At 41.5% G+C, this 141,984-nt stretch overlaps 2 protein-coding genes across 2 annotated transcripts in view; one reads left to right on the top strand and one right to left on the bottom strand.

Annotated features, from left to right (window-relative positions):
* Nucleotides 1-1,740, bottom strand: part of abhd15a (abhydrolase domain containing 15a) — a 14,236-nt gene extending 12,496 nt beyond the window's left edge. The window contains exon 1 of the mRNA XM_071900682.2: nt 791-1,740. Coding sequence (XP_071756783.2) covers nt 791-1,342 — 552 coding nt within the window. The 5' untranslated portion in view covers nt 1,343-1,740. The remainder of the gene's footprint in view (nt 1-790) is intronic.
* Nucleotides 1,741-55,174: 53,434 nt separating this feature from the next.
* Nucleotides 55,175-116,019, top strand: LOC139912766 (cGMP-inhibited 3',5'-cyclic phosphodiesterase 3A-like). The gene is made up of 15 exons (XM_071900667.2): nt 55,175-56,080; nt 93,960-94,205; nt 97,206-97,351; nt 97,499-97,614; nt 98,297-98,540; nt 99,214-99,290; nt 99,964-100,160; nt 100,885-101,022; nt 102,365-102,476; nt 104,028-104,135; nt 107,240-107,439; nt 109,019-109,222; nt 109,547-109,708; nt 113,732-113,999; nt 114,737-116,019. Exons 1-15 carry the CDS (start codon nt 55,175-55,177, stop codon nt 115,051-115,053), a joined length of 3,441 nt encoding a protein of 1,146 aa, XP_071756768.1. The 3' UTR covers nt 115,054-116,019.
* Nucleotides 116,020-141,984: the final 25,965 nt, after the last annotated feature.

Raw genomic sequence — 141,984 nt, 5'->3', positions numbered from 1 at the left:
ATCTGTTTCTCTTCCAAAACACTTGGTGCATACAGTGTATGTCTGTCCCTGTATTGATGAAGTATCTGGCAGGATTCTGGTTATACTCATGAAGGATACAGTTCAATTTTCTACCATCTGAATCTGAAAATAATCTTTTGCATCCAGTTTTGTTTCTTGTTTGTTTGTTTGGGTTTTTTGTATTTTTGGCGAAGCATTTGCTCAAACCTGCATATTTTTCAAAAAGTAGGCAGCGAAAGATAAGAACATGTACTGTTACTTTCATCATGTTGACTCCAGGTTGCCAGACAGATGCTGTGTAATAGAGCAGCCACATCCTGCAGAGTGGTGTGCACAGCATTTAGTGAGGATATCCTCCTGAGGTTTGTCAAAAACCTGAAGGGGGGACGGTGTTACTGTAAATATGCAAAGGTTGTTCAGCAACAGTCTTTAGTTCATATCAACAAACACTTCACCACCCACTAAGTAGACTGTCCTGTTCAACCTCTTGAAATTAGACAATTCACACTAGGTGAGCAGAGTAACTCACTCTGAGTTTCTCTATCTGACATTACTGGGGGAGAATCTCTGTGGATCACTTATATCAAAGTATAATTTTCTAACTTAAATTACAATTTTTATTTTATATTTCCATTGCCCCTTTGTATCAAATTGAGCTGCTTGGGATGCAAGACATTTCTGAATGAATGTGAAATAGGCTATATGGCATTCAAGTACTATCTCATCTTTATACTCGAGTGAATTTCATACACAAAGCCCATAGGTACACATCCAAAAACGCACAGGTTACCTTTAACACGTTTCTAGTGATCTTCCCAAAAGAGTTTGGGATGATCAGAAGAACGGGACTGGTGGAATGACTGGAGGTCCTGCGTCGTTTTTGGTAGGACGGCACTGCCCAGTCCAAGGCCACCAGCCCGTCATCGCTCAGCTGCAGGTTGTCCCGCACAAACTGGACCGGGCTGTCGTAGGGCCAGCACGCCTCATACACGCTCTGGAGCAAGCCGCTGGCCCGCCACGTCCACCCGACGCACGGCGAGTAATTACTGAAAGTCCTGCAATGTTTGAGCAGGTAGTTGGCGAGCGCGGACGGCTTGCATATTAGTGCCACAGTGGGCGCTTTCTCACCGGTCCCGGCGTCGGAAGAGGCCGTCTGGGCACCGTCGGTCCCCCCTCGCTCTGAGACCCACCTCTCGGCTGTCCTCTCCTTCGCTGGCTGCCGTGAGATCCCCAGTCCCTGGAGCAGTGCATCCGGTTGGCTCTCGGTGCCAAAATATTTGGAGCCTGGCCAAATTAAGACCACCAGGATCACAATGCAGACAGCTACGAGCCATTCCAGCATTGGCACGGTCGGAGGGAGCGAAATGAATACAACACGGACGCTTTCCACACTTAATGAATATTTCGGATCTGAAGTTATAAGATCACATTACAAATAGTCCACGGAAACACATTTTATATGCCCAGTCTTTTTCCCTGAGTAACACTATGCGCTCCGCTCGTCGGGGAAGTTTGGTGACTGGGAGCCGACAGCTTATCCTCTGGTGCCAAGGCGCACCGGTCCGTCGTCTTAGTAAGCGTGTAGTCTTAATTACGCAAGGTTTCTATCATCCCAACTCAGTCCAAATCAGAGTTCATGTTTCCATCTCTGTAGGCACCTTTGGGTCCACGGGGAGACTCCGTATTTCGTGCATCAACGCCAGCTGGTACAGTAAACGATCCGGTCCAGGGCTGCGCTCTCGGTGCTTCAACCCAACAGCTGGGAGCGCAAGAAATGTCTGAATGCAACGCACGGTTAATACTGGAGACGCCTCCCATCGCGTCCAGCCCCCCTTCAGAGTGAGCAGGTATCCTCTGCATGTGATAATCTCTGCTGTCATTAGCCTATCTACTCTCAGATCCTGCGGAATCGCGTCCAGGACAGGGAGTCAAGTTTTATTGTGGGGTTATTTTTTTGGCAATCATTGTGCAATTCCTTACAGTTATAGTGGCAGGAGTCTCTCTCTCTCTCTCTCTCTCTCTCTCTCTCTCTCTCCTCTCTCTCTCTCTCTCTCTCTCTCTCTCAAACACACACACACACACACACACACACACACACACACACACGCACGCACGCACGCACGCAAAAAGGAATTATCCCATCCATATCCACCCTATCCATCCTATCCACCATTCCATATAGTGACCAGTGGGAAGAGAGAGTACAGTATATGTATTCTATTTCGCAGGTGTGGTTTATATTACTGTAACTTAAGTTTATCACTAATTGTCTCAATTTTTTTAGATGTAAGGTCAAAGAATGATTAAAAGTCTGTCTGGAGGATACAGAGCAAATAGATTATTGAAAGGAGGGGAAGGAGGGGAAAGGACATTTGAACACTGGGCTAAAACAATCATGTTTTCCCCAGCTTTAAAATACATTAAGCTTAACCTACTAAGGCACAACCACTGGCCACAAATTGGCCACTCATAGATTGGTCAGGAAAAACACATTTCATTATTCACAGAACTATTGGATAATTAATTGATACCTTGATTGGTCACAAACAGCTCTTAGCGCTGCTACTTAAGGCTGATAAATTTCATGGAAGTACCTTTGCCATCTGTTTTTGAGGAAGATGTTGTTGTTGTTCTGGACACATATTTAACTGATGGCAGCATAACAAAGAGCTGCAGCCTGCCAAGCATAAATTGATGGCGGGGTGGACCAGTTGTGTGAGTAAGTCAGGGAAAACAAACCCAAATGGAAAGTGACAAGACAGTAGAACATTGTGCATTTGTCCCTATTCACAACCTCACACTATTCTTATGGGTTAGCCAATGGAAAATGAAATCAAACGGCGAAATGGCAGATGCCAAGGCAATGAGCAGGAGATTAAGATGAATGTTCGGGCTAGAAGGATCTCCCTATCACCTCAGAGAGCTTGAATGCCGGAGCAGAACAGATTGCAGCTGGTGCACTGCATGGAGAGTTGACTGGAGAGAGAGTAATTTGTCTTTATTTACTCAGTATTCAGTTCCTTAACAAACCCTGATTGTGAGACACTTCCCATTTGCGCATGATAACTATCTCAGTTGTTGCTGCCCTAGAGATACTGTAGATGATATACTCTCGCTGTAGAAGCTCTCTTACAAGCTGTGTGGTTTTCTGTGCTGTCCGCTGGAGCGGGTTGGTCATTAACTTTCATAAGACGCCTCTACACCTCATTCCTGGGAATTTTATTTGCATCACCATTTTTAAATGATAATTCCTGTTGTTGTTATGTGATTCTAAGATGTTTTTATGGCCTGGGAGTAGTCTAAGAACCAGGTGGAGTTGGATGTGGTTGTCTAGTAATTGGCATATAAACATGATCAAATTTCTGCCTATATAATAATGCTAAATGAATGGGAGTCACAAAGGGGACCACAACCTGTAAATATTTGGCAAAATCATCTGGAGTTAACATACAATAAAGTATTGTAAGCTGGTTTAAAATGATTTTTTTTAAAAATGTGATTTGCTGGCAATTAACAGAGAACCAAATAATGGCCTCCAATTTCATTTGGTTCTTAGGCTATTCTCAGTGCAAAGACCTATCTGAAAATCTCATGGAAGAACAGTGAACACATTTTCCTCTAAAAGCAGTGTGAATGAGTGTGTTATAGTTGGTTAATCCCCGCTACTCTGGGACTGTCCCTCATCAAGAGCTGAATAAGGTTGGTGGGTAGTGTGGCTGTCTATCATGTTGATAAGCACATGGTTGTGGGTTTGGAACTGGGAGGCGGCTTACTCCCAGAGCAAAATATAGTCCTTGATAGCATGAATGACACCTGTCGTGTTTGTGTGTGTGTGTGTGTGTGTGTGTGTGTGTGTGTGTGAATGTAAATGTAAATGCAAATGCCAGGTTGGCATTTACATACTTATACTTTGGCACATGACAAAAGTTTAGTTCAACCATATTGATTTCAGTTTAACATCCTGGCCCACTGACCTAATTCAGACCTAATGTATTACCTGTTTGATCAATACATGACAAAACGTTTCTATTTCATTTCTATTTTGCATAGAGCTTTAAACTAAGCCAAGATAAGAGCCTTTTTGCAAACTTCTGCATTTCCCATTGCAATAAAAACCTGTAAAGAACAGTACAGTAAAAGGAAGCATGCAGGCCAAAATACAACTGAAATAATCCAGATGCGGCCTGTCTGCAAACACAGTCAACGATTCCAAAAAGGTCACAAAGGATGAAGGAAACATTAGGGCTACAATAATACATTTTGTATTGATGAGAAGAGATGAGAAAAAAGACCAATAAATCAGCATGAAGGTTGGGGGCAGAAAGCAGAAGCGAGCAGACGAGATAAGGAGCGATCTGACATAAGGCTGGTTGGACTTTATATCTCCGGACAACTCTAACGCACCTGTCACACTCATCTCCAGAGATGTGAAAGCCCTCTGGAAATTGTCACAAAGGTTGTCTAAAAACAAACACCCACCCGCTGCTGTTGTGTGTTTAAAGACCCTGACCCTCATCTTTAAATCTATTGACAGGTAGAAAGGCACACACACAGTTTGTTAGTAGGAGAAATACATGAGTGGAGGTGATGGAGGCAAAATGGAGAATGGTGTTTATGATGGTCATTCACACGCACAAACACACACATACGCACGCACGCAATTTAAACCTGCAATAAGCGATATCAGACTTTATAACCAATCCTGAAACTGTGTGCTATGTGGAGATTTCATTGAGACAGAATTATATAAATCAATATCCACACTGCAGCCTGCTATTTTCACCTCTTTTCTAAAGCTTGTTGTCAAATTTGGCTCGGGATCCAAGCTCCCCATTCAGTAGCTTTCCATTTTTTTAAACTAGCTTGGCACCTCCCTCGCTCTTTAAAAGCGGCACTCACCCCCTCCCATTCATGAAAATATTCTCATAATGGCGGAATTGATGAAGAGAGCGAGTAAACTTATAGTAAACTTGCAAAGCAAGGCTGGTAACGGGCGTCATTTCTACACACGCACGGTGAGTTTAGCTGTTAGCCTTTATGCACGGTGCTTTGTAATGTTTGTCCTTGGTAGGCCTCCGTAGCGCAGTGGCTTTGCTGTGTGTTATTTACAAATGTGTTGCGGATTCCGTCGCCATCTAGTGGTCACAAAATTTCGCTTATTGCAGTTTCAATATTGTTAGGACCTGTAACATCAAGTTACAGAAAAGGATAGACCTACTTCTCACTTGAATTTAATATTGGGAAGCACCAGTATTTGTATAGGAAGCATTCAGTCAAGCGTTCTGTCTTAATGATGATTAATCCATATTCAAGCAAACAAATTTAGCGGTAGATCTAGGGTCTAAGGTTTCTGGAGGGCTTTGCAAAGCCGTCTTCAATATTCTGTCAGCATTTGGTCTCATGAGAACTAGATGTGTGCCAAAACAAAGGCCCTTTTCCCGTTAAGTGAAGGAAGAAACAAATAGTCTATAACACACATACCCTTCAAGAGTAGAGGAGGCTCATTTTATTCAAGCAGATGCATAAATGAATTTATAAGTTCTCCCTCAGGGCCTGGAAGATTGGAAGAGTCGACCCCAGCTTGCCCAATCATTGACCCTAACAATGATGTGGATGACACATGCACACATGTACACACCTCAGACACACACACACACACACACACACACACACACACACACCTAATCCACTATCAAACACTGTGCTGGGACGTGCTAAATCTGGAGTATTTCCCCAGGAGTGCCGACAAAGCACTTGGCTAAAATGAAGCCCCAGCTGCTGCAGACAGGCTGAAGAATAGAGATTAGACTACATCCTAATGTATGTTTATGTTATGTTTTGTTTGTTTATTTCAAACATGTAACAACAAAAAATAAATAAGTAACAAAATAAGAAAATCCATTAAATAAGCAAAAAAAGGAAACAACAGCAACATAAACAAAACATACAGTAAATTCTTGACAAACAAAAAGTTGTCAATATTACATGTTTGAAAATGTTTCATGAATGAAATCTCTCCTGGCTGTGGTTCTGCTGAACTTTACACTTCCTGTGGCACAGTATGTGTGTTCAATATGACGAAGCGAGTTGAACAATGTAGAAATGTTTTGGTATTGTACTGTGGAAGAATAAATTATAGTACGGAATTACTTACTGATACTTACTGATATAGCTAGCCATGGCAATCAAATTATAATGTTAACATCACACAATACTCAAGTAGACATTATTCTCTAGGATCACAATAGCTTTTATCATGGCTGGCCATGGATACAGGATACAGGATTATTTGTGTCACAATGAGACAAAAGGCTGTATAGAATTAACTAAAAACGCACCGTTACCAACGAACAAGGGGGACAAAAAAAAAGGAGTGAAAGCAAGGATGACACTGAAGCCAAGGAGAGGAACAGAGAAAGCATTCAGTCCAGCCCCATGACTCATGGTTTATGTGTATAGATCCAATTTGTGGGTCCCATGTTAACCAAATATCCCTCCTCCACATTTTAAATCTCATTGCTATTGCCTCCTTGATGGAAATGCAAACCAGCTGCAGCCATTTGGGAGGATTGTCAGTAGATTTAAAACTAATCTTGAGAATCCCAAGTCTGGATCTACAATATGTGCGCTGAAACCCAAGACCCGGTACGAGTGGAGACTGTACTGCTCCTCTCAGTCTGTCCCCGGCCCGCCTTCCCTCCACCCCCCTCCTCTCCAGCCTCCACCCGTCATCTCCCGTCACCATGGCACAACCACAACCCTTAACATCAAAACAAACAGTCACCGTGCCACGACTTCACACAACCTACTGCAGTCCCGGGCAACTGGCACACAATCTCAGCTCAGATGTGGTTTCGGTTTTCTCATGACTCATGTTTGATTGTGTTACGGGTAAACGTATTCTAAATATGTACTCCGAACCAACCTCCCACCAAGGAAACTACAAAAGGAGAATAGGCTTTTTCCGACCAAGTCACCTCATCTCTCACCCGACGTTGGTGGTAAGATATACAATAATTACAACCATGTGCAGGAGCCATGTTTAAGTTGGCAGCAGCTTTTTCAAAGCATCAACGTCCCTTCGTGTGGTGTTACGGCACGTGTCCTTCCACTGAACCCTGTCTATGACGTAGATCTGGTGTTGATTGAGTGATATTCATAATCAAACAGATGTGTCCACTTGTGCGGGTGTGTATTTGATGGACCTCAGTCTCTGAGGAATGAGGGATAAAGGGGAGAAAACAGAAACAACTCCAAAAGACTCTCTTCGTTTTGACGAAGTTGCTTTAATAACATCAATAAATCACATGTGCATTTGGAACCAAGGCCAGCATAAATATTGTCCTCCACAACTGTCACAAACACAAATATATCAAGTTAACGGCAGAAGCATTCTAAAGTGTCAGAAGGAGCCCATCCAGTGTTGTTGAAAGTCTAGCACAGGCCACAGTGTTGCGTCACCACCCTCTTGCACCGTGGTGTGACCTGTCAGTACATGTCACCACATCCTCAGCAGCTCACTTCCTGTCCCATTTAAACTTCCTGTGATGGGGGCTAGCATGAAAACTTTACATTTCAGCTGAGGTATTAACGCTGGTATTGAAACTCTTTTATTATAGTGCTCAGTGAAGGGAAAGGAATATTAGCTGAGCTAGATCATCATCACACAAAGATTAAGCTGTCAGCCAGATATTGTAAAATATTTGATTTGTGAATTTCTTTGTAAACACAAGAGCCAGAATGAACAGAACAGTGAACTTAACTTTTGATGATTTACAATTGTGTTTTTGGCCACAAATGTGTTCTTTATTAGCCAGATTTTTGGTGACCACTATTTTAAAGTGTAATGTTGTGACTTTGCAAGCTCACAGAATTGACTGTGTATAATGCTGTTTTGTGACCTTTCTTTTCACTGTGGGGATACCACATGTTAATATCTTTACTCCATATACTTTGGCCTTCCAGCAATATTTTTACACCCTGCAGCTTCTGTGGTGGTATTATTTGATATACAACACTATCCGAAATATTGTCAGTGCAAGAGCAGGAGAAGCAAACTCAGTCAACTGCAGTATGACAAACCCCTGAGCCCTGTTCTAATTTTAAAGCCAGCCAGCAGGGTAGCTAATCTGAGAGCTTGATATTCCTTCTGTAAGAGTGGGACAACAAGTTAAAGGAGGGGAGTGAGGGAGGAGGTGGATGAGGTTGGGAAACAAAGAGACAGGGTGGCAGAAAGTCAAAGAGAGAGATGGAAGTAAGGGAGGGGGAATAGATGAACAGGATAGAAAGGATAAATAAAGAAAACCAGAAAGAGGAAAAGGAGACACAAAGAGGCAATACAAGAGCAGTGAGAAAGTGATATAAATGTACAATAAACAACATGAGAGAATGATGAAGGGATAAAAATGAATGGGACGGAGGAAGAGAGAATTATGCAGATATTCCCTGACCGCTCTCTCTCTCCCTCTTGACCTTCTCAATAGAGATGAATGAGTTGCCTCTTGGAAAATAGATTAGATGGAGATTAGCAAGTCTTGCCTGTCAGATCACAGTCTCTTCTATTCCCACAGTCTATTCTTCTCATGGGAACCACCAAGAGTGTATGCCGGGCCACATACACACTCATCACTGACAGTGTATGGCAATGTTATGAACAAATTACACATCAAATGTGCAAGCTGATGCAAGATGCTATCTATTATGAATATCTTCTAATGGCTTACTGAGTTGAAAACTTCACTTACACTTCCTAAAATGTAGTGGAGTGCTTTGATATCATGGCAAAATAAACTGAAGTAAACACTCCCAATCACACAAACATGAGCAAAATACTTTGAAGCAAATATGCTATAAGCCATTGAAATGCTGTTTTCGCAACATGTCTGTATCGCTAAAATCTCATTTCAGTCTTTCAAGTTTTTTAGACATTATCTTATTTTCCGGGTTGAGATTATGGGCAAAAACGCAATGCAATTTTTAGTTGACTTATCAGTCATTGGGGTCTTGAGTGACAAAGACTTTTGCAGTTCATTAGTCAACATTAATGATTTTCTTTCATGTTGTATTAAACTTGATTAGCTGACAAAATCCTATGACTATTCCTCAACTAAGGGATTCTTAAATTGGAAACAGCTCTTCAAAATTTATATAGGCCATTGGTTGCTTTACTTCATGTTTCTGGCTCAAACTTTCTGGTTGTAATCTCTGTATTGTGAAGATTTGCGTATGTGACAATCAGCGAAATAAGAGAACAAATCGCATCACATTTTAGTACCTACGCCCATGATGCTGTCACCCACTGGATTTCACTGCAGAGGATCCATCTCTTCCTTTAACAGTATTTCCAGTGTAGGGTTAGGAACGGGCAACTGTGCCAGCTTAGGTTTCCATGGTAACCAGAGGCATGGCATAGGTGCCTGCATGTGTTTTCACATCAACCTCGGGTACCAGCTGTACATAACGCTAAACGGAAAATATGTTTGAACACCCGCAATAGAGGAGAGCTGTCAGTCAAGCGGATGATTTGAAATCCTTGTTGGGACGTGACGTAGAGAGGCAGCCAGCTGATTGCTCAGGCTTAGACTGCGACAGCAAATGTCAACAGATACTTGATCTATCAAGTGTGCATTGAATAAATGAAAATGGAAATAAATTGATGCTAGTGTCGCAAGTCTTCATTGAATAAATTAAAATGGAAATAAATTGATGCCAGTGTCGGATTCTAAGAATTTCCACTGTTGGTTTGAATTGTTTCCAAGTCTTTCAAACAACAAGCTAATTTTGCGTGCAACTGTATATGAAATTTGAGATGTCATGTCATGAAACTCCTCAATGTTGCTATATTATACCACTGTTATTGTAATTCACTATCACAGTTATTATAGAATAGAATAGAATAGAATAGAATGCTTGCAGTGCTCAAACCACTACTACTGAATGAGGACAAGGTGTCAGTAAGTCTTTGTTGCCTTGACAGGAACCTGCTGTAGCAGTTGTCTCAGCTCCCCTCGTGGAGACCCTTTATGTGAGGAGAGCGTCATCAGCTAATAGGGCTGGGTATCGTTTAAAAAATTATGATACCAATACCAATACCAGTACCCTTAAAGTGATACCGATACCAATAGAGTACTTCATTCGATACCTTTTTTTTTTTACGTTTTGGTGGCATCTTGGCACGCTGAACTGCCAACTCCGTCACATACACCGCGCTCGACTTCACCACCACAGACTGTATGGGTTGTAGCTGCTGCGGTAGTGGGCCAATCACACGTCGCATTAAATCGAAGAACGCTTGCGGTGATTGGCTGCGAGCAAAACCATACAAATAGTCATTTTTTTCTAGATCTGTGTACAAAAAGTATTGAATGCAGGTGTCGTTTGACTGGAGAAGTTTCGATACAACTTGGTACTGGGTTATTTCGGTCGATACCTTAAAGGTATCGAGTACCGATACCCAGCCCTATCAGCTAATGATGCCTCATGGTCCCAAAGGGCAAAATAAATAATGTGCCCAGAGGATTATTGAGCCAGTGGAACAGAAGCAGAAACCCATCAAAAGTGCAAAGTTACTGTTGTGCCTTTTGTAGCACCACAAGTATCTGTTGTATTAGAACAAAGAAGAAAAACAGAGAGTGCTGCAAAAATGGTACACAGTGTCAAAAAATATATCTGAAAAACATATCTGTTGTATTAGTTTGATATAATTACTTCCAATATAGGTGCAGCACAGATCTTCCATAACAGCAATTTTCCATTTCATAATGTTAACCTTTACAAAGCAAATTACCCTTCAATGTCAAGATCAAAGTTGATCTTTGCCCTACATGCTATGGGTGACATTTGCATTAATAGACATAGGGAGCATGACAGTCGTCAAATCTCCCACAGCTTTTGTCCGTGCAGCATACAATACACAAGATGAAAGCCAACCCCATATGTTTAGATGCTGGAGCTCATCCAATTACTGCTGAGGCTCCGTGGTAAATCCAAGCCGCTTTGTTTATCTTCCTCATGGTTGGTCATTCTCTTTGAGAAACATAACTAAGCGGGTTCCCTTTGAGGGTGCAATGTTCTGTTTACATCACTGTGTGTGTGTGTGTGTGTGTGTGCCAAAGTGCATGAGTGTATGCCCTTTGTGCCAGCACTGGATGTACAGCAAACAGAACATGACCCTTCAGCCCCAATGTGTTGATTGAAGAGGCCTGACAGTTTAGAAGGGCATGTGGGATCTACTACCTAGTTTGAGGTTGCTTGAATAAGCTGATAGATTCTGCAGACATCGTTAGGAATCACAGCAAGTAAGGGATGTGGGAGAGAATATGTTGCGGAAACCCAACAGACGGACTAGTCCAAGTTTAAAATTTCAATATTGCGTACTACTGCTACTGCTTGGAAGAACACACTTGCGAAGACATACTAAACAATGCTGTTGCTGGTGATGTGTGTTTTGTTTATCTCCTTGTCAAGATATCACTGTACAACTGCCCTTCCTCTAAGAGTTAGCTCTGTGGAACTGAGGCTTTATGGGTCGGGGTCGCCATGGGAGATAGAAGGTTCCACAACTGGCAAGGCCCTCACCTTCAGATTCATACACTGTCTGGAGCCTGGAGTTAGGGATCTTGTGCATGTACACTCATACACACACACAATGTACAACTAGGCACACACACACACACACACACACACACACACACATTCCCTCAGGTACTATAATAAACAGCACTGGAAAAACAACTGCTTCATATTACAAGGTTGAGCATATTCTGCAGTGAACCCATAAACCTTATTTGTTGAATCCATTGCTATACGCAAACATGGTTTTTTTTAACGTAGTACATTCAGAACTGTTTGAATTATCTACCCCACGGCATTGGTTTCTTTGTGAGCACAGATGTTTTCATCACGTATTGCATTCTCTCTCAAACCCCCCCCCCCCCCCCCCCCCCACACACACACACACACACCTATCATGGAGTGCCTACATTCTTCAATTCAGTCAATTAAAGAGCCTTCACCTTGCGGCTTCCGTAGTGAGATGTATGAACCCATGGGTTCCTCTAAGGATCTATCTCTCTGTCAGGAAGGGGGAGCTTCACTAGAGGTGGCGGTCATTCTTCCTTTGACCCCAGAGGGGCAGGAGGTGGAAGGGGGGGATCCCAGCCTATAATGATTTTTTGCAGTGCCTGAACCAGTATCTTAACAAGCAGGGCAGAGCCAGATGACTATCCTCTCCCTGACTATCTCTCCCACACTGACATACTGTTTACTGTACTTTTATTCCATAACTGGGGGATGCCAAAACAAAATCCAACCTTCAGCCTCACTCAAGCATAGGGGAGTTTCCACCTGAATTCTCTCAACTTTAGACTTTACTCTCTTGAGTAGAATCCATGCTGTTCTGCTCTATACTAAGTTTTGGAAAGAGTGGAAAGTAAGTAAATACATATGATATTTTCAGAATCATTAAAACTACTGCTCATGTTGGCAGACCTCCAAAGATACATACATACATCAAGGGAGGAAAATTTGCATTTGACATACTCTACATATTCACTATTACCCAGACTAAATGGAACTGCTTCAAAACAGCCCTTTGATTTCCACTGGAAGCAGCCTTTCAAACCTTCGATGCGTACTTGCCAGCATATCAGCCCTGTTGAACATGTTTTATATGATGTTATGTTAGACATTACATGCCAGGTTACCACTGAGGAATATTTGCAGTATTCCCAACTATAGCCGTGCCAACCTCTGTTGAATAACCTCATGATCAGGGCACGATATGTCTCTGCACAATGCTCCAATATGAATTCCTCCTACAGTAAAGATTTTAGAGGAATCTGCAAGTGTAAAATGAAATACTGTGAACTACAGATTTACAGCCATCATCACTTCTTCTCCCTAACAACTCCCTAAGGTAAAAGTTCGGGAGATGCTTGCCTCACTGTTGAAATATTTATTTTAATCCCTTCCTGCCACCAAGAAAGAAAGAAATCAGAGTTGATGTAAGTCACTGAGTCATCTTTCATGCTCTTTCAAGATGCTAGTTCTTGTCTCTCTCAGTTTGAATGGCATCATCAAAGTTCCTCATATCCTGCCCCTATGAGCTGTATCTAAATGCAGGTTATGATGATCTCTGAGCATCACATGCATATTTATATTCTTCTCCAGAAGTGGTTCAAATACACATGTGATGCATGAGATTTTACGCTATTGGGGTGTGTAAGTTTCATTCTCTCTGTGTGGATTTAGTTCTGACTCTCAACCTTTTTGTGTTCATGGTTCTTGGACCTCCCATAGAAGTCCTTGCCACCCCTTTGACCTTCTATTTAAAAAATCCTAAAATGGCAACTTACAGGGCCATTTACAGGATCACATGACTCATGGCAGGTAAGCTCTGAGACGTGTGTCCTGTCAGCCCTGCAAGAAAGACTGGGTGTCAGTTGATTTGGTCGTACCAAGCTACCTGTGCAAACACAACATCCAGATAATAACAGCTGGTTGGCAGAAATTGGAGGTGAATAAAGGGCATGATAAGAGAATATTTAGCTTGCCACAAGTGACAACAACCTGACTGTGCATTTTCCTTAATGTAACATTGACTCATTATTCAGAACGTCAAGCTCTGAACAAAGAAGGGCAGAGAAGTTCTTTGCTCTCTAATATCTGTCACTGGCCCATGACCTCATTACCAGAAGTAATATGTTCAAAATGTTCAAATGCTAAAAGAGTAAATGGGTTACATTTCAATTTCATAATATTTTGACTATCTGCTGGAGACAATCTGTCTCAGTCGCTCCATAATTCTCTTTCAAACTTCTATGTAAGGGAGCACTCAAATCACACGCAGCCACACACACACACACACACACACACACACACACACACACACACACACACACACACACACACACACACACACACACACACCCCACGTCATGGACAAAACTCCATTTGACTAAGTGCAGACCCCGGTGAAGGTTTAAATAGTCCCACGCACAATCACAACACATTTGTTCCAGACTTATTCTATTCACCCGCTCTCATCCAGTCCCACAATGATGACAGTTGATTTGGTGCTCTTGAAATAGCACCAATGACATCAACAGTGAATGGCAGGAAGGAAGTTCTAACATGAAGGGATGAATGTTCATATAGAGTGGCCTTTAAGAGTTTCTCCGACAAGAATAGAGCTACAGAAACCCATTGCGCTAACAATGATGTGATACAAAAAAAAACAACAGCACTAAAAGCCCATGGCCATTTTGCAGCTAGCGGAAGGGCAAACAAAAATCTCCAGCATTGACCTGAACTTGATTCAGAGCAGAGATGTGGAGAATAAGGTAAAACAGTTTTTTTTGGTTATATCTAAAAGTACTTTTGTGTTTGGCGATCACGATTCCTACCCAGTGACAGGCTTCACTACAGCAGCACCCTATCAGTGGAAAATAGGAAAACTTCTTCAAGATTTGACCAAATAATCTCCCTCTACTCTGATGGATGAATGGTGTCTTGCCCTTTCACAGAGTGAGAAGGTTACTGATATCAGCGGTGAATTAACAGCCAAATATAAGGTCACTGGCTTTTGTAACTCAGCATTTAGATAAAATAAGAGAGATAAAATAAGCCTCTGACCCATTCGCCATTACCTCAGAATCGGCATGAGGATTCATTTATTTTTCCTCTTCCAATTTACATGTTTTCCTACTAAACACATAATGTAACCATTTAAGTAACGGCACACCAAAAACTTCAAATCTATAAAAAGGAATCACTTCATTTCACTATTGTTTGTTACTGAACATATCTAGCGAACCGTCCAGTTACAAGCAAGCCTGTCTGCTATCTATTTCCTATATTTTATATTCATGCCAGCAAATCATACCACCTGTCACAGGGGGATATTTGCTTTTCCCACATGGATTCACATGCCTGTAAAGGTCTGAAAATCACATGTGTAGTCTAGTGATGGACACACACACACACACACACACAAACTCAACTCCAGTCCAAGACTCATAACGGTTGGAGCTGCCCTTTCTTGGCGACCTGCCTTAGTAAACATCATTTCCTGGGACCCATACTATGCTACAAGACACACACATGCACACACACACACACACACACACACACACACACACACACATCCTGTCTTTGGATGTTGTGTTTATATCATTTAGCACCCAGTTGAACTTTGGACAGTTGCACGCTGTACATAACAGATCATACAAATCAGTGTGGTTAAGACCGGGAATTAAGTGCTTGTTGCGATAATGAGATGGTTTATTTTACTCCAATTGCAGAAATGGGATTTCTCAGAAGTAGAGATATGAGCACCATACACAGCGGCTCCACGTGTAAACAGACCAATTACACAGACACAGACACAGACACAGACACAGACTCACACGCACACACACACACACACACTGAAAAGATAACACAAGCACAAACCTCCCTTGAACCATACACCATGCATTAAATTAGCTGCAACTGGCCTTTCTAGTGTTAAACCTCCCTGTATTTTCTGCAGTTCTTCCTTGATTCCCCAGAGACAACAAAACAACAAGCCTGTATGTAAACACTGGCTTATGAATTCCTTGAAAAGGGAACATGCTCTTCTAGGCAGATATCCAATCCTCCTGGAAGCTGTTGCCAACTCGGTGACTTTGTCTCTAGATTTAGCATCTTTTCACACCGCCTGGCAACTTTATTTCTCAAAAGCAACCGGTGACAAATCTTGGGACTTTTTCCGACCATGAGGAACAACCATGACAGATACAAGTCTTATCTGTCATCTTTTGACTGGAAAACCCAATTTCGACAGTCAAAAGTGAATACAGATTTCTCTATTAGTGTTTCTTTCTTTTGTATCTTTCCTTCTCCCTCCATGTCACACTCTACAGCTACCTCTCCTCCCTTTGTGAATGTAGCTGTAGCTGATGCTGCCTTCATGTGACGTGGGAATATTCACTGGAGCGACTGGGAAGTGTTCATGCATTCAAACTCATTTAAAGCCATCAAAGACCAAGATTGAAGTTTTCTGTAGACATTGCACATAATAATTATCAGCTTTTTTATATGTGAACCACAAAAATGTTGTCCTGCCATTTTATTCTGTCATTGCAATTTGTTAGAATCTGTTTAATTTCACAATTTGTCACTTCCACAGTGGTTCAATTTAGATGGTATATATTATAAGAACTATTTAGCCCAGTGTTTCTTTTCTCCTTTTTCTGGTGGGATGGAATGAAAGATATTCATATTTTGGGCCAAACTTTCCAATTGCTGGAAGAATGTAAAATGTAGGGCCAATGAGAGGTTTTTCTAATTTAACCATGACCAAAACCTAACCCTAACCTTGATGTTAACCCTAAAGTTGATCACTTGCCTAAACCTAACCGTTAGCTAACATTTTCATGTGATGAATGGGTGAAAATTAAGTGTCCAATTCATGCTGTTGTCACATAATCCACTTGAGGAATATAATCTTTACATAATTCATTCCTGCAGCACACAATCTACATTTCAGAGTTTGTGATCATTTGATGAAATTTTATGAAAACTGTGTTGTGCCATTCAATTGTCTCTAGGAATTGGGTTAAACGCTCATCGACTAATATTCAGAATTGATTCATTAAGAGAACAGCTAACCGACTGAACGAACGAATCACTCACATTTGTACCAGTGTCTACACTATGATGGTGTAGACACTGGAGAGTAACTGTTTTCACACACAGAATATGTAGCATTATGGGAAAAACTTTTCTGTCAAAAGGGAGAAGAATAAGAAAGGCAGAGAGAGACAGAGAGAAAGAGAATTACAGTGTAACCTTATTTGGGCTAGAGGGTCCGCTGTTCAAGTCAGGGAAACAGCATGAAATATTTCCCTTGTGTCTAACCTTGTTTACTTCCAGGAAAGCCGGTCAAGGCTATTTGACAACAGCTATGAATAATGATAGTGTGCAGGCGTACTAACAACTGTCACACTTGCTGCCCAATGTTTTATTTAAGTGTTCTGGCCCCAAAAAAGATGGCAGATGCAATCACGTGGTGGAGAGTCAGGATATCTGATCCAAAATTGATGAATGTATCAAAAACAGCTTGTTGCCCAGGACAACACACACTATTGCTTTTGTTGACCAAGTGCCGGCCATATTTTAGGAGAACCCTGTCAATCTTGACAGTGTTTGACATACTATCAAAATAAGCTGGAGGTTAAGATAAGACTTTCAAAATAAAAGACACGGTCCATGTTATTGAGATGTCAGTAATTGTTGTCATTTTCTAATCATTTTGGGAAAGGTAAACACAGTGGCACTCACTCCAGAGGGAGCCTGTGTAGTAAGTTTCTATTCAAAGAACTATGTGAAATGTAAAAGATGGAAGAACAGCCATAAGAGCAAAAGGCAGAACAGGACAAAAATAGAGATTGTCTGGAGGTTGAACAGTAACAGTTTAGATTACAGCTCCCTCTTTCTGTAGAGTCAGTGCAGGTATACCGTTAAAAAATTTAATACAATTTGACACAGCTGGTTATGTTGTTACCAACAGCTCCTTCATCTAAAATTTACTGATTATTTACTTGTCAAATTATTGGAGCTTGAGAAAAGTAAACCATTGCCAGTCTCCCTCTTCCTCACTTTCTCACAAAATACAATGAAGTCCCAGGAAAAGACTTGCTCTTTAATACACGTTTACTCAGATTTACAGAAGAAGGTATTCTAGACCAACTGCAAAGCCTTAAAAGTAATAATAATAATAATAATAATAATAAAAATAATAATAAAAAATGCATCATAAGTGTGTGGAAGATTCTCAATTTTTTCCATGCACTTTAATTTAGAAATACCTCTGCATTCTGCTCAGTTCCTCAGCAAATGATAATAAAGGCTGATGCACTTTCTAATATCTTAGAGAGAATGAGTGCTGGCTGGCAAGATCAACTTTCCCAAAATAGTAAATTAATTCAGCCCTCCGGCCGCAATGGGAGCACGGTACAACTATTTGCAGGCTGCAGTGCGTGTGAGAGAGAAAAGACAGAGTGAGAGAGACAGAGGCCACATTAATCCAAATTAATATGCATTGACCCAGGCAACCCCACCATCTCCATACTCATATTACTACGGCAATGACACCTGCTAAAAACACCTCATATTCATGGGCTTATGCTCTAAGCATCCAGATACAACAAACAGGTGTTTGTAAATATACTGTGCTCTGAAACCCCAGTAAATCCACATGCTGTAGTTTGTACAGTCGTGGAATTGCTCACTTTTTCTCCTGGATTACTATAATTTAAATTATGAGCTGTACTATCCAGCTAGGTTTTTGCTAACTGAAGATCAAGCATTCTCTCTAGAGTTAAAATGTAAAATGATTTTTGATTTAAGAAGAACATCTAGTAGCCACTCACAATCAGTTATTCATGGGGAACCAGTGGACATTTTCCATACTTCTAAATATCCTGGGACAGTCTTTAATAACAAGCTGACATTCACAGAAAACACAGACAGCATAATAAAAAAAAGCCAGCAAAAACTGCACTGTATGAGGGAATTAAACTCCTTTGGAGCGAGAAAAAATGTTTTAGTGTTTTCATTGAGAGTATATCATGTCAGCATGTGTTCCAAATTCATTGGATTACTTCAATGAAGTCTCAGAGTTTTACTGTCATCAGGTCAGAAGCAGGTCAGAAGCAGTACAATTTGTAAATAAGAATTGTAAGATTTCCAACACTGGACAATTAACTAACTAACCCTAACTATCATAATTTTAGATATGTATTTGACCACTGACCTCTGCCCATACTTATAGCACAATATGTGAATAGCCAGCTGTTAATTTGGCATTCCATACTGCCCTGTCTCTTTGTTATGTGATATGTGTATTGTATGTTTGTTTTTAATGATAGATTGTACTTTTAAAACTCCATGTGGGATAAATAAAGTTGTATTGTATTGTAAAGATGCCAAGTGCAGGAGATTGACAATAATGCATGTGCTTTATCTTGTAGAAGTAGTGTATAATGTACAAACAGAGATACACAAATCCACTCACAGCCTTAAGAGTTTTAAGGGAGAATCAGCGCTTTGCCAACAGACTTGAGATGTTCACACTCTCCACTCCCAAAGGACAGAGGTAAGTGTCTCTGATGGCTGCCAGAAAACAGCTTTCACACATAACACACACACACACGCACACACACACACACACACACACACACACACACACACACACCCTGCTGTTGACAATTGCCATCCTATTACTGCACATATGGAAATCAACCAGCCAAACAACTACACTTCCTCATTGGTACATCATTGGAAATTCCCTGCACTTTTTCTTTCACACACATGCATACTTGCTTGTGATCAAATGAAAACATATACAGAAAAGCGTATCCATGGAGACAAACATGCACATGGATGCGCGCACGGACACACATACACATGCACACACTCAACGCACACAGCCTGTCCTTATCTCCTCTCTGCCACAGATGTTATTTGCACTTTCATCAAGAATCCCAACCTGTCATTTAGAGGCAGCGGCCCTTGGCATGACGAAAACAGAGAGAGCCTCCAAACATCACAGAATCCTTCTCCATTAACTGCATATGAGAAATAACACACACAAACACAATAAGCACACTAGAACACACACACGCACACACACACACACAAACATACACATACAACCCTATTATTTCTCAACAGACTAGAATGGGCTGGCTATTGCTCTTTTAGCAGAACCACAGAATGCCTCTCTAGAGCTCATTAGACATGACAGTTTTTCAAACAGACATACAGCACACATTGTTAAAGACAGTGGTAGTTCCCCACATTATAAAAGAAAATGATAGGGCACACTGTAATTCATGATATCTAGTGTATTTATCCATTCTTATAATAGCAGAGAAAATATCTCAGATGCTGTTCCAGACTCTCCCATGCAGTAAATGGTAAATTGGTTTCGTAACTGGTTATTGAGAAAGCCTGCCCATGTAGCATAATTATTAACATTATAACATTTTTATTGTTATGCTGTTTTATCCATTCAGTGAGACAAACACAGATCTAATCATGCGTCCATTTTATTCATATTCATACAGTAAAATACACCAAAGGCCAGAAAACTGTATTTCTTTAGTCCTTCTGTCATTTCTAGAAGAAAACATTCCTCTCGGGTTTGATGCTAAGTCCAATCCATGGTTAGTGAGTGGTACAGAGGTCAAAGTAATGAACTGGAAAGGGACTAGAGCCCACTACAGTGTAGGAGCCCTATTAACCATGGGCAATGGCCCAGACATCCTCTCTCCAGCAGTTTCAGAACAACATGATAAGAGCTCCCTAATTAGGAAGACAGATAGGTGTAGCGTGGACCATAGACTGTAAAAACTAATGGACACAGTTAACCACCATCCATTAAAAAGGCTTTCTATGGGTTGTGCTCAGTGGTGCAGTATGCCGAAAACATACTCACTTCCTTAAATATATCATCATGTTCAGCTAACCTGAGGAACAGCTCTGGTAATGGTTTGTGAATTTTGTGTACAATAGCCCATGTCAAGCTGAATAGAAAATAAAGAAATTAATCTAATAAACTATAAATAATAACTTGCAGGAATTCCACACAACAACAGTCACAACAGTGTGACCGTTTTCTTAATGGAATGAATTTGGCAGAGTTTGGGGTTTTTGGATTTGCTGGCCGCATGCCGCTCAGGTTACATTCTCTTGGAGTAAGATAGGCATATGGAGCATTTATATAGATGGTTTATCAACAAGCTTCAATGGAAAGTGCTACTAAAAGTTAAGAGTTCAACAGTTATTCACTCATTTTAGACCTGACCCATTATGTCCAATATTGTAGTATTCATCAGTCCCCCATTTTGTCACAGCCCAGGATCAATGGACTTGACAAAAAGGGACACCACACATGTGTCTAACCACATTCGCCATGTGTTCACTATATGGCCGTTGTTTTTAAACCGGACATCCATGTTTCAGGTTTCGAAAATACATGGAAAAATGTTCTTTGGGGTTATGTAGCAAAACAAGATGATTGATTTGTTGACCAATCTGACACTCAGGAAATGTGTGTAGGACTACATCTGGGCCAAATATAATTTCTAAAAAAATTCCTAGCATTTGTTATTAAGCTAGAATTTGATTCATATCAGCTTGGAGTGCTAGATGAGTGAGGTTTTCCACATAGGACAACCCAAGGAGTACCAGAATGTTGAGGCAATGACTGGAAAGTATTTGAAAGTCAATTAAGTTTCCTGACACACACGATTTCCCCACTGTCTCTAGAAAATGTGGTTACTGCTGGTGTTCATATGATAGCATTTGCATGGCATGCAGAAGACGAACACTTGGAATCAAATTACTTACTCTTCAATTCACATGTCTTTGCAAATTAATCTTAATGTGGTGTTGTTACTGTCAAAAAATAATACCCCTGGGCTACAGCAACACCACTGAATATATTTATATAAATATTGAATAGAATATAGATTGCCTTGAAATTGTGTAAAAATGTCAATTAGGTATCTGTGGGTTCGGACGATGTGTGAGGATACAGCTGTATTCAGTTACATTTAATGAATTTGATTTCCTAGAAAATGTGCTACCTTGTGTGAAAAGTAATACCCAGCAAGGAGAGAAAACTAATCTCTTTGCATTAGAGTGAAAAATGTTCTGCACCAGGAAATAGATATTTCCATCGGTTCCGCAGGCTGGAAGCTATGAATTTCTGCTCTCCCTCGTTCCTTGTAATAATCCAACATAATTCCACCACTCCTTTAGTGCCTGTTAGGGGCTTTAATCAGGAGTACAGGGACACTGGAAGAGTGAAATGTATTGAAGGGGGTCCGGCTTGCAGTGTGTACATCAGCTTTGAACAATAAAGAAACAATAAAACAATAACACAACAAACAAACAGTCAAAGGCAGGACAGAGGTTTGTCCATAAGCACTGGCACAGTTGTGACACTGCTGCAGCAGTGAGGCTGCTTGGTGATGTGAGATGACAGGCTGTTTACTGAGGTGAGCGAGGGCGACGGGGAAGCAATGGGGAGCACTTTGGCCCGCTATCATGGAAGCTGCTGGAGCTTTTAAGAGCCTGAATGAGTGTCGTTAGGGCCGGGTAACTTCATTAGTGTCCCTGGGCAGCAGTGAGAGAGCAGGTGGGGAGCAGCGAGCGACTGGAGGGAGGAGGGACAATCCCATTCGCCGCCAAACAAACAATTAGACAGACGGAGTCTCTGCCACCTGCCTTGGCTGTGACGAATAGAAAGTGGATGGAGAGCGGGGTGTAATTATGATGGCTATCTCACCCATCTATCTACATGTGTGTGGCGTCTTTGTGTTGTGCATGTTTGCATGTGTGTGCGTTTGCTTTGCATGTCTGAGTGATTTTAATATTCAAATGTGTGTGTGTGTTTGTGTGTGAAGATCAGTGTCAGTCGAATAGCACATTAAACCGCTGTCTGCTGAACAACAAGGCAGGAGTCAGTCTAGATGGAAATGAGGGCATTCATTGATCCGGACACAGTGGAGAGGAAAAAAGGCCCAGAACAACAGGCCACATGGTTTCACCACAGAGGAAGTTAATTGTGTGGGCTGGAAAGGCACTAATTAACAACACTTTGGTTAACCAGGGCCCTGCCGGGAAAAGAGAGTGCTCAAAAATACAAATTTCTCTCAGTGAGGACATGACAGCAAACATCAATATTCATGTTATTTTTCTTAATTCTAACAGAGATGCAAATGTTGTACCTAAACCCCTAAGAAAGCCATAATAAAGCACATATATTATTGTAAATGTAGGAACATGACAGGAGCATTAATTTGCAAATACATTACATGCGACAGGCTCCAGAATCCCATGTCAATATTACAGAATTGATAAATCTTGCTTTAGAAATCATCTGTCTTGCTGCTAAAGCAAAGAATCCATCTTGGCCTTTCAGTCTAAAAATGTTTGTGTCACATAGGCTGTACTCAAGAGTATGATTATAATCTCTGGAATAAATAGTCTGTAAACATGTAGATAGAGTTGAATATGGAGACATGAACAGTTCCTCATTAACAGCTCCTAAAAGTTATGTAGTGATGTCACCTTAAGTAACAAACACAATGGCTGTGTGTTATTAGCTATTACACTAAATAAATAAAATTAATCCTGAACTACATGCACACCAAATGCTCCCAATACCACTGCTGTTTTATTGGAAGAGTGAGAATCTGTTTTTTTGTGGTTACTGGGAGTGACGGTGTCTCTGTTTGGCGCCCGTTTAATATGCCAGACGTATGATGCTGCATTCAGCCCACTAATGTGTCATAGTCGATAATCAGGACATTATCCAGCAGCAGCCTGTCCTCAGAAACAGCCCAGCGCCCAAGTCTATGAGCTCCAGGGCCCTGATTCCATTACCAGACCTCTGATAAATAGAGCCTGACCTGACGCCACACTGCAATGTGATGAGCAACACAGTCTCATAAAATGTCGTGACATGAGTACTCTGGTTAGGGTTAAGGGATAAGGCTGGTGTTTTTTAATGCATTGCTTACCGTCAACAAATCCTATGAAAATAACAAAATCAGCAATGATTTTGTTTTGCCAACAAGTCTCGTCCATGTAGACGGTGGCCAATGAAGCCATGTCCCAGCAGCCGTAGAACTCCATTGTATTAAAAAAAACGATTAAAAACACGTCAAAGAGCCATGCTGCTGCTCTGTGCAACATATTTCATCATCACGATGCACCGGGCCAGCCGCCTTTTTCCTCAAACAACTTAATAAGCCGGCCATAAAGACGTTTGCGATCTCAGGAAAGTAGTTCCGTAGCACAGAAAATAGTCCCCGGTGTAATGAAGAATTTGTTCCCATTTGAATTTGATTTGGTAATAACTACAACAGCCTGACTTTTCGTGGTAACAGTTAGCGATTTTTAAAATTGAAACTATGTCTTTGTGAGCTGTATTTCAAGGTTTTTAGCTTACAATTGGAGCCAATGACTTCTGGGTTGACGGCTAAAAACGGTACGTGGGAAGTCAGAAAGTAACGGGAGTAGAGCAAACGCATTGTTGATTTTGTTTTCATAGGATTTGTTGACGGTAAGCAATGCATTAAAAAACACCAGCTTTATCCTTACTAAACCAATTTTGGTTGAGGTTAAGCAGCTAAAACAATTTGGCCAAGGTTAGGGTAAGGCTTTGGTCATGGTCAAATAAAAAAAACTTTGGCTAAAAATTAAAACTTCACTCACAGTAGAAAATGTCTTGACATGGGTTAGAAATTGAGGTCGTCGAAGGCAAATGTACACGCCCATCACCCACGTTATTTCAATGTCAAACTATTGCCTGTTTTTAGCTGTGTCTCCTCCACATCATCCTTTCTTGGTGTGGCAATGCATTTTTCTCATTTTTTGTGCACAGAGCACAAATTTGCATTTGAAGACATTTTGCTCATTTCAAGAAATTTTGGAACACCAGGCTCTTCATCTTTCTAGCCCAGGCTGGTTTACTTCCTTTGAGTTAGAATTATGTGGTTTGTTGTCCTGATGGTGTGTTGTTTTTTTTTTCTCTTCAGTGGTCCAGAAAATAATATGTGTCATTTGGTGGACACTTTGAAGCACCTTACAGTATCCTACCATAAGTGCATACGTGTTTAACATGGGTTAAACCCCCAACCTGGAGAGTGTTAGTACCATGCTCAACTCACTGAGCTGAAGGACGACAACAATCAAAGCCTTCATTTACTGTACGTCTATACTACCTTCTTATATTGTTCAGAGGAAGCCATATATTTTGTGTTTGTCTTTTGCACAGATTCATCAGATCAAGATTCAAAGATAATAGAAAGTCGCATGAGCAAAGTTCTGCAATCAACAGTCAAAATGTATTTTAGGGACTTTTAATAAGTTGGAGTCCCAGGCAGAAAAACAATCTGCTCATTTGGAAAAAGTTCATGAATAGCTAATCTGTAGTAAGACTCAATGAAGAAAGCTCAAGAGCAGTTAAATCTTAAGGATTCAGTGTTGTAGACATATTTCAGCTCTGAAGGACTTACATCATTTTTGTATGGTGTACATGCTGTATGTATTTATTTTCTGACAAACACAGTAGTAAAAACAAAATTAATCACTAAAATATACTTGTAGGGTTTAAACAATGGAAACTTTGATTAAAGGTGATTAAGTTTGGATGAATTACTTCCATAGTTGTTTTACTTCCAAAGTGTGTTTTATACTGTAGCCTCATCTAGTGGGAAAATATTGTCATAGCAACTCAGTGCGTCAGAGTTGATTTCAAGGGTCAATTATAATAATATACAAGTAAAATGCCTGCATCACATGTTAGCACAAAGACAGCAACAAATACAACTGCATTGGACTATTTGTGGCAGTATTTTTCATCTCAGAAACTTTTGTCATGTACATTCACTGTGTATAATATGCTCAGAGGTATGACTATCTAGGAAAATCAAGTACTTTCAGTGCAGAAAGACAGGCATACATATTTCATGTTTCCATAATTTAGGACAAAGAAGAAGGCTGCTTGTCCTATAAAGAAACCCCAGTTTGAATCTTAACTTCTTTTGTGAGCTCATCTGTATGTGTTAAACTCAGTATGATGATGTAAAAACACTGACCTACTGTAACAAAATGTCATCGCAACACAGTTGATTCTCTACTTGCAAAAATGACAGATTTGATATATTTGAAAACCTAAGAAATTCTACTTTAACACCGAGCATTGTAGATGTGAGAACAAGCTGTTACTGTTACACTGAAAATTCTTGCCTTTCCTTCAGTTTGGGAGTATGCCAATAGGGGGAAGCATAACCCTTTTCCCTCCTGACAGAGACTAGCTTTAGCCTGCTCACTCTATAATAATGTCACTGTCGCTGAGGTGGCAACTGGATGATAGTTTATAAAAGAAAAACACAACAAAACGCAAAAACAAAACTGATGTGAGAATGTTTACCTCTGCATATGATTGTGAAGGAGATTTGAATGCACAGTATGGTGATGCTGAATGTTAAAGACAGGTTAATGCATGTATAACGTTTTTACACCACTGTAAGCTTACTCATAACTGTCCTAATTTACTTTGGTCATCATACATCATGTGCAAATACAGTTCTGTCACATTTAGGAAATACAAATAGTCAAACAGGACCATGATGCCTAAAGACGGCACACTCCTGGTTCAGTGTAATTCTTTTCATATTTGTCTCATGGCACAAACTGTCAAAACAGCAACATCCCATCTTACCAGTTCAGACAGAGAGAGAGGGATGGAGCAATTGTTTGGTGATGCATTGCACTGTGGAAAAGCGAAGGAAAACTGAGTGACGTCATTCAGGAGGCCATCATCTTCACTGCGCTCAGACCACTGGAAAAAGCTGCATGTGCATTCGTTGCATATATTTAGAACTGGCAGCTTGAACTGCAGCACTGTCATCACTTGTTTTGCCTACAGCCTGTTAATAACTCAAGAATTCACTTTGACATTTACCAGGTTTGTGGGAGGGAGTACATGCAAGGATGTACATTTATGCATCCAAGTGTGCGTGAGTGTGTGTGTCTGTGTGTGTGTGTGTGTGTATCTGTCTGTCTCTCTTTGTCACAACAGATGATAAATATCAAAGCCATCACCTGTACTACTTCCATATGAGGATGCTCAAGTGCTACATGAAGTTAACATGTAATCCTCTGAACGCTTTTTTCATAAGGGAAGCGTGTCATAAGCAAGTCTTTCATCACTTCAAACATTTGCATAAGCACATACATATGCAGGCTGGTGCTCTTTCATGTGTGTGCTCATCTTGTGTCATGCAAACATTTACTCACATATGCATGACTGCTAAAACAGGCCCACATGTCATGCACCTCTCATGCAAGTTCCAACATGCACACACGCAAATACACACTCACACCCCCAACACACACCCCTACCCCCACTCGCCCCATATCAGTGATAAACCATGTGAAAATGTATCGAAGCAAAATAATGTGCTCTTTCCCTCCCATCCAAACAGAAATAGAGTTGGACTACATGATCTAACTGCACATTATAGGATGATATGGGACAATGAAACACTGTAGCATTAAAACCTTGATGCAGAAAAAAAAACTATACTTAAAAATCCTGAAATCCTTCCAGAACTGTCCTAGCCGTTTAGCATGGGGCATTACAGCGCTGAAAGAAATCGACTTGCAGATGGATGCACTGCTGCCATAAGGCGATGCATTTGATTGACAATAATGTTCAGATGTCTTGCGGCATTCGAGCGTGGCTCCACTTTTATCAAGGGGCCCGATGTGACTTGAAAACACGGCCCACACCATCACCCACGGTCTGCAACGCTGAAACAACATGATCAATAAGATGTTTTCGCCTGAAGGCCCGCTGCTGGCTGCTTGTCCTCTGGGTGATTGGCCGTTCTTTATACACAAGGGGAAACTGTTGAATAAACAACATCACGTCAATTCTTGAAGTCAAAATTAAACAGCTGGCAACTACCACTATACCATTCAAAGGTGCTCAAATCTTTTGACTTACCCATTTGCCCTTTAACTGGTACACATACACAATCCATGTCTCAATTATCCTGTCTATACCTGTGTAACTGTCTTCTCTCCATCCACACTGGTGAAGTAAGGGAATGTAGCTTCCACTTGGTCGCCTGTTTGATTAAGAGTCCAGTGCTGTTCATTTTTTTTGTTTCCCATAATTTCCATCCAATATTTAATGGGGAATATTGGATTTCCAGGAAAAGAAGAAAAACAAAAACATGGTGAATCAAATCATTCAAAAACATTGGGATATTCTTCAAAAAGATGCATCTCTAAAACATCTGTACAATAAACCTAAACTAGTGTTCAAATGAAACCGGAATTTAAGGGACCAGCTTGGCCCGGTTTTTCAAAAACTTTTATTGTAATCTGGATCACAATTCTACAGATTTTCCCCAGATAATCCCCTTGTTGCAATTCAGAAGCAGATTGGTCTGGCTGGTATTGAATCAGTTTTTCAAAAACATACCAGATAGAATAATTCTTATCCAGATACCACAAGATCAAAATTACAGAATCCAGATTTTTAAAGAGAGCTCTATCTTGCCATCTGTTGGACAAATTATGTTACAACATGTTGTCAGGCCAAAAAGACATAAGTGAACTAGATGAAAAGTGCAAAAGACTGTTTGTATGTTCTTATGTTATTCTTCTACCTGCACAATTATACAATGCAGAACCTAATAACAAAATTCAAAGTCTCATTAGGTGGCTGAAATAATTCAAAATGAAAGACAAGGCAAGGCAAGGCAGCTTTATTTGTATAGCACATTTCATACACTGAGGCAATTCAAAGTGCTTTACAGAGTAACACAAAATACAGTAAAAGATTTACAATTAAAAAGTGCAAAAGTAGTGTTACTCCAGTAGCACATATACTAAAAAGCGCAAAAGTACAGACAAGAGATACAAAAGATAAAAGACGTAAAAAGTAAACTAGTGCAATTCAAATCAAGTGAAATAGAAAGATAAAAGAACACAACAAATATTCCCAATTTTAGATGCACATTGTGAGTGAACCCATATGTTTTTCTTTAATTTTCTTATCCCCTGTCCTTCCTGATTCTACTCTTGGTCTGATATTTACGTCAGATCTCACTGCCTAAGGCAGACGAGAATCATAGCTTCTCCTCTTGGTCCACAGATGGATGAGAATCATACAGGGTAAAGATAAAGCTCTGTCATCTAGCTCTTTTGAGTTCCTAGATAAAGCTCTGTCATCTAGCTCTTTTGAGTTCCTAGATAAAACTCTGTCATCTAGCTCTTGAGTTCCTAGATAAGCTCTGTCATCTAGCTCTTGAGTTCCTAGATAAAGCTCTGCCATCTAGCTCTTGAGTTCCTAGATAAGCTCTGTCATCTAGCTCTTGAGTTCCTAGATAAAGCTCTGCCATCTAGCTCTTGAGTTCCTAGATAAGCTCTGTCATCTAGCTCTTGAGTTCCTAGATAAAGCTTCTGTCATCTAGCTCTTTTGAGTTCCTAGGTAAAGCTCTGTCATCTAGCTCTTTTGAGTTCCTAGATAAAGCTCTGTCATCTAGCTCTTGAGTTCCTAGATAAAGCTCTGTCATCTAGCTCTTAAGTTCCTAGATAAAGCTCTGTCATCTAGCTCTTGAGTTCCTAGATAAAGCTTCTGTCATCTAGCTCTTTTGAGTTCCTAGGTAAAGCTCTGTCATCTAGCTCTTTTGAGTTCCTAGATAAAGCTCTGTCATCTAGCTCTTGAGTTCCTAGATAAAGCTCTGTCATCTAGCTCTTGAGTTCCTAGATAAAGCTCTGTCATCTAGCTCTTGAGTTCCTAGATAAAGCTTCTGTCATCTAGCTCTTTTGAGTTCCTAGGTAAAGCTCTGTCATCTAGCTCTTGAGTTCCTAGATAAAGCTCTGTCATCTAGCTCTTGAGTTCCTAGATAAAGCTCTGTCATCTAGCTCTTGAGTTTCTAGATAAAGCTCTGTCATCTAGCTCTTGAGTTCCTAGATAAAGCTTCTGTCATCTGGCTCTTTTGAGTTCCTAGATACTCTGTCCCCCCCACATATAGTGTTCACTCATGCGCAAGTAAGCATTACCCGGACAAGACGAATGAAAATTCGTACTTGCCCGTGTCAGCTCTGTTGGGATCCTGAACAGAAACAGTTAAAATGAAGGCTATTTAAAAGCTAAGCTGAAAAGATAAGTTTTTAGCCATTACAGGGTAGAGTAGGCAGTGTAAAACAGGAAGGTTTTAAGCTTTGACTTAAAAGTGGTCAGAGTCGGGGCTTGTCTTATATCATCTGGGAGGTTATTCCAGGTCTGTGTTGCATGATAACAAAACGCTGCTTCACCGTGTTTTGTTCTAACTCTTGGGACAGCCAGTAGGCCAGCCCCAGATGTCCTGAGGGTCCTAGAAGGTTCATATGGCACAAGCATGTCAGAGATGTATTTCGGCCCAGAGCCACAGAGTGATTTGTAGACAAGCAGCAAGATTTTGAAATCAATTCTCTGAGTGACTGGTAGCCAGTGTAAGGATTTTAGAACTGGTGTAATGTGGTCGTATTTCCTAGTTTTCATCAGGACCCTGGCAGCGGCGTTCTGAATAAGTTGGAGTTGCCGAAGAGCTTTTTTTGAAAGCCCTGTGAACAGACCATTGCAATAATCCAAAAACAAAAATTCTGCTGCAATGATGACAGTTGGCATGAGACTTTGTTTTAAAGATTTTGATCATTTAAGAAATGTAAACATTAAATATCTTTTTGAATCTACATTAACAATGTATAGTCTTTATTTTCCCCACATCCTCACCAGTTACATCACATTTCATTTTCTTGGTTATATGTAAAGCCCTTCATGTCTCTAAATCCAAGATGAATCCACCTCTCCAGTAGGGTCAAAATTATCCTAATTTTTCTCTGTATTTCCTAAATGTGACAGACTTGAATTTTCTCTTTGAATTTGAAAAAGACAGACACAAAATTTAAGATTGATTCAAATTAGGATTGGATTACCCATTCCAAATGTCAATCTTAATGATTGGAATCTCATTTCTCAGTTTTGAAAAATCAAATTCTCACATTTAATCGAATCTGTTTACTGAAATGCCAGAAGAGAGAAGAGTTTTGAAAAACTGGATCAAACCAGATTGCAGTTCTCATATTGCTTTACCTTCTCAAATATTACTATCTCCCATTCCTGATGGAAATTACAAATGTGCCACACGTGCACAATGTAACCACAACACAAAAAGTCAATGAACAGCCCCAATAAGAGGAGGTGATTTTGAAAAGGCTCTCTTTTCAGCAGTTTGGATTTCATATTTGTGCATTGCAAGTTGTAATTGCTGACTGATAATTGATCATCACCTGTTATCTGTCCGTGGGCTACTTGCATGGCATTTGCTTTTCACACCCTGATGAAAAAACTATAACTGAAATGTCAGTGTGTAAGATAAATGTCACAGCAAATGGAAGGATTATTTGTTTTTCTTTTTCATTGCCAATAGTCTGCACCTCTTTGTGTGTGCGTTCGCTTTTTTCATGAATAATGGATTCCTTATGAGCTGAATCTTCTTAAAGGACAAGTTAGTTGATTTTGGACCTATATTTGTCTCTTACATACCTGCAGTACTTGGACCCGCACAGAATATTGACTCCGGAGTCAGCTGTCGGGTGAAACAGCGAGCTCCGCTTACAGGCCTGATAACAATGAGTTCAAATGGGGTATTTATTAAATGATCATTGATCATAATTGTTGTACCTTAGAATTGGGTGCTGTTAACTCTTTGTTTTCTCGTAAATCCATCTAACTCATTATTTTGCTGCTATTCTATTTCTGGGGTGTCTTGCCCTCACACAGTAATAGTAAACAAAAAATCAAGATTTAACTAGGATATAAATAGAACAAGAGATGCAATGGTGATGACCAACACCGTTTTTTTACCCCAAGGACAAGCATACACACAAACACACACACACACACACACACACACACACACACACACACACACACAAGCACAAACATGCACACACACTCAGAGGTATGATGTGTGCACTTGTTATCACTCAGTACCCTTGCCAGGCACCCCTTTGTCAACTGTGATGTAAACATACACACACACACACACACACACACACACACACACACAGACACGTGCGGTTTGGCTGTATTGGAAAGTCTCTCCCTGTTTCTGACAGCTACGTGCATCACTGGCTGGTTTTGTCTTAGCCAATCAGCAAACAGATAAGCGGCTCACTGGGTGTTTCCTTTTACTGCAGAGGGTGAGGGAAAGAGGAAGCGTGATGCTAAAAGAAATGGTTGAAAGGGAAAAAGAAATACTGAATATGTTAGTATGTGTATGTGTGTGTGTGCATGTGTGTGTATGTGTGTGTGTGTGTGTGAGAGAGAGAGAGAGAGAGCGAGAGAGAGAGAGCGAGAGAGAGAGTGTAAATGATAGATCAAGGCATTGAGGCAGACCCCTTACTACAGTGACGTGTATTTGTTAACTGTACGTCAAACAGGAGCCCGGCGTCACACTGTATGGACCAATAGGAGGCGGAGAAATGGGGCCACCTATGACATCAATGCTGGCATGGGATGAGAGATGCCTGCATGAGGGAGCTTTCCAAAGAGTAGACAGACGGAGCGGGCAGAGCGATACCCAAGTCATCAGCAACACGAAAACAAAACCTGCATGGTTTCTGCTCACACCTATCCACCAGTATTTGCATATGAACAACACATTTGCATACTCATTCACACGTGTGTACATACATGCACAGGTCTTGAAAAATATCAACAGATAATGTTTACTACAAAGCAATTAGACACTGTGGCTATAAATAGAACATGCCTATATAGGCAAGCACATGTCCAGTTGAAGAGCGGTGCCCATATGTCTCTCCAGATGATCTTTCTTTCATTTTCCTTTACATATTTCATTTCCATTTATAATACTGTGACAGTGCATGTGAATCAACCTTTCTGTACTGTAAATGCTACTAAAATGACTTAATAATCTTTTCAACTCATGGGCAAACAACAGGATACCATGGCTGTCCTAATAATTCAAAGGGAAATTCAACCAAAAATAGTAAACAGGCTTTTGCATATCACAGAATTGAATAAACACAAATTAGCACAGGTTAAGACATCTGGTTTCTAACAAATTCTGCTTTATTTGGGCGCCTTGGTTGCCTTCAGATCCCAAGTTCCCTCTTTCAGGGAACAGAGTTTGTGTTCATTCGATAAGATTGAAAAACACATAGCAGTGGGAGATGCCATCACACACCAGCATGCTCAGCAGTTGAAAGGGACAATGCATCCCTACATCCCAACAGCATGTGCCACACCATGTTACATCCAGGCTTCAAAACTTCACAAAACTATAAGGTGAAAGTTAGCTGCAGGACAAATGTCTTTCACAGATATAGCCATAAATAATGCCTAGAACAGGGCCATACATGTACATTACCACTCAGCTCAACTGGGAATGGCGCTGGTTGCACAGCAGTCTGCACCTGGCTGCACCTGGTTTTCAAAACAATCAAACAGCTAGTTTCAAGAATGGAAAGAATGGAAAGCCATGCCACTACTAAGAAAGAGTGAAGTTTGAAGTCCTGTGCACTTTGTCTGGTATGTTAGAGTGCAGCCCACCACTGGTTAGGCCATTGTCCAACTCCTGAAGCATGTCTGCTTGGTAAGCTTGCAGCATCATTGTTCCTCCAAATCAAGAGCCTTTGAAATTTAAGTCTTAAGTTGAATCCAAGTCAAAAAAAAAAAAGCCAGAAGCAGATCCAACCTTGCAAACCGTACTGAGAAAAACTAGGTTCTACTCAGCTTGGCCGGTGGACCAAAGTCACATGTGTTTTGCAGATCCACCTTGGAGCCATTCATCATTGTTGTTTGATGGTTTTGTTGGGCACACCTTGCACAACCTAGGGCCAAGTGCTCTGCTACTACTTTGAGATGGTTATTTTGCAGACATGCACACAAGGATAGATGCAAGATACAGAAACAAATACAGGTGTATACTCTGATGTAGACACACAAACACACACATTTGTGCACACCCACACACACCCACACCCACACAGTGCCATGGAGGAATCCAGGGAGCCAGTACATTCCGGCTTCATATTTTTCTCTCAGCAGAGGGCTCTCTCTCTTTGACATAGCCAGACCAACCTCACCTGAAGCTGGACTCTGCCTCAATGTAATCAACTCAAAGCAGAAATTGAGTGTTTTTTTTTTCATTTTTACCTGTTTTTTTAATCTGTTAAGTGTTGTTAAGAGAGGTAGGGGACTATATTCTGGTGTTCTTTTGTGCTCTCTCCCTCTCTCTTTAAAAAGCCAATGATAAACCAATATAATGCCCTGAAGGAGGCCTGAAGAAGTTCCTTTTAGCATTGCCTCCAACAGACGAGGGCCCTTAATTGTGGAACTGCAAAGACAGAAACTGAGGTTATTTCTCCATAAACATTTTCCGTGGTCCAGCCCTACATGCTAGTCTGTGCTCTACATTCTGTAGCTACCAGCCGCTTAGCTGTCCCTTCCCTGCATTGTCCTGATCATCGCTCCACTTGGTCCAGACTCTTCACCCTCCTGGCTCCTCAGTGGTGGAATGACCTTCTGACTCCAGTCAGAACAACAGATTCTCTCACCATCTTCTGCCATAGGCTGAAACCTCATCTTTTCAACAAGCACCCTCTACTCATTCTAACTGCTCTAAAAATCACATCTGCTGCTCTGCTTAGCTCTGATTTTATTTATCTTCCTAGGATGCTTTTCTTGCATGATCATTCTTGTTTTAAAGCAATTTTTTTTTCTTCTATTTTACAGTTCACAGTAGTAGCGAGAGACAGTCAAGATGGGAGACATATAAGGATGACATGCAACAGACCCAGGATTTGGGCGTCCCAGATTGCAGGTACATGGTATGCATCTTAGCCAACTGAGCATGCAGATCACCATACATGATCATGCAATGCTGAGGAATATTGTTACGGCACTATGGATCTGAACCGTATACTCTTTACTATTGAGATCTGGCATGGGGCAGAAGAGGAAGAGGAGGGGACCACAAAGGGTGTCGATATTACCCAACCAAAGCCACAACCTAAAACAAAAACAGATAGGACACTCACCCACACACACAGCAAAACAGACATACACCAACATGAATGAACAGGTGCACACAGACTAAATTCTCATTAACAGGAACCTGAACTAGAGCTAACTATAGGTAGTCTAACCATGCTGTATGAAGAGACTGAGTCAGTAATTGTGCAAAGCTATGGTTGGCCAAATGATAGTGAAAATAAATAGGATTTAAGCTTGGATTTAAAGACATCAGTAGAATTTGTCTCTCTAATCACAGTAGGGAGACTGTTCCAAGAATGGGAGCGCAGTAAGAAAAAGCGCTGCTGCCTGCAGTTTTCTGTTTGACTGCTGGGATAGATAAGTAACCAACATCTTGCGATCAAATGCCGCATGGTGGTATATATGGTGCAATGAGATCTGATAAATAGGCCGGTGCAAGCCCATGTAACATTTTATATGTTAGCAGAAGCACCTTGAAGTCACATCTGGCTTGAATTTGGAGCTAGTGTAGGGAAGATAGGATAAGTGTTATGTGGCCAAATTATCTTGTTTTGGTCAAGATTCTGGTTAAGTGTTGGAATACTTTAAAAGTGCAAATCCTGTCCAAGAGAAGGAATGCAGGAAAGCCTCCAGCCATGGAATTGTATTTGGAGTGTGGGCACACCTGAAAGAAAGAAAGAAAGAAAGAAAGAAAGAAAGAAGCAGGAAAGTTTATCAGGCTAACTAGTAATGTGAAGTCCCATTGATCTGAAAATTTGAGTGTGTATGAGCATGCATATCTGTATGCAGTGCACAGCTGCACACATGAGTGCAAATTGAGGTAATCGATGTCCTTGTGAATGAACAGAGCTGTGAGCGAAGGCCTTCCCTTGTGAAGAGAGGGAAAACACCACCACTGCAATCACCACTAAATCCAACCTCTTATGCAGGGAGCAGTATGTGTTAATCCTTAGAGTAGCAACAATGCACACACAAACACACACACACACACACACACACACACACACACACACAGATACACACACTTACACTATACTGGGCTGAGTGACCCCTACAGGAGGGATTAACCATTGGCCTTAAGTGAACGTGTTGAACCACCTGCATAATCAGGACAGTCAAACATCACGGTGTGATGTTAGAAGATTGGTGGCAACGATCATTCAGCGTCCTTCATGAATGTCATTTGGTGTATCAACAAATAACACAAAACCAAACCTAAATATACTTTTTGTAACTGCTCAAGAATTTGTTAGCTATTATTCATTGGTGGTGCACACATGGTTTCACAACAAGCCAATCAACTATTGCATGGCCATGTGGAGGGAGTGTGGTCCAGCCACAAGTCCCACAGGAGGGACCAAGATCCTGCTATAGGTTCATTGTGACTCAGGAAACAGCAATGAGAGAAATTCACAAACTTAGTATAGACCTCTGGGAATTGTGGGAAATCTATGATGTCATTACAGGCCACTGTGGACTAGCCGTTCTTCTCAAGAGGAGGCAGAGAGAGAGAGAGAGAGAGAGAGAGAGTCAGGGAAATGGCCAATCAGATGGGCCTGCTAGCTTGAGAGGAAAGTTCAGTTGTTTTCCCACGTTGTCCTTATGTTGCAAACACTCTGTTTATTTAGACTATAGACAATTAATAGGACGTTTCACTTTTCTTCATTACATTACATGACAGCCAAATGTTGTTGCCGTTCTCTGTTGATACTCTGAATCTGACGGAGTTGTATACGATGAGTGCAAAGACTATATAAGATGTAAATGCATTAGATATTAATGTGTGGTCTGTGAGAGAGTGTGTGTGTGTGTGTGTGTGTGTGTGTGTGTGTGTGTGTGTGTAAAAATGTGCTTGGATTCCATCATTAACTTGTATAAATATTTCTCTCTATTATGCTTATACAATATTTGTAAAATTATTGCCTCTCATTTAAAGTTGCCTAGGTCAGCCTTAACTATCTGTATACACTGTTAATTACAAAGACACTATAGATGATAAATAGGCCTTGCCACATAAATAGTGGATAAGAAAAAAAAATCACTGTCCTAAACACACAGCATAACAGTCAAGTGTTGGTCCATGTGCAACTTGTTCCTTTCTCTCAGCGTTCGCACTGGGAAAAGCTTGGACGTCAAGTCTGGACCTTGACCAAGTTCAATATGTAGAATTTTGATGTGAATTTCAACATGTTCTTATTGGTACAATCTGATCTGATTGTAACAAAAAAAGACCACTCTGTAAATGAGACCCATGGGATTTCACTGTACATTTATCTGCCATTCCATCTACTTTCTTTCTTTCTCACTCCCCCTCCCGCTCTCCCTCGCTGTGAGCCCACAGCTCCTTTGGGAAGGTGTTGGGACGATAAGAAACAGACAGTCTGGAAAGGAAGGAGAGGCAGGAAGGGTGCGGGGGAGTGGAGCGGTGGGGGTGTTACAGCTGAGTCTAGTGGTTTATTCTCTTTCTCTTTATGATTCCCAGATGTTTGTAAAACACATCCTGGTTTAGATGAACTACACATGGACACACACACAAACAAACACACAATACACACATCACCATGACCAAAATGATAACAACTGATAACTACGTGTAGTGTCAATATACAAGCTTTTTTCACTTCATACCTGGGAATTCAAAATGCCATGGCATCCCTCTAACATTACAAAATGCATTGTCTGTTAGGAGTCACATCATAGTCCATTTTGGAGTATAAAATTTGCCATGGTGCAGATTGTTTATAACGTGGTTTCCATATTATTATTCAGGTGCTACTTTACCAAGAGGAGAGACAGAGAGAATGAATGAGAGAAAAAGACAAAGAGATAGAGAGAGAGTGAAACAGAACAAGAGAAACAAAGAAACTCATGAGGCAATGATATCACCATCATAATGGTTTTGTGTTACCTTAATTTATCCAGGTTAAAAATCGTAGAGTTAGACACTTTTAACCAGAGCTGCCCAGCACAACCACATTCTTTTACTTAGTCTTAGTCAAGACCTGTCAGGGAAGGGGAACGTTGCTCATTCACTTTCCCTCACTGCAGGTTTTCCCAGCTGTTTTGGGATTCAAACCAGTGACCTCGTTTTGTCTACCTCCACTTCCTACTTCACTAGTTGTAAATAATAACAGTCTGTACAAACAGGCCAGCCCTGTGTGTGTCTGCATGTGTGTGTGTGTGTGTGTGTGTGTGTGTGTGTGTCTGCATGTGTATGTGTGCGTGCGTGCGTGCATGCGTGTGTTGTATAAATGAGTGCTTGTACAGTATGCACTCATTTATGTTAGCCTCCCCTTATTTCTTTTCCAGTTCATAAAACATCCCAGAACTGTTGAAAATATGCCTTCTGAATGGCTTTTTCTCCTTTCTGGATGCCTACTGCTGAGTCTATGGCTTTACAAATAAGGCCAATTACAGTTGCTTCCAGGTGCGCCTGCTCACTGTGAGCCAGTGTGCCACTGGTGGAGTGAGCCAGTAATGGCTCTCTTGCTGGGCTATAAGCCCATAAGGATGATGACTAAATGGACCAGACTTTTCCTTATGCTTCTCCTTCTTTCTCTCTCTTTCTCTCTCTCCCTCCCGCGTGTGTGTGCATGCGTGCATGCATGTGTGTGTGTGTGTGTCTGTGTGACTTGTGACTAAGGATTGTAGAACAGGAGCACCTCTGTGCTTTGACCTTCTTCCTCCTTCCCCTTTTTTTCCCCTGATGGACCCTTTTCTGACATATTTTTCTTTTTTCCTACCTTTACTGCTGAGTCATACATTACATTGGTAGCCATTTTAGAGCCTTGACAGTGACATAATGCAGTAGTAGCCATCATAGGCCTGATCATGTATTTATCCTGCAAGTATCTTCTGTTTCTACTGCAGCCTTCTCTTTATTGAATATAGTGTAGTAGAACCAAGTAGGTATATCCATCCATCCATCCATTTCTAGCCGCTTATCTGGGTCAGCGTCGCAGTGGCAACAGGGCAAGCAGAGCAGCTCATGTCCTTTTCACCGGCAAATTCCTCCAGCTCCTCCTAGGAGGTCACCTGGCACTCCCAGGCCAGCTGGGAGATGTATTCCCTCCAGTCCTGGGTTTGCCCCAGGGTCCCCCCGCAGTCGGTCATGCCCAGTACACCTCCAATGGGAGGCGCCCGAGGATCATCCTTACCAGGTGCCCGAACCACCTCAACTGGCTCCTCTCAATGTGAAAAGGCTCTACAACAACGTCAACAACAACAATCACTGAGCTCTTCACCCTATCACAAAGAGTGAAGCCAGCCACCCTGCAGAGAAACCTAATTTTGGCTGCTCGTATCCACAATCCCAACTGGATGGGACAAGCACCTTTTTCAGGAGAGAACCACAGCCTCAGACTTGTAGGTGCTGATCCTCATCCTGACTCTGGCACACTGAGCTGCAAACCACTCCGCTGCACGTCAGAGATCACAGTCCGATGAAGCCTGGAGGACGACGTCACTCTCCAGACCTCCGCTGCACCTTAATATCCTGTCCATGATATCATAAATAAGAGAGGGGACAAGCTGCACCCTTGTCAGCTTCTGATGCCCACCTTGAAGGAGTTTGACTTAAGGCCAAGAATGCGAACAGAGCTCTCACTCTAACTATATAGTCTGTATAGGCTCGTAGCAGCAGCTCCAGCACCCCATACTCCCGCAGCACTTCCCACAAGGTACCTCAGGGAACATGGTCATAAGCCCTTTCCAAATCCACAAAACACAAGTGGGATTAGCAAAGTCCCATGACACCTAAATTATTTGTGAGAGGGTAAAAAGCTGGTCCACTTTTCTGCGACCAGGATGGAATCTGCATTGTAGCTCCGCAATACGAGGTTCGACAAACGTCCAGAGTAAGTATACTTAAGAACAAAATTTCAGTTCCAACTTTCAGCATTTCCTGTTGTGCAGTTCCATACTCAATACACTATATAGTAAAATAATGTTTCTTCCTTCCTTTGAAGAGAGGATGTCAGGATATAACAAACGACATGCAATAAAAGCCTGACTGCTTTGATGGAATTCAGCTCTCCACACATGCAATTCAGAGCACTCATGTGAAACAATATGTGAGGCAATATGACAAATATACAAATTCAGGGGCTTCTTGAATACTCTTACAGTAATGCTGAAGTGTGGGTCTACACTAATTGTATTTTATGCAGACAATAGGGCAAATGATAGGAATACACAGAAAAAGGGAAAAAACAGTCCTGCACAGTCCAAATGAATGTATTGGCCAGTAACCACACATGCACACTAGGAACTCATGAAGCCATTACATTCATTCTCTACAACCAGAGAATCGGCCAATGTTGACCATAGCCGCGTTTTCTTGTTTGCAGAAAGTTGGCTGATTTACAGCTGATGACATCATCCATCACAACCAATCACATACTAGCACTGCTAAATGTCCAGCCCATTGCTGTAGCATTTTACAGTTGCAGCTAGCAATCAACTAGCTTAAAGCATCTACAGCATAGGACAGTAGCACAGCAGTGTGGTTACTAGCTGTCCAAATGCTCAGTATGGATACAGATTAGAATGTGCAGCAGAGGCTTAACCACTACACTATCCCCTGAGGAATGGCTGCTATTTCAGTGTAAGTACACTGTCTGCCAATGGATATGGATGAGGTGATTCAAGGGGGTTTATCGAGGAGAGTCTGGCCTGTTTTGTCCCAGAACAAAACTCCTTGGCAGGTCCTACTGGCTGTTAAGCTTTGAATCGTCTCAACGTGTGTCCCGGATTGAATGCTTAGAACTGGACAAAAGAGTTGTTTGCATGACTTGGGGCCGTATAGAGGGGGAAATGTGAAATATTCAACCTCCCAAGAAGAATATCATTTTGTACTTTTTCATGTTAGCGTGTGAACCATCTGACAAGGAAACATCAGGACCCAAGACTTCAAAACCTTCCTGCCAGTTGTATAGCTAGTTGATTCAGATTATACAGACTCATGATTCTGTATAGATAAATGTACTCAGATTACATCATGCAAGTGGCAGACATTGATGTGCACCCAGTCTATTCCAGCAAAATGCAATTATGTCATAATGGGGTCCTCATTTACACACCCCCTCTCTTCCTCCAAGTGTGGTTGGAATCTTTCTTTGAAAGCAGAAGACACTGACTGTAAATAAAATCTAATTCATTACATTTCATCTTACTTCAGTCCGTTATGTACATAGGCAATTCCATTTGAGACACAGTAATGCAGTTAGCTAGCTGACTAGCACATCACATGGAGGAAAAGATCTTTTCAGGGTTCACATCAGGCTAACTGTGCAAGTAAAATCCTTCAATGTCTCTATGGACACTGAACTCTGACCTCTGTATACTGGAATCGATTTGATCCATAGAAAACACTGGCTAATGTAGCAGTAAATACATTCCCTCGGGAAGCTTGTCACATACTTCAACCTCCATATTTACAGAGGGTTTGAGGCAGCCTGGTTTGCACCCATGACTGCCTTTTTGTGTTCTGCCTGCCACTCAGGATTTCAGTTGCGAGCTCCACATGTCAAATTAGCAGTGGTAATAAACCATGCAGTAGGACGGGCTATGGGAGTTTGTAACCATTTGTGCTTTCTTTTATTTGCATTCCAGCATTTTGTATTTTTGTATAGTGAGCATTCTTGATTCTTGATTGTCTGCTTGCGTGTATGTGTGCATGTGTAAGCAGAGTTAGCGGTGTCAGTGAAGCAAGATTAAAGTGTGGTGCCAACATGCTGTGAGTGCCATGGTGCAGCAAAGGGAGGGTGGAGTGTGGGTGGAGGAATCAAGACAGGCAAAGTGAAGGAGGCATGGTACAGGCATGAGACGGATGGAGAGAACAAGGTATGGGGAGGATAACAGGAGAGCTGTAGTAGGGTAGACAAGGATGGGAAAGGGCCAAAATCACAAAGGACGGAGGAGAGAGCTTGGACTCCTGATCTGTGCTGGCCAGAGTTCAACCAGGGACAGCAGGGAGGGAGGGCAGGATGGTAAGATGGAGGGAGGAGGGTGGGATATGGACTGGTTCTGTCACTTACAGTAAGATCAGCGGGGATGTGAGGCCTGGGCCCTCTCAGTGAGGATGAATGTTGCACATGAATGCATCCCCCCCGCGCACACAGAAACACACACACATACACAAACACAAACACTGACTGTGAAGTCTGTGCGAAACATGCTGCCTCTCAGTAAGGATAAATGTCACAGAAAGACAGCCGTTTAGTACCGAGGCCCTGGGCTGTTTCTGACCTTAGCACAGGAGCTGTTTCTATTGATGCTGCTTCTCCATTTATTTGTTTCAGTGTGCGTGTGTGTTTCTGTGTCCGTGTCTATGTGTCTATGGCTGTGTATCTACAGTATGTGTGTTTGTTTGATGCGCCAGCGTGTGCAACCACGCATGCACGTGTACAAGAGTCTTTGCCTGTCTGCCTGAATACATCTCCATTTGTGCATTTGGTAGCTGTCAGGAAATACTTAAGAACTATGATTTTATGTATGATTATAGTATGATTTGACCATGTTCATGAAAGTAGGGGACATTTTGAGTGCGGGATTTTGCACATTGTTAGATTGCTATTAAAGGCATCCTTTTGTCAACAATCACATTTTAAGGGGAAATGTGAGGGAAAACAATTAATGTGGCGACCATCTCACTTTCCATAATTGAACAAATCAGCCATTGATAATCACAATATATTGCGATCCAAATGCCCAAACATTCTATGGCGAATAGACAGTGGGAGTGCAGACTGATCTGATGCTAAGTATAAGCCCCTTGGGGTTTATATGGCTCCCTGGAACTTTATGAAAGCTGATCAATGACAAACAAAAGTGGTGGGAATCATGTTAACCCTGTGTGTGGGTGAGTGTGTGTGTATGTGTAAGTGTTTGGGCTGTGTATGTGTGTGTGTGTGTGTGTGTGTGAGGGGGTGGTCGGGGAAACGAAACTGAGCCGGCTTGATGTTTATTAAGCTTGGCACAGTTAGATTAGCTTCACTGGCCCACAGGCTCTCTCTCCCCCTCTCTCTCTCTCTCTCTCGCTCCTTTTCCTCTTTTCCTCTCACCATCTCTCTGTCTGTCAGTTACGTAGGTGCTGTTGAGTTAAAAGGTTTGTTTGCTTCCTTAGTCTTTGATGCAGCATGACACGCCACACTGTCAAGTCTTACACTGTGTCAAATCGAATCTGCAGAACCAAAATTTGTCAAATTACTCTTTCCGGTTATCAACTTCACCTCACTGAATAAAAGATGGATGAGTTATTATGCAAGTATGATGACACAAGTGAAAAATGAATGAATGAATGTAATATAGTGAATGAAGTTAATGCAGACATCCTTGAAAGGCTTTTGACATGGCGGTCGCCGGGTGGAGGTCGGTAGTGATTGATGATCTGCCAATAAATAAACTGAACTAAAATAGAGACGAACAAAACAGGTATAGTAATATCAAACAAAAATCAAATTACATACCCAAAACATCCAGTTAACAGCGGTCCTCTGGGAGAAAATAAATTGTTGATGAGAGAAGCCTAGGCAAGCTTCTAGTCGGGTCACGAAAAGTGCAGGCAAATAGTAGCACAGTACATTGGAGTGCAGAACGGCATCTCAGAATGGCCGACTCTTTAGTCCTTGTCACAGACGGGCAACTGAGTGCAGCTGACGACTACCCAATGCATTTATCTAATAAGCTTGCCACCTAAAGTATATCTACATAAAATCAAAATCTCATCAAATGTCATTCCTGCCCATCACTGTGCAGTGTTGCAGGTTAATGTGTAGCTTGTATGGGCAGCTTGTTAGCGAGGTGTGAAGTCTTTACTACTTGATTACTGGGCCATACAGTCATAAACCTTATCTGGTCATTACCACACTGCAAGCAACACAGATCTCCCATACCTCAGCAAAGCCTATAAACTGTGACCCAATAAATACAAATGTAGTTTTGGGGAATGTGAAGTGTGGAGAATTTTCTTGAGTCATTTTCTCACATCTCTATAAAATTAGAAAGAACATTTCAATGTGGTACTATAAGGTTCTATTTTCCATCCAATCACAAACTTCAATGTTTCAATAAGGACCGCTTCGTGGATCACCACATGTACAGTAAGGCAGGGTAGCATGATTTCATGAGACTGGGTCCTACGGTGAGAGAAGAAATATCTGAAATTTTGGTGCCAGGATCAGAAAGTAATGAATTGAATAATAATAATAATAATAATAATAATAATAATAATAAAAATAAGTTTATTTATATAGCACCTTTCAAGAACAGACGTCACAAAGTGCTTCACAATAAAACAAAGAAAGAAAAATAATGAACAGAGCAACAGACATTAAATGCAGACATCCAGCTAAAAACATAAGACATCACAAAAATGGATAAAGAAAAATTAAACAAAAGCAAGTCTAAACAAATGGGTCTTGAGCTGCTTTTTAAAAGCAGATCTTAAGTCCAGTGGGAGAGAGTTCCAAAATATAATAATACAATGTTACCTACTTACTGTGTTACCTATTTACTGTATTTCAATGGGTCTTGCCTCAGAGAAGTGTTGCGATTATTATTATGCTATGCTCTGAATAGATTGTGAAACCACATCATGATGTATGCGCTGACAATTACCAATCAACTGCACAGAGCCACACAGGCTGCAGCGGGACAAACAACAAACAAGACATTATTGTGAATAGCAAACAGGTATGAATAGACTATTAGCATAATGTTCAAAGGCAAACAACTCACGTTGGATAGGATGCTTGTCTGGAGGACAACAAGAGGCTCTTGGAGTCACTCGCATACACACACACACACACACACACACACGCATGAATTTTCACATGGCCAAGCCTATGAATAACACTGTTTTAATACACTTGTAAGTCTGGGCCCAAATTAACCAAATTCAAGAGTTTTTGTGTGCCAGTTAGACACGTGTACACACACAAGCACAAATTTTCATTTACATATTAATGACAAGAGTCACAGGCAATTGTTCATGTTTGCTTTTGTTTTATTCATGAACTCATGTGGCCACTGCATGTATGGTATATATGGTTTCCTGCTCACTGCCCTTTATGACGACGCCCATTCGGTGGCTTGGTGACAAAATGGATTGTTTGTCACTCACTGTGGATTTGCCTTTGGTTGGAAAACACTGAATGATGAAAGATGGAGTGTACGTGTTTTTGTGCTTACATGTGTGTGTAAGGATGCACGCATGTTCGTATGCTTACGTGCATGTGAATGCATGTGTGTCCGTGTGTTTATGTGTTTTATGTGTGTGTGTGCATGGACACGCACACGTGGTTGTGTTTTGTAGCTTGAGACGTGCCCAGAACAGAGTTTGGAATAACAAGCGTGTTCTCGGGCGCTGCAGTGTTCTGGCTAATCAGATGGAAGAATTGGAAACAGGCAGTCGAGTCTCTCTTCTATCATTCTGTTCACTGTGAGGTGGACTCACGAACAGCTGTCTGCATGCTCACGCACACACACGCATGTACACACATACACATACACGGAATCTTTACAGAGTTCTAAACCAGTGTCTCTCTATATTTCTGAAAACACTTCGGTGTAACAAACCAACAAAATTCCAATGCACCCCAAATCATGAGTTCCTTGCATGTCACACGAAATGTCTACTTTTATGTTCTCTATATGGATTTTATTAACATTTGACATAATTCTCAGGAACACCTGAACACACAATAGTATTAGTAGTACTTTGATTATTACAGATTATTGTTTGACATTCAAAAAACAACTACATCCTTTTATCATTAGCTATACATCCTTGATTAACAGCATTCTTGTACCAAGCTCATCATTGCATCTTCATGTTTGAATGAAGTTCAATAACCCCACTGGTTCAAGAGAGACTTTATTAGTTGATAATCCAATTTATTAAGAAGATATACTGTCTTTGTAAAGGCCTCATACTGCACATCGCTGTGGATAACTCGTAGCATCAGTAGTCTGATCTTGTAGCGAACTCACAAGGTCACAGACTCTGTTAAATATTCATAATATCAGGCCTTTCCATGCATTTCATTGGTATTTGTTGTAGGCAGCCACACCGCGTCTCTCCATCTCAAGCCACTGAAACAATCAAACCAGGTTAGGCCTTATTTGTTCTGTTTAAGTGGCATTTCTAAATCGCTGTGGGATGGGTAGCTCTTCTTTGGCTATGAATGTGTGTGTGTGTGTGTGTGTGTGTGTGTGTGTGTGCATTTGTGTGTGTGTTTGTGTGTGTGTGTTATCCCAGCGGATCGCTGCGGTAGGAGCTGGGTAGATTGTTGGACAAACACACAGTGAGTGAAGGTCAGTCAGAGGGGGCAGATGAGGGAAGGTGAAATGGAAAAAAGGAGGGATGGGGTGAAAAAATAGATTGGATCAAGACCGGTGGCGTCGCTCAGGTACGGCTCCTGTTAACACATCTCTCCCTTTCTCTGCCTCTCTCTCTCTCTCTGGCCTGTATGGTGGTGTCACACAGTACTGAGTGTGCAAATAAAAGAAGGGATGAATACTCATGGTCTAGTTTAATCCCACATGCTAAACACAGCTCACTCTCTTCAATTTCTTATATGTCAATCTATCTTGGTATTACAGATGTTTCAGTCTGTGTCAATTCCCATGCATACTGTACACACACACACACACACACCCACACACATTCAGTCTACACAATTTCCTACACTCTCACACAAACACTTTCCCTTGCATCTGGCCCTTTCCCGTTCCCATGCCTCTGACTCTTACCTGAGCTACCAGTGACACACACACACACACACACACACACACACACACACACACACACACACGAACACAGGCCCCTATCAGAGTCCTGATAAGCAGGTTTTTATCCATGGATTCCTGAAGGGTTAGCAGCCGCAGCTTATCATGGCGCTGACGCAAGGCTATCCTGCTGCCCAGGGAAGAGTGTTTTTCTAGCTTGACCAGCAGGGAATAACAGGCTTTGGTTGGATTTCCTGGTCTGGCCTGATGAGATGAAGGAGGAGATGGGCCTGTGTGAGACTGGGCGTCTGTTCCAGTTTGAAAGAGACGCCACAAGTTGAGTAGACCGTGCCACTGTTTTTCTGCTGGTGGTAGGAGATTGTCACAGATTTATGATAAGCTTTGTCCTCCTCCTAAAATGTAAGAGAAAAAGAGAAAAATGACTCAAAAGCACACAGAGGATGTGCATTGTTTTTTGTTTTGTTTTGTATAAATGTTTTCATGGGGTAAAGTTTGGTTGCCTGTGACGTCTTGTCCCCCCCCCCCACCCCCCCCCACCCCCCAAGGGAGTGAGGGAGTCTGCTACAACTTAGGTTCATTCAAATGCACGTCTCAAAAGTGGGATTTCTATTCCTCATCTCTTCTGCCTCTTTTACACCCCCCCCCCCCCCCCCCCCCACACCCACCCACCCACACACACACACACACACACACACCTCAAAAGACAGTGGTATGCTCGATGTTCCAGGTCATTACTAGTGTGAACAGGCCACTGTGGGAGATTTATCCCTGGTGGAGAGCAACAAACAGGATATGGTGCATTTTCTGCTGCACCAACACATAAACAACTGCTGATGCATCGTATGGTAACGATTAAGGGGAGAGAGAATTAGACTGAGCGAGGTGTGTGTGTGTGTGTGTGTGTGTGTGTGTGTGTGTGTGACTGTGGGTGGGGGGTAGGATGCTGCATATTTCTCACTGTAATATGCATTTTAGCACTGTCTTGTTTAGCAAAGCATTTCCATCAATTCCTTGGTTCTGTGGTGAAGTTTCTGTTATCTTGTTTTCACCTTACATTTTTAAAGGCACTGGAATGCCATAGCTGTGATAAACCAGTGCATATAGCCACCAAATACCTCAATAATTAAAATGAAATTCTACACAACATGAGTTAAACTTCCACATAATCCTGTTGATCTTGTCATCTTTGTATAGAGAATCAGTGTTTTTATTTTCTTTTTTTGTACTGCATTCATGTCTACTGCTTCTTCCGTAACAGATGCAAGTCTGCATTGATCAACTAACTCTCAGGTGCTCCACAACAACCAATATTACTACCAATATGTTTGCGATTCTGCTGTTAGTTGTTTGTTAGTAATACTAAAAAAACAATGCTTGTTTCTTCTAACACTAACAGAAGCACCCATGAAGATCAGCCTGGCCACTTATATCAGCAAGGTGGCCAAACGCGTCTTGTGCTGTGATAAATTCACGAGATAGTCTGGCTTGTGAGGCTAACATGCCCCTGTTCGAGCTTGACGATATGACCAGTTCAGTGAAAAAAGTATCATGTATTTTTTGCTCTGGTCAACGATTCTGTGAGAATTCAGTATCCCCTCTCCAAATTGTGTGGGAAGTAATTTCCAGACGGGTGTATTTTTTTCCTCTGTAATCACGTCAGCAAAACATTTTTCTGTGAGAAAATAAGAAAAAACGTTTTTAAATGTCTCACCACTCCAGCCATAATAGTACCCCATCTCTCTAGCTGATTGATTTAACCATAAATTCTGTGTATTATGGAAAGTTTCTAATTAGATTAGAGAGACTTCATCAGCAAAGTGGTAAAAATATAACAAAACAGATGATAAACAGAAAGTACTAGGTATTCATTTGTTGAGCAGCAGAGATGAACCCAGAGATAGTTCATTTGTTTCCATGTTGATACGATATCTTACACACCACTAATCAGGTTTTGACAAATCTCACCACTCCATTCTGGCATTTTCAAAATGACTTTGATTTGCCCAATATGGCTTTAACATAATTTTGCACATCGGTTGTAAAAGGTTGTAGATGTTGATAACAGCACTATTTCGATTACAGTCTATAATTTGTAATTATCTTTTCACTGCATATAGTCTATGGGTTATGGGGGCAATTTTTACAGTTCTTTATCTTCAGCACAATAAAGCCTGACTGATCAGTCTTCTGATGGTTATGAGTGCAGTCAGCTATTATGCTGCTATGACCACTTACAGGTATGTATTTGGTATTTTCCTATGGAAATAAAGAAAGAAAAACAAAAAGCTGAGCTTGTTCCTAATCCTTATTAGAGAGTTGTTTTCCTTTAAGTATTTACTTGGCAGAGGCTTATAAAGGGTTAAATTGTCTTGGGCCATAATACACTAACTGATTTATAAATAGAGGCTCATATTTTGTGTATCTGGTATGAAAAGTTTTTTAAACTAAAAAAAAAAAAGGCAAGACTTTTGGGCCAGGTAAACACCTAAATCAAATCAGCAAGACTGTGTGTTCCAATTCATCAGTATCTTTACCTTTCACCCTGGTCATCTCACAGGTATATCTGCTGTTTTTTCTTTTCAGAATTAATTCTTTTTTTTGCATATGGTTAAATTCTGACAAATTGAGGGCATCCAATAACCAAAACAAGGTGCATTTCACTCATTTACTCATGAATTTACTCATGAAAGCAATTCATGCACAGGCATTGCCTTTTGTACTCTGGAGTCAATCATAGTTGCAACATTTAAATATATTTTGTTGCCAGGGCAAGGTTTAATACATAATCTTCATCAACATCTCATTACAACCAATTACACTACTTCAAAGGGTTTAATACACAATACTGAAAAATAACCAATGCAGTGCAATGTGTAGAAGCTGAGACCTGGAGTCACAGACAGTGAGCTCAGGTCTGCTTTGAGAAGTATTAATCGAATGTTAAATCTCCAATGAAAAAAAAAGAAGAAAAAAAAAACGATTGCCTGTATTTGCTGAACACTGGCATGTTTTTGTTTTTTTTAAATTGCAAACTGCCTGTGCTGCCTGCTTCTTCAACGCCTGTCGTGGACTTTACAGATGCCAGTTACCTCAGCCTCAGGCTATATGCCATTTCTACACTGTCAGAAAATAAGGTTCAGAATTGTACCTTTACCTTGTGTCCTGACACAGACACCGCAGACAAAAACAAACAACAACAAAAAAAAGAAAAGTTGCATGTTGTAGCTTAAAGAAAATCATTACAATCACACACATAATAGTGCTTTCTTCCTTCTTGTGTATGTTAAAACTTGTTTTAACATACACGTCTGTGACATCCTCAGGCATTCAGTCAGTAATTTGGTGCGCGTTGTTTAGAGCAATGAATTGTGTGTCCTTGGAATCCAATTGTCTCCACAGTCGCTGTTGGAGTGTGCCACTGCACTAAAAGCGTCGAGTGCCACAGGCTCCTTCAGAGACTGCCCCCTTGGAGCAGGAATGGGTCAGAGCAGCACCTTCAAATAACATTTCTAGTGTTTAGCAAAACATGGAGAGGCAGAGGGAAGAAGTGAGAGAGAACAGTCATCTCACTGCTGCACGGCCCCCGGAGACACGGTCCCTCCCCTCTCCTCACATTCGCACGTGCACCCACACTCAAACACGTACAGTGGCACACACACGTACACACGTACACACACACACACACACACACACACACACACACAGCAGCGGCAGCATAGTCTGCTTTCTCCTTCAAGGGGCACAGGCAGTCTGTTGTCCCTGGCAGCCAAACAACTGGCCAATGACGTCTCTCTGGCCCAGTGTGTCAGAGCATGACGAATAGTTTTATGTGCTATTATCCAAAAAGGTTATGACAACAGGAACACATTCTATAATGTCTTACTGTAAAAGAAGAGGTATATTCAGGAACGCATAGGACCAGATTGTAAATTTTACAGGCGGGTGTGACTTGGCGATAAATCAAGAGCAGTGACACGTTCAGCTTTGGTTTACATTTTGACAGTCGTAATGAAAACACCATGGTGATGTCTCAATAACCTTGTGCGTGTACAGTATATGTGTGTGCGTGTGTGTCTGTTTGTCTGCGTGGAATAGAGAGAGAGAGAGAGAGAGAGAGAGAGAGAGTTTGAGGCAGTTTGAATTGCCCAGCTCATTAGCAGTAGTGTAGAGAACTGTTTGAATTAAAGCACTTTGTGCTCAATGGTTTTCTGCTCATCAAAAATACAGCTATGTAAACATTAAGTCTCAGCCAGCTGAAAGGAGAGAAGAGAAGAGAAGAGAAGAGAAGAGAAGAGAAGAGAAGAGAAGAGAAGAGAAGAGAAGAGAAGAGAAGAGAAGAGAATTTAAAACCCACTCCTCAAGTCTTACTCTTTTGCTTTGTTTTTGTTTTTGTTTCTCTCTTTGGTTTTAGAGTCATAGATATTTGATTGGAGTTGGCCCACAACCATGCAAAGTCCCTCGGTGTCTGCAAAGTCTGAGCATTTCTTTTGCACTGTGGAAGGTATTTTATATGGCAAGTTGTTAAAATGTTTCAACATGCAAAAACTCTCTCTCTCTCCCTCCCTCTCTCTCTCTCTCTCTCTCTCTCTCTCTCTCTCGTTCTCCCGCTCTCAAAAAGCCCAGAGGTCCAAGTCAACCATGACAGAGCTAATTAGTCACCCATAACATAATTAAAAACTGTTATCATTATGAATCACCCCATAATTTGGAAACAAAAAAACTTGCAGTGTTTTGAAAATCCAGGTTGTTTTTTAGCTCCATCTTTGCTAATGATTGCACCCGGCGACCCTTTCAGATTTGGATTCTGTTACCAGAAACGGGAGCGTTGGGTCCAGAAACTCATGTTTAAAATTCTATTTTGGGGAGCTTTGATCTTGAACCCAGCTTATTATGTAAAGGTTAATAAGGAGAAAATGGCTACTTCTTGGATCATAACTCACAGCTTATTTTGGTACGCCATTAATCATAACTTATGCTGCAGAAATATTCAAAGCCAAATATCATGCAGTCTTCTTGATGCACGAGGAAAGCACACATTGCTTTCTCTCTTCTCTTTAAAGTTGCTTTCTGTTTAAAGTGGGTTTTTTGGTGACAACTTGGATGATAAGCAGTTGTTGTTGTGTTGTGTTTTTCAATGCACTTCCCAGAGATCACGTCAGAATCAAACAGTGTTGCCAGTACTGTGTTTTCCCTTGGATTTTCTGTTGAAGTTTGAGTTTATGTATTTTCTTTGTCTGTTCAGCCTTGATGGCTATCGCTGGTTATGCTAACTACTGACTTCAAGTTTATTCCAAACAAACTGCTGTTGCTGCTGCTGGGAACGCAAAACACAGAGGATTTTTCCCAGTGGGTGTTCAGAACAGCAACAGTTTCACCAGCACTTCTACGTCTGTGGACTGACGGCATCCACCACACCCCCAAACAAACACCAGACGAGTGAAGCAACTATGAATAACTGAAAGGCAGAATTTAAGCCAGCGCCTAAGAGCGACCATGTCTACAGTACATTATATAAATATATCAAACATGTTTATTAAAATGATATAACTGTTTAGTCTAATTAATGCCTAATAAATGATAGCAAGACCTACCGGTCGAAAAGAAAAAAAGATCCACATCTGCATCTCTCCTCACTGTCCCTTCTCATCTTTGAGTGCTTTTCATCTTGGAAAGGCAAAGCCGATGTTCACTCTACTTTTGGCTCAAAGACAGTCGGTTTCCTTCTTAGCACGCTTGCTTTCCTCTGGGCGATTAATATGTTTCTTTTTTCCTTGGATTTCCTGCTGATGAAGTTTGAGTTTCTGTAGGTACCGCTCTTTTCTTTGATGGTTCAGCCATGGTGGCTATCGCTGCTCATGCTAACTACTCAGTTCTTCTTCAAATAAACCTCTGTTGCTGCTGACAGAAACATAAAGCAAATCACTCTCTGTGCACCATAAGATTTTTCCTGGGAAAGACCTACTAGACACCAAATGTAGCAAAAGCTTTCATGAACTTGGTATAGGTTGAATCACTATTGTGTTATATCAATCGGCAATAGAGACAAACAAAATTTATATTTATTTAGATAAAAAGGTCATGGATTACTACTTTAAAAAACAACAATCCACTTAGACAAATACAAACGTTTTATCTAATGCATGTCTTTAGTTTCCATGGGCCTTTTGTTTCACATTTGACCACTGCAAAAGATCGATTGGAGCATATACTGTATATATTATGGCTAGTTTATGTCTTTATACAGTTTTTATATGGACTCTCATATATCATAGAGGGTCCGAGATTTATTGCGATGTACATAAGACTCGTATACATCCCAGAACCATATATGGACACCATGTGAAAAAGTCTCATCCACTCTGACACAGGCCAGGTCATAAAAGGGATCTTCCACACATGGTGTCTGTATAAATGCATGCGTCCAGGATGTTTAAGTGTCTCACTCTGTGCGGGCATTCATTTACAGATAATCTGATGAAAAAGAAAAAAAAAACGTTCCGTTCTTTTGGAGCCCTTCACGACGATAGATGACACTATTGAAACACTTCCTTGATACAACCGGCGGAGCGTGTCTGGAGAACGTCTCAGAGAGCGAAGGTCAAAGAATGTTATTATCATGTGCTACCTCTGCCAAGATGGGATTTACTGTGTGTATGTACAGTATGTATGTAAGTGCTGATGTGCAGTACCAGCTGTCAGAACTAAACCTCGGCCCAGACTGAATCCTCTCCTCCGGTGCGCCTGGTTTGCCTTATAGTCACATTATCAAGGCTCAGCCGAAGTGACGGAAAGGATTTTTTGTTTGTTTCTTGGGGATTAGTTGCAGTTTTACAGGGCATTGTGGGTGTCGAACTTGTAAACATGAGCCAATGGCAATAAAACTGTCTACCTGGTACAGGGAAACTGAACAGTGAGCTAGAAAAATGAGCCCACATCATCCTTGCAGCTTTAAGTCACCAGTGAAACGGCAGCAAATTTTGTGAAATATCCACTGTGATGGGTTGACTACAACATTAGATTCATGCCCTGATCGCACTTGATATGAACCCTATTGTGTAACACTGCATGCCAGTGGAACTATTATAACAAAACAGTGTTATTAAGCTACACCAAAAGCTGTAATAACTCAAAACTATTAACAGGTAAATATACTATACATTTGACATGCTGATGAATGCATATACAAAAACCTGCTGTATATCTTGATATCTTGTATCTTGATCTATCAGGCAGATGTTTTGTAACATTTCAAAAAAACTTTATTTCTAACCTGTTTCTTTTTAAATCTTTCAATAATGTACACTTACTTAAAGCACTACTAATGATCTCTGTCCCAAAGAACCAATTTACATGATTTAGTTGAGTTAACAATATAAGAGAAAGAGACAACAGCTTTGGAATAGCTTTGTGTGATCACAGTGCATCCTTTTTAATCCGCTCATAAAATGTAGGGCAAACAGGTGAAGGCTACCGACTTGTCCTGGGCTAGCCTCCCAGAGAGAAACAGGAGGCAGAGTATGATGCGATTTAGGATTATAATCCAAAAACAATCATGGATGGCAAGATTATTATCATCAGAGCCCATTGTTGTTTGTTGTTTGTACGTTTCATTGTGTGGTGTGTTGCGTAGTTTGCTTTTTGAAGTACATATTTGGTCACAAAAATGAACTGTCAATGTATGTCACCAGGTTAAAGGAAAGTAAAGTAAGTCTTTGGGGAGATAAGGCCTATCCAGTGCATACATATGAAAAAATAGATAGTTTCAACACAATCAACATTACAGAGTAATAATATTACAATATTAAAGATCATCCTCATCATTACTACTAACACCACAACATCAGCAATAATGTTGTAGTAGTGCAACAATATTTATTAGGACTGGAAACTTACCCTGGCCACTGGCCCATAATGAAAATTCATTATAATGTTCCTATAATGTTTCAATATGGACTTGTATTGTGTCTGTGGTATTTAATAGTGAGTTAATAGTGACCTTTGAGTATTCATGGTATTGTTTTAACTCTTGTAGTACCACTATAATATTCCCAAAGGTATTTTCTGTGATATTTGTATAGGATACTAACATTTATGACAGGATTAGATACTGTAGTTAATTTTCGTAAGGGGCAGCTCCATCTCGGAGTAAAATCCAGGAAATCTTCATGTAAACATGGCATCCATCCACTCAGCACTGAGTCACATCCAGAGCAGACTGCAGCCTGCAGAGTGAAACAGTGGGAAGAGCTGAAACGTGACGGAGGAATTACCGGAGCGGCACAAAAAAGGGATAGTGTCTAGTGGGAGGAGAGCGGGAGGAAGAAAGAGAGAGAGAGAGAGAGAGAGAGAGAGAGAGAGAGAGAGAGAGAGAGAGAGAGAGAGAGAGAGAGAGAGAGAGAGAGAGAGAGACTGTGGAGGAGAGGCAGTGGCCTAGATGTGTGAAACGCCAGGAGTTGCTTTTTTGGTTCACTGGCTGATTACCAGGGGCAACTGAACAGTAGGGTAAATGAGAGGTAATGGGGAAGTTTTGAACCACAAAAGCATAAAAGTTGTGAACCCCCTGATTTGGGACGCTTTTTTCAATAGTGCATGAATATTTGCTGAACTTTTGTTAAACAACATTTTGGTGTCGCCAATCAGCAGCGCACAGACAACATGCGTTATCATGGGAATTAGACCTGGAATGAAACATGTAGACTGAGACACTCACACAGAGACTAAATATATTATTATCCCGGACGGCCACAGCAGCATTCCGCTTGACTGATAGCGATGGCCTTGGAGGCAGACAGCGACAGAGGTTCATCAAGGAGCGCTCATGAAAAATATCCCCGGGCGGCGTTGGAGCGCAACGGCTACGTGAAGACATGTGTCACCCCGCTGTACCAGGACGCAGGAAGCCAGTCGTGGCTGAGACTCGCCGTGACATGGACTTACCGAGGAGTGTCGTCTGCGGTCTGCGTGGCCTCCGTCTCCGTTATTCTCGCTCTGCTGCTCAGATTGGTCGACTGGGATGTAGGCAGCAGCGACGAAAATAGCGGCGGGTCCGGCTCTCGTCTTCATTTCGCGGCGAGCTGCGCCGCGGAGCTGCTCCTGACTGCGTGGTACCTCGTCTCTCCCGTTTTCACACTCGTATGTGCCTTCTTCTGGGTCGGGCTGTATCTGATTCGCTGCGGGGTGCTCATCCGTACCGCGGTTTTCCTGTTAGCGGCGTGCCACTTGGGCGAAGCCGCGGCGCAGTCCCTCCTGCGCGGCGCCGAGGAGCAGCTGCTGTCCCTCCCCGCCACCCTGGTTGTCCTCGGCTGCCTGGCCAGCGGGGCTCTGCTGGTCGTCCGACTGGGTCAGGGAGTGTCCATCATCGTCTTCATCAGCATCATCCGGGCCGTCTCCCTCGTCTCTCTGAGCAGAGTCCGGGCCAGCTGGAGACCCTACCTGGCCTACCTGCTGGGGCTGCTGGGGGTTTTGCTTGCGCGGTATGCTGACCGGCTCCTGCCGGCCTCAGGGACCAGCGGGACGGGGTGCTGTGGCTCTGTGACCGGGGCGAAGGAGGAGGACATCCCGGTCTTCAAAAGGAGACGGAGGTCCAGCTCCATAGCGGCCTCGGAAATGATGGCTCATACTCAGAGCAACAGCAAGTCCCACCGCAGGACTTCGCTGCCTTGCATTCCGCGGGACCAGGTCAGACACGTCCAACTTTGGACATTTGAAGTTCTGCATGTTAAAATGTTTTCTGTTCGTTTTGCTCATGACCTTTAATTACAGCAGGCCTAAACGCTCTTAGTGATGGACATGACATGCGTGACAGCTTTACGCACGTTTCCTTTTTGGTAACAGGCCACCAAGGATAATTATAGGCAGATAGGCCCAGTAATAGTAATAATAATAATAATAATAATAATAATAATAATAATAATAATAATAATAATAATAATATATTCACTTCGATTTCACTGGTATATAACTTTACAATTTTCAAGCCCTTGTTTATCCTGGTATTCTCGATTTACGCCCACAACAAAGTGTTTTGCAGGGCAACATCCTCTACACACCGCAAACAATGCTGTTTACCTTAGTTCTAATACTGCTGTTAATTTGGTCATCGTCATTGTGCATGACTGTGTTTGTGTTGCTGATAAGCAAATGGACGGTGCACTTAGCAAGCCCATGCCACGGTTGAGTGGTCAGTGGATTTGGTGTAAGATTGTTGTATAGGCCTATCTCTTTGTGTGTGTGTGTGCGTGTGTGTGTGTGTGTGTGTGTGTGTACGTACGTGTGTGTACACTTGCATGTGTGCTTCTGCTCTCCTGGGTGCTGGCCAGTGACGTATAGTGCAGAGATTCCCAAACTTTCTAATGTCAGTGACCCCAAAAAATATACACATTAGATCATATGGACCCACATTTTATTTGATTGTGTCCTACGGAACCCCATCTAAGAAGATTCCTGTTATTAGTTATGATTTAGTATTGAAATACTGTTGGTGGGGCAAAGATAACATCTAGTGAATTAAATAAAAGTGAAATTGAACTACTCCTCATGTTGACCCCTTGGAATCCCCTTAAGGATCCCTGAAGGTCCCGGGACCCCTTTTTGGGAACCACCAGTGTAGTGAATGGAATGTGAAATAAAGAAGACAGGTGTAGTGCTGAAGGGAGGAGTGTATAATAATGTGACCCTAACATCCATATTTTTTTTATGTGGGTGAATATACTCAAAACATCCAGGTAATGAGGTGGATGTGCTCTGCATCTCATCCATACTGCACTGGGTTCTGGTCCGGTTCGATCAGCCAGCAGCGCTTCTCTGTCTGTTTGTTGCCTCTGTTACACTCAGATAGATTGACCTGGTAAATATTTTATTCTTGCCTTAGGATAGTTTTGTTTTTATTAGTAAACATTTATTTTTGCCTCACAAAACCAGAGAGGAAACTGTCACTGATGTACAACTCCATAGTGATTGCTGTGAAAAAATGGAAAAGGTGAGTGTGACAGTATCCAGGATGATTTTCTATGGATCAGCGTGCTGAAATGTGGTTTCATGCTCTGATCTCACTAACTGTGCAGGTGTAAAAACTGACATTGAGTCTACAGAGGCAATCTCTGATCGAATGGTTCTGATTGCCAATGAAGACTCCTGGTTGTATATTATCGCAGATCAGAGCTGTGAATCTGTAGTTTCTAGTTTAGAGAGAGAATTGCCTGTGTTCATACTGATTGGCTTGTCATAGTTCTTTAGAAAAAAGTTGTTAATTTTTCAACTGAATGGTATTTCCTTTTAACTTAGGAACGGACCACCAGAGCTTAAGGTCCTGGGCAGAATCATCTGTTTGCCCCCCCCTTCCCTGCCTTGCCTTACCCCATTTACAAATAGTACTTCCACCTTCTATATCTATTATACTTTGATGCTTTGTCTGTTGAATCTACACCATTTGCAATTTAATACACTTGATATACTTGACGTGTCATGCAGGATTACACCTACGTTTAATCAAACACTTGTTTTGTGCTTTAACTACTGGATTATATTTTTATAATCATTACGTACCATGTCGACGCGACGCCCTGGGTTCGAATCTGACCCAGGACATTTGTTGCGTGTCTTCTCCCTCTCTCTCTCTACTTTGAATGGTCTAAAACTAATAGAAAGTAATAGCTGGACTAAAATCTAGCCAAAATAATCCATTTATTAATACAAATGCATAGTGACAAAGTTAAAGGTGCAAAGAACAAAAAAAGGAAGAAAAAACATTCTGTAGTCTTTGAAGACCCAGCATGTGGTATTATAGGTTTCTTTTGTTTTTCATGTTTACGGCTGACAGACGTTTGATTGCTTAATTACTTTTTAGCCTATACTGAAGCTATTCCCACAAGATTACTTACAGAATATATAACAGCAATAGCATCACTCACTCAAGTTGGTTCGCTCTCAGCTCTCTTGTAGTCTCTGCCTCCCATTGTGCTCATGCCCTCTAGTGACAGGTGAAGATAAAACCAAGGGATGCAGAGGGAATGAAAGAGGAGCTGACCATGTTGCCACAGAGAGACAGAAATGGGGATCCATACACAACGATTTTGAAATCTGAGCTTGTGTCATACACTTATTTCAACTTATGTCAACTTTTTTCCTTTTAGCAAAATAAGTAGCATAATTCAAAGTGTTTAAATTGGTCTTTTTCCTCTTTTGGCAACTTTTCCCTGATCTCCTTCATAGACTTGGAGACTAGAGAGGCCAAGGAAACACGGCAGAGAATGGAACGGCTTGACTGCAGTGATAAAGTGGTTCATCACTGCTCTCCTTTCTATATGTAGTGTAATGGCAATTGACGAGGTTAGTGTACTACTGAAAGGTACATTGTGACCCCGCCTTCTTCAATATGTCAATACTAATTAGGATGATGGTTTACTCTGTTTGCTCATAGTTAGAGGTGGGTATCCTGTGTGTACTTACATACTGTATAGCCTTGACTACACAACTGTTCTCTCTGTTAGATTCACTCTAATCTTTTCTATGATCAAGGTGGAGTGAAACCAATTTTAAGGTGTTAAGCAAATCACTGTTAGTGCCATTATTGTGTGTCACTGTGGTCCAGTAATCCCCATCCCCATACATTTCGCCTTTTTCCGAAGAAGCCTCAAATTGCTGTTTCCATGGAAAGTGCAATTTATCCGAGGTAGTACTCAGTCAGTGTCTGTGTAAGTGATGGCGAGCCATCCATGGCCCTATTAGAGCAGAGCACATGAGCCTCTCGGAGTAGAGTACCTGATCTGGAATCACACAATTCAGTCCCAATCTCACAATCTCATTCGTCCACCTGGAAGCTCGGACTGATCCTACATCAGCTGTCCTGCCCTCCGAGATGCTTGATTGTACATCGCTAATCGGTATCCAGGGAACCCTGAGTTAGTGGACTATCTGTACTATTAGAACAGCACCATTACCCATTCCGCCCCGCCGTCTCTGGAACAAGGTGACAGGAGTGTTGACAAATTGGACTGCCTCTCCCCCTTCGCTCTCACAGCACTCACAGAATCGCGGCTTTGGAACTCAAAAGACCTCACAATTGACCAGATGCCGCGGACAGCGTGTCCTCCGGTGGCCCGTCCTCGCTGTGTGTTTTGTGTGACACTCGAGAGAGACCTAGAGATCTAGGTAGGGCATGGAGGGAGAGGAACACAGGGAAATGGACTGCAAATAAAAACATCACTTTGCGTTCCAAAGTAATACGATAAGATGTTTTTCATCACAGACACTACACTTGAATGTTACCAAATGATAGAATTTTCTGGGCCATTAGTTTAATGCACTGACTTTTAGCAGGGTTACTATAGAGGGTTATTTCCCAAAAGCCAGTGCAGTGATAGTCTATTGAGAAAAGGCTCTCGTAGCTCTCTCTCATTCTCTCTCTCTCTCTACCATTTCAGTTCTTAACCCACAAAAAATAAAGCAGTGCCGACTTGTGACCCTCTGTTGTGGGCACAAGCATGCAGAACGGTGAACTTTGACACTCAATTATGTTTTATATTTTCCTGTTTCGGGATATTCTGCTTAATTTGTGGAAGTGTTGAAGTTCAAATATTCATTATTTCACAAGGAAAAGGCACACACACACATACACACACACACACACACACACACACACGCACACACACACACACGCACACACACACACACACACACACACACACACTTGTTTTTCCATAATACAATTTCTTTCCCAGTGAATCAATCAGTAAATCAACAAATCAATGAGTCAAAACACTCTTTTTCTTTATTACACATATTGTGCTGAGAGATTGTGCTTGATATTAGTATGTTGAATATTTTGATATCAATTTTTGATATTAGAGGGTTTTTAAATAGATTCTAATCCATTGTGATCTTTCTGGACCGGATCCAGGCAGAGACTCACTGTGTGTTATTCTGCAGTGACAGAAGTTGTTTGTCTTTTAGCCAGGGTCTCTGTGGAATGGGGATTTGGGGAGGAAAAGGCCTTTGCTCGTGGTTTTTGGGTCACATTCAATCGAAACATACTCGCTCTGTGCAGGATACCAACAGCCATAAATAGGATGTTTATAAAAAGCACTCATATTTCCAAGTGTTTTTGTTATTTGTTGTTAGTCAGTGTTAGTCTGCACTTTTTGCTCTCTCCGTTACACAGTGACATTTGTCCATTTCACAGACTTTTTTCATCCATATGGCAAAATAGTAGCCAGCAAAAAATAGATAAGTTAGCATCATGGTAAGCTACAGGACATTATAACCTTGTCACAATGTATATAGAATTAGCAGGGTAAAGCAAATTTAGTTGAAAACTTATAAGAATAGTCTTTGGTCCTTTAAAAATGGAGGTCAGACCTTGAATAAGGCTATACGGCGTTGCATAACATATTCATCATCTCATCTCATATATCTGTGTCAGAGAGGAGAGAAGGAGGGAGGGAGAGTTTCTGACAGAATTTGAAGGAGAAGCGTATGCTCAGAGGTCTATTTGAGGGAAGGCCCACGTTCTCTCGCTGACGCACATGCATTTCCAGGGAGACGCACAGCCGGCTCCGGCTGCCAGAGCTGCTTGACTCTGTGTGGCAGCGAGGCTGATCAGTGTGGCAAGGGTTTAGTATCTCACTATATCCAGCGGTTGTTGAGAATGCTGTATTTTCAGTGTTATTTCATTTAATCAATAGCTAACACAATGAGATATTGTCATCATCCCTTCTACATTAGGTGAATCTGCTGGCAATGTTTTAATTATTGATACTTTATTTAGATTTGTGTTTTTTTCAATTTCAATTTTTTACCTAATAATTCAGTGATGTTGGTTCATGAGATTGGGCTTATATTTGTTTTGTTTTTTTATTGTTTTTCTTAATTTCAAGAAATTATTTGTAATTTTCATAAGGCAGACATTTAACAGAACAAAGATACCAGGGATACTAAGAAGGATCAATCTGTGGCTGTAACACTATGAGAACTGGTCAAACTTCCTGCAGAAGGGGACACTAAGAAACCTTGTGCAGACCTCAAAGGTTTTATTGTCACAGATTCCATTTTTAAGTTACACTGCATTTACAGCTTGTACGATAGTTGGTCCAAATCATGTCTTGCAAGTTTTCCATTAACACCAGTACATTGACAGCAGCATCTGGTGTGAACTGCACTGTTCCTGCCATTTCTCATAACCTTCCGTTGTGAGACCATTAGATTGGTACCAGTTTCACCTCTGTACACTGAGTATTAAGTTTGCAAGCACGTAGCACATTGTATTCATCGATAGTGCAACTAGCAAGTGTTGTCAAAAAACAAGAAAACCAATCTTCCTGCAACTCCAAGGATTGGTATTGTTTTCAGTATGTAGCCTGTAGACGTTTGACTACCAGAAATAAACTATGAGTAAGACATGAAATTAAATGATATAAAATAACTCAGTATAGTTGTTGTGGTTTAATTTGTAACTGTTTGTGGCAAACGTCATCAGGATCTGTGATCCTGAAGTTTTGCAGCTGTCTGGTGCAACGTGATGGTGGGCAGAAACACAGTAGCAACAGTAATGAAAGTAAATCCAAAGAGGACACTTTACTGGTTTGTATTTTTGATCAAATGCATTTTAGATATATTGCTTTTGTATCATGAAACTTCAGTGTGTATCATGCACTAAACATACAATGTGCTAAAGCTTCAGAATATGCAGCAGTGTACATTTTATACTGGGGGCACAGAGGTGAACCTTCTTGTTGCACAATGGTAAGCTGATCAAGGAACTTACATGCCAAAATGTTCATCTATTGTTGCTGTCCTCATGCCCTCAAGCTTGTAAAAAATGAACGGTCCGCCAACAACACTAGATATTCTTCAGCTGCTCACTGTTTAGTTTTAGAAAATAAAAATACCTGATATTAATTTCTCAATATTTAATAAAAGACAGATGAATGCAATCAGAGGCCCAAAGCACCAGTACATGATCCCATAGGGCAAAAGAGTGAGAGGTGGTGAAAGAAAGAGTGAGATGGGGAGAGAGAGAGAGTCAGAAAGTTAGGGAGTGGGGAGTCAGCAGCCAGGTCTGTAGCTGTAGCTCTCCTGAATGGATCACTTCATTCAGAACAGAAACACTGAGGAAAACTGGAAATGTGGAGAGAGAGACAGAGAGAGAGAGAGAAAGACAGTGAGGCAGAGAAGGAAAGACGGGGGGGGGGAAAGGAGTTGAATGAAAGAAAAATGAATGAAAGAAAACAACACACTGACATTAAGCACAAGCTGTATCAAGCCCCAAGCAGTCAAATAGACCACAAATGTGTGTGTATATGTGTGTGTGTGAGAGACAGAGAGAGAGAGAGAGAGAGACAAGAGAGCAAGGGAACAAACTTTGTGAGGGGCCTGAATGCTGTGTGAGAGAGAGAGGGAGGGAGGGAGGGAGAGAAGGAGAGGAGGGGAAAGAGAGAGTGTTGAAAGATTTGCTGGGGATGGTGAGGAAAAGAGGGGGAGTGAGAGGAGGTTTGCTGCCAAGCACAGCAGAAGTGTTGACGGTAAAAGGACAACTATCTGGTCCCTCTGTTCAGCCTCACCGCTGTCATTCTAAACACACCATGGGTCTGGGCTCTCGCATTCACTCTCTCTCTGTCACACACACACACACACACACACACACACACACACACACACACACACACACACACACACTCTGTCAAGGCAAGTTTATCTTAATCACATATGGTTTGTGTGACAGGGATTGTCTGCATGTATGTGCGTGTTTGTCTCCATATAATGTGAATGAGGCTGCATGCCATGTGTGCTTCCACAGAGAGAGAGAGGGAGAGAGGGAGAGAGAGAGAGAGAGAGAGAGAGAGAGAGCAAAAGTGTGTGAGAGAGAGAAGCAGCCTCTATAGCTCACTGCTGAAAGGCAGTAGCAAATTATTTTAACCTGGCCTGGACACCACTGTATACACGTGCACGCGTGCACACACACACATACACACACACACACACACACACACACACACACACACACACACACACACACATACACACACATACAGTGGCTTCCCTGCTGGCTGTCCAGATGAGGTTTGGTGGCCTTGGACAAGGATTGCCTTGTTACTCTGCTCAATGGTGTGTTTTAGCTCCAAAATATGCTGGGGCAGATGGGGGCGGGGGGGCAGATGGAGGCGGGGGGGCAGATGGGGGCGGGGGGGCAGATGGGGGCATGGGGGCGGGGGGGCGGGGGGGCGGGGGATTGGCCCGAGCAGGGGGCAGCATCTAGAAGCAGAATCTAGGTCTGTCCATACATCTGTCTTTCTGCCTTTCTCGCTCCCCCTTGCACTACGGTAAATACTCCCATCCATGTAATGCATGGCCAGCAGGAGAGGATTATAAACAGTTCTGCTGTGACTGTGTTTTGTGTGTGTTGGTGCTTTATTTTTATGATCACTTGCCAATTTGAGCTGTGAAACAACAGAACCCACAGCATGGTCAGGCATTTGTCCTCTTCACTTATTCCTTAGAGACGCACAGTGGACAGAGTGCGTGGTCAGCCAGGAGCTTTGTCCTGGGAGCAGGTAGGGTTCAGGTCACCAGATTTCACAGGATTTTTTAAACTCTATTTATGCAGAAAAGGTTGACATTTACTCTTCCACTTGTTCTTTTACAGCTTTGCCCTTGATTCACAGTTACATAGTTAACACCTACAGACATACAGTACCTGGCAGCTGCCCAGTCTTGCACTTATCCTTCAGCTCTCCCAGCTCACTGGGAGTCACAAGCCCATCTCCAACCTTTAGGCTACCAGTGAGTGCAACCTGTGACCTTCTCAGCACGGGACAGTGTCTTAAACCACCAGGCCATGCTGCTATATGGTTCTTAATTGTCCTCTCAAGCATGACATCATTTTTCAGCCAAAATAAGAGATTCCAGATCCAGCCTCCCTTTAGTCTAAAGTGAAAATCATTGCCTTTAACTACGTTAATATTGAATATTTTTTCTTTCGAGGGTTCCTCCATTGTGCATTTCTTCATTTGTTGAGGTGGATTCTGATGGATTTTGAAGCTAGCCTGGTAAGACCATCCTGATCACGTGACCTCACATTCGGTTTCGCTCCACGGATCAGTCTGGACTTCTAGCCGCCCACATCGATTTCCTGAAATTACAATGTAACCGGGCCAATCAGGGACTGCGTCGTAGTTGATGACGTGAAATACAGGCCGTCGCTGGCAAAACAGTAATGGCGTCTCCTGAAGCAACGAGCGTTAATGTTAACGTTAGTAGAGTAAACACAGCCATAAGTGCAGTTATTGCAGAAATAAACAAATAACAATTAAACAAGAACAAGAGTATGCACTAGCGGAGTTTCTCGGTGGAAAAGACGTTTTCGCCGTTCTTCCGACTGGATTTGAATTTGGATTCGCTGATTGGCTGAAGGAGTTTGTCTGTCAAGGCAAGTACTCCCGCCCACTGAAATTGATGTGGGCGGCTAGAAGTCCAGACTGATCCGTGGAGCGAAACAGAATGTGAGGTCACGTGATCAGGATGGTCTTACCAGGCTATTTTGAAGCTGCAATGTAACAAATAATAAAATCACTAGCCATACTTAGCCTAGAATTCCAGCATTTCATGGATTTGTGAAGTGAGGATAATGTAGACCGTAAGAGGGATAACGCAACTTCCGCCCCTTGGTTATTAGCAAACAGATTTTTTAAAAATTCAGTAACCCCATTAATATATGCAATAACTTCATCATATGTCATTTATACTTACATTATTTCAGCCATTTTAAGAACAGAGCGATTGGCAAATGTGATCCAAAAATTCATTTTCATTGGATCTGGATATAATCCGAAAGCCCTGAAATGACTATGTGTACCATTGCCCCATGCTATAGAATGTGAACTCCCCTCTATCACAAAGACACACACACACACACACACACACACACACACACACACGCACACGCACACGCACACGCACACACACACAGCTTGGCCTTGATGAAGCTCCCAGATGTGCTACGTCCTCGTAAAGCAGGACAAGTGTCATTGTGGGTTAGATCCCTGACCCAGTCGAGCAATGTGTTCAACATTCTCTCTCTCTCTCTCTCACACACACACACACACACACACACACACAGACCTACACACACATACACACCAGTGCAGCCAGCTGCAAGCCTCATATGTACCTTTGTCACAAACATCCCAGTACAACGAGCACCTCAGTTACCTTCTCCATACTGCACAGCTTCCAGGAAAAGCTCTCTCTCTCTCTCTCTCTCTCTCTCTCTCTCTCTCTCTCTCTCTCTCTCTCTCATACACACACACACACACACACACACAAGCATACACACACATACACACACAAAATACATCTACAGTACACACACATAAATGCACAAACTCATGTTTGTTTCCCTTTATAAATACCAATAGTTGATACTTTCACCACAGTCTTTCTGCTTGGCATTTTGCTATATATATCTACGCATGGGTGAGCACATGCTCGCATACAGGTGTGTGTATGTGTGTGTGTGTTTCCTAGTGGTTTGTACTTGGTCAACAGTCTGCCGACAGTGTGTTTGTCTTGGACGCCTCCAGTCTGCCTGTAGATTAGCCAATCAGATAATACAGGGCATAATTGCATCACATGCATCTGGGAGTGTTTTTCCCTTCCATTATCCTTCATAATACACACTCACATACACACATACACACTCAAACACACACACACACACACACACACACACACACACGCACGCACACATGCTGCAGACACACGTTGATGACGTACATACAGCAGCTAATTGCCAGTGGTCGTCTGTGTTGAGAGCCAACAAGTCCACGTGTTTCCTCAACTAGACACTAATAAAGCTGCACCTTTACAAACCCTGGTCCTGTTTTGACAGGAGAGCATCACTGAGAGCTGGGCCTCTGTTTCAAGAGAGACTGATGTGCCTAGTCCTTTGAAATTGGCTCTGAAGTTATTGTAATGATGGAGAAGTGGACCGTGAAATGGTAGATAAGAGGGTACAATGTTACTTAGCTTCCGATGTTTAAAATAATTGGCTTGGGAGATTTTCGTATGAAATAGGTCCTCATTTCCAAAGCGGATTCCAATGCACTGAGTTAAAAAACCTTTAGTTCACTGAACCAGCTGTTTTCTATTTTTCCATTTCCACCTTACAGTTTTTATAGTTTTCACATTTTGAACATTTATACCTTATTAGGAGGCTTTTACCACAGCAGTTGCGCTCATGTTTGCTTGTCAACTCTTTTGCAAATATAATGTGGACATTTTGTGGACATCTTAACACGTAATTGCTGTTTACAGTCTTCTAATATCTTGTGAATATTTTGAAACAATTATATCACCAAATTGTTAAAGGAAATGTCTCCATTTGCACAAATCTATCTGCAATTTGTCAATTCTCATCAATTTCTGATCACTCACACACATATACATGTGCACATATACTGACACACACACACACACCTTTTTGTTCCCATGCATGTCACACATGTGGAAGTCTTTGGCCTTGTATTGACAATCAGCACAGCCAAACTCGGCAGAAAACCACTCCAATGCACATCAGAGATCATAGTCCCATCCAAAAACTTTCAAGCTGCAGAGATGCCACCCTAAAGTCAATGAACTGGACACTCTCCAAACCTTGGCTGCACCTTGATATCCTTTCCCTCAGTATCATAAACAGGAGAGGGGACAAGGTGCACCCTTGTCAGAGTCCGACACCCTGAACCCTGAACACGAGTTGATTCTGTGAATGCGAACAAAACTCTTTCTCCAAGTGTATAAAGACTGAAAGTCTCGCAGCTCCTCCCACAGGATCCCTCGGGGAACACGGTCACAGTTCTTTTCCAAATCTACAAAACACATGTAGACATGATTAACAAACTCCCATGACCCCTAGATTATCTGTGAGAGGGAGAAAGCTGGTCCACTGTTCCAGACCAGAATGAAACCTGCATTGTTCCACCTGAATCTGGCTTTTTGATTCAGATTTGCCAGTTTTTTATTTTATTTTAAACAAAGTCATATACAGTCTATATAGAACCACAACCATAACCAATAAATCCTTGAAGATCCCTTCTTTTTTGGAGTGTATTCATGTTAGGAGTTTTAGAAGTGTTAGAAGACATGTGGAGAGGAAAGCTGGGTAGTGCTTGGTATTTTCTCGGTAATTATGCGCCTGTTGTCTATAATGTGTTTGGTAAGGAGGAAGGCCTCATTCCCATCCCTTTACAATAAGCTATTTTGTCATATATTTTGGTGCAGACGAGGGAGGGAGGGATGGAGGAATGGAGGGAGGGGTAATGGTGCATCTGCCCCATAGAATGTGAACTCCCCTCTATCACAAAGACACACACACACACAAATACACACATGCATACACACACACATAATATAGAGACTGATTTTATAGCTTGTGCCAATTGAAGACAATGTAAGTAGACTGTGTGTACACATGCCTCTGATTGCACTGGCTGACTGGGGTTGTTTAGTACCTTGCAGGTGTTTAGCCTGTGAGGCTGCTGATTGGCAATACAAGGCCAAATGTGTCCAAATGTGTGACATGCATGGGAACAAGTGTGTGTGTGTGTGTGTGTGTGTGTGTGTGTGTGTGTGTTGTGTGTGTGTGCTGAAGCAATAAACCCTCTGTCTGACTCACTGACTGGCAGACTGAAGCACTGATTTCCAGTGTGTCCATATTCTTCACTAAGGTGGTGATTTAATGCCAACACTGTGTGTGTTGGTGGGCAGACCTTGTCTTTTATCTTAAGCTCTCCTGGGACAGCTGCACATGAGGGTGAAGATTCAACACAAATCCCAAGATGTACCGAATTTTGACCTGCCAATCAAGTTCTTTTTGGATGCATGAGGTCTGCTACTAAGAGCCGAGCCAAGCGCTCTATTAGAGAAGCCTACCTCATTTATCTACCTAGCCTCATTTATCAAAATTCCCTATAGCCGATACTGTGATGTTGAATTTTCCTTGACAGGCTAAAAGTGATGTAGAAAACTAGTCTGATGTGATGAAAGGCACTGCAAACATTTTATTTATGATGAGCCATCCAAAATGTGACTTAATCACCTGCATAGCCCAAGTCTTAATGTGTATTGTGTTTCCCCAAATACCTTCAGTCTTATCTTAGGAAGGTACACCCGACTAAAGTCAGCCAACTCTGAACTAGAGCTTTACTGTTTATCTGTATGTAGGGTAGGTTGGACAAACATGTGCTATCAGGGAAGATACCCTCCCCATGTATTTTTTGTTTTGATTTTAACATGTTTGCTGACTTTTTGGCACTATTTACCTGACCGTGATTTGGAGGATTGTTTTTTATATTTATGCTATGCAAATAAGCAATTACTGCTTTTAAATAACTCAAGCAACTCAAAATTCCATCATCCTATGATATGTCTAATATGAGATCAAATGGTCTGTACAAGCTAATATTCATTTATTTCTTATTTTTCATACAATTGCAAATTTATCCTCCATGCATTGTGATTAAAAAGCCCCCCTCTTGTTGAGGGAGTATGTTCAGTATGTTTAGTTCAGAGTATGTTCAATAAGATAATCTTGTATTCAGCTTAGATGATTTTGAAAAGAAAACAATGTATATTTGAATATGAAATTGTTTTAAGATTTAAAATGCATTCAAAAGAAAAACGGTATTTTTTCCCCCACAATCTCTTGCTATGTAGTCTAAGGAGAAAGGCATGGCTGTTGGTGACTATTGGTGAAATTAGATTAAATGTGTGATAAATAGAATTCTTAGAGCTCATAAAAACATTCAGACTAAACTGAGAAGACATGAAAATGACTGGACTTGAGCATTCATTTAATATTCCCCCTAGGGGGCTTTTTACCTCAGGCCATGGACATCTTTCCCATCAGCTGGGGCAAGAACTCTCTCTCTCTCTCTCTCTCTCTCTCTCTCTCTCTCTCTCTCTCTCTCTCTCTCTCTCACTTTCTGTCTTTCTTGTCTGCCACTCTCTCCTCTCTTTTTTGTCTACCACTCACCCCATTTCCTCTCAGTCCAACTTTCACAGGACAAATGCCAAAGGCAGTAATATAGCGTCCTCAGCTGCCATCACTCACTGTGTTACATAAGACACTGCTGATGTATGTGTGCGCTTGTGTGTGTTTGTGTGTGTGTGTGTGTGTGTGTGTGTGTGTGTGTGTGTGTACATGCGCATGTGCGTGTTTGTTTGTGTGTTTGCCTGGCTTTAGCCTTGATACGCCTTCTGTGAATCCACAAACCTCCCAGCCTATCCCGACCGAGGCCAGACCCGTCCCCTCTCTGCTCTACAGATGGATGTACTGTAGCTGCTTCTCGACCCCTACTCTGCTCTATACCTATGTTCTGTTTTAAATGTATGAATAATAGGCAGCAGGGGGGGCGTAGTGAGTAGGAAGACCCTCCTTCAACTGGAGGACCGGCGAGTTTCAAGCCCCCCATGTCGGCAAGCACCCGCCCTCCTGAAGTGTCTTTGAGAATTCCAACTGAATCCCAGCTGCAGGGTTGCTGTTCTGTAGTTGACCTCCCTGTGGAGGGGGAAGCGGAAAGAGAATTTCCCTACAGGGATCGATAAATTATCTCTAAATGAATTAATGAATAAATGAATGAATCAATCAATTACTCATTAAAATGCAGTTGCTAGTAGGGAAATAAACCCTTAAGATTTCTCATGGCATGCTTCACAAGTCAAGGCTGCTAAGGGGAATATCATGGCATTGAATTTGTTTTGACATGTACACAATAGTTTCTTGATGCGTAGTGGTTCAGGAGACCATCCTTCAGCTGGACGACCCGGGTTCAAGCTCCCATTTCCAGGGGTGCTGTTCTGTCGCTGACCCTGCTCTCTGAACTCCCTGTGGAGGCAGGCAAGCAGAAAGAGAATTTCCCTACAGGGATCAGTGAAGCATCACATACTTATATTTTTTTTGTCTGTGCTTCATCATCTACTGTAAGTCCTGTGTACACAGTTTATCCTGTAAGCTATACATTATCTTTATTTCTGCCCTGATCTGATCTGAGCAGATGGTCTGATAAGAAATATACACCATCAATAAATCTCCTCCAGCAGCAGCAACATCAGCTAAATAAGTTCACATTTCTTTAGCTGCTGTCACTGATGATGTCAAACTTAGTGGGCCACCAGCTTTATGCTCCTTGTCGATTGGATGTCAGAAAAATGTTTCTCAGATCAAATCAAAATGAAGCTCACTCATGGCCCGACAGTCATAAGTTAGCCTTACCTGTCTTATCGCTCTGAAAATGTCTGACAATAACGCAGTAGCACTGAGACATCAGAGTGTGTGGAAGTGGCAGAAAAATGACTTTGCTCTTTTTTCAGAGATTTGATGAAGAAGCAAGCTGTGCTGTTTGCAGCTGCTCGTTTTGATGTCTCACTTTTAACTCAGAGGCACATACACACACACTAGGGTTGAAACACTCGGGTTACCATTTTAGTTGCAAAATATGACAAAAGCTGAAATTGTGCCACCCGGAAATTAAATTTGGATGCCCTGGTGCACCCACAAATAATTGTCTTAGTGTGACTTTTCCAGAGTAACTTCTTTAGAGCGAGCATGGCAGCTCCTCTCATGTTATCTGGTATGTTCTTGCCAATCAAACGTCAGCTTGTTTATTTCAAAGCTGTTTTTCTAAAATCAAATCCCCTCCCTGAGGCTTCCTCTTATAAAAAGGGTTTTCCACAATCTGCAGCTGCCGGCCATATCGCTGATAACTGGCTCCTTTCCAGCAGGCTACTTTTTCAAAAGAATTTTTGTGATTAATATGGCCAATTCCCCCTAATCCAATCACCGTATTGGTCTTGAGAGTCTTGGAGTTGTGCATTAGACAAGTTTATCTCCACACGTTGTTTGACTTGGTTTTAGCACAATGATGGTGCAAGAGAAAGGAGCTTTGCTCCTGTTGTGTCTCATCCAATCCAACAGAGCCTCCTATTGTGAAAATTACAGAGAAACTTATGATTCTACTCCACACTACTCGCATGTTTTTGTAATGGTGAGTGCTAGACAGTAACTTGACACTTTTTAGTTGTAAGAGATGTGTAAATTTGCCAGTTCTCAGCCAGTTGGCCATTTGAATTGACAGTCTGGATTTTGTATGATACCTAAATTGACGAGATGTGGCGAGATGACAAGGCAAACATGGAGTGTCAACAACTGGTAAAAGTGATGTATATTATTATTACGTGTTATTGTTTGGAAATCTATGTAATTTATTAGTATTGATGTATGTTTCCATTTTCCATATGTTGATATTTGGTAGCCCTGTCACAGGACTGTGCAGGGTTTTGTAGTCATTTTTTGACCCATGCACAATCCTGTTCTGTTCATGAATGTTTATCCCATATGTAAATCAAGCTGACCCCAACACTATGCAATTTTTTTTTATTTCATACACCTGACAACATGTATGTAATCCTTAACTTGTCTACTTTAAATAAGGATGAAGAAGGTGCAGGTCCAAGGCAAAAATGTCAAAGCACCTTGCAGCTATATTGCCTGTTTTCCGTGCTCCTTTAATTTTTTGGGGAGCGGCTAACTTTTTGCTGTTTCTCCTGAGCTTTTGAGGTTGGGAGCACCAGTGCTACCATTTATAGATTTAATTTAGAGCAGTGCAGCATACTGTAGGCTTTTTATTGTAATACATCCATGATCCGATGTCTCCAGCATCTTTCAGGGCATTTTGTAGCCCAGAGCTGGTATGGAGTTTATTCAGGTCAAGGTTCGATGTTTAAAAATAATACCTACAAACATTTCTAAGATAGAATTTGATTATAATACCATTCTATAAATAGTGCTCCTGTTTTCTGTGGTAAAGCATTGTGAAGTGAGCGCTTGGTCCTCATCTGTGGAGCAGACGAAGGAGCTGGCCTTGGGCTGTGATGTCTATACGGGACATTAGGATGGTATACACACACACACGGACACACACACACACACACACACACACATATTTATGGCCTATTTGGTTCCTTTAGGCTTGATACAGCTTGTGCTAATGTCAGTGTGTTCCTTTCTTTCATTCAACTTATTTCCCCCAACGTCTCTCTTTTTGTCTTTCTGCCTGTCTCTCTCTCGCTGTGTCCTCTCCCACTTTTTCTCCTTTTCTACCTCTGCGTCCCTCCATCCAACCTCATTCAATGAGGGATTCAATGAGGAAGTCCTTATTGGATGAAGTTGTTCTGGTGTGAAACGCGCTGAATGTCTGTGGTCTAGCCTGAAGCCAGGTTTACTCAGAAGAGCTGCCTTCTTTCTGTGGATTTGTTTTCCTTCCAGGCTCCTACTCTTTCCCTTTCTTGTTGCTGTTGGTCTCTGAGACAAATGTTTACAAAATGTTGTCTTGTATGTGTGTGTGTGTGTGTGTGTGTGTGTGTGTGTGTGGGAGGGGGGTAATAAGAGACGTTAAAGTACACCAGGCTTGTTGTATGACCTATAGAATATTGAGTTGTCCGCCTATTACTCTGTTTGCATGACTGGATGCGAACATGAGAGAATAAAATCAATATAAGTAATGATCTAATCATCATCTTCAGCTAAAGGTTCATGTTATTTTACTGACTAAACAGTGGATACTGGAAACACTCATCTGCGGTTGTCTTGGCAAAGTTACACAGAACAACAGTTGTTTCACATTTTCAAATAACAGACTGTAAGAAATTGTTCTTGGAGGTTTACTGGAGTGATTCTGATTCTTTTTATTATCGTATTTATTTGTGCATGTGTACGTGTGTGTGTGCGTGTGTGTGTGTGTGTGACAGAGAGTATATGAATGTGGTGGTAGCTCCTAATATGCTGGCTTGACTGACTAAACCATCCATCTATCCATTTACCCTTCCATCCCTCCATCTATCCCACCATCTATCCCTATCACTCCCTTCACCCCTCGTACTTTTTTATTGCGGTTATCACCCTCATTGTTTCTATACATATCTTTATAGTTTTAAACATCTTTGCCTTTGGATTAGATATCATTTAAACAGATTCATTAGGAAATGTTTGTTATTTGTCATATTTGTTACCATCTGCCTCAATTTTCACACCATACTGCACCTGTGACACATATATTAATTTGGCTAAAAGCACAAAAAGCCTGCATGCCAATTTTATTTTCACCGGCAAAAATAACATCTGTCACTTTTTACAAGCTGAACTGACAATGCAAGTTCCATTATAGCTCCACCTAAATCTGAAATCTGAATATCTAAACCGAAATCATCGTTTGAGCAAAAATGGCAGTTATCAGTTATTTTCCTCATAATGTATCATCAGGAGGATTTTGGATGGGAAAAGATGAAAAAGCAACACACCGAGCAGCACAGACACCACACGGGATGTAAGTCATTATGCATGCAGCTCCAAATGGAAGACCAATGTCTGGACGCTCACGGCGCTCCCAGGAGACTCCGCCTGGAACGCTTACGCCGAGCAGCGTCAGTGTCAATCAGCAAGAGCAGAAAGCTGACAGAGAGAAGTAAATGGGTTGTGGGAGTTGCGACGCATGTGACGCAGTCCTCTCCGACAGTAATAGGAGCAGAGAGTGACAAGCTGGTGTCAGGAAACTAACATGGGTACAACAATATGTGGGAAAAGCACTCCACTTAGCCATGGAGCCTTGGAGGGAGGGAGGGAGAGGGGGAGGAAGGAGGAAGACTAAGAGCAACGTGTGTGTGTGTGTGTGTGTGTGTGTGTGTGTGTGTGTCACATGTGTACGTGCTTGTGTGCATTCATGTGGGCCTGTTTGCGTGTGTGAGTCAAGGCATGCTTGTATAAAAGCCACAAGACTGCTGCTCATAATGCGGCTTGGCCAGTGAAGTAAAGAGATAGATGGTGCAGGAACCAGGATGCACGCTATCTTGTTCAAGTTTTGAATAGAGGGAAGTGAAGTTTGTTTTGCTTAGTATTAGTAGTAGTAGTATTAGTAGTAGTAGTGGAGTGGTAGTAGTATTGTGCATTCATCTCTCTGGTGGTCCATGAATTGACTGTTTTTCGTGGTTTTGTGTGCTGCATGCAGGATCATTCATTTATTCACTGATTCAATCATTCATCCATTCATTTAAATAACAGTTGTTTTCAATGAGGAGCACCTGGCTATAGGTCCAGATGATGCTCTTTCTTACAGATTTTTAATTATGTGCTGGTGTCACTTTATCTCTAAGCTATTATTTCCCTCCCGTTTTCATCACTAATTCCAAAGGCTGATAAATCATTGAATAAAATGTATCATGTCCCTCTACATGACACGCAGTTACAAAAGCACACGCAAAAGTACACGCTCCACACATATATTTGCTGATAGACACATACATGCGTTCACATGACAGTGCATGCAAAGGCCCAGTCATGCAACCCTGCTGTGACACGCACACACATACAGACACACACACATACACACACACTTGCCCGAGGCTATGTTGGTGGCTGCCATCAGCACAATCCATTCATAGGGATGCACAGAAAGGGCAGAGATAAAAATGTAACAATGAAAGTGTTGTCATTCTATTTCTAAATTGAAACCCTAAAATTGCATCAAAGTATTTTCTGTCAATAGAAATATAAACTTCCCATTTTTCATTTGAATCTACATATAAAGGTACATGCTGTGAGAGAAGCTTTTGAACGCTGTCTTTCCCCAACTCCCTAGCCTGTTTTTACTTATTCATACCTACTGTAAACAAGTCTTTCTCAGCTTACTTTGACTTCTGGGAATGTAGGGAATCTGAGGACCTTGCACTGGTCAAGTATCATGTACAGTACCACTAAGCATTAGCTAAATATTATTATTCATGAAGATTTTGAATTATTACTATTTTTAATCTCCCTGTCTGTCATCTCTCTCATCCAATTGCGTCATCTCAACCGTAACTACTTGCACCAGGTGCCAATAATTACCCATCTGACCTCAGTGTGTCCTCGTCAGAGAGGGAGAAGGAGAGAAAGAGAGGGGAGAGAAATGTACCGTTAGTTGAATCTTTGAACTCTATGGATGCACGTCAGTGATTTGACTCACAGTGGGACCATCATGCTAAAAATATGTCTCATGTTACTGCTCATGTTACTAGAAGGAGTCTTGGATAAATGGCATATGTTATGTTAAGCTGTCATTCTCAAACATTCTAAAGAAAATGGAAATAAAGATTTGCAAACAGCGTTGGGGAAGCTACTCAAAAACTGCTCTTTCACATAATATGAACACCATGAAAGAACTTTAATTATATTTTAACTAAAAAGTAAATTGAAATTAAAATACCTTTTCATTAAATAAAGTGGAGATAAAAATAGAAAAATTAAGATGAGTGGACATAACACTGGAATTTTCCTTCAATGACCTCGATTGTAAGGAGAAAAACCTAAATATTTACTAAGTATTGATTGATTATATCTTAAGACACTGTTTTTGAACAGTAGTGGCTTTAATGTTTAGCTCTAACGGATGTTTCAGCTAACTTGCCCCTTACACACGCACACACACACGCACACACACACAGGCAGACACACACACAAACACACGCACAGGCTTGAAAGAGTGACGTGAGTGGGTAATGAGATCAATAAGCAATTCCTGGTCAGGTCTGGTTTCACAGTGCATTGACAGGCCTCCTGATACACTGATTGGGAACAATTAGCATCAATGAGTACCGCTAACATGGTTTTGAGTGATGACGATGATGAGTGCGTGTCTGCGTACACGTGTGTGAGTGTGTGGGAGGGTGAGTCATCGTCCGACCCAGGAGTCCCATTTCTCCCTCCCTCTCTGTCTCTGTCTCTGTCTCTCTCTCTCTCTCTCTCTCTCTCTCTCTCACTCACACACACACACACACACACACACACACACAGAGGCAACCCATGCATACACAGGAAGCTTTGCCAAATCCATTAGCAAGCTAGTTGTGTTGTGTGGGGAAAGAAAGTGATTCTTCTGGTCACTACATTAACAAATTTCTAGAGAAGAAGGTCTGTGCTGTCAGGAACTGTACAGGGAGCCCAATGGGCTGTAAGATGAGGTGAGGTGAGAAAAGGTGAGATAAAATTAGATAAGATGAGATGAGGTGAAGTGAGATGAGATGAGATGAGATGAGGCGAGCTGGTAAGATAAAATAAGATACGATAAGATGCTGTATAAATTAAAATAGAGGAATGGCGCTTACATAAACATATTCAATATATTAAGTAGAAATGAACGAAAGTAGGAAAACAGTATGGATTACAGCATTAATGATAAATCTTCTCACTTACTCCATCTCTTTCAATTCATTTTTAAACATATTTGCAGATATATACTTTCTCTAAGCTGTCCATCTTCCTGTTGTTCTCTCCATCTCAATTTGTTCATCATTTTGTTCATTTTGTTTATCACTCTCAGGCTGTCTCTCTCTCTCTCTCTCTCTCTCTCTCTCTCGCTCTCTCTCAGCTGGGGGCTAGTAGGAACAGTTGCTGGCCAGTAGGGGTTTTGGTCTGGCTTGCTGGGATCTTCAGGACAGAAGTGTCTGAGTCGTGACGAATAGAGAGTGTGTTTGTGTGTGTGTGTGTGCGTGTGTGTGTGTGTGTGTGTGTGTGCGTGTGTGTGTGTGTGTGTGTGTGCGCGCGTGTGTGTGGGTCAGACACTGTCTCTGTAAGACAGGCTTACAGACATTCATTCAGGCAGGTCCATTCCACACACTTGAACTCCTCTCTCCCTTTAGCCCTTACATGGCTCTGTCACTGTGCGTCATAACATGCACACTTACACACACACACGCAGCTATTATTTTGAATAATATGACTGCGTTAAAGACAGTCACACAATGTGTTTTGTGTGTGTAATGTCTGTATTGTAACTTGGGTGGAGTGCATGTACTTAAAGAGAAAGTATTCCTGCCATGAACTAGTTCATATCCTCATTTTAAGAACAAAAAGCACCGTGGCATAATAGATCTGATGTCAAATTACACACAGGTACTGTATGTTTCCAGGTTATACCCATGGTGGACTGAAGCAGTAAATTTCATATCTCAAAGCAAGAGTGTTACCTTTAAGCCTGAGGGGCTGCTATAGAAATCTCTATATTTTTTTAAGTTTTAAGGCAGTTGGTTATTTACAGGAATTGAGACATGTCACGATCTCTGAAATATGTCACATGGGTTTGAGGGTAATTATGGTCCTGAATGGTATTTGTCTTGTTATGACACTGAGATTGATGTATGAAATTCAGCACTACACTGCACTTGTGAGTAGCTATGATTACCGTGATACATGTATAATATGTATAAGAGACTGCTGTGTTTAATTTATCATTTGTCAAACCTGACCCCCTATAACTTTTAAGTTTGAATGTTGTGGATTCAGAGATAGAGTTTTTGTACTTTCAGGTGATGTATAGCATTCATGCAAAAAACATTATGATATGACTTTATAACTGTGAAGTATGTTGGCTGTTCAAAACAATTCCAAGTGCACTCTTGAGGTGCCTATGTATGATCAGCAGCAAAACAGCTTTGCACTGGCTGAGCTATTGTTTTCCTATGGCCAAAGCAGTGGTGCCCACCTTGGCAGCAGCGCTACCCATGGCAATACACACCGCTCAAGTTTGCCACCCAGCTGCTGCGCTCAAAGTTCAAATTATTTAAACGTTGGCTGCGCTTGCAGGTGACCTTTCTAAGCACTACCAATGAGATTGTAGCTATATGTGACGTAAGCAGCAGGCGATGTGAAGACAGGAGGAGAAACTCATCCTGTGTGTTTCTGAGTACCCCGACCTCACTGTTTATAACACCACACTGAAAACATATCATGATAAAAAGTATTGCATGGTGAAATGTCAGTTGTCAGACTGGGTTTGTTTACCCGTGCTGTACTTCGCAGTGAGCGAGAGGCAGAACACTGATCATTCTCCATTTGAAAGTTTCATGTATGGAACTGTGTTTGTTTTGTTAAATGGATCAAATCAACACATACTTGTCCCTATGAAGAGATACAAGCCATATGTATATGTACCACAAAAACATCTCTAAGGCCACCAGTATCCACGTCAAGAAGAGAGCTCCACCTGCAGGTTGCAATGTGTTCTGCATGTGGTGGTTTTCCTGGCAATATTAGTACTCCGGTAATGAAGAAAAAGTTGAATATAACACTCAGAAAATCATCAAACAGAAAGGCATCTAATGCTCTAGGTTGAAACTGCTCCATATCGGCAGAGAGGCAAGAGACAAAGAGAGAGAGAGAAAGAGAGTCTGTGTGTGTGTGTGTGTCAGAGAAGGTGAATCATCCCTATTGGCACTCGGCTGTGACATTTCAGATGGAAATGTCTAACACAATTTTTTTTGGCAGCGCAAAGACCTAAATTGATATGAAGCTATGATTATATTAGCATGGCTGAGGGCATCATAAAATTAGCATTAGGCTACTTAAGACTGAATGATGGAGCTGTCAAAGATTATCTGGCTCAGAAGTACATTAGGCCCCAGTGATTTCCCAGCCTCTTATAGACTTGACATGAGAAGTGTATTTGAGCCATAATGGAGGTCGTCAAGGGACGGCAGAGCAGAGTGGAGGATCTAAGGGATTGGGTGAATGATAGAAGCTGAAAAGTGTGTGAGAAAGAGAAAAAGGGCTCATTCTGTATTCTCAGGACGTCTCATCCAAGCCTCATTTGTGTCATGGTGCAATAGCACCTTGTTTATCTCAACCTCAGACTTCCCAGCAAGCCTGGCTATTGAGCAAGTATCATCAACAAAAGGAATGGTAGCACAGAGACACATGGCATTTCAGAGCGATCATGCATGTTTCACATTTTGAAGAAGTTCAGTGTGATTCAGCATTTCAGACTTTTCGTTCTCCCAAACAACCCCCCCCACCCCCACCCCCCACCCCATCCCGAGGGGCTCAGATAAAATGTGGATCCACTGTATTAGGCAGATTATCTCATCTGCCATTCAAGATGCCAAGTCATCTCCAGTGGATGACAGTTGCTCTATCATGTCAACTCATTGTATGACATCAGCCTACTGAACTATGACAGAGCTAGGGCAGTCCACAGACTCAACACACACATACACACACAAAATTGCACACACAATTGCACACACATGGATGCACACACATGCACAGCTTTACTCTTTTGCAGTCGTCCTCCCTTGCTTACCGCTTGGTCTCTCTCACCGGTTCACCAGTGGTTCATTCTTTCCTGTCCTCTCACTTTCATTGGCTTTCTTGTTCAATTGCAGTGATTAATCCAATTCTTTAACATCAGAAAGTCAAAGAAGCTGAAGTCACATGTCAGTGATTATTGCATCAACCTTGTTTATTAGTGGAAGTGAAAGTCCCTGTAAGGCAAGGAACAGAAATAAGTACATGCAGTGAAATTTAAAGCTGCACTAGGCAAGATTTTTATGTGAAAATACACCTGTCTTATCAGCCTAAATCACAAAATGGGGCTGCATTGAGAAGAGCATCCCATCTGATCTAATTGAGATGCCATAGATTCACCCTATTTACCCAAATCAAATTTTAGTGTCAGGTATGATCAGTGGCAGGAAATCTTCTCTGTGCACACAAAGTGACAAATCAAAACTTAAGAGCAAAATGTAAAACTTGCTCCTATAGCAACAAGCGAGTTCTCCATCCAGAGAAAGCTGGACTGGAATGGCTGAACCTCTTCTCCATCTCCACCCCACCAACCACTTAGAAGAATAAATTAAGGTCCAAGAAGTGTGCAGTTTCTGTTTTGAAGTCTTCAAAACTCAAACAACTACCTCTTGCTGCCATTTGGGGCCACCAACGCCAAAGTTGCCTAGTGCAGCTTTAAAGGCATAGGCTACCATGCGGGATTTTCCTCATGCTAAATGTTGTTTTGCCTCCGTGTTCATTCAAATTGTCGCTGTCTCCCCGCACCCTCCCACCACCAGTGTGAAGGACACGCCTCTGCAGGGATCAGTTGCAGTGGCGTAATTGTGTCTAAAACATTGGGGGGACCAACTGAAGGTCGGGGGGCTGGGAAAATTTTACTAAAATTGCATTTCCTGCAACCAGCAATCCAGCTTTCTTGAATACAGTAAAAGATAGACTAAATCACCTTCACCAAAAAAGGAAATTGCTAAGTGACAAACTATTGATATATGTAGGCCTAAGTTTTAATACCATCCTTTTCTCTATTGGTTATATATTTTTTCTTTATAAAATACATAAATACATAAATCTTAACAATGTAAAGATCAACACAACCAACTATTCTACATGAAACGTGCATGACTGCACACATATTATATTCTCTTGTTTAAAGACCACTAACATTGTATTGTGGATCGTTAATGCTCCATTAACTTACATTTTCACATCTACCAAGTCGCATGAGAGCAACCTAATGTAAAAGCACATTACAATATAATTCAGAAGATAATTAATGAGAACTTGAGACTGATACAATTCAAATTATTCAACAGTTTATTATTCCCACCCCACCCCGCAGGTACCATAACATTGTGTGTGTGTGTGTGTGTGTGTGCTAAATGTTAATGAAGTTATTAGACAGCTATTAGACAGCAGAGCTGTTTTTATGTATTTTGGTGCAAGTCCAAGTCAAGTCTCAAGTCAATCAAGGCGTGTGGCGTGTTTATGCTTCAAGGCTGTTAGACAACACTTAGGCCTCTATCACTCACACACACACACACACACACACACACACACACACACACACACACACACCTAAGAAGCATATGACATCCAATTGCACATCAATTTTGACTTATTTTAGTCTTGAAAAGTTTGACTTCTAAATGCATGCATATACAAGCCTACTCCAAAAGTTCTACGTAATAGGCTAAATATCATTTCAAATAATCCAAACTCATTTTTGGCATTCAATCAGCGGCTTGGCCCGCTGTTTCTCCTCCACCAATCAGAACACGGCTTTGCTTCACCATTCTAACCGATTATGACATCATTGGATGGAGCTGGACTCTGCTCTACCAATCAGAGCCTGTCTCAGCTGCACTGATGACATCACAATCAGAATTCTGACTGTTTGGTCGCAGCTGCTCAGGGCATAAAAAGCCCCGCTTGAGGTCTTCAGCTTCATACCTTACAGAGCGGTAAGGTATACTCCCCTGGGTGCTGGAACAGCTGTTGCTTGGACCGCGGCAAGAGGCTCTCTTTGGGAACCTTTTTACATGGTCCTCATTTCAGACCAGTAGCTATTGGACGCTTGATGGGCGTGGCTGGAATTTTCTCTTATATTAAGATAATAGTTCACTGAAATGTGTTTCTGAGAGAAATTAGGACCCTGTGAAAACACCCCTTCAAATGATCCCAACCCTGTCAAACCGTCACCAGAGAGATGGAGCAGGAACAACAGATTGGTGGTGTCTCTCACGTCTCTCATACCGGCTTTTTTTTAGTTTTTAGTTTTTTTTTCTAGTGAATTTGGATAGTTTAGACCAGGTGGCATGGCGGCTAGTGAGCGTGGTTCATTGAAGAGCTGATGGTTGGTACCAAGAGGCGTGGTTCACGTCCCGCTGAAACCAACCTGCCAGCCACTCCAAGGTGTGGTCTGGCGGTTAGCAGTGGCGGTTCGTTGAAGAGCTGGTGGTTGGTACGAAGAGACGCGGTTCGCCTTAAGCCTGCCAGCCAGTACAAATGGTGGTCTGGCGGTCGCGGTTGAGGCACGGTTCGCCTCCCGCTGCAGCAAATCCACCACCCAGTCAAAACAGTTTGTGCTCCTCGTTAGTATAGTTGCTAGTATCCCTGCCTGTCACGCAGGAAACCGGGGTTCAATTCTCCGACGGGGAGGCAAGCTTCCCTGAATTTCCCCAAGGGGATTAATCAAGTGCTATCTTATCTTATCTTGTAGGGTTGTAGGTCCTTGTCAAAGTCCACAGTAGGAGCTTTACCAGGGGCTCCAGGGAATGTGGTCGCTGCTGCCGCTGCTGCTCCTGCTGCTGCAGCAGTACCGTTAAGCCAGGTGGTATTAGTCAGTAGTGGCAAGCAACAACACTGCTGCTGCTGCTGCTACTACTACAGCTGCTGCAGCAGTACAGGTCTAGCAGTGGTAGTTCCAGTAGTTCTCATTACAGATATCTGAAATATCTTAAAGTAGCATTTTGACTAGTCATAATGTAATGAGAGATATTGTAAATTAGCATTTAAGATATCTCTAATTACATTATGACCTGTTAAAATGCTAATTTAAGATATCTCTAATTACATTATGACCTGTTAAAATGCTAATTTAAGATATTTCTCATTACATTATGACTAGTCAAAATGTTAATTTAAGATATCTTTTATTACATTATGACTAGTCAAAATGTAATAAAATCAAGGTATCAAACACAAGGCAGAGTCCAGTTTGGGATGAGGTTGGGATATGATTGGGGTGCTTGGTGATTGATGACATATGTGGTTTCGATAGTGAATGTCCCATATCACAAACAAACTGAATGAATGACGACATGGCGTATAGATACTGTGCGTCGGCCGTATAGGATTTAGCAAAAATCCAAGAGTACGGAGAATATCACCGCTCCTGGACCTTCGTTTGGATGGTGAGCGATTCAAGGCTTATTTCAGGCTTTCAGGCTATGTGACGTGGATTTTCATCAAGTGCACACAAGTCTTTTTCTTGCCTGTACCGGTTTTGTATTTTGGTGACTCGCCGTGAACTTGACTGCGCCGAAGGGGGAGAAGAGGCACACTAGGGGGTGTGTTGTAATGATCAAGCAGCGCAGTGCAATTTTGGTGTCTAGGATTACCTGGATTTGCACTTGTGCTGCCTGCCTGCTCAGTGCGCCGTGGCGCAGAGTGCACTACATTTAAAGATTGGTGATTGATGATAATGATTGGTCATGATGACGTCAGCCCCTACCACACATTCCTCCTAATCCCACCCTGTTTCCAACTGCGCCATCTCTGGCCACGAAAATACCAAACATCAGTCCTGTGCGCCAGTGACTGCGCCATGTGTCGTTGATTCACGAAAACGAGTCCCATGTATGGAAACATTGGAACTGTAGTGCATGATGCTTAGTCTGGAAGTCCACAGTAGTAGTGTCCAGTCACCTCACTTAGGCACTGACTACAGTTACAGTGAGTGACTCCAACCTTTCCACTAATGTAGCATATCCATTCAACCATTAATGGAGTGAGAGAGAGAGGGAGAGAGGATAGGAGACACAGAGAGAGAGGGAGAAATAAAGAGAGAAAAATAGAGAGAGAGAGAGAGAGAGAGAGAGAGAGAGAGAGAGAGAAAGAGAGACAAAGTTCCCCTCTCATAAATTGATGAGTTGAATAAATAAATGAAGAATCTTCCAGTGACGACCTCCTTCCCCCTGTTTCTTCTCCCCATTGAAAAGCTGAAGCGTTGAAATAATCCTATCCCACTTTGCAACTCAATCGGAAACAATCAGGGGAGCCAGCCAAGAGTTTTACGTAATGTTGCGTAATGTGTCAGAGACAGAGTCACTCAATGTAGCGCTTGGTCTCAAAATGTGATTTTGCATGCATAATAGCTCATATCCTGGTTACAGTTTTATGGATGATTAGCTGTTGATGTGCATCTTCATATCCCAAGCACAGATATTTTTTTGTATATATGAAATAAAAAGAATATCGCAACTGCAACTGAGACAACATAGACTGCAAGAACCCAACAGTAAACAGGATCAGGTGTATACACGCCTCAATATCCCAGGTACTGATGGTAGACCCCAGCTATCTTATTAAGGTTTTGTCATAATTGGCATTAGAGCTTAGAGTTTATTGAAAATGGTGCAATGAGTAATATTTTTACTGTCCCATAGCACAAACTGATCATAATATACCTGCAGGGTTTGATAGGGTTGTTGATCTATACCAATGCATCAACTATTACATCGCCAGGGATTTTTGCCTTACAAAACTCACTTTTCCGCCTATACTCTGTTTTGGAACGAAAGCTTCATGTCCACTGGAATCTCAACACAGTCCTTGCGGTGTCAACAAAGCTCGGTGCTGCCAGCTTCCTCTCGTACTTTTTTCCTGCTCGCTTTCATCCTCCCTCTTACCCTCATCACCCTCTCCAAGCCTTGTCTTATACAGTTACGGAGTAAACCAAGCCCCAGTGGTGCCTAGGGGGGCTCTCTCTCTACTGTCTCCTAATTAGAACCCATGAAGTTGGAGCAGGGGTAAAGCCATTAGGCAGCGCGTGGAGGGCACTCGCAAACTCGCGGCCCGACTGTGAAATTGAATTACAGCTTTCCCTTGTTGAACAAAAATGGAAAATCAGTGCAGCGAGGGCAGAGATAGACGGGGATGGTGGTGGTGGCGGTGGGGGAGGTTTACTGTATGTAGATCAGCCCTCCAGCGTTGAGGGTGGTGTGCTCTTTTCTTTTCCTTCATCAGCAGCGCCTGCTTTCCTTTTATTTTTAGATGGGTTGGAGGAGAGAGTTAGAGGGACAGAGGGAGGAGGAAGTAAAGGAGGTACAGCAGAAGAGAAAAGCGCCTCTGTGCTCGGGTAGTTGAGTGGTTATTGTAGTGTCACGGAGTGGACTAGTCTCACAGTAGCTTCTGTTCACGTGCTTCTGTCTCCAGATGATGTGCCAGGCAGAATGGGACTACAAGAGAGCTGTCAGTGGATCCCAGGTCAGTGCAGTTCAGAGGGCAACAGGAGAAAGGGTGTGTGTGTGTTTGGCATCATTTTTGCTGCAGCTTGAAAACCTATTTGACTGCAATGGCTATGGAACAATTGTGCTTGACTCATTGGTCTGAAAGATTTGTAAGCAACATATTGTAAGTAGTTTGAGTGCCCAGCAGTGTTCAGATTTGAAGATTGTTTTGCTGAATAAATATGGCAAAATTATCTACCCAGAAGTTTGATTTTTGTGGTAGTGATGTCAAGCTGACTGTCTGTACCTGAAGCTCCTCATATTCAGTAGCTGTATTCTCTCAAAGACGTTTTGGTACTATTAGGATATGATAGTGAAGCTAAAGTAATGTTCGAACCAGGCCACAGGATTAGCTCCTGAGGATGTGCATATCACCTCATAGTGAAAATACAGTTATTTGCAATTTAGTAGCAGTTTCAAGGTTTAGCCAGATTTTGGTTTACTAATAGCTATTTTGGACAGAGATTTTTCAGGCCCAAGTCAACCTCTACCCCAGAGGGGTCAGAGCGCTATGCAGGGTTTCAATCTCTGGCTTGATTAAACATTTTGGTGAAGATGGATACTAACTGTCACAGTGATTGAACTTGTGACGTTCCAGTCACGGAGCATGCTCCATAACCAAAGTCAGAGGATATAGAGTCGTTATAGAGTCCAAGAACTGACATGATATGATGTACACAGAGTCTAGCCTCTCAAGGAGGGTCTATTAGGATTTTTTCTAAGTGACATGCAAAAGCTTCATGCTTCTGTTCACAGTACAGCATGGGCGCGTGCACACACACACACACACACACACACACGCACACACACACACACCTGTACACATAGTGGTCAGTCTACCATGAAAGCTATGCTAGGCTGCATAGCTTTAATAATTGGCTCAAGGACCACTTCTCCTCCATTGGGGTCAACAATGTTAATATCTTGGTTAGAATGGTGAAGCGAAGTGAGATAGCCTCCATCCAAAGAGGATTGGGACCCAGTTGGTCTAGACTCTGTTATAGACTCAGTTGTTAGCCCCTCTTCCAGCCAATTTTAATATACTTCACCAAAACAAAGTGAAGGATGTAAAACTCCAAATCGCACCCTCTGGTAGGGCCCTGTCTGTCACTGCTGGTAATTCTGCTATGATGAACTGTTTCAATTCATTCAGTTTGTTCAGCAGTTCAGTTGCTAGTCTACGGGTTAGTAGTTCAGTTGCTGAATTGACATCTTTCTTTTGGACTGAACCAACCATTTAGTTGCTGTATCAGACTGAGTGAACAGACGTGAGTGATTCATTTGTTCAGTCGGTTCAGCATGGGGGAGTGAAGTGAACCCATCCTGAATCGATTCACTAGGAATTGGTCTTTCCACCCTTACTCTCTGGCCACTGTTTTTTGCTTCTAGTGATAAACATGCAGTGATTCAACCTCTTCAAGAAACGTAGTCTTGACCCTTTGACCCTTTGACTCCAAGTCTCAACCCAACTGATATCTTTTATGAGTCAAAATAATATCTTTGAGTAATTCTAATCTTAGCACTGAGACTGATCAATGACGTTTTTCTAGCAGCAGATACTGTGGAATGTTTGATTATAAATCATCTAGACTGATGCTAGACCATGCCATTTTATTAAATCACTTGAGAAAATGGGTTGGTCTCAGGAACTAACTCCCCACTGGTTCAACTCCTACCTTTCCAACAGAACATTTTAAGTCACCATAGGCAAGTTATCCACATCCTCAGGAGACATTACATGTGGGGTTCCACAGGGTTCAATCCTGGGTCCCATCTTATTCTACATCTACATGTTTCCACCCTGGACATAATTATACACAAACATAACATAAATTTTCACTGTTATGCCAACAACACAGAATTAGGCTTGCCTATAACACTCAGAGACACTAATAGTCTAGCAACTCTCATAAATAACCTCACAGATATAAAGTGCTGAATGTCACAGAATTTTCTACTACTTTTCTACTACTTTCTACAACTTAATGAAGAACTTCATTAAAATGATTAATCAAGAATTAGTTACTGTGTCTGCCAGTGTAAAGCCAGTATCTAGAAATCTTGTTTCTTTGAACTGAGGAATATTTTCAAAATTAAGCAGATTCTAACCGTTAGTGATCTGGACAAAGTCATCCATGCCTTTATCTCTTCTCACTTAGACTACTGCAGCTCCTTGCATTATTGCTTCAGCCAAAAGTCTCATCACCAGCTTGTACAAAATGCAGCAGCAAGGATTCTTAGTGGAACAAAAAGACAAGACCCCATCACCCCAAATGTAGCATCTTTACATGGATTATCTGTTAGCTTAAGAACTTATTTTAAACTTTTACTGATCACTTTTGTTGAAGGCATAGATGGGGCCGGATCTGAGCCGGATTGTAGCCTGATGTCCTCGGGCAGTTCACTATTGGCTTTTCCAAAGTGTAGAAAGTGTAAAAACAAGAGGTGATTGGACTTTTGCCATCAGGGCTCCTAGACTTTCGAATTGCCTGCCCAATGAGCTTAGGCTGGCTAAATCAATATCATCTTTTAAATCACCTCTTATAACTCATTTTTATAGACTTGAATTTATGTAATGACCGTTCATTTTTTTTTTTACTTCACTTTCATGGTTTACTTTTATGTTTCTTCCCTTGCTGTTATATTCTCACCTTGTTTTCCACCTTGCTTTTGTGAAGTTTTGTGGAGTTTGTTTTTTTGTTTTCATTTTTTACTGTTATGTGCTTTGCAACTGTGTACTAGTGCCATATAAAGCTATTATTGTTGTATCTGGAACAGCACCTCTGTTAACATTTGAAAGATGTAATACATTGCAGCTATTGGTCCTTTAGCCAACAACAAAACCTGCATCTGCGTTGTACAATAGACTTTTAATGAATCAATAAGTACCTCAGTTTCCTGATGTGGAAAGCAATGTTCTGATAATGCACATTACTCGCTGCTTGGTTGTCATGCATCAACAGCCATCACAGGAAACACTTGACAAGTAGTGGGCGTAGTATTACTCTGGCCAACTGAGCCCCGAACAACTATTTTATGGTCCATAGACGAGTCACTTTGATCTTTGCCCTGATGTATCCTAGCAACCAGGTAACTTCAATACAACTGATTCCTGTATACTGTAGGTCTTCCCATCCCTGAAGCACCTGCGATTATTCGCAATTGGCAGATGCAGAAGCAGGGGCGGGTGAGAGGGCAGGGGGAGGTTCGTGGTGGTGAGTGTGCGTTTGTAGCCTGTGAGGCAGAAGAGAAGAGCAGAGGAGAGAAGAGGGTGAGGAAGCGTTTATGTGCAACACTACTGAAATGTCAGCCTGCTTTGGAGAGAGACTCAACTCTTACAACAACAGTGACGTTTGAACTAGGGTTAAAATAAGGGAAGAGATTGCAAGGCTTTTGTGTCATCCACAGGAATCTAGATAGAAAGGTTGGGATTGACTGATTTGGTTCAGATTGGACACAAATAATGCAGAGGAGGCACTCAGCAAGTATCATGGGACGCCATCAGGACACTACACATCCTCCCAAACAGGTTCAGTATTAGGCTTAATTGAACTCTCTCCCCTCTCTCCCCTCTGTGTGTCCCGGTGTGTATGCCTGTGCCTGAATGTGCATGTCTGTATGGGTGTGTGTGCCCATCCATGTGTGCAGAAAAAAAGAGAAACAGCCATTTAATCAGTGATGACGTGACGATTAAAATGGGACAACTTGAAGCAATGTCTAAATTAAGCCTCTTGATACAGCCTGGTTTTTAGGGCAATTATGTGAGAGACTGCTGTTCATAAGTTGGAGAGTGAAGCCAATGTTGAGAGATCTAATGTCAGTATTGTTCTCAAATGGTTATTGTTTGTTGAAGGTGTCTTGAGCTGGGTAGCAAAGTGTTATCTCAAGATAGATCCCAGCACATCATCCAAAGGTTGCATAGTTTCCTTATCTTCTCACACATAATGAACAATTGCATCAATATTTATTGATTTGGGGTTGACATTTACATATTGTGAACATGTGAGAAAGGTAGACTCAATGAAAAATAACACGGTTACAAATACATGGTGGTCAAAGGAGTTCATGGACCTTCATTAATAACTCACAGACGCAACGAAAAAGTAACTCACAGTTCAGCTAGCCCACACTCCTTACACCTCGTAAATTGACAAATCAATGTGCACGTTTGTTTGGGATTATAGTATCCTTTATTGAAACAATTGAGCAACTATTGTGAATCTGAAATGTTCATGGGCTTGAAACTGTGAGAAGCTTCTATTCTACAATCCATTATCATTCTCCTGTATCCAGGACATCTTGGCCTCTGGCATGCATTGTTGGCTACTTCTGCAATTGAAATTAGCGACCAAAAGTGTCTAGCTTCACTGATCTATAAGCTGTTGTTCAGTAGCAGGAGAACTGAAGTTCTGCATGAGAACTGCCCATCCATATTTTAATTTTTGAGAAATTGCACCGGAGATTCAAAAATGTTCTGAAATACCCCAAAGCTTCTTGACGTTCTTAGTTCACAATTTGAATGGTTTGGAACTTTATTCCAATTGCCCAATAGGTGTTATATAGACACCATATGAAGTCTGTTCTGTTTCAGACAGAGAGTCATTAGTTTGTGGACTAAACAGTATGGAAAATCCTTACTGAGTTCCCCATTAATTATAATCTTCAACAAGGGAAAGGTATAGATATACAGGTTTCCTTCACGTTTCTGTACTATTGTTGTTGTAGTAGTACAGAAACAATGGGTGGATCAGAACTGTAGTGCTGTAGTATTTACAGTTGTTCTAGATTAGACTATGGAGGAGCTCAGCTGGTCTGTGAGCTGTTCTCTTTTTCACTTGACTGGCCATGGCCTGCCTGTGGACTCAGCTCAACTCCTCCCTCTCTTGCTCTCTCTCTCTCTCTCTCTCTCCTCTCTCTCTCTCTCTCTCTCTCTCTCATATTCTATCTCTCACTCTCTGTCTCTTTCTCTCTATCTCTCTCTCACCATCTGCCCAGTACTTCCTTTATGCCTGATCTGCCTCCATATCTCTTAACTGTCTCTCAGGAGAGAGCTGGGGGGATGGGGGTAGAGAGAGAAAACTGAAACAGAGGGAAGTAGCGGATATGGAGGAAGAGGAGGAGGAACAGGGAATGGGAGGAAAGAGAGAGCAATCGTCAGTGCCATTATTGTCTATTAGTCAATATCAGCAGTGAAAAACTGATATCGGTGGCATCGCTACTCCTCTGGAATGAGCTCTGAACTAGAGTTGGGCAGTAGCGTACACCCTCCTGTCAATCATTCGTCCTTGCATATATTGCCGATCCCCTTTGTAATCATCCATGCACACACGGTGTGCGCGGACTTGAGTGTATTTTTTGTCCCTGTGTGTGCTTCCCCCTTTGAGTTTCATGGACTATGGATTCAGTCCACTGCCCTCCCCTATGTATTCGTCCGAATGCCCAACTTACTCTGAACTGACATCAGTTTACCTCTTAAAGTTGATGATGTTGTGTGACCTGACCAGTGATCCCAGATCAGTACTCCTATTCTTAGAAGCTTGTTGTGTACCCGCCCAGATCTTATTTTGCTTATCTGTGTGCATCATCATAGGCAGTGTTTAATCTTGTGTTCCGTTACAGTGCACCGCATTTGGTGAGGGATTATGGCCCAGCTTTAGTGTGCAGCATGTATTACCCTGAAACTGTTCAATCAGTTGCACATTACTGTATTGACAGCCTGATCCCAAGGGGTTGTTCTGGTGCATGCCTGTGTGTGTGTGTGTGTATACATATGTGCCTGTGTGCATGCATGTGTGTGTGTGTGTGTGTGTGTGTGTGTGTGTGTGTCCGGTGTCGATGTACTCATTGACCGTCTCTTCTCCCTGCTGTTTCCTATGGGCCTTTATGCTGGAAGGGATCGATAACCTTCTCCCTTGCCTTGCCTCTGCTCTCTCTCTCTCTACTTGAACAGCTCTCTGTAGCACTTGATCGGCTCAAATGCTTTTGCACACATCACACTGAATGTGCTCGCAAATACACGCACACACATTTTTTTTTAATCAATTTTAACACCTGAGGTAGCATGCTAAAATACCTGGGAAATTCAGTATGTGAATTCTAACAGAGAAAATTGCCAATTCTGTCCATAAAATTATAAAAACAGTTGCAGTACACACACACACACACACACACACACACGCACACAAAATACACACACACACATACGCACAAACGCACACACACACACATGCACACACGCTCCCTGTCTCTCTCTGTCTCTCTCTGACATTAGCTGAACAGAGTCCATTACTGCCAGGTAATGGGTGAATGTCACAATAGCAGGATGTCATAAAGCTCTGGAGTGGCCTAATGGGTTTTGTTCAGGTTGAGGTGACACATGCACACTCACCCATACACACATATACACACGCATGCATGCACACACATACACATCCGATCGGAGCGCTCTTCCAGGAAACTCTCTTCCTATGTGGTTGGTGCGTTTGCTCATCTCATCACAGCCCCGACATGTTTGAGGAGCTAATACGATGTGTTTAAGGAAGCAAATTATGAGAATCATCTGTCACTTTGTTTGCATACAGTAGGGTGGTTCTGCTGTTTTTGCTTTTTTTCTATTTCGCCCCTCATCCGTCCCTGTCTTTCTCACTTCCTATCTTAGAGTCAGCTCTACCCCACACAATAGCTATGAGTAAGAGATAAAATGAAATAACAAAATGAAAACATGACACATAACACTTTCTGTCAGAATGGAGTTGAGTTGAATGACAGGTTGAAGTAAGAGAGCGAGAGAGAGAGTCAGGGAAAAGAAAGCTGTTTAGCCATTCTCCCATGCTATCGCTTCATTATTTCATTCAATCTCTTTCTTATTCCATTGTGTGTATACAGAAACAATTTCCTTGTCCCTCTGTCACCTTCATGTTGAATATACAATATTTAGTTGTTTATTTTGTTTGTATGGTAAAAAAAAAAAAAAAGAAATCAGGGAAGATGTACAACTGTAAACAAGAAGGATTGAGCTCAACATGTCGTAACTTGGCATAATGATCTAAAAATAGTGTGGAAGGATCTGATGATTTTCGTGCTAAATTTCTTTATGATCCCTTAGGGATCGAATAGCATGTAAAATACGGTATGGCAAGTTTAATATTTCATAGTGGGAGTAATCTTTGCAGGACAGACAACTCTCAGGAGATGAAAAAACATGCAATGAAACCACAACTGAGTGAAAAAAGTTAGGAATAGATAAACAGCGTGGCAAAAGTATAGGTTGTTGTCAGCCGTCAAGCGTAGTAGCCGCAGGGGGGCAGGCAGATGGGAGAGCGAGGGCTTATGGGTGGAGCGATCATGTGAGCTCATTTGCTTAGTGAGTTGACACAGTGGGGGAGAGAAGGATGGAGGAGCAGAGCAGGAGCAGAAGAGCAGAAAACATCACGGGGAGTTTGCATGTCTGGCTGCTCTTACGCTAGCAAGTGGCTAATGTTCACTGAGCTCTGTTAGCATGTTCATCTCATACACTCCTCAAAGACGCGTGCACATACACCCACACCCACACACATACACACACACACACACACAGACACACCCCACCACCGCCACCATCCTTTCAAAAGGAAGTCTTTCAAATGACTGAAATACCTGGTGCAATACCAAGCCAAAGCTTATAAATAAATTGAATTATGCAGGCCCAAGCAGTCTAAAATTGTCTCGGAAATCATCTTTCCAGATATTCTTTCGATTGCTTTCATGCGCATGTATGAATAATCACTCATGAGTATGAGTCCACCTTTTTTCACTGCTGCAGGATTTGTGAATTATGCCCAGATTCTACTTTATCTACCCCTTCTCTCTTTTATTCACCAGCTTTCTCTAGCTTCTTCTGATTCTATTATATGGATTGAGTTCACTGCATAGAGCACACACATACTGTATGTGCATGCGCATATGCATACACATACATGTGTGTGTCTCTGCGTGTGCGTGGAGTGTGAGGAAATGGATTATCAGCTGAGGAGGAACTGATTAGCACATGTTGACAGTGACAGGTGGAATCCATTATAAATATTCTGACACCACCTGATTGACCTTTGACATGAATGAGCCTTTGGGCTGATCAGTCAATAGAGTTAGGGCTCTACCTGCCTCAGCGTTAGAGTTAGGGTCGTCTAGCATGGACAGCCAAATATAGAAAGAAAAAACGGATTCTGTGTGTCTTACTTTTTTACTCCCAAGACTTTATATTCATCCATTCAACTCAAGATGCCAAGAACATTCAGTGGAATTTGTCATGTGACACAGGGATGCAAACACCTGATTTTTTATCTTAAGCCATGAGTTCGATCTAGATAATGGACAACAGTTTTGTTCAATTTTGTTGTTTTAACCCTCTGATCCATAATTGCAGCATTCTATTGAACCGCTGTCATCCCGCTACTGGCTTTGTTTTTGTTTCAGTTAATTAGTTAGATCACATTTTCAGACCTTCAAATCGACAGACTGAGCTATTGATATACAGTACAACAACTGACCGGATGTAACAGCAAATCATTTTTTGGGACTGTGAAAGGTGTGTTCACTTTGTAAAAAGACACACACACACCACACACATACACACGTTGTCCCCAATACACACACAAACACACTCTGTCAGGTGTAGAGATAAAGGAGCTACGTGCGTCAGTGTGGTGTGACGTCTGTTCACCGCATCATCATTGCTTTACGGCAGAAAAGATGAGTAAAGAATGACAATCTCTCTTTTTTTCTCTTTCTCTCCTCTCCATTATTCTCTCTCTCTCTATCCTTCTCCCTCCCTCCTCTTTGTTTCCTTTCCTGCCTCACTCCCTTCCTGCGTCTCGGTCTCCCTCTCCTCCTTTCTGTCTTCCTCTCTCTGTCTCTCTCTCTCTGTCTATAGTCTTCGGGCACCAGTGTGACAGTGGACATTGCGGTGATGGGTGAGGCCCATGGGCTGATCTCAGACCTGCTGGCGGACCCCTCGCTGCCCCCTAACACCTGCAGCTCTCTGAAGGCCGTCAGCAACCTCCTCAGCACCCAGATCAGCCTCCAGCCGCTGCACCGGCCTCGCATCCCTGCAGACACACACACCTGCTCTGACTCCGAGGAGGGGCCCGAAAAAGCAGAGAAGCTGGCCATTCCAAAGGTAGGTGTTCTGAAAAAGTTCTTGTGTCTGTCTTGATGGGTTTGATGTAATATACAATGACTGATTTACAATTTCAAAACAAAAGAATGCTGAGGACTGAGGACAATGCACACACGCACACACACACGCACACACACACACACACACACACAAATACACTCATATTATCCAGAGAGCAAATGCTTGTATTGAAAGCAAGTGCAAGGGGTTTGATAAACACATGTGCACACACACACACACACACACACACACACACACACACACACACACACACGCACACAAACACACACACAGACACAGACAGACAGACACACACACAGGTGTACCTCACCCTGCATACATCATCCCCATTTCACCCCTCGGTGCTGGCGTGGCACGGGGCCCTAATGTAGCTGACAATGACGCACAGGCTTCCAGAGGGCTTTTTAATGTTTTACAAGGCCGGTGCTTCAAAATGTATGCAGGCACTTAAGACGGCAGGGAAACTAAATAAAGCGTGTGATGCTATGCAGGATAGCCTACCAGGAAAGTGACTAGCAGCTTAAACACTGCCTGAGCACACTCCACTGCTCAGCCCATCTAGTGGAACTCAATGAGATGCCGCCTCATTCATTGGGGGATTTGTGGGTCTGTGTGTGGCAATGGGTTAAAGTTGGTGATTCGGCTCGCTTGTGCCGTTGTACAGCATTTGTGCTGCTCTGAACTAAGGACAGAAACAGCAGTTACATAATGGTAATCATAAATTGGGATGATTAAAGTGAATTTGTTAGTCAACTTTTGACCAACTTTACTGGAGAGTAAAATACTTTGGCTCTTCTTGGTAAAGTCCAGTTTAAAATTTTAACTTTAGTTTTTAGTTTGGTTTTACTGTTGTTTTTTTTGTTTTTTACTTTTGGCAATGGTTTTAATAATTTTCTTTTTATTCAACAAAGACATTCGGAGAGCTTTCATTTGATGTACCAACCACAGTGCAACTGCAGCCATTCTGAGTCCTGGTTGGCATTCTAACTCTGGCTCTGTCTAGTCTTTAGCATCATTCCCAAACATTGAACACTCTTCTGTTGCATAGATTTGTCCAATAGTTCACCCAAAAACATTTTGTCATTATTTACTCACCCAGGAGTTAGTTAGCACAGCTCTGTCAGCCTTCTCCAAAACAACCGAAATGACCTGGAATTGGTTCTTTAGAGTTCCAGAAAGGGCAAACAACTGTATGTTCCTTTTCTCTATCGAAGTCATCGGACATTTTTATTTCTTTGTTTGAAAGTCAAGTGCTCTTTCTGTTTGTGTGACGTAGACCTCTGCGTAAGAGTGTACACAGGGAAATGGGGAAGGGACGTATGTTCACGTTGAGTAGAATGCAATTCTGAAATCAACAGTTTTAGTGAAGACTCGTGCTAAATACTGGTGTAAATATAGGTCTTTTGGACTCACATTGCAATCGTTTGGCTTCAGAACACTTGGATTATGCTTGAGCTGTTCAGAGTAATTTTATGGTTACTTTTTTCCCTTTTTGGAACTCCAGAACCGATTCCTGCTCACTTCAATTATTTTGGAAAAGGTTGACCTGTGAACTGCGCTAGCGCTCACACCGCCAATCACACCATATTACTGGGATATTAGACTGTCATTCTCTTTTGATCACTGAATTTCTCTCTGAATTTCACACACACTATTGTAGATCTTTTGGTTAGATTTCCTCCCTCACCAAAGGAGAGAAGTATAGCATAGAAGTGTCGTGTGCGTGTGCACGGCAAATATGTAGATGTGTCTTTATGCATGTGTGTGGTTTTCTGCCTAAGAAGTGAACAGGCAGAGAGGGATGGACATGTTTTTCCTCAATAGCATGAGACATTTGATACTCTGCTGCCCTCTATATCCCACTCTCACCCCATGAGCTTCACACGGCACACTCAACGGCCTGTCAGGCTGCATCTCTGTTTATGTGCTTGTGGATGTCAGATTCTGTGTGTGTGTGTGTGTGTGTGTGTGTGTGTGTGTGTGTGTTGTTTTTGTGTGCGTGACCCTGATAGAATAACAAACCAACTGCAATAAAATACCAACTGACAAATAACTGGGTTTAGCTCATGGCTTTACAACAAAATCTACAACACTGGATAGACTGACACCACAGGGGAAACTAGCAACTCTCCCTTCTGCTTACCATTCTATCTCTCATATGCTTCTGAAAAATACAGGAATGGGCCGAGAGAACAAATATGGCAGCCTCCTAGATTAATGTTTTTTTCAATGCTCCCAAAAAGTAAAATTTATTGAAGTAAAACTGTGACAATAACATTTCAACCAAACATGGTTTTGGTCACCTACAGTTAATGGACAATCCTCTTTTCTTGATTTGATTGCTGTTTTTGTTTGCTCCTATGTAGAGCATTTTGGATGTGTGTAAAACCTTTCAAATTTTCCATTACTTTTTTTCATACCTCAGTGTAAAGCGTTGTCCACACTTGTCAGCTTGTAGTGCCCAGAAGGGAATATCTAGGCACCATCATTTTCAACAAAGTCTAAAAAAATTCCATTTCATACCATTCCCCTGGCTTTCTGTCAATCACGCCTGTCATCTCATTTTCTGAACGACCACCATGCTTACATACACCTGTAGATAGTCAGGCCTGAACTGCAGGATTGATATCATTCTAGCGACATTGTTTTAACTCTTCAGTCCCTAATGACATACAGACATTCTTCTATCATCTGTGTTCAAACAGTATAAGAACTATCATGACTAAAGTTATATACTGAAGACATATGAACAGTACAAGTAATGCTATATAGATTATATCTTATATGTTGTTGATTTCAAAGCCAGTTGTTCATGTTAGACATGTTTAAAATAATTTATAAATTTATTTGAAGAAGTATCCAATAAGATGCAGCTTTTAGTGGCATTTTGTTGCAAATCCACTTGCTTGTTGCATTCCATCCAAGGCCTTGGCACTCGGTGAAACTACTGTGTGTGTGTGTGTGTACATGTGTTTGCAGCGTCTCAGGCGGAGCTTGCCCCCAGGTCTGTTGAGGAGGATCTCATCAACTTGGACCACCACCACCTCGGCCACAGGGCTGCCCACCATCGAGCCAGGGCCGGTACGCCGAGACCGCTCAGCCAGCATCAAACACACCACAGACAGGTAATGTTCAATAGGTCAGTAGTTGGAACTGACCATTCAAAAACGTGTTTTGTTTTAAGCTTGTACCACTGGGATTGAACATTTGACAAAAGAGGTCTGTGAGACATTTTTATTTATCTCATTGTCTGTTTCATTATGTTGAACCAGTGAATCATGGAACAATTCTGTGATGCTGACCATCTCTAAGAGCCGCTCCATGTCTGCTTCCTGTGCCGCCTCTGCCACCTCCAACCACCTCTACAGCAAACCACTGGGAAGACCAGGTCTGTGTGTGTGTGTGTGTGTGTGTGTATGTGTGTGTGCGCGGGCGCACGTGTGAATGAACATGTGACAGAAAGGCTTGAGTACAGGTAAAATTACTTGTATAAAAATCTACTTAGGTAAAAGTAAAAAAATAGCTTATTTAAAATGTGTTCAGTAAAAGTTACTGAGTTTCTTTTAACAAAAGAGAACATTGTTACATGTGATCTTTTCTATGCAATGCTAAAAGGCCGAGAGGACAGTTCAAACTACATTCTTTTAACTGGGAGAAAAGAAGTTATATAAAAGTAAACCCAGATTACTTTACTCTTCTTGACTGATGGACCGTTCACTGCAAATGGCTCCACATTTGGCCAATTTATAACTGGCCAGTTTCTGATGCAAAACAAAGTGCACTCTGTACTGGATGTGATTCAAAATGTAGCAAAGTACAATACTTAAGTCAACACATACTTAAAAGTTAAACTACAGATTCAAAAAGTACTGAAAAAGGATACATTTACACAAAAAGCTACTCAATTACAGTAATGAGAGTAATTGTAATTAGTTACAATTACTCTTACCCTTGGCTACTGTATACAAAAGTCATTGAACACTCAGTTCCTTAAAAAAATCTTATTTGAAGCATCCAGAACATCAGAGCCAGTCATTTCCATAAAGCAACAGTGTCCCTCTCTTTTCCAGGTTTCCCCCCCTCCAACATATCACCTCTGGGCTCTCCGTGCCCGTCTCCTCCCACCCAGGGGACCCCGGTGTCCAGCCCCACTGTCAAGACATTTTCAGTGCAGCTGCCGGAGGTCGCCGGCCCCCTGACAGAGCGGGACCCCGGCTCTGTGGCCCCCAGGAGCCACCACAGAGCCTTAACTCACAGCCAGAGCGCCCCGAGCTCCACCACCCCCCACTGGAGGCCTCCAACACTCTGCAGCAGGTAACGTACGTGCCAACACACACACACTCACACACACACACACACACACACACACACACACACACACAGACACTCACACATACTACATACGTGCTCAAACTTTATTTATTAGTTCTATTTTGATTTATTTAATCAATACTACACTGGTTGCCCTTATGAATTAATTCAAAAGTTACATTTTGATAGGCAATTCCACACATAAATATGTTTTTATTTTATTTTATTTTATTTTAGTATTTCCCTGGGTTTCAGTGGAGAGGTTTAGTTTTGGCATGAAAATGTTCAGATTTAAAGATAATGAATATCTGTGCAAAATATCAGCAATTGAAAGGTTCAATCAAAGACGATCAGCATCAGCTTTCAAAAACCCATATTGGCCCAACCATAACACATACCACAAACATACATAGGGAGCTTGGAGTGACTTGATGGAGCTTAGCTATAAACTAAAAAGTGTTGCTGAATGAGACAGGAGATATTAGTGTCTCATATGTGTGTGCATGTGTGCGCTCATTTGTGTGTGTGTCGATTCATCAGTCTCTACTGAGAGAACAGGAACAACCTCCAGTTATCAACAGAGAGAGAAGAGGAGATAGAAGGAGAGACGTGGATCAGGATGTGTCAGCATGTCTCTTCTGAATGTGTCGGTGTTCGTCTGCTCTTTCTCTGTTAGCTGCGGCAGGCCATTCAACAATCGGCTAAACCATGGGGTAGAATCCGTCGATAAAGGAGACAGAATACCCCACCCAGGTAAGCAGCATGCTACGGCCTGCAGGCATTTACAGCCGCTGTTGGATTTCATGCTTATGTATCCATTGCGACCGAATAGGCTGCTCCTGTTACTGTAAGAACTGTCTTTATACACACTGACTGGGCAAGAGAGTGTTACCCAGTAAGAGCAATGAGGCAAGCTGCGATATCTTCACTACCACCAAACTGTCCATCCACGACCAAGCTAACTATGTGACAGGTTAATCTGTCAGGATAACAGTAATGCAGAAGCAATGAAACGACAGTCAGACAGTCAGTTGTATTTTTGAAAACAACAGTGCAAAGAGTGAATTGTTCATGCGTTTGTCAGTCTAGCACATTGGTAATCAAGAAATAAAATAAAATAAAACAGGGCAATGAAGCAGCAACTTCTGGTTTGATAGAAAAATAAGTGAATCTTACAGTAATGGAGGAACTGAACAAAAAAGAAGGCCTTCTGTATCGCTTCCAATCTATTAACAAAGCTCCAGAATTGAACCTCATTGATTATCATTGTCTTGTTGTCTCTTTACAGTAGCTTGTGGTTTCTAGGTTGATTATGATTACTCAATTCACAGATACTGACCTTCCCCATTTTGGATAAGGGTATCAGCAAACAGGTTACAGTAAATTTTGTAACATTTATAATTGTAATCTCTGTTGTTTCCCCCAGATGAGCGAGCAGTAGCTTCATCAGACTACGACAGCACCTATGACAGCACCTATGAGACCAACCACAGTGACAGCAGTGACTTTGCACAGAATGAGGAGGAGGGAGAAGGAGGCAAGAAGCCCCCTGAAGCTCGGGAAGGGTGCAGGGAGTATCAGGCGGAGGGCATCGTGCTTCACCCCCTCCTACCCTCCCCAGAGGTACGCAGACAGAGAAGCTTCACTGTGGTAATGAGAACAATTGGCTCCGTGAAATATGGCTGCCATTTTAAAGTAGTCAGTAGCTCAAGAAGAATAGAAGTTCAGTTTCTATTGTTGTCCCTGATCTTCTGTTTTATTCTATCCCATGCTACTGTGAAACTTACTATTATGTGCTTTTAATATGCTGTATATTACTGTAAATACAATGAATACAGATTCTGTACAACTCCACTGCACATTTGTGGTTTTGCAAGTTACAGCTTGTAAAACTGCATTGCAACACATTGTAAAAGTGCAAATATCAGTCATAATCCATGTCAGACAGGGTTGTGTATTCTGGTGAAAAGTCCTACCTTTTGGTAAAAAAATGATTTTTCCTCAGATGTTGATATGAGTAGTCAAAGAGTAGTTCTTCATGAATACGAGAATAAGATTATGGAAGTTATGTGAAAATTAAGGCGTGAATATTCATAGTTGAGGTTACATTTTCACAATGATAGAACTTTGATTCACTTTCATTAAGTAGATATTACTCAATAAACAACATGTCGAAAATGATTTCTCAAGTGCTGAAAACCGTGAAGTCTGATAATATACATGTATGGAGGAGTCTGTGTCTGATGTCTGACTGACTGACCTAAATTTGCCATGGTGATTGTGCTGTGGGGAAAAGTATAAAGGATGAAAATGATCTCTCTACTGTACCTTCGCCTTTAACCCACAGGACAAGCCGATCTTGGCCCCGGAGACTTTGGTGATGTCAGAGCTGGAGCCTCTGATGAGTCAACTCAACAGCTGGAATTTCCCCATTTTCAGTCTAATGGAGAAGACTCATGGCAAGACAGGCTGCATCCTCAGCCAGGTAATAACATTAATTAGCAAGGAGATGTGGCTACCCATGTGACATTTGTTTAATGAGAGCATATCAATATTGATTTGGTTAAAAGGAACTGATATTGATATGTGCATTTCCAAATATATCTAATTAGAAAAAAAAGCACTAGCTATCAACCCAGACAGTAGGAAGAGGGAATTTACATCGTCAGCTTGCTGGAGACAATGTATGACCAGACTGTCTGCTCCTTTCTATGATCTGGAACAGCTCAGTCTTAATATGAACATGAATAAAAACTTACCGAAAGCTATAAAAAAACCCTCTATAGCAAAGACTATGTGTCCAAGTTTGTGGACATTGTAACAGTACTGGGGGGGTCATTTGGGGATATGAGCACATTTTCTGGTTCAGAACTTATGGCACTATATAAAATAAAGCATGTAAATGCACAAATACCAAACACCCTATTGAGTCCACAAAATCTGTCTCTCTTGTATTCTCAATGGAGCCAGTCCAGAAAATGTGGTTTCTTTTGAAGACAGTTGTTATCAATTGAACTGTATTCGATCATAGGAGTATTAAAGGATGATCATAGATCATACATTAATTCAGATTTTGTGTGGATTTCTCCTGTCTCCATTTCTCTGTCAGGTTAGTCAGATCCATAAGAGGTAGACTGCTGGAAGAGTAGTGGGAAGGAGGTGTTGTGGAGAAAACACACAGCAAGACAAGTTGCTTCCACAAACGGGATGCTTCCACAAGCAACTGTAACTGAACAAACAGGCTCTGAGATATACTAATGTTGGGCTTAGTTTGCCATCTACTGGCAAAAATGAAGCAGTAAGACTGCTAATTCATAAATTAGCATCCCAGTGGTGCTTTCCACCAGTCATACTGTACACACTGACATTTGTAGATCAATAGGGCCATTTGGTGATATAATTGAGCAGTGCAAGAATGACAGAAATTTCAGGAATGACAAAATATGTTTACATGGAGGGTCAAGACCCAAAATGTAACATGTGGTGGACATTGATTATGTAGAAATGTAACAAATAGTTAGGCTTAATGTCATCCTTGTATTTGTTACTATACCTTATAACAAGCAAAGAATCTCAGAATCGCTCCTCAGATGTAATGAAATCTCATCATGACAGATGAAATATCTTATCTCTCTTGAACCCTTTGGAGGACCAAAAAGAATATTGTGTAATGACACTTGACCTGGACCTGGTGTGAATAATACCATACCTCAATGCTAATATTAATTATGAATAGGTTAGGATTGTTTTTTGTTTTTTTTATCAAGTATGATTATACATCTAAACCTCAACTGGGATTATTAATACTACTGATGATGTTTTTCTAGGTTTCCTACAGGCTATTTGAGGACACGGGTCTTTTTGAGACCTTCAAGATTCCTGTCCGAGAGTTCATGAACTACTTCCATGCTTTGGAGAACGGATACAGGGACATCCCCTGTGAGTAGAAGGTCCATGAGTTTATGAAACTGTTCAAGTGAAAAATTGCATCCATGATTACCTTTATCTGCCACAAGGTGGATGTATTGCTTTGTCAGTGAAATACTCTCAATAACAGGCCAACCTCCTGCCTTAGCAATTATTGGTGTCTGTTTGAATGCTCATATTTTCTATCATTTAGCAAACTATTGAGTATTCTATTTTGGGACATTTTGATGTTTAATTTCAGCAATAAATAAGAATTTCATATTTGATTTACACAGGTGTTTATATTGATTCATGTATTGACAGTGTGTTTTCCCACTATAAACTGCTCAGTAGGTAGCATGAGCTTTCAGACAGGTTCAACAGCATCTGAAATGCTTCATGAAGGAATACACCAAGGTTTTGGGAGACTGGCTCGGTCAACTTACCAGCTAAGTAATGAGAACATAGACACCAAAATCATCCATGTGTCGCCAGTAGATCATTCGCTCCAGTGCTCCTTGCTAACACTATGAGTGATAGTACATGACTAGCATTATCCAAAGTATGAAGACTTACTTTTTAGTAATAGTGTTTATTATATGGCCTGTATATTCATACATTTATTATATGGCCTGTAGATTCATACATTTTTAAAAATGGAGTATCATTAACTCGATATAGCTGATGTAGACAGGTTTACTTCAGGTAAGCACCCACATGTGCTGTGCAGTGATTTTTAGCTGAACACTGTCTCCCATTTCCCACCACAATCACTTCCTATGTAAAAGAAATATGATAAAAAAAAATCAATGCACTGTTTGAACTACCACCACTTTCCCTGGTGGTTCAAACAGCGAATTGATTTTTTTATCATATTTCATACAAATTGCTGGGACCAATCTCCAACCCAAAACTGACAGACTTCTTTTTTCTCAATTTCTCATTTTCCCTCTTTTGAGATAATGCCAGTCATCTGCTATCACTCAACAAACAGTGTATGCTAAAGTGTTAACATGAAGCATTGGACTGAACAACCTACCGGGGAAGCATTGATGATTTTGGTGTCTATTTTCTCATCACATAACAGGGAAGTTAACCAACAGGCCAATCTCCTAAAAATGGTGTATTCCTTTAAAACTCAAACTGCATATTAATTATAAAATAGTATGCAGTGTATTAAAAAACATCAACACATTCATCTCAAGCTGTAATAAGATACTGTAAGATTAAAGTTTAATGATCTCTGTGGGGAAATTGGATATGTAGCATGTAGCAACAAATAATAAGAATATAGAGAAGAATAAAACAAATATGCATTATGCAACAACGACATCTGTTGCCCTGTATAGTGCACTCTACAATGGGTTCATTCATATTTTTTCATATATTCATATATTCATATTTTTTTCCTTTCTTTTTCCTTCCTTTCTTTTATTTTTTGCCAATTTACTAGTATCAAACTTCAGAATGTTCTAAGCTAGTATACTCAAAGGCCAACCGAGTAGCAGCCAGTATGAGATTTCATCAGTGCGGTCTTACCACCCTCCAGTGGTTTGACTTGGTATTTTGTCTTTATCTCCCCAGACCACAACCGGATCCATGCCACTGATGTGCTGCACGCTGTCTGGTACCTCACCACTCAGCCTGTGCCGGGCCTGCCCACCCTGCTGACCGAGAACGGTACACACACTGGTGAGGACCTATGATACATGTAGCAAGGCAGTCACATGAGCACATACAACTCACTCTCCCTCTCTTACACACACACACACACACACACACACACATGCAAACACATTTAAGCATGGCAGACAGTCAGGCACCCAGACAGGCAGACAGACAAACACAGACAGGCGAGCAAAACATACACAGATAGACAAGCAGTAGGCACACAAACAGAAAAGGGATAGATAAAAATGGAGTGAGGGAAAGAAACAGGCATTTTCATTGGCACAGCCCAAGTCTTGGTAGAACTAAAGTATAATAAGTTTAGAGAAGCTAGTCTGTTCCATACATGTCTAACATAAATAATAACAAGATCCTACCCTTTTATTGAATGTAATTCATAGTTTTTCACCTCAAAACACAAAAATCGAGATATGTTAACTACAAAAATTATTTATTTATTCTTCAAAATTATTTATTTATTATGCAACAACGACATCTGTTGCCCTGTATAGTGCGCTCTATAATGGGTTTATTCATAGTATTTATTTATTCTTTTCTGTGTTATTTTCAGCTGTACAGAAGAAAATAAGAGGTGAAATGTTTTTCAGCACTCACAGAGCTGCTTTAACAGCTATCCCTAAATGATGATGCAAGTCTTGTCAGCAATGTGGGTTAGGGTTAGGGGTAGTTACATTCATAGTATTCATAGTCAGAAGTGGGACGTTTTCCATCTCCAAGTCAGAAAAATGCAGCTTCAACTGCCACTGATTTATTGCAATATCCCCAACTTGATATTTGGTGACAAAATAATATAAAGCCTTTAACAACATGACAAATCAATGCTATTTTATGAAGCAAGACATAGAATTTTAGTTATGTCTAATTAATCCATGTTCCTGCTTCACAGGTATAAAGCATGACACCTCAGTTGGTATATGTAGCATTTGGTCAAACAACAATAGTGTATCTTGAAACAAAATGATGAATGTCTTAACCATGTTTTTACAGGTCACATACAGCTTACATAAGCCTCTCTCAGGCTTGTAGAGTTTGTTCTCTGACCTATTTTCTCCCTCCGGACTCCTTCCACGTTTTCTTTGATGCAAGTTCATCAAGTTCATCAAGTAAATTCCAGACCTGTAGCCACTTTCAGAATGCAAGAGGTGCTTGCCAGACAGGATCTGTGGGACCGGTTCATGGATAACATTGTTCACATAAATAGGTGCTTCCGAACAGGATCAGCACCCTGGTGGCCTGAAGGTGAAGCTGAAGGCACGGAGCCTTCACTACACTGATTCATACAGTTCTACTGGCCGTCATTCTGGGACACGCTCCACATCAACTGCAAATGCATTTGTACAAATTCCAAACAAAATTTCTGAGCCTCAGGGTCGGCTAATGTCCAACTCAATTCTGCTGTTAGTGTCTTCAATTTGTGGACATATCCAGCTCTCTGGAAAGTAGTGATAGTGAGCATGTTTAACCACTAATTTAACAAATACTTGTGTTGGAGGACCTGAGAACTGTGGGGTGCAGTGCACAATAGTGCCATCTGTGGGGCAAATGGGACTTGTATTGCCACTAACTGTGGCTGCAACTTGGTGGGCTAGCTAATGACTAGACAAGCTAGAATGGTATGTGGACCAAGATTTCTAGTGGGCCACATCTGTGTGATCTGTGTGATCTGTTAGTTCGGGGACTAGCCTCAGTGCAAGCTAGTGGCCACCATTCATAATCTACACCATGTGTTAACTCAAAGGAGCGAGTACATGCAGATCAAGCAAGACCACTTCGCTTTGCATCGCTTCGCTCCCTCACAGGCTCGGCCTTTTGGGGATTTGCAGTAATCTGATTGAATAACCAATATATTTTTTTGAGCTCTTTATTGTACAGACAGGCCAGAGTAAACACAGCTGTCTTGACAAATTTTTGCACAGACTATCTAGCAGGGGGCCAAGTTGTGCGTGCCAGTGTGTGTGTGTGTGTGTGTACATGTACCTTATGGAGTCTACCTCTGTCTACACACACACACACACACACACACGCACCTCTTGTACTGTGTAATCTCCCTTACAGTTTGTCTTTGTGCTTGTCTGCCTGTCTTTCTGCATATCTGTTTCCCAAACTGCATTGGCCGCCACAGGAAACATAAATGGATATTTTCAGACACACAGACATGTGGTCTCTCTTTCTTGTTCTCTCTTTATTGTCTAACTGTCTTTATAGTTTAGCTCTGTACTCGCTCTTCTTTTTATCATCGACTCTTTTGAGTTCTGACTCCATCTTGCTTTTTGATCATTTAAACTCTAAAACTGTGAGCCAACTTATCTGAGCAAGAAATCTTCTGAAACCTCTTTCCTATTCCTTACCCTTTTCCCCAGGGGGTTACACAACATCTTTCAACATCTTTCAAAATTAGATATTCACTATTCAGATACACATTCAGCACTCATTTCTACAATATATGCCATTTAACCCACATACTCTGAGAATGCTTTAGAATAAGCATTTTAGATAACTGTTACTCAGACTATTTTATGTTACTTAGCAAAGCTTTTGTAGTATAACATACAGTAGCTTTTATAATGCCATTTGATAGTGATTTATCCACACTAATTAACAGTTGCATTTAATCTTCCCATGGCTTGTTTATGGGTCCTAAACCAGACTTTGAAGTACTTTTGGGAGCTCAACAACTATAGTCAATGTTTCTGCCTCATTTACATACACTATTGTTTATATACAGTATATATCTTACAATGTCACAGTTCAGTGTGATAGCAACCCGTAGCCCTTGTAAGTTGTCCTCTGTCATCACAAGTCATTATTTCTCTTCTCTGCTGTTGTTGATTGATGTTGCTGTGTCACTTATTGACTTATGATTCATTGGTAAACTGTCAACAACATCCTGGTGCACCGATGAAATGAGAAAAAATTTGGACTGTCCCTTCCTGAATAAAAAATCCTACAGCACCTTAGTAGGATAGTTAGTGCCCCAGGCAAAAATTCATTTGACCGTAGAATATTTTAATGAATCAATTTATGAAGTCAGTAATGAGGCGACAGTATTTCAACAGAGACCACCATCACTGAATGGTGCTTGACATGGTTTCTCTCTGTGCCCGTAGACTCCGAGAACGGCATCACCCCTGGCGCCACAGGTTTCCTGGTATCCAAGATTTGCTCTGTGCTGGAGGCCGGCTATGCCTCCCTGGCTGGTCTTATCCCTGCGCTGGAGCTCATGGCCCTGTATGTAGCTGCTGCCATGCACGACTACGACCACCCCGGAAGAACCAACGCCTTTCTGGTAGCCACCAGTGCACCACAGGTAAATATAGGGCTGCTCCAGTGGCCCTGGAACTAAAGACTCAATCAATGATGGATCGACAGACAGATGGACAGATATATAGACTGATGCATAATGAAGATAATCTAGGTGTCATGAAAAACAAGGGCTGCTCCGATTGGGATTTATTTATTTCTAATCAATACAATCACCATTTTGTTTTGGGGGTTTTTCAGTAAGAAAATGATGAATAAAGTCAATATGCTTGTCAGCATAACCAACACAAATCAATTTTTAACTGTCAGGAAAGAGATGCCTAACGCATTAAATTGGCTTTGTGCATGAGGATGAATCAGTCAGTTGCAAATGTATTATTTAGCAAGCACAAGTTGGGGCAGCTGGGGGAAGGCGGCTAGGGACTGGAAAATGCAAGCAGATCTACCCCAGCAACAGAGACAGGTCTCTTTACTTTGTAGAGCTTAATGTGCCACGGGAAGATGTGGTAGAAGGGGCATATGACAGGAAGCTCAGATATATTGAACTAGGTTGAATGGCGAGGCTGGAAAGCCAGCATATGCTCTGTGGAGGTTGGGTGCCATGGATTTGTAGCCACATCCACTATCAGTTTATTCAGGGAGTTAGAGATTCGTGGTCAGGGTTTATGTCAGAAACCAGACCAGAAGCAGCCGAAAAGAGTAGGCAGTAATTGTTATGTTGTTGACCTGCCCGGGGACTACAGATGTAAATTAGCCTCTTGGCTAACTCTGACACATTTACATTAAAGTGTGAACTAAAATGTTGATTGATGTGTACTGTCCCTGCCAAATAAATCTTAAATAAATAAAAATAAATAAAACAGAAATGATACATAAATGCCTGTCTTGTCTGGTGTCATGTGATGGCACAGATATGGTAACAGAAATTGGTCATCAAACACCATCCTCAGCTCCTGGTATAACTGATTTACATATTTAAGTCTATTGTTTGCTGATACAATTTGGTTCCTGAACTGCTGAGCGGGTCAAATTGAAGTCAGCATGGTCAGCTATCCCATTAGTCTATTCTTGTTGACATGGATAGTGGGGTTGGAAATTATTGGATGAGACGTTCTGGGCTAAGCATAAATCTAAGTATATACAGTATTGAATAGATGAGTACATGTCTGATCAGTGTTGAGAGCAGGTGTGGAGCTGTCTCGCTCTGGGACACCATAATGTCTTCTGAAGGTGTCATTGACCTAATTCAACAAAGCATTTGTGATAGTAGGTGCCCACTTTATAACCCCAATTATACAGCTCTCACCACCGCCTTTCCTCTGACATCTAAAATAGGTGCTCACCCTAAGTGGCACAAATTCTGGTTACATCATCAGGCCTCGTGGTCCCTAGGGTGCTCACCCGAAAGGAGAGCGCCTTAGGGAGAGGGCCTAAGAAGCACAAGGGCTGGTTACATCAGATCCTGTGTGTTGGTACCTGTTCCTGCTCCTGTACCTGTATGGAGGCGTGTGTGCTGAGAAATTAAAATGTTCTACCAAGGTGGAATATATCTTTAGGTTTATCTTTAGTTTATCTCTTTGACTTGAACATTAGTTTCATATTCTCCTCTCTGCTTTCCTCTGCAGGCCGTTCTATATAATGACCGCTCGGTCCTGGAAAACCACCATGCAGCTTCAGCGTGGAACCTCTTCATGTCTCGACCCGAGTATAACTTCCTGGCTAACCTTGAACATGTAGAGTTCAAACGCTTCCGCTTCCTAGTCATCGAAGCCATCCTGGCCACCGACCTCAAGAAACACTTTGACTTCCTGGCAGAGTTCAATGCCAAGGTAAACATAGTGAACTGTGATCATATGCAGGGTTAAAGATTTTATCACACTAGAACTTAACAGTGATATCATCCATCATCTGTAATTCTTGGCACCCTAACTAAGGTATCCCTACAGTGTCATATGTTATCTCTTCTGATGAGTCTTGCTTGTGTAATGTATAGTCCTGGTCCTGCAATAAAAAATATATTTTCTTCAAAACCATCTCACCAGATTGTCCCAGATGTAAGTCAGTGATTACATAACCAATCAGTAGGGAATTCATTACAATGCATAATTGCAGTGCGCCTTTTTTCACAAATCCCTCTGTGCGTGTCTCCCCAGGTGGGTGATGAGGGAGTGTCAGGTATTGATTGGACCAACGAGAATGACCGGCTGCTGGTGTGCCAGATGTGCATTAAGCTGGCGGATATTAACGGACCATTGAAGTGTAAGGAGCTGCACCTGCAGTGGACGGAGGGGATCGTCAACGAGTTCTACGAACAAGTATGGTTAAGAACCTCCGCGATCCGACTGGCCGCAGTGGTCTTAGGGTGGGCTTGGGTTCAGGTCCAGTTTACATGTCTGAGTCTGTAGAAAGAATCCAAAAGCATATCAACAGCCCACCACCCTGGACTACTTTGCAGCGTTTACATGTGTTTAGAGTGCTGAGTTATGAATGTTTAGGTGGATGCTTGCTGACACAGGAGCTTCATCCCAGGTCGTCCTGTTGAAGGACAGGTTCCCTACTCACTGCCCCACCCTGCCTCCCCATAACACAAAAATACAGAATACAAAATATTCAGCGACATTATGCCTTACACAGACCATTTACATCACTCATTCTCTCTCAACTTATTCATGATCCAAATTGGCTAAATGATTTTTCTACTGGATAATGGGAGGAATAGGGACGTCAGGAACAGGGTTCAAGATTAATTAGGTATATCCTGTAAGTCTCAAGGAGGGGGCTGCTTAGCGATCAATTCTCCCTCATTGTGTGTATTTGTGTTATTGCATTTGCGTTTCCCCTGTACAGAAATAGAACAGTCAGAACACTTACCTACTCCTTCACGAACCTCTCTACTATGTTGGAAGTTAGACAGATGCCTGGCAACAGACCCCACTTTCAACTAACGATCCCTCTGATTCGTCAGTTCAACTGGGTGCCAAGCAACTCAGGAAGATAAAATCTGATTAGCCAGAGAGATATGATTACATCCCTAGCAACAGTATGTTTTAAGCAGAACAGGACTACTGTATTTAAGATATCTAAGCCATAATTTATACTATTTTATATAGTACTTTGAAAAAGAGCTGAGAATGGAAGAGAAAAGAGACAGAAATCAGATGACAAGGAGGCAGGATTTCAGGTCAACATCCGTTCTATGCATTCTTCTCAAAATAAAAATATTTCCACTTGTTTACAGATAGGCAGCAACACATTATTGCAAGTTACGCAAACGGAAAACCCGTTATCAGCATATGTTCTGAATATTTAGTCCATTTTAATGAAGGGAGAATACATATCCAGGATATGAGTACACTATGTCACAGCAAAAAATCTCTAATCAAGGCTGTGCTGATTGTTGGCGAAAACGTCCTCCGTCCTCTGGCCGGTTTCTGACACTTAGTATTCTGCTATTTCACACAAACCCTCTGTTCAAATGTCATTATAGCTTTGAGAATTATGTATGTCCTTTGAGCAAGAGGGGGTGGGGGGGCGGGTGAGAGAGGGAGAGAGACAGAGGGTGTGTGTATGTTTTTCTCTTCAGAGGGGAGACAGATGAACTAAATGTGTCATCCCAGACAGCATTCATTCACAGTCACACCGAAGCAGATCACAGGGATGGAACTGAAGCACTGAGCCAACACACATGCACACACACATACACACACATGCATACACACACACACACATATGCATTCATGCTCTGCATTGCACCAGTCTAGTGCTCAAGACAGTAGTCAAGGTGGGACTGAACATTTACACACCCTCAAATAGTAGAACATTGTCTGTCTGTCTTTGCTCTTCCATGCAAATCACCACATCTTCAGTGACCAGTTTACTTTGACCGATTTAAATTAGTCTAGTACCTCACATCTGAGGCTCTTGGGAATGAAACGAAACAATCAGAATATTTAATGTTTTGCAGTTGCATAGTATATAAGAAATATAATGGGAATTTCCACAGTAGAGCACAATCAATTTGTAACATCATCCATTGCGACATTTTCTCCTCCTTTTACCTGTAGTTTGAATAGATCAGTCAGTTGATAAACAATTCTATCTCTCTCTCCTCTCTCTCTTTCTGTCTATTAGTTGATTTTAGATTTTATAGATTATGTTCTATATCTCTGCCTCGCCTACATACACACTCTGCCTCTTTCTGCCTCTCTCACACAAACCGCTAGTGCAGTCTACTGACGCCATTCAGGTTTCAGGTTGCCATAGCAATGGGAGCCCTTGTCCCTCCATCCTTTTTAAAGCCCTGACGTCAGAAAACACACACAAACCTTACACACAGACCTGAAATGGGACATGAGATCTGCCTGTTCAAAGTCTATCCATTTTAAGCATTTTAACTGATTATCACAACACATTGCCAATCAGCTCTATATCTGTTCAGTTTCCATTAGTGCTGCCCTTCTACCACTGGACCAAGTTTTGGAAAAATTGGCCGGGCGGATATGTCTAAACTGGAAATGAGCTCTCCAGTGCCTCCATGTTGTTTGATTGGGCCAATAATGGAGAGTTTGCCTCTTCTTATGGCTGCTGATATATCGGCACACAAAGTTTGATGTTGTTAGGTGAATCTGTTATCAGTTATATGCCTTTTTGTTGGCCAGTTGGTATAAAGTTAATCAGTTCTTCCTTGCCCCATGACCAATCTTTCCACAAAGTTTTGTACAAATCCATTCATAAGTTTTTGAGATATCCTGCTAACAGACAAACAGAAAAACAGACAGATTGGGGCAAAAAAATAACCCCAATCCAACTCAGAGGAGGTAATTATGTCCCCAATAATGGGGGTAAATGTGGCAGATGTGGCTTCAATTTGTATAAACATGAGCAGTGCCACTGGGAACGTGCTCAGAAGAATCAGCCAGAGATGACATCCCAGTCATCCTGGTCGTTTTATACATACATTTTGCTTGGTTTCTTTATCATTGTAGATGTACATGAGAAGGCAAATAATCCTGCACCCTTGACCCAAGGATGAGGAAAGGAGCAACTTGGCTCAACTGTTATGCAACTGACTCTCCTCAAGTATAGGATTAGATACATAGGTTGAGGGGAGCCAGAGTTGGCCTATATTGGATAATCTCTCTGAATAATCATGTCAGTTCACATCCTGTGTTGGACTGGCAGCCTGTGTTTCCCTGCCTTCTGCCCAATGCATGCTGGGATGGGCTGCAGCCCTGTGACCATGAATAGGAATAAGCCCGTATGGAAAATGAATGAATGAATGAATGTTATTAGCGCTGACCTTGCCATCTCCAGGAGATGAGTGCACCAACACCGTGACAGAAAAACGTCCTGACACTATTACATAGCACCATCACTGAGGAAAGAGTCTGCTGGTGTTCCCATTGTTTTGATTAAAACCTACAGATTAGCCATAGTTTGAGAGGATGTTATTCTATTTGTAGTCGTCTTGACCCACTTTCAAGAGACTGTTCCCAGAGGCAGCGTGTATCTGGAACTCTTTCTGCTTGCCAGTGTAGCTGTGCCAAGGATATAAATCTCATACCATTTTATATGCGAAACAGAGCATGTATGAAAAGCATGTATGAAAATAAGGTCTTGTCAAGAAAATAAAAGAAATTGGAAAAATGTTACTCCTTTCCTCACTTCAGCCTGCTCAGGTGGCCCAAGGAAAAATAATACTTCTGCATTTCAAATCATCATTTTAAATAAATCAACATGAACCAATTTTATCTATGATAAAAAAATATATATTTGTAAATCTGCTTTTGATGAGTAAACATGCTTAAATTAATTCAGTTGCCTATTTTAATGCTTTTTGGCTCTAGAATTGTGCCACAATGAATTTGGCATATTTTTTTTATTAACAGAAACTAGTTACCTAATTTGGCACTTTTTTCTGCATTGGGTCTGCATAGGGAAACACTTTACCCTATCATCTATCATCTATCATCTATCACTTTATCATGCATAAATTCTAATGCATTTTCCTTCCTTACTTCCTTACAAGTTTGAGGTCAAATATCCCACAGACTTTTAAGGATTGATATTCAGCAGACTGAAAATCTGCTTAAGGCAGCTAAGAGGGACTATTGAATGTATTGCATTGGTGGTGAGCCAATTCTCATGAAAGCTGTTTTTTTGTCCTGGAGCTATAAAAAACATGGGGCAGTGGCGTACAATGCTATCTCTTTGTTGTAATATCAATCTCATCAACATATAATGAAGTTGTTGTGTTTTCCAGGACATTGAAATTTAATCTTTTTTCATGTATTTGACATATTTGCTATGTTTGTCCTACCCACGATGCACCTTTCTAGGGAGACGAAGAGGCGAGCCTTGGCCTTCCCATCAGCCCATTCATGGACCGCTCGGCGCCGCAGCTGGCTAAGCTACAGGAGTCCTTCATCACTCACATTGTGGGACCTCTCTGCTCCTCCTACGACTCTGCTGCACTCATGCCTGGATGCTGGGTTGACCCTCCTGAGGGAGAGACAGAGGCAGAGGAGGTGGAGGGAGGACAAGACACAGAGGAGGAAGAGGAAGATATGCCAGAGGAAGATGCATCAACAAGTTCTGAGACCTCCCGTATGTCAAAATCATAATTATTCATACTTCAGAAAATCTCTCATTCTTTGAGTTTTCACTGATTTCTCAGGGTAAATGATTTTTTTGTTATGTGTTGTCTCTAATCATATCTACCTCAGTGGGTATGGATTCAGATCGCATCACCTAACGCGGTAGGGAAGGAAGATAAGTACTACATTTTGACGAAATTGTGACATTTATGCTCTATCTTGGTGGGACCTGATGAGATTTGACTGAACTTGAAGGTTTTGGTCTTGTGGGGAAGAATTTTTCACCTAATCACTTGGGTTCTGATCAAGTTACAATTAAAAAAACAAAAACAAAATAAAAACTATTTGTGAAATTTTGTTAGGTTGGGGCTCACAAAAGCCAATTAATCATTGGGTTTGGTGTGACTTAAGATAGAAGTTTGGGTGATTTGGGTTCGGCCAAACTCTGTTCTGAGTTAATAACTATCCTGTACCACTTCTCTTCTCCTATCTTCACTGTGTGGCACTAAATGAAACACTGAAGAGGATGCAATGAGGTGGTATTGCTTTTCAATATGAAGCGGTGGTTCAAAAGTATTGTGCAAGAGAGCACTGATATCCACCTGTCATTATCTGTAATGCAGGGCTCTGTTGGAAAATGGATATGCATTTATATACAGTGTAGTCAAAGTATTTGCATCCTGTGGTACTTGTCTAACTCTTTTGTAATTCCCTGTCTTTGTCCTTTCCTGGCTTGGTGTCTCACAGAGCAGCAAAAAACAAAGAAGGAGAGCAGGAGGAAAGTGTTTTGCCAGATCACACAGCACCTTCTGGAGAACCATGAAATGTGGAAAAGAGTCATCGCCACAGAAACCCAGGAGCAGGCCCAGAGAGAAGAGCCTAACTGCATCAGCGGCCCCAACGATCCAATCACAGCCATTCATGAAGAAGAGGAGGAGCCAGCAAGCAAAGAGGAGGAGCCAATTAATGGCCAAGAGGAAGGGGAAGAGGTGCAGGCTATAGAGGAAGAGGAAGCCTTTCCCCAGTCAGAGACTTCAGGGGAAAAAGAGGAGGAGCCAGAGTGATATGATGAACTTTGACCTTCTCTTGAACCAGGAATCCTGAACACTGTCTAAAAAAAATGTTTGTTTCTTTCCAAACTAAACTCTTGATACGGTAGCCAGCACATCACTTTGACACAACACTGTAGAAGATGTTTTGGGTAATATGTGCCTAACAAAAACAGGGTTAGAGGATAGGGATGATGTGTGCCGAGTGCGTCTAACAAGGGGAGGTGGGATGAGCAAGGGATGGAGTGAAGAAGGAGCAAGGAGGAAGAAGAGGAAGAGGATGAACGTGCGACTGTATGTCTGGTGTTTGTTTTATTCTGGATCAGGTGCCCTGCCTATTGCCCTGCCCTCACCCAGGCTGTCCATCCTGCAGTATGGGCCAACTGAACAGATTCACTCAACCGGTGAATAACAAACTATCACAAGCCCCCAACTGTCTTGTTGCTCCCATGCTCTCAGCACACTGTGGAGTCACCCGGCTGGTCCTGGATGTGCAACAAGCTCCTTCTCCTTCAAGACAATGGGATGAAAGCCAGGGAAAAAGCTGTCTCCGCTGGGGCTCAGCCTTGTGGATTTCAGAGGGAGACGGAAAAAAGGGCCAGTTTTAGTACATTGTGTATACAGACACACGTACACACAGACACACACGCACACACACAGGCACCACACACACACACACACACACACACACACAAAGCTACAGTAGAAACACATTCCATGCTCGGAACAGAATAGGAAGTTTAACAAAGAACCCTGTTGCTCTAAAAAGCTTTATTCTTGCTCAAGGAAAAACATACAAAACAATGTTTTGTTCATGTCACACAATGTTTGTTCTTAGTCCCATGTTTTCTCCCCCTCTGCTCCCTTTGTGTCTAAAAGTCAGTCCAGCACACCTACACAGTTCCAGGCCACTCAACTCAACTCAGGAAGACAGAAACCCATAGAGCGAGAGAGACAGACCAGATTTGTAGAACTTGCAGTGTCCTTTTACATGGCATCGCTTAAACAGAAGGATTTTTTTTTCTGTACTATTTGTTTCAATGCTATTGATTTGTTTCCATCCCTAGAGACAAGACAGTACTTTTTTATTTACGTTAAAGGATTTTTTTTCATTGCTTTTCTTTTCAATATCCCCTGGTTCCCCAGGGAACCACAAAGGGAAAAATATATATATTTTGATCAGCATCGTCCGAATACTATTGCAGGGTCTTTCAGTGCCAGTGTCCCTCTAACTACTAAAGCAGATCCCTCTCATCATATATTACACTAAAACAAAGTAACCATGTAATCAGGTAATTGTCTTCTTAAAGTAAATGTTCTTTGTGTTGGATCAGATCAGATAACAAAGCTCTCATTATCTTGGTTTGCCCTGTCAGACAACCACAGAGGCAAAGAAAGTAATGTAGAGAAATTAATATTAGCCAGTTCTGGGCCGTGAAAAAAACAGTAGGGAGAACATCAAAAGACAAAAGAATAATGCAAATACAGAATCTTCGTAATTAGCAACATGATGTGAAGTGCAAGCTCACTGATGTTGCCTCACAAAAAAATAAGACCCATAGCCTCAAAAGCGAACCGCTCCCTATAATGTTCTGTGGTGGTGGTACTGCCGGTGTCTTAAAAAAAAATCATGATTTGTGAAGTCTGGTTAGTTTTTCTGTTGAATGCATTTGCAATGGGTTGGCTTAGTATTGGTTTAAATATTTTATATGCATTATCAACCGAACAAACAAAAAAGGCAAAGTGAGAGATGCAAGGTTTTTCCAGAACACAGATGGTTAGCATAAAGAGCAGTCTCCGCCTTGTTTCTCTCCTGAGAGAGAAAACTGTGCTGAGAGCCATAATGAAAGATTCTTGTCATTGAAATCAATATCTGAATTCTGTGTAGAATTTTCAAAAGGTAGGTCATTGCTGGGTAACAACCAAAATTGTTCAAATTGACCCCACTGAAAGGCAGCGCTCTCTCATAATTTATTTTAAGCTTATGCCATTCAGGCTAAAAGGCTACAGAGTAGGGGAAACACCGAAGAGAAGGTTCCGGCGAGATTTGATCATAGGCCAGCAAAATCCCTACACTTCACACATTTTTTCTTCATTTCTAGTCCGTTGAGGCGGCTTATGGCCTGACAAGTTCTGTCAGTGCTTTGCTTTGATGTCCTTAGAGATTCAGATTGGTGGTGATAGACAGCCTGAATAAGATGACAGAGGAAGCAGGAGAAGCCTTTTAGCTTGACTTTTAGATTCTTAGGAAGGGTCAGATGGGTCTGAGATATTTTTCAGATTTCAGCAGATGGAACTAGATGGAACTCTTTGAAGACAAGCCAGTAAAGTTGGATTCAAAAGCATGTGATGATCTACATTTCCAAGTTTGAAAACTATATTAAAGGGAGATGTCTCTGGTCTGACAGTGGCACTTTCTGTACTGAGATCAGAGATTTGAGGATGCTTTCACTGGGTCGTGTTTCAAGATTTTAAGATTTCACTTTCCAATTTGCATCAGCTATGTCTCAACATTACAAATGGAACTTGTGGTAAAGAAACAAAAGTCTTATGAAATTCCTCATCAAAATATTTTTAATTTCCCTCTCTCCTACACTCACTTTCTGTATCTCACTCACTCACATTTGCTTAGCATGGCACTCTGACACCTGGCTCTCTATTCCATTGTGTTCTCAGCCATGTCCCACAAAAAAATAGTATTTATAAGTGTTAAGTCCTATGATGTAAAGACTTTTCTGTAGCTGCTGCACTTGCATTTTGGCCCTCCTGTGTGGGTATTTGGGGAGTGGCTGCCTGAGACTTAGGGCAGGCTCAACAGGTGAAGTGGACCTGGATAACTGGTCAGAGAAAGTTCCCTCTGAGGTAGAGTAGAGAGTTTGAGGTTGTGTCAGTATTCTATACAGACAGTCTTGCTATCAAATGCATCTAGGTGGCATTACTCTATGATTTTACTCCAGTTCTGTAGCCAGTGGACAGCTTTACCCACACATCTCCTTGCCTCTCAGTCCGATGTAGGTGCAAAAGCATTCAAAGGCTAGCTGAGGAGCACACAAGATGACGCCCCCTCAATTTTTGTTCTGGAATTTTGTGATTGATTGAATCGGCACAAACATTCACTGGATGTCTTTTCTGCCATTATTGCATAGAAATGCACACATCTTCCAAGGATAAAAACACACTATGCAATCAGTCCAGTAGATTTAGACACATCATACATAAAACAAGACTAAGAGTCTAACAGCCCCATGACATTGAATTTTATGGAAGCGTCCCTGCCGGGAACTCAGATCTCCCGATTGAGAGCCTGCAATCTAACTCCCTGCGGCACACTTTCATCCACGTGACCAAAAGTGGTGAACAGAGTGACCAACCGACATCTCGATCCATAGAGCCCCTGTTGTCGCGGGGCTAAAAATAGGAGACTAACCAGGCTATTAAATAGGCAGGACAGACGCAGAACAGGCTGTGCTGCTTCCAGACAGTGTCTAAGTTTGATTGAAGCTGCCCAAGTGTGACCCAATTTCTTAACTCAGTGAGAGTTTTTCTACTGTTGCCATGTCTAAATACCATATCTAAATCCTAAACTATATTCATTGCACTAAGTTATCAAAATGTCCATTGTGCAAAGGAGGGCTTAAGCTTAACTGTGCAACATAATGCCCATGACTGCTTATTCCCAGTACTTACAATAGGGAGCAGTGGTTGAGGTTGGTTTTAATGCTATGAAAAATTGCATTTAGACCTCTGAAAGCCGGTGCTAACCAAAGCCTGAGCTGAATATTCATGTTTCAGTTCAAGTTGACTCATCTATAAAGGCGATGAAAGCATGAAGTGGAAGTGTTTTTGTAAGATATTTTAGACATTCATAGAATAGAAGGAGCTTTTTTAAAAACCCATTGGACCAAAAGGATTCCACTTGACTAACACAATATATCAACTGAAGAACAAAATTGCCTCCATCCTTGATTTGAGTCAGAGGAAGTCCTGGGCCGAAAGTAATTCCAAATCCAAAAAGCTCATGTTGCTTGGCAACAAAAAAATAGAAGGCAAACTAAACCAAGTATCTGACCCCTGAAACAATGTGTTGCTGACCTGCAATGTGTTTGCTTACCTGCCTTACCTCCCTGGACATGTGTCCCAGTAGCTTCCCTTACATCAGCTTGTTATGATAAGTCTACCTGTGGCAATACAGTCGATTTGTAAACGCCAACTGCTACAAACTGTTCTACGCAGGCATTGCGTGGGTTTCCAAGGTGGAAGAGAAGGGGAGGTGGCTTGAGAGAGGGGTAGATGAAGAAAGAAGGGTAAGGGGACAGAATGGGAATGACTGGTAATTGATTAGTACAAATTCATAGTGATGCTGAAGAAATCTCACTCTATGTCTGCAGTGCAAGTCAAGAGGTGTCTCATCTTGGGCAATGACCAGGGGCCCAATTTGTTTGTCTTATTTTCTCTGCCACTTGACTCTAAACAGCACATGCTTCAGGGATTTGAGGGCACATGAATGAGCTTGAGTTCCTCGCACTCTAAATATCCTAAACTAATCATCATCTATCGATGCCTCATTTGCAATATAGTGTGCTATACAGAAATGACAGAGACCTTTTCTCATATTACATCATGCTTGTACCATTCCACGATGATCCATCTCCATGTTATACACTTTCTCACATCTTCCCTTGGATGTCCCTTTACTTTCCTCGAATAACTTCCACTGCAACTTCTAAATGATCAAAGAAATCAGGCCAAGACTCCTACACAAGCTAGACAAAATAGACCCTTTCCTGTCCTCTTCTAATCTCCCCCTCTCAGCTCTGTCTCATTAACTTTGTACACTACAGTAGAGCAATCTAAGAGACTTAAAGCTGTGATAGAAGTTGGGATCACTATCTTTCTCACAAACAATCTCAAACATTTAAGCGTGTGTGTGAGTGTGTGTGTGTGTGTGTGTGTGTGTGTCTAGCCATTGGTGTTGGTGTCATCATTATGAGTAAGCCATATGGTGTGTAGGACTGGTCAAGTGCCCTCCAATCTGATAAAAAGAGGTTTCTATTCTTGCTGCATTCATGAGTTCATTAGGTTCTACTGTAGGTCCCAGTTAGTAAGCTCATCTATTTGGTAGCACTCAACTGCTGAAGTTGGAAAAAAATGTTTGTAATTAAATTAATCAAACAAAAAAAAAAATGCCCAAAATATATTAGTTATGATTTTGGAGCTGACATTGTATAAAAGATCATGTGATCTATGTCCATTTTTGGTCTTTCTTGTGACTACACTGGCCAATGGTTTGTACCAGCTAATTACATGATGTACACAACTTTACTATCCCAACTTTCTCTTTCTTTACAGCATTTTTATATACAAGCTGGACCAGAAAACAACAAATGAGCAGGGGTTCTACATATTTTCCCTGGCTACTTTAACATAAACAGAACCAAAGCCAGTATCAGTGGCTTCTTTAAAGAATGAGAAGAAGGGGAATGCTGCACACCGGATTAACTTGTGCAAACCAAAGAAACTTTTTGAACTCTGTGGTTTTTTGTGATTTGCACAAAATAAACCCTAAAAGGAGCAGTTTTCTTGTGCGCATCTTCTTTTTGTCAGTGTTATCCAGAACCTGGTGAAGATGTCTGGATATGCATATCTTTTGTAACAGTTCTCATATGAAGACAGGGCAGATAAAGAGAAAATAAAAAGAATGATATTCACATGCATCTAACAGGCCTAATCTCACATTCTTGTCCATGTTTTTACTGTCCATATTTTTTTATTCACTGCCATGTCAATGGGCGGCAATAGCACTACAATGGAATTGACCTACAAGGGCGACTGTTGTTAGACCTGAGCCCTCGCAGTTCCTTTTGACGGTTTGAACCAAAAACATTCTTTTTTGTATTGTTTGTTGTTCCAACCATTTGAAGGGAGCTATGCTCCTGTGCCATACCATTTTCACTTGTATGTGTACATTGTCTGAATGCTATAATCATCAGCTTTCATTGTTTGTCACAAAGGGAACCAAAACAAACTTTATACACCACCTTAAAGCAAGACAAACAAGACTTGTATGTTTTTATCTATTATAGCGGGCGCTTCACAGACTTAATTATTTTCTTCTCTCTAGTATCTTGCACTTAACACATGTAGCAATACCTATAGGATGGGGAAATTGTGTGATTCACCAGTATTTGTTAAGTGGAATAATACATTTTATTTCTGGTTATTGTTTCATTTTGTATAAAAAAAAAAATATATGCTGTACAGATTCAAAAGTATATTACAATGAAAAACTTTTAGAAAAAAATATTTATTTTTACTGTTTTGTAATTTAGACACAATACTGTAGCTCCTCTATTGCCAGACTTACTGGAAGTGCCTCTTGATAATGTATTACAAAGTAACTATACAATATATTGGGATTATTAGAAACTGTCACTAGCAGAGCAGTGTTGATGTTGTTATGTGAATATGGTTGAATAATAAGATTTATAAATGCTGTACATGTGTCTGTCTTATTTTTATTCTGTAGCTATTTCTCCATTTCTACAACAATGTTGCATTAAGCTGTGACTCACACTATTACTTTGAGCAGATTTTGTCACCGAATCTCCTCCAACAGTTTTTACACTACATCAACATATTATACATCAAAACATTCTGCTCGATGTGGAGAACTGTACTATTACTTTTCTAATACTACTCTATTATAATGGTTGTTCACAAATGATAAAAGTGATAATGATGAAGGGGAAAATTAGCTAATTATCAAAAAATAAGTTTTCTGCTATATTATTTATAGTACATATATACATATATATATATATATATATATATATATATAAATATCCCCTTTCCAATCCCATGGTAGACAAGCATTCAGAGGCTGTTTTTTGTTTTTTTTATTCTCTCCTAGGGGAGCATACCCAGGACCTCCCAACAATACAAGGACCCTGGTACGAGCAACAATCTTTACACATAATCACAATGACAGTCAATAGGTGAATAGGCATACAACTTACAATTGATAATTACACTGACGTTTCACACTGTGGTCATTTTACCACATATGGTTTAAAGGAAACGCTTGATTAGGAAACGTGTAAAACACGTCATCATTGAGTCCAGCAGAGGTCTTTGTGTTTAGTATCGAGATCCAGAGCATCCAGGGCTTCTTTCCAGACTCACCGTTTTGCAACAACATTCAACAATCCAACAGGGAGAAATACATCATAGAAGAGGCAGAGATTCTAATTTCTCTACCGACAATAGCCTCAATAGAGCATAATGCAATGCAGTCATAAGACATTGTGTTTTGAGTAAGGGGCGGGGCCGCGATTGAGGATGCTCCCCAATGAATCCAAGCAGTATGCAAAAGATTCTGCGAGTAGTACAATAAGCCCCCCCAAGGCACAGTAGACATACAGTATATCATTCAATATTATGAAAACCATAACAGACAACCAGACATAATTCAGAGATAGCTTGCACAACATCCTGTGTACAGATCATAGCAGGAGGAGGTTGGGGAGGACGAGGGAGTCTATAGCAGCAGTGGTATGAATGAACAGCAGAGTGAGAGTGTGAGCTGTCAGATTATAAAGACCGCCTCATTGACTTGTTTGAATGTGATTGGTGATTGAGAGTCACCTGATAGCCGATCAGCTGATGGCACGCACGACTTCAGTGTTCTGCCTCAACTAACGCGATGCTCCTTTAGAAGTAGATGAGGCAGAGGCAGGTTAAGGGAAAGTTAATCTTGCGTAGCCACACTTCCGTTTCAAGCTCACGGGGGTCTGGAGAACTTCTCATCAGAAAATGTTGGATAACGAGACCTTGCGGAGACGGAGGCAGCCATTCAATTGGCTCTGAGTTTGAACAACTAAATGTTTCAATTAAACTGGCTTGGGACTGCTTCAATTAGACCAAACTCAATCTACTTATTACTGATGCTGAGTTGTATATTTTATGTAAAATAGCTTCTCAGACCCTTTGACTTGATAAATGTTCCTCTGTGAAGAAGACTTGCCTTTCACCTGGCTGTCTCTGCTTCACTCCCTATTCTCTCAGTACGTTACTGCTCACTCTGTGCTCTCTGTCTTGCCCCCCTCTTTCTTTCTGTCTCCACAACTATCTCAGATCTTTACCTCTCCTTCATCCAGTCCTGCCTCCCGTTAATCCGTCCCCTTCTTAGATCTAACCTTGGGGCCTCTGTGGATAATGAGCATGCATGGGAATCCAGCCTTGTGGGACAAGTGGAGGGATCACCACTCACCATCAGTCACATCTGCTCTGGGATCAGCATGGCTGGGGCAGACCTTTCACATTCCCTCCCCAATCCTCAAGCTTTCTCACTAATTAACCCAGTCCTGCAATCCCTCTAAAGCTCTTGCTAAAGAATAAAATTAAGATGTAAGCTGTATAAAATAAGATCGTATAGGAGCTCTCTGTTCCCTCGGAGTGTTCCTATCATCTCACATATTTAACAGTAGTAGAGTGAGTAGTTCAGGTCGCCTGCCCAATGAGTGGCAAAGCACATCTAAAATCAAAACTCTTGAATGTTTCTCTCATTGTAGCAATAGGGAATGATGAGATGCCGACAAGTGTAGAGGAAGCTGGACATAACCTTGGCCAACCAAGACATCTGTAGATTTGTATCATGATAGCTTCTACATTTGTTGCAATGTTAAATTAAAAGAGAATGCTCAGTGATGTGAAGAGAAACTGAATGGATGAAACACAAAGGTAGGAATTTCAAAGTCACAAAGCTTTGTGTCTTCCCTGCCCTTTTGCAACTGCTTTAAACTAAATTTGGGGTTTAAAAAACTACTTCACATAATAGTGAATTTGCATCCAGCGTAAATGAAAAAGCATATTCTCTTACACAAAAATGACAAGGACAAGAACACTGAAAATAGACAAATACACATGCACACACCAATGCATGCACACTGACCCCCAATGCTGCCATTTGGAGTCAGAATTGATAATGGCACTTTTTTGGCATGTGGGCGCTATGTTATCCTTGCTTTTACGAGAGTTCATACCTCAAACTGTTGAGATATACTTGAAGTATACATTCAATTAATGAAAAAATGTCTCAAACAGCAGTTTCTTATACTGTACAAGGCAATAAAAACCATTTACATGATTGTAAATCGTTAATCTTTGGCCATATGACATCATAAATTAGCTATAATCCATACCTAATCGCTTGGTATTGCTACTGTATAGGCCAAAGCCATGGTCACACCACAGAATTCCATAGAGTTATCGCAACAGCAGTTGAGCAAAATCGACTTGATCTTCTTTGGGCAACTACATAAACCATGGAATATATTGTTTGCTCAAACACATAATAGTAATCACCCAAAAAATAATGCTCTCTCGCATTAGCCTTGAGTGGGTTAAACCGCATGAAGTGGGTCTAAACTGAATGTCTGAGAATTATTATTGATGATTATTGCTGGTTACTGCTGTTGACCTAACGCACAGACAGACAGCCATTGTTCACACACAACAGTTAGGATCACCGTCTTATGATTATAACATTATGTGTGGGAAAAGACATGCATGCAGGTGTGCAAACACATACAGAGATACACTTGAAGCATTTTTGTCCACATTACTTACAGTTCAAACCACACCTAATGAATTAAAGGTGTAATAAGTAAGATTGTTACTGTCCCACAGCACAAAATCTCCATAATATATCTACAGTGGTTTGATAGTGTTGTTGATCAATAGCAATTACTCAACAATTACTTTGCCATGTACATTTCTTAACTTGGATGAATCTTATGTGCCTTCACAGGTTTTGAATATCGATATTTATTTGCACTGAAATATCTAGAATGTATTTTCTCTTGAGAACCCCCAGGGCATCACTTGGCCACAAAACAGTACTTCTTTTGCATTCAGGATACACTTTCTTTTAGCAGCACTGTCACTACACGATTTTCAGCAGTGCTACATATTCCAGACTGGGGTTATCCAAGCCCTCCATATTTCATGGACCAGGTGTCACTATAGCAACAGAGAAACATGGTATGACTTTCCCCTTTATGTGTCCTTACAGGACCTGCTATGAACAAGCAAGGGGCACACTTGGTAGGTAAATAAACACTTTGTTTATTTACCTACTTGACTTGATAAGATGTGGTTTGAACAACATGTGATGTAATTCCTGTTGAAAAAAAGGCATCTATTGTTTGGGTGTTATCAAACTGATGAACCATTGCTAAAATTGACGAAATTAGCAAAATCAGCTTTTCAAATTAGCATCTATCTGGCCTAGAACATCACAGCACAGCAACAGCAACAGCAACAGCAACAACAACAGCAACAGCAACAGCAACAGCAACAGCAACAACAACAGCAACAGCAACAACAACAGCAACAGCAACAGCAACAGCAACAGCAACGAGAACAATTTCGCTTTCACTCTTTCAGTCACTCATACACAAAGGAGCTAACAGGTTTAAGAATTTCTGTGCTTTTATGGGGCCATTATGACAATATGCCTGTGCAGTGAGACAGTCTATCACTGTATTATTACCTCCGCCAAGGAGGTTATGTTTTCGCCCTAGTTGTCTGTCTGTCGGCAGGATATCTCAAAAACCTATGAACGACTTTCCATTAAATTTGGTGAACAGATGGGCTTTGGCCAAGGAGCAGTTGACTAGAATTTGGTGGTCATGTGGATCTAGGATTACATGATTAGCATTTTTTTAGCCATAACTACAACATTAACAGAGATAGAGGGCTCTATTTTCAGGATGGTGGATGGCAGGGTTTTGTGCTGGCGCAGTGCCATTTTTGTTGGGTGGCGGGTGCACACAGGTGTTTTTCTCACCTGTGCCTGTTTGGTATTTTGGTGACTCTCTGTGAACTTGACTGCGCCTAAGTGGGAGGAGAGGCGCAGTAGGGGTGTGTGTCAGTAATGATCAAGCAACGCAGTGCAATTTTGGTGTCAAGGATTACAGGGATTTGCGTTTGCGGTGCCTGCTCAGACCACATCAAAAGCGCATGGCACAATGTGCAGACGTCTTCTCTGCTATTTTTGTGGCTTTACCAAGTGATGTGTGCATGAATAGATCCTATTCAAAACCTTCCCAACCCTTTTTGTGGATATATGTTGGACAATTTGACTTTAATATAAACGCCTAAAGCAGGAAAAAAACATTTTTCATTCTAACTATATACACATGTGGCTGTGGTGTGAATGATTGTCATCCAACATAGAGCTGTCAGTATGCGCCATGATGCCCAGAGTGGGGATTGTGGAGGTGGCCACATCTTCTATAAATGTCAGGGACTGATTGGTGGATGCCCCCCTCCCATAGTCAAACTGTCCCTGTGGTTCGCCGCCAACTTCAATCTGTTTGGTTCTTCGCCTAATATCATTGAACCGTTTCCTACATTGGGCCACGGTTCTGCTAGGACCAGAACAACATGGTAACCAAATGTGTTATTTGTTATTGTTGTCGGGTGGTGAACTTTGGCCTGTGAATTTGCATGGTCAGCCAATAGAAATGCTGCTATGCATGTTGACCTCTGAAACACAATCCAACATGGCGGAGTCTCTAATTTTGGCAGTATCACATCATCCAATTTTAGACAACACTGCAACACAAATAAGCAAAAAAGAGATGCAGCATATTGTAGCCAGCCGTAAGGCAGGACTAGATGATACATTTATGCGTGAAATGATTTAATAGATGTTTTAAGTTACCCAAGAGATGCTAGTATGCTAGTAGCTAATAGCTAACTAGCTTAGGGTGACCACATTTTCAAACTCCCAAACCGGGACCCTTAAGTGTACCGCACGTTCATTCACGCGCACATGTATGCGCTTATGCACGCACCATAGGCGTTTTCATCAGGATGGGGGACAATTATTTCAGCGCTTAGCACACCTAGTGACTGCACCTTTCAACACCATGGACAGCTCCTCAGCAAACGAAAAATGATGTTTTGTCTACAAAAATCCACCAAAACATTCAGACGCGTGGTGCATTGTTTATGTTTTTTGATTGGGTTAGGTAATAATGAGCGGGACAGAACATGATAAACGTCTATGTAAGCACTGAAAACAAGTATAATACTATTATTATTATTTTAATTGTGGTGAAAACCGGGACAATTTGGTAGTGAATGTTGAAAACCGGGACATTTTAGTGTTTTACAGATATTTGTCGGGACTCGGGACACCAATCTTGAAACCGGGACAATCCCGGACAAACCGGGACGTCTGGTGACCGTAAACTAGCTACCACTTAGCATTGAGCATAGCATCACATGTGCTGCCAGTGGAGCGGGCTGCATTGAAGTAAATGGCTGCGTATCTGATCCGACCTTTCCAAAACCAATGAACGGAACAGAAATGCACCCGGTGTAGCTGATACTTGAAACATTTGTGATGTGAGTAATGACTGAGCCTGAGCTCTCCAGGGTTGTGCTGTGCCATCAGTGTACATGTGTGCATGTGTGTAAAACAGGTTCTCCAACATCAAATAATAGTATAACCCAGAGTAGTGCTGCTGAATGCAACATTCCTAGAATAGTACTGGTCACAACTCCGGTAGGGGTGGAGTTTCTGTGTAGATTGACATGTATACCCCGGGAGTGCTCGAGTAAAAGGGGTTGAACTTGAACCTAATAACTGTTTCCTGTGAGCTTTCATGACATGATCTCAGAAGTTGAGTGTGTATTGGAGAGCAGCGTTCCAGGTTAAGTAGAGGAACAACAAGCTCTACAGTCAAGTGATGAAATTTTTAACACAATCAATTCGTCATGATGGCAAAAATTAGGAAAATAAGGCCCAGGTTGAAAATAACCGGAAATATCCTTTAAAACATGTAAAAAAGAATTTACTTACTTACCTCCAAGAGTGTACCTTCCAGTCTGAGAATATTCCACAACAACAATGGCAATGTTTGCACCTCCTGAGAGTTTTCACTTCAACTGACTGAGTGAATGGCCTGTGTGGAAACAACATTTCATATGTCACTAAGCTGACACAAGAGGTGATGTGCAGTCAATTCATTAAGTTATGCTATGGGAGACGAAGTGCAGAATATTTTCAAATCTTTTGTCTCTGCTTTCACCAGAGAAATCAGAGAGAGGAAGTCGGTATAAGCTTTTGCTAGGGCTCTACAAACTGTCTGAACACTGTGACTTCAGAGCTACAAAAGATGAATATAGCCATTGAATTGAGAGACAAAGCACTGTCAGAGAAATTGCAATTGCAAGAAAACATGACACTAGCAAGAGCAATTGAAATTACATGAAACCATGAGTTAATTAGGCACTTAGCACTTGGAGGAAATAAGAATCCATCAAGGACAGCTTGGCAAAAGTTACAAGAAAAACACAGGTAGACCAAAAGGACAACAAAGCAGCGATACGAAAGGAGACAAAAAATGCACCAGATGCAACAAAGACTAAACCTAAAAGAATACTGTCCAGCGAGAAACACAGAAAGCAGAAAATGCAAGAGAATGTGAAAATGAAATGTGTGTGAAATGTGAAACCACACCACCATGAAGAGTGAGCCTGCGAAGGAAAGAAGGAAAAATGGAAAAGGAAAGGAAAAATGTTCAACTTTGACAAGTCAAGCTACAATTGGCTGAGAAATAATCCACAGCTCAACATGACTAAGTGATAGTACAGAAGGGCTAACTGTGTATTGGCCAGGCAAAAATGTACTCTCAAATGAAAAAACAGGCATACAGTGTATATGGGTAACAGGGACACTCAGGACAGTCTCCTAGGCCAAGGAGCAGACGTCGCAATGGGCATGATAAACAGGTTTTGATGGAGTCAGCAAGAGTGTATTCAGTTCAGTAGGGCTCCCAAAATGTGAACCAGTGAGACTAATGTTGAACGATACAGCAGAACCACACAGTGCCAACTTCACCAGGCAAGTGTCTACCCCAATGCTACCAAAAGTCAAGGTTGAAATTGAGAGAATGGGGAACTAGGAGCGACAGACGATATCAGAGCCCAATCATTGGTATGTCCCTATGGTGCTGGTCCTGAAGAAAAACAGAGTCCAAATCTGCATGGACCTAAAACAGCTGAACAATACAGTTGTGCAAGAAAAATATGTGTTATCTACACAATATTGACAGGGCTAATGTATTGTCCAGCCTACATGCATCTAGCAGCTTCTGGCGAAATCTGCTAGACCAGTGGTTCTCAATCCCAGTCCTGGGGACCGAGAGCCCTGCTGGTTTTCATTTTAGCCATCTCATCAAGGATTGATTTACACCTGGGATGCAAGGTAAACGCAATTAACTACTCGGCAGGATAGAAAACAAGCAGCACTCTGGATTCCAAGGGCTAGGACTGAGAACCTCTGAAGCCAACTAATAACCCAAAAGTCTGGACTTCCCTGGACTTGCTGACTTGTGGACTTTGCAATGTCTCCCACAAAGTCCAGGAGGGGTTAGGATTCATCAAGTCTGTAAGGGCTCTCATGTGGACTTTTGCTGGGGCTTTATGCAAACTTCGAGAGAGTGTGCTACCCTGCAGACTTTACTAGTGAGATTTCCCACAGTTCATTGCACTACGGACATGATGATAAAAGACGTCAGGTGACATAGGCTATAGGTCCGTCCCATTAGCACCTTTTATGGAGCTTTCCAGCCCTGTGCCCTTGCGAACTCATATAGGCTGAGCACTTCAGTTAACATCAGCCTACATAAAAGTAGTCCACAAACATTTTAGTCTATGGAAATTCCCAAGAGCAATACAACAACATACAGGCTAAAATGCTGAAAGTCATCCAAGGTACCAGACTGAAGCTAAACAAGGAAAAATGTATCCTCAGCCAGAGAGAGTTAACCTTCATGGGTCATCAGATTAGTGAAAAGGGGGTCAGCCCTCACCCAGAAAAAGTCCATGTCATTCAGGAACTGGACAAACCACAGAACGTTACCAAGTTGAGACAGATGGTTAACTACCTATGGCAACCAAACAGTTCTACTGTAATTCAACCACTAAACAAACTACTTAAATCAGGTTTCAGCTGGTTCTGGGGACAGAGCATTCAGGCAGGAAATTCAAGGACATGATAGTGTCAGCACCAGTACTTGCATTTTGCAATTTTTTGCATTTTGTGTACAGACCGACAGTCGTGAGTGCCGATGCAAGCGGATATGGCATTGGAGGAGTGGTGCTACAGGAGTGTGATGGCAAGATGCTACCAGTCGGCTTCTGTTTCAGCACCCTTACCCCAGTGGAAAGGAAGTATGCCCAGATAGAGAATGAATGCTTAACATTAATATGGACGTGAAAAATTCTCACATTACCTGAATGATCAGAGTTTGTGCCAACAGGTAAGCCATTTGTCCCTATAAAACATAAGAATGATGCTTTTCAATCCCAATGTGGAATACACCCCAGGTAAGATGCTTCTCATTGCCGATACCCTTTCCTGCCATCTGTCCTCCAAACACAATTAGACAATGGAAGAGGAGGTCAAGGCTTTTGTTGCTACTGTGGAGGAGAACCAGCTTCACAGGGAAAGCCACAGCAAATAGCACATGCTACAAAACATGATGCAGAATTACAGGCTGTGATGACATACACTCTAGCTATGGATGACCAAAACACATAAGAACTGTACCAGTGAATATAAGGGCATATTCAAGCCAACAAGGGCTATTGAGTGAAATGAATGGATTGCTGCTTCATAGACAGAGAATTGTGATTCCAATCAAGAATCAAGAATTACTTGATCACATATAAGAGTCTATCAAGGTCTATCTAAGTGCCGAGAATGAACCCGACTCTCAGTATGGTGGCCAGGAATCAACACAGACATAAAGAAGAAAGTAGGTCACTGTAAACGCTGTCAAGTAAATAAGTTAACACAACACAAAGAAACACTGATGATGACCGAGTTGCACGCCAAACCCTGGTAACACGTTGCAGCAGATCTCTGTGAGGTCGACAGCCAACAGTACTTTGTAGTGGTTTACGACTATACAAGGTTCATTGAAGTAGCACACATGTCCGATACATCCAGCAGAAGAGTGACTGGTAAAACTGAAGAGCAAGTTTGCACCAGCATCCCGGAGCAGATATGTATGGACAGTCCGTGACCGTTCACATCAGCTGAGTTTGGGGGCGCAAAGGAATACCACCTTGAGTATGTGACTTGTGAATGGGAAAGCTGAGGGGGCTCTGCAGACGACAAAGACGATTTACAAGCAAAAAGATCCCTCCTTTGCTTCTACCCTGATAGCGGCTACTGGCTGTAGCCCAGCATGGGATGTCAACCACATACATCACTCCCAACAATGTCAAAGAACCTGGACCTTAAGTGGCTCAGTCTGAAGAATATGGCGAAGCAAAACTACAAAGCCAAAAGCTCCTACAGCTTCAACAGATGTCACAGGTCTAGACCACTGTCAAACCTTTCGCCTGGCGACCCAGTGCGTGTTAAGCTAAACAAGGACAAAGAATGGACAAAAACCACAACAGTGAAACACATACTGAATGACCCAGATCATACATGATGGAGGCTGAGTATAGAGAGTTCAGGAGAAACTGGACACATCTCCAAGCTATAGAAATCCACAAAACACTAATGTCCCCACAACATCCACCTGAAGTTCAAGAGGAACCACCAACATCACCTACAGGAGCCAAAACTGAGTCATGCAGGACATTCTACACCTGTTACCCCAAATCCCCCAAATCTATAGAGACTCCCAAAATGACCTGATATGGACGTATTGTGAAGAAGCCAGTTGATATTCATAAACTGCAACTTAGGTGTATGGACAGTTAACTGAAAAACAGTTGTATAGAAATGATAGAGGTTTGAGTGGTTGAATAGTTGTTTGAACAAACTGATGAAGCATTGTCTTTTTTTTTTTTTTGAAAAAGTGACAGGTTGACAGTACATATGCAAAAGAAGTAGTTTACAAAGACTAATTTCAATACAAAGGTAATGTGCTGAGTAGTGCTGCTAAATAGCACATTACTACAAAAGCATTGGTCTCCCGGTAGGGGTTGGGTTGCTATGTTGATACCCGAGAAGAGTTGAACTTGAATTTGAAGGTCAGTGTTTCCTGTGTGCTTTCATGACACAAGGGTTCTAAAAAAAAAGTTCATATTATGGACCACCCAAATAGATACACACTGGGCCACAGAACCCCATTTGGTGAGACAAAGGAAGGTTTTTGAAGGTTGATTTTGTTTTTAATTGCCACTGTGAGATTATAGTGGTGAAAGTGAAACCTATTATTAAAATAGTCATTCTTACACATTCTGTGACAATTTCCAGTGAATAAAATTATAGTGAAATATATAATATATGATAAACTTGGCTACCCCCGGCTAGAACATAGATATAACTCTATCAATAAGCCTGGCATAAATTTGGTTTATAGTCGATGTCATATTTGTTTGTAAGCATGAGTTTTATAAGATTGAGTTGAGAGACCATTTGCCTTTTGCGCAGAGAGGGTGAGAGAGAGAGAGAGAGAGAGAGAGAGAGAGAGAGAGAGAGAGAGAGAGAGAGAGAGAGAGAGAGGACGAGGACGAGGGAGGGCAAGAGGGAGACAGAGACAGAGGGGGCGGGAGAGAGAGAGACAGAGAGGGAGCGAGAGAGCGAGAAGTCAAACAACTACAGATTAAAGCCATCATTTTCCCGTGAAAGCCTCTTGTACAGTAGGCTATTTGCCGAATCGGTCCAAGAAAGGGAGCGAGTGGAGCCACTTGTCGAGCGCTCACCTAAAGACTGGAAACCAGGATCTCCAAGCGGCGTTTCCCTCCATACATAAAGTCACTCACGAAGAAATGTTTCAGGAGATACAATCCCTGTTTGATTGGGGTTAGTCCCCCTGTGAGGTATCGTAAATCGGCTGGAAATGAACTCTGAAGATACTGGCGGTCTAATTACATTAATAACGGTCGGCGCTTTTATTCCTTTCCCATCCATATGAGAAGTTTCACCGGAGCTGGCTGAAAGGAGGTAACCTGTGTTTCCAATTGGCTGTTTATTCCCATCACAGCTCAGATTCTCAGGACATTTGGTAAGTAGGCTAATTCATTTTTTCAAACCTGCTGATGTTCATTGCTGGATATCCGGTTATGCCTCTCCCAGCTGGAAATAGTATGATTCAGGGTATCACCGTCTTTTCTAACGAAGAATCACTATAGGCCTAATGTTCATATAATGTTCCATATGGTGTGTCTATGGTACTCAACAGTCAGTTTATGGTGACCTTATCGTACTTTACAGTAATTTTATCTTTTAAGATATCACTATAATATTCTATATTATTTCCATTTCCTATTATTGCCATTTCTCTAGAATATCTGTAGTTTATAGTTTTGCTGTGATATAGCATTGTCCTAAAAATATTATTTTATTGATAGATATTTTTCGTAAGGAATTTATGTGGCTCCTAAGAGAGCTTTTCCTTCAAAACAAATAGGCTACTACAAGTTTTGCCATCCACAGTCTCTCTAAAAACGTATATGACTCTCTCTCTCTCTCTCTCTCTCTCTCTCTCTCTCGCGGTTATCCTGTTACCAAACTGTTTAAATGGCCCCCTTTAAAAAATAAAATAAAACAACACATCACAGGTCACGAACAACACCTTATATGGTTACTGTACTGTGATGTTTAGTGGTGAGTAGCACTGGTAAACAGTGGCGTGCACAGACTGGAGGGCAGGGGAGAAAAGGGCACAGTGACTATAAGTGACTATAAGTCTGATGGCCACTGTCTTTCCCTACATCATTATAGACAAAATCACTGATGAATCACTGCTAAAAGTAGAGTTCTCTCGTTATACTCCTTTACATTACATTTCATTACTATTGCAGAAACCCTGTAACTGGAATTGTTTTTCTATTTCTTACTTCAACTGAAAATTTATGTGAACCAATTTTTGTATATTTTCAAAAATACATGGCCATCCATTGGAAAATAAGGATTATTTTCCTGAAAAACAAATAGATGCAGAGATTGGTGTTTTTTGTTAGACAATGGCAGTTTGGCAGTTAAATTTAGTTTTTTCATACTCAATGACTGATTTCTTTTTTCGTCTTCCAGTGTGAGCAGAATATTATAATGTATTTATTTAAATATTAAATATAAGGTGGATCACAGACAATTTGGCTGTTGGATTTGTAAGTGGCAGCTATTAACTCCGCAGTCCTGCTTTGTACCCTATAATTCTAAGTAAAGTGATTTTAAAAATGGCTCACCATGATAATGTTGTGGAGGGCATCATTACATATTTGTATTTTTCTGTAAAGCATTATAGAAGTGACTATAGTGACTCAGTTGGCTGAGGTGCCTACCATGTCACTGCAATGAATCTGGCCTGGGATGTTTGTTACATGTCAATACATTTTTGAAAATCTGCTTTAAATAAATCTGCCCTGGCATGTACATATACTTTCAAAGGAGAAAATATTTTATGTTTCCATTTCTGACCTCTCACTGAGGTTATTATGTAAACAATAAAAAAAATTACAAGGATAAAATTAAACGCCATCTGAAATGTAACAACTTTGAAATATCAAATAGGACCCTACAAAGTACCAAAAGCTAACTTGTTTCTATACAAGATAAGCATTCAATATTAACATTTCTGGATTGTGCCACTCAAATTATCCAAAATAGCCTAACTAGCATTGGTAATCAGTATCTAAAATTACCACTAACATCCACAAGTTGTAATTTTCTATCACTAAAAGTCAACTCTTTTGGGGGTTTACTTTTGTCAGGTATTCAGACCAAAAGTAAACATACAGTTCATGGTGTGAAATTATATGTAATTAAAGTAGATGTAAGCCTAGGTTTAAAATTGTGTTTACATGACAGCCCTAATAGTTGCTTCCCAATACAGTTTGACATCTAGATCATCCACGTTGACATAACTGTCCTGTGTGCAGAAAAAATAGGCTATTATATTGATACCATAGAAGATAAAAAATAACCATGAAGTATGATAAGGTCAATATAAATTCACTACGAGTTCCCCAGACACACCAAAGGCTCTTATAGGAGCATTAAGAATATTACAGTTATACCACAGGAGATAAAAAAAAACAACAACCATAAAGCAGGATAAAGTCACTATACACTTACTTGAGGAGTCATTTTTCATCCTTGTTTGAGTTGACTATTGAATTTGTTTTCACTGTGTGTGTGTGTGTGTGTGTGTGTGTGTGTGTGTGTGCGTGTGTGTGTGTTGTGTGTGAGTGCGTGCATGTGCATATGTCTATCTTTGTGGTCTACCTTCATATTACTTTACTTTCCTGGCTCGGGGAAATCGTTCCTTCTTCTAGAGGAAAATCAATACTGTATTTCCAGTGGAATGACAAGTGAGACAATGTCTTTGCCTCCTTAAATTAAAGAAACAAAGCATTTCTCATATATTATTGAGTACAATCAGAATTGCCACACAATGTAGAAAGGTTAGAATTGTTCAGTGTTTGTCTAGTGCGCATCCTAAAATCTAGCATAACCGTGAAAATTAGCCTTGTTGTTAAAATAAAGGCATGAATTCCTCAAAGAAAGCCTTGTTGTTAATCAGGAATAAGGTATATGTGTGTGTGTGTGTGTGTGTGTGTGTGTGTGTGTGTGTCTAATCTTGTTAGCTCAATGGTTAGACTAGTTGAAGAAGAAGGGGGCTTTGACCAGTTTTCACTGGTGAAATCCACTTCTGTTCCCCCTGATACCCATCATTCTATTCCAGAGGTGACCTTCCTGGTATGCAGCCTTGCTAAAATTCTTAACTCTCCTTAACTCTTGTTGTTGGCAAGAGCCCCAGTCTGATGGCCACTGTCTTTCCCTACATCATTATAGACAAAATCACTGATGAATCACTGCTAAAAGTAGAGTTCTCTCGTTATACTCCTTTACATTACATTTCATTACTATTGCAGAAACCCTGTAACTGGAATTGTTTTTCTATTTCTTACTTCAACTGAAAATTTATGTGAACCAATTTTTGTATATTTTCAAAAATACATGGCCATCCATTGGAAAATAAGGATTATTTTCCTGAAAAACAAACAGATGCAGAGATTGGTGTTTTTTGTTAGACAGTGGCAGTTTGGCAGTTAAATTTAGTTTTTTCATACTCAATGACTGATTTCTTTTTTCGTCTTCCAGTGTGTGCAGAATATTATAATGTATTTATTTAAATATTTTCTGCAAGGTGGATCACAGACAATTTGGCTGTTGGATTTGTAAGTGGCAGCTATTAATGCCGCAGTCCTGCTTTGTACCCTATAATTCTAAGTAAAGTGATTTTAAAAATGGCTCACCATGATAATGTTGTGGAGGGCATCATTACATATTTGTATTTTTCTGTAAAGCATTATAGAAAGCATTTGTTAACAATAGCAAACATTCAGATAACAATGCTTCCCCAGATTTCAGCTTAGGAGTGTCAAAAAACAAAGCTGATATATTATAAATGTCATCTCACACATCCTATAACTCTAAACAGTTTTGTACAACTTTTGTTAAAGATTCAGTAGGAGTTTTTGAGTGGACCATGCATATGAAAAATATGCATGGCCCAAAGACTCAGTAAGGAACACAATTGGGAAATAAAGCTGACAAGTTAGTAAGCATTCTATCCAAATCTAATAAACTGGAAAACACAGTGGCAATCTTTCTGGGGAAATGAATTACATCCATTACAAGCCTAAAATAGCATTGAGGAGTGCTTTGGGTGGAATGCTCCTTTAAAGTATCAATGGACAAATAATGACAGCGATTTTCCATTACAGTGGCATTGCCCCTGTGAGCGTGTGATTAAATGGTGCATAATGCTGCATAATGCTGGAAATGAGAAAAAGAGGTTCAAGGGAGTATAAGCATTATGCATACTGGGAGATAATGAAAAGTGGCACTATGCAATAAAAAGTGGCAGTAGTCATATGGGCAAAACTTAGCAGAGTCCCGCTCTGTACTAGCCTACTTCAAGCACTGGTTGGGTCTAATTCTTAGGATTTGGGTCAAGGCCTGTTGTGATTATCCAGCTCTTTCAGCCTGTTCCTACGTTGAGTCCTCAAGACAAAAAACAGTAAATTGTTGCGCAATTGTTGTAATTGGCAGTGGTGGCAGTGGCATTCTTGGTGGCAGTAATGGTGGTGGGGTTTTGGTGGTGGACGGCCCGTCTGCTGAGATCCCCTGGAGCAACTGCATCCACTGTTTCACATGACTACTGGGGGTGGGAGGGGGGCTAATATATGAAGCAAGCAGGAAGAATGTGACCAGTTAGGAAGAAAGAATGAATAGGGAAGCGGAGACGGGGGGAGGCAATGAGAGAGAAAAGAGGGAAAGGGTGAATGGATGAGTAAAGAAGGAGGGAAAAGTAAATGTTTTTGATTAGCTGACGCAAAGACTTACTTCATTTATTCTATTCTATTCTATTCTATTCTATTCTATTCTATTCTATTCCATAGATACACATGGGGAAGCAAATAAAACCAATAAGCCAAATCAAAATATAATCTATTGTATATTATGATATTTGCTATATCGATTTTTACATATTTGGATGTCTCTACTGTCAACAGACTGTAAAATGGTAAGAGTAAATTGTCCAGTCAAGTATATTTCTGAAACGCTTTTAGTGAACAGGATTGTCACAATGTGGTTTACATTTAAAAGTATAAAGGATTTGATGTTGCAATCCTCTGTGCCATAATCCAGGGTGAGCATTCATACAGAAGCCCAATTCAGATGTTGAAAGAATGGACACAAACACAGATTAAAGTAAAAAAAACAACAACAAGTATATCACAAAGTGCAAGAAATGGGGCCAGAGCTTGTGTGTGTGTGTGTGTGTGTGTGTGTGTGTGTGTGTGTGTGTGTGTGTGTGTGTGTGTGTGTATACCCACATGTGTGAGTGGATATGAGAGCACTGGGCAACACCAGGGTATTCTGCAGGAGAAGTAAGTGAATGATAGACTGCAGTGAAATAAACAGAAAAGAAAGAATGGTGGATAAGGTGGGAGCTAAGAAAGGCTGTAGGCTGTGGTGAATAAATGGGTCTTTAGACTGGACTTAAATTCTGAGACAGCGTCTGATTTCCTGACTGACAGGAAGCTAACCGTCACCCTTCTAAAGGGACGAGGCCCTATAGGAGAAGAGTCTCACCGATACGTTACATCATCCTATCAGTGGTTGTAAGATACATTTTCATAGCCTACTATGTCTACATGCCGGCCTATATTGTCAACCAACCAGGTGATCAGACACAAATTTTGGGTAAAGCTGAAAAGATGTGTAGTCTATGTCTAAGGTGATTGAGTCTCAAGTTAAAGTTCAAGTACTCAAATTCGAGTCCAAGTCCGAGTTATCAATATTCAAGTCTGAGTCAAGTCACAAGTCATCAAATTTGGACTTGACTACTACAACGCTGCTTTACAGTATTCAATTCTTGAAGAAACAAAAAAAAGAAAGTGGAGTTCTCAGTTAATAATGGTGAACAAGCATTAAGAGAGACTTACAGATTATTCAGCAAGTTAACTGTAACCTGTATATACCTGCATGTGTCTATTCTATTCTATTCTATTCTATTCCCGTTGTTTTAGTGGTTTTATATCATTTGAGTGTATTCAGGCTCTTAGACGAAAGGTTATGGTGGTACAGTCCACATACAGGTTTTTGCTTCATTATACTTGGTCAAGGGTCTGATACTGGGTGAACAATACAATAATAAGCATCAAGCATGCAATCGAGATGTCAGAATGTGTAGCTCTAAACTGTTTGATACTGTGGCGTAAAACACAATTGGACACAAAAGCCTTTCATTCCTTTTTTAATTTCTTCTTTTTGCATTATCTGTGGAAAATGTATAAGTCACCCGTGAAATTATATTTGTGAGTTTGTCGGTTGTGTTTGGAAGTCTTTATATCTTCTGAACTGATAGGAGGACTATTGTTTGTGTGTTTGTGTCAGTCTCTCCTCTGCCATCTGCTGCAGACACGTTTCCGTTTTTGTGCCGAGGATGAGAAGTGGGTCACATGCTTGAATTATCCATTTTGCAGGGTTGCATGCATCAATGCCAAGAAATTGCATTACGAGGGAGACTTCTGCCAAGGAGACACAGAACTATCTCTGGAGGATGGAGGTGGAAGCTGAGCAAGGCCGCACAGAGGAGAATGGACGCACTGACGCCATGGCCGGAGAACCCCGCTCTGCCCCCTGCTCCAGCCTGAAGGTACACCACTTTAATGTTCCTGCAAGAGGTCTAGGGTGGAAGAGCTGACACCTTTTTGATGTTGTGTGTGTGTGTGTGTATATGTGTTTGTTTGTTGTGCGCACATTGGGGGGAGGGGGAAGGTCACATGCTTGTGTAACTGTGTACGTTTGCGTGCATGGGTGTTGCTAGTATGTGTATCATAAAGGATACATTGTTATCTTCTCCTCTGCAGTGTAAAGGCAAAATGCTATGCAAAAGACGATTGAAGAATGTCAGAGGAAGTGGATCATGCTTCTAATAATCCACGCTCCATACTGGCAGTTTCACCAGTGTAAAGAGGGCTTTAGAAGGCTATAGCCTCCCTTGGGTGATCAAGGACAATCAGATATTAAACTGATGGTATCAACACAGAGAAGATGTGTATAACAGTGAAGAGTCTGTGACATAAGCCTCCTTTACTCAGCTGACGGTAAAACCATTTAGAGAGTGATGATGTACAATAGAAGAGCCTAAAGGAGTGACAGAGATTTACTGCAGGATTTACTGCCCCTTTTGGTTTTCTGCATTTTTGCATATTGACCTTGGTCAAATCATTTTTGTGGGTTCTAGTATTTTATAGAGGGAGTCTGAGAGAAAAAAATGACACTAAAGTGTTTCTGTCATTTGTTTGTTGTGCAAGGAAGACATGCAATGCAAGGCCGCCATCACTGGGCAGTGAGATTTATAATTCTTTTTTGGGTTTTTTTTCCCCAGTACTGTCCATGGAGTGTACTCATCTCTAAATGACTTTTTCAATATCTTTTGTTTAAATGTGTTTTTAAAATTCAAAAAAATCAGCTTGGAAAGTAAATACAGACAGCTTCTCCATACAAAATACCATCTGTAGTGGCAGAACAATGGGCTACATTAGTTAGGGCATTAGTACCCAAGTGTAAATTTTTCTCACTCCCCCTCCTCCTCCAGCTCTCTATTCAATAATGAGCATTTATCCATTGAGACAGTGAGCATCATCAAAACTCTGTTAAAACTGATTTCACACATGATTACTCATGTGCCTGCAGAACAATAGTGTGATGAGGATGATTAAGACTTAAGTGTAAGGGGGAAGTGGGATCAGATGGGAAACGGCACAGAAGAGCTTTGTTTGGACTGAACAGACAGGTGATGTGTGACTGGGTAGACTGCCTGCACATTATATTGTCACAGAGGCAGCAGGCCCAACTCATTCCATAAAAATGAAAATCACCAATAGACATGATAGATTTCTTTGTGTCACATATCACTCCTAGGACAAAGCCAGCAGGTGTACAAAGGATAAGAGGATGGACAGCTGCATGAAATTCAACATTTTGGCTCACACAAACAAACACAAATCAGAATCAGTATGTTGAGTGTGGTTTGGAGAAATAACATGAGTGTGTGCGTAAAAGCGCAGTCTGGGGCGCCCCGGTGACTCACCGAGTAGAGCGCGTACCATAAGGCTCAGTCTTTCCCGCAGCGACCCGGGTTCAAATCCGGCCCGCGGTTATTTGCTGCATGTCCTCCCTCTCTCTCTCCCATACCTTCCTGTCTCTCTCACTATCTCTGTCCAATAAAGCATAAAATGCCTGAAAATAAATCTTTAAAAAAAAAAAAGCGCATTCTCAGCATTCTCTGAAGGGAGTAGTGTAATGAATTCACTATGGGTGATAACTTTGTTGTGGGCATTAGGAGCCAAAATCATCTAGGTCAGACAGTCATCACACATTTAACCCAAGACAAAATGATCATCTGATTGGGAATCTCCCCCTACTGCACACTACCCCCAATTAAGTGCAGCCTTGCCTTCTCCCAGATTTCAGTTGGCAGTTCCAATGCTGATGGGAGAAGTCAATCTTTGACGAGTTAACGAGTTGAACAGTGTGATCAGCCAGTTTCCAATCTGATTACTGATTGAAATGATTAATTTTATGGGTTACAGTGTGTCCTCACTGCTAGTTAGTGCTTGGCATTTGTTGAGTTGCATAGTTTGTTCGGAGGCAACACCACACAGTACTCTCTCACCTCGTACTGAGTGACACTCGCTCGCCCAGTGTTACAGTCTCGTGTGTGTAAGATATGTAACTGCAGTGGCTAATCTATGTGTGAAAATTGGGGGTTTTTTTGCCTGTGAATATTTTACTTACAGCTAGATTGAGCTAGCAAAGCAGTTCTGAGTAACAGGTGTGGAATTTATTAAGTTTGGGCTTTTTCACAATAAATGGTAATGATGTGGTTATCCTGATTATTCCAGGACTGTAGTAACTTCAACCACAGCAACAGTTGATGCTGCACACTTAGCTGCACACTTAGCTAGGGACTGTACAGCATTTGGACTTGTTTGTTAGGGGGTTGTTTTCGTGGACCCAAATGCAGACACGAACAATTGGTAGAAGAGAAAGGGAAAAGGTTTATTGGTGGTTGGAATAGGGTGAAGTGAGATGAAGGCAGCAGGGCAGAGTAGTGGAGACGATCCGGACTGGGCTGGCTGACCAGCAGATGAGCAGGCGGGTTAGCAGGTGAGCGGACAGGCTGGCTGGTGCACGGGTAGATGTGTGGCGGGCAGGCGGACAGGCAGGGAAGCTGAGAGACTGGCAGGTATGGCGTGGGCAGGCGGAGAGACACACAGGGAAATCCTGCAGGGGCAAGTGGCCTGGGGGCTGAACAGTGGCGGAGCAGGGAACCTCAGGCGGACGGCCTGGAGGCAGGACAGAGGCCGAGCAGAAAACCT

Source organism: Centroberyx gerrardi, chromosome 6, assembly GCF_048128805.1.
Source record: "Centroberyx gerrardi isolate f3 chromosome 6, fCenGer3.hap1.cur.20231027, whole genome shotgun sequence".
Classification (NCBI taxonomy): domain Eukaryota; kingdom Metazoa; phylum Chordata; class Actinopteri; order Beryciformes; family Berycidae; genus Centroberyx; species Centroberyx gerrardi.
This window is presented reverse-complemented; position numbering and strand designations above follow the sequence as displayed.

Excerpts from the sequence above, each read along its gene's own strand:
- LOC139912766 (XM_071900667.2), top strand. The coding sequence starts at position 55,175 with ATGGCCTTGGAGGCAGACAGCGACAGAGGTTCATCAAGGAGCGCTCAT. Across the intron at positions 99,291-99,963 it reads AGACAGAATACCCCACCCAG|ATGAGCGAGCAGTAGCTTCA; the intron begins GTAAGCAGCATG and ends TGTTTCCCCCAG. Across the intron at positions 100,161-100,884 it reads CCCTCCTACCCTCCCCAGAG|GACAAGCCGATCTTGGCCCC; the intron begins GTACGCAGACAG and ends TTTAACCCACAG.